This window comes from Anolis sagrei, chromosome 4, assembly GCF_037176765.1.
Source record: "Anolis sagrei isolate rAnoSag1 chromosome 4, rAnoSag1.mat, whole genome shotgun sequence".
Lineage (NCBI taxonomy): Eukaryota > Metazoa > Chordata > Lepidosauria > Squamata > Dactyloidae > Anolis > Anolis sagrei.
The window spans coordinates 77,338,671-77,445,203 of NC_090024.1; the positions used below are offsets into that span (position 1 = coordinate 77,338,671).

At 40.1% G+C, this 106,533-nt stretch overlaps 3 protein-coding genes across 7 annotated transcripts; 2 read left to right on the top strand and 1 right to left on the bottom strand.

Annotated features, from left to right (window-relative positions):
• Positions 1-4,644: 4,644 nt before the first annotated feature.
• On the top strand, positions 4,645-46,035 carry KIAA0319 (KIAA0319 ortholog). 4 transcript variants are annotated; one of them, XM_067467491.1, is made up of 22 exons: positions 4,645-4,911; positions 10,419-10,478; positions 12,194-12,356; positions 16,103-16,854; positions 19,864-20,056; positions 21,033-21,131; positions 21,624-21,721; positions 25,020-25,107; positions 27,561-27,653; positions 27,755-27,887; positions 32,464-32,692; positions 33,401-33,524; positions 34,670-34,802; positions 36,009-36,157; positions 37,693-37,844; positions 38,993-39,131; positions 40,770-40,929; positions 42,209-42,351; positions 42,442-42,564; positions 42,710-42,800; positions 44,044-44,135; positions 44,885-46,035. In XM_067467491.1, the coding sequence occupies exons 3-22, from the start codon at positions 12,299-12,301 to the stop codon at positions 45,061-45,063; spliced, it is 3,228 nt and encodes a 1,075-aa protein (XP_067323592.1). In that variant the 5' UTR covers positions 4,645-4,911; positions 10,419-10,478; positions 12,194-12,298; the 3' UTR covers positions 45,064-46,035. The 4 variants fall into 4 exon arrangements, with proteins under 4 accessions (XP_067323592.1, XP_067323591.1, XP_067323594.1 ...); XM_067467490.1 differs by lacking the exon at positions 10,419-10,478; XM_067467492.1 differs by lacking the exons at positions 4,645-4,911; positions 10,419-10,478 and adding an exon at positions 11,309-11,346.
• An 813-nt stretch (positions 46,036-46,848) lies between these two features.
• ALDH5A1 (aldehyde dehydrogenase 5 family member A1) lies at positions 46,849-66,591 on the bottom strand. The gene is made up of 10 exons (XM_060774905.2): positions 66,166-66,591; positions 63,154-63,237; positions 61,905-62,075; positions 58,175-58,291; positions 56,107-56,250; positions 54,930-55,073; positions 52,571-52,729; positions 52,278-52,447; positions 50,322-50,380; positions 46,849-49,562 (listed from the first exon to the last, which is right to left on the bottom strand). Exons 1-10 carry the CDS (start codon positions 66,541-66,543, stop codon positions 49,354-49,356), a joined length of 1,635 nt encoding a protein of 544 aa, XP_060630888.2. The 5' UTR covers positions 66,544-66,591; the 3' UTR covers positions 46,849-49,353.
• Positions 66,592-69,088: 2,497 nt separating this feature from the next.
• On the top strand, positions 69,089-104,404 carry GPLD1 (glycosylphosphatidylinositol specific phospholipase D1). 2 transcript variants are annotated; one of them, XM_060774904.2, is made up of 25 exons: positions 69,089-69,412; positions 74,807-74,862; positions 76,129-76,207; positions 76,961-77,058; positions 77,686-77,796; positions 78,254-78,302; positions 79,779-79,833; positions 80,582-80,689; positions 82,297-82,324; positions 82,404-82,543; positions 83,626-83,691; positions 84,510-84,630; positions 86,312-86,451; positions 88,002-88,188; positions 90,821-90,931; positions 91,287-91,364; positions 94,440-94,596; positions 95,739-95,880; positions 98,665-98,767; positions 98,870-98,963; positions 100,507-100,683; positions 101,570-101,730; positions 102,331-102,357; positions 103,089-103,139; positions 104,134-104,404. In XM_060774904.2, the coding sequence occupies exons 1-25, from the start codon at positions 69,232-69,234 to the stop codon at positions 104,209-104,211; spliced, it is 2,598 nt and encodes an 865-aa protein (XP_060630887.2). In that variant the 5' UTR covers positions 69,089-69,231; the 3' UTR covers positions 104,212-104,404. The 2 variants fall into 2 exon arrangements, with proteins under 2 accessions (XP_060630887.2, XP_060630886.2); XM_060774903.2 differs by having other exon boundaries at positions 69,090-69,412; positions 84,507-84,630.
• The last annotated feature ends 2,129 nt before the right edge of the window (positions 104,405-106,533 follow it).

Sequence of the window (106,533 nt, forward strand, 5' to 3'; positions counted from 1 at the left end):
GAGTCTAACCCTCTGCCAAGAAGCAGGAAAATCACATTCCAAACACCCTCAACTGATGGCCATCCAGTCTCTGTTTAAAAGCCTCCGAAGAAGGAGCCTCCACCACACTCCAGGGCAGAGAGTTCCACTGCTGAACAGCTCTCGCAGGAAGTTCTTTCTAATGTTCAGCTGGATTCTCCTTTCTTGTAGTTCGAAGCCATTGTTCCGCATCCTAGTCTCCAGGGCAGCAGAAAACAAATCTGGTCCCTCCTCCCCGTGACTTCCCCTCACATCTTTATACATGGCCATCATATCTCCTCTCAGCCTTCTCTTCTGTAGGCTAAACATTCCCAGCTCTCTGTTCTCCAGACCCTTGGTCATTTTAGTTGCCCTGCTCTGGACACATTCCAGCTTGTAAACATCTCCCTTCAATTGCAGTGCCCAGAATTGGACACAATATTCCAGGTGTGATCTGACCAAGGCAGAATAGAAGGGTAGCATGACTTCCCTGGATCTAGACACCGATAGGATTTGGCAGGCCTATTGGCTTTTTCAGCTGCTGCATCAAATTGTTGGCTCATTTTTAACTTGTCCATGAGGACTCCAAGTTCTTTTTCATATATACTTCTGTCAAGCCAGGTATCCCTCATTCTGTATCTTTGCATTTTATTTTTTCTGCCTATGTGGATTATTTTGCATTTGCTGAAGTTCATTTTGGGTGGACCCAGAAATTCCTAGAGATGTATTCTCTTAGAATATGACAGGTTTTCCAAGGTAAGTCTATGGTAACTTCCAGGAAAAATTATGCTCAGAGACTTTCAAAGCATTTGTGGTTAACCATTATTCACTCCTGATTCAATGAAGCATCTTTAGCAAGGCAATTGTTGCTGTATCTGTGCTTTCTAACATAAATCTTAATCTTTCACTAAGACATTTTAAAAGTAAATGAAGTGTACATGTTTTCTAAGATCTACAGATATATTTGCAAGAATACCACAGCAAGCGAGAGTCCAAAAGTGGCAGGCTAAAACCCAACACCAAAATCTGTGAATGAGATAACCTCTCCTGGGCACAAAGAAAACTGCGACTTTGAAGGCACTGAACAGACTGCACTCTGGCACCATGGGATGTAGAGTCAACCTTAAGAAATGGGGCCACAAAGTGGAGAAGAGCAAACCACAGACCACCTATTACAATGCAGTGTGAGCCCTGCCCTATGCAAAATGGAGGACCTTCTTATAGCAACACCAGACGCACTCCAAGTGGCCAGCTACTGGTCAAAAGACATTTAATAGAATGTCAAGTTTTTAAATGTTGTGTTTTTAAAAATATACATAACAACTATACCCTTGGTTTGCTTCTGATATGATAAATAAATAAGTGTACATGTTGGTAGGTGTAGAACAAAAAGAGATGCAAATGACTGACAACATAAATGAATAGATGAGAGTTCATGCTTTAAGGCAGTTTTTCTCAGGCTGTCAGTTCCTAGATATATCCGACCCGCACAGTTACCAAGCAACAACAATATTATGAGCTTTGTAGTTCATGTGGGGAAAGTTCTAGGATGCAGGAAGACAACTTAGTCAAAAAGAGCCACTTTGACAGAGTCAATAACAAAATGCACCCATAGCTTCAACAGTGCCAGCTTCCATGCTGTACTCTGTAAATAGCATGGTATACCCAACCCAAGATTTTCAATTACATGTTAACAAAAGGCATCTTGGCCAATTTCAATAGTTAGAATTTTTAAATTATTATTTGTGGTAATAAGGAATCTGTTTCCTAATTTCTAATAATTGACACAATCTAATTAATTGTGAAACCTAACAATCCAAGCTCTGCCTGAACTCTCTGAAGCTCAGAGTGCTGTAGAATCCAGAATGGGTGTAGCATATTCCCACTTTTGTACCTTTCAGCTGTCACGTGCAGTGACTATAGATGTTTTCATTCCTCCGGGACCTCTCACCCAAATTCCCTCAGCTCTTTTTTGGAGCTGCACAAAATAGATTGCAGGGCCCCTTTGCACTGTTTAACATGAAATGAAAAGACCTTTCTTCCTAAACCTGAAGTGGACTTTGACCCAGTTCTGCTCCTGTCTTTCAACATTTTAAAAAACCTGTGTGACCCCTCTACAGGCCTCGGGGCAAAGGCCTTTGAAGATGCACACATGGCCCAGGTAGTTCTGTGCTGCAGATTATTTCCACTCAAGCCACAGTGGATGTGTTCAGTGGTACCTAATGTTGAATCCAAGTACCAGTCAAGCCAACATGATCAATGATATATTATGAGTTTTAATAATAACAACAACAACAATAATAATAATGTTGCCACACTGGGTGACAGTCGTATTGAGTAAAAACAACAGGAAAAACTCAGCTGTTATCAGGACCTCAAAATCGAACTGCAAAGGCTCTGGAATAAACCAGTACAGGTGGTCCCAGTGGTCATCGGCACACTGGGTGCCATGCCAAAAGATCTTGGCCGACATTTAGAAACAGTAAACATTGAAAAAATCAATATCAACTGCAAAAGGCCATCTTACTTGGATCTGCACGCATCATTCGAAAATACACACATTCCTAGATGCTTGGGAAGTGTTCAGCTTGTCATATGAAATCCAGCATATAGATCTCATTTGCTGTGACATACTGTGTTTTTGTGTCAGTAAAATAAATGATTTTTGTTACTTGCATGCATCTTATCACAGCCTCAAGGCTTGATAATACACATCACCATAAAAACACATGACCACATAATAAATGTATTTAAACACGGTGAAAACACGAGGGCCTCAGGTTGGGAAACACAAGGATGAGTTAATTCAGTTCTCCTTGCTGGAAATGAGTTTCATGAAATATCTTGTCAAAGGCTTTCATGGCCAGAATCCATGGGTTGCTGTGAGTTTTCTGGGCTGCATGGCCATGTTCCAGAAGCATTCTCTCCTGATGTTTCTCCCACATCTATGGCAAGCATCCTCAGGGGTTGTGAGATCTGTTGGGAGACAAGGCATGTGAGGTTTATAGATCTGTGGAATATCCAGGGTGGGAGAAAGGACTCTTGTCTGCTTGAGGCAATTAAGGCCAGCTAACACCTCCCAACAAAGGACCCCACCAGGCAGCAATCAGCCAGATTATGAAGCTACAAGGCCATTAAATGCTAATCAAGGTGACCAACTGCAACATTCAAACTTGCTTCAAACAGACAAGTGTTCTTTCTCCCACCCTGGACATCCCCTGGGATTCCTTTCTTGAGGCGGGGGACTGGAACTTTGGTCTCAATCAGAAATAAAACAACACTTTGCAACATGATTTTTGTTCCTGGTTTTTGGTTTGTTTGTTTTGTTACGTGGACTCCACTTTGTGGCCCCGTTTCTTAAGACTGGTTCTGCATCTCGTGGTGCTAGAGCACAGTCGGTTCAGTGCCTTCCAAGTCGCCCAGTCTTCTGTGTGCCCAGGAGTCTCTCTATTGGTATCAGCCATCACTTGTGGTTCCAGGTTTTACCCTGTCACTTTTGGACTCTCAGCTGCTTAGGTGTTCCTGTGAGTATCTCTGTAGATCTTAGAAAACTACTTCTTGATTTAATTCAACACATCCGGGCGTCCCCTGGGTAACATCTTTGTAGACGGCTGATTTTCTCACACAAGAAGCAACCAGAAGCAACTTCCAACATGCAAACAAACAAATATTATTATTGTCGAGGGCTTTCATGGCCAGAATCACTGGGTTGCTGCAAGTTTTCCAGGCTGTTTGCCCATGTTTCAGAAGCATTATCTCCTGAGGTTTCACCTACATCTATGGCAGGCATCCTCAGAGGTTGTGAGGTCTGTTGGAATCTGTGAGATTACCCTACAGCCCGAAAAACTAACATCATCATCATCGTCATTATTATTTGAAAAACAACAAGATGAGTCCATAGCAGACAAGATCACTCTGTCGGCTGTTGTATTGGATCACATGTCGAACACTTCCCAAGTGTCTAGGGACTCTGTAATGTATCGGCAAATGATGCGTGCAGATCCCAATAAGGTGGCTTTCTGCAGCTGGCAGAGGGTAATTTTGTCAGCGCTGATTGTGTTTAAGTGCAGGCCAAGGTCTTTAGGCACTGCATCCAGTGTGCCAATCACCACTGGGATAACCTTGGCTGGCTTGTGCCAGAGTCTTTGCAGTTCGATCTTTAAATCCTCTTTATCGTGTCAGCTTTTCCAGTTGTTTCTCTGCAATCCTGCTGTCACCTGGGATTGCAACATCAACGATCCATACTTTGTTTTTTAACACGATCGTGAGATCAGGAGTATTGTGTTCCAGAACTCTGTCAGTCTGAATTCAGAAGTCCCAGAGGAGTTTGATTTTCTGTAACTTTTAAAATTATTATTATTATTATTATTATTATTATTATTATTATTATTATTATTATTATTGCTATAGGATTGTAGGAGTTTTACTCTCTGTCAAAGAGTGCTGGTGCCTCATCAAAGGCAGAGCAAGCTACAGACCTTGTAAAACTACAAAATCCCTTGATCCCGTAGCACTGAGCGATGGAGGTTAAAGTGGAGTCAAACTGCCTCAGTTCCACAGTGCAGATGCAGTCTTTCTTCCCCTCCGATGCATTGCAGAGTGCCAGGGAAGCAGCTCCGCAGCGGCCCCTGGCGGCGGGGCTTGGAAACGCCTCTGGGCGGCGAAGAGATGCTCTGAGCCTGGGCTGGAAACCAGGTGCAGGGAAGGAAGGATGCAAAGCGACGCATTTGATTGAAGTCCTTGGGAGGCGCGGGAGGAGACTGATCGCTCACCCTTTTGCTATAGGGTGACCACTTGGACCCACTCAAGCCTCGCCCCACCCGGGTTTTTCTTGTTTAGCCTTAGCAAAGAGGGCTTTTCCTTCTTCTCCTCCTTCCTCCATCCGCCTCTTCTTTCCCCATTTCCAGCCTCCAGGTAAGAAAACAGAGGACCAGAGAGGTGTGGCGATTTTTGTGGCGTATTGTCGGGTTTGTTTTTTTTTTTTTGGGGGGGGGGGAGAGATTAGCAAACGGTTGAGGGTGGAGATCAAGGATTAGAGGTGGGTAAGATCCAGCAAATACTGGGAGATGCATTTGTTTTTTCTTCTTCTCTCTTGCTCTCTTTTGGAAATAATGTGGTCCTGCCTCCCAGCCTCCCCTCCTTGCTCTGGCAGACATAGGGATTGGCTTTGCAGCCGCCTCCAGGTTGAGCTCTTCATCCAAACCTTTGGAAAATACAATAATATAAAAGCTATTAGCCATGTCAGACTTCTCCCTTCCTCCTGCACAGCCCCAAATTGTGCTTGGATGTGTGCATCTTCCCTTTTGTTGCTTAGCAATTTATTTTCCAAATGCCTTTGCTGCATCCTATTTGCGGCGACAAAAGGGCTGCTGCCTGGTGCATCTTGCTCTCTGTCTCCCCAATATAGACCTTGACAGTTTTCTCTCCAAAACACGGTACCATTAGAAGCATGACCGACAATAATCAATCCTTATCAATGCAATCGCATTCATCTTGTGGCAACACAGAGCACAATGTCCCAAGGAGCAACCAGACTTATGGCTTTCCCCTTCTGCTGAGCTTACACCAAGTTAGAGAAAGGCTTAAGAGAAGAGATGTGTTCGATCAAGGGACAGGGACACATCAAGCATGGCTGTTATACTTTGCTGTATGTTACAACCTGTTGTTTTCAGATATTCTAGTAGCAAAAGATGGGCTTTGTTTGTGTGCAGTGCATTCAATGATGCTGGTTTGCTTCTATTTCCCAGGGTGTTCCTACACCAGGCAAGGCCAAACTTTGGTCCTCCAGGTGTTGGACTTCAACTTCAACTCCCACAGTTCCCAACAGCCTCAGGCCCCACTGAAGCTGAAAGGGCCCGAGGCTATTAAGAATTGTGGGAGTTGAAGTCCAAAACACCTGGAGGACCAAAGCTTGCCCACTGTCAAATGAGTGGACCAAGTTGTGGCATAGCTGATTGGGAGTCAGCTTCATTAAAATCAGTACTGACCAAAAGGTCATGAGTTCAAAGCCAGTCCAAGGTGGAGTAAGCTCCCGACCATTTGTCTAGCTTGCTGTCGACCTTTGCAGCCCAAAAGAAAGTTGCATCTGCCAAGTAGGAAATTTAGGTACCACTTATGCGGGGAGGCTAATTTAACTAATTTACGACACCATAAAACTCTCCAGCAGCGTGCAAAAGAATGAGGAAGTACTCCATCAGTGTCACAAGTGGATGGTAAAGTGAGAGCTCCCCCGGTGGCTGGAATTCTAAGCATAGCCTCATGAAGCTAGAAAGTTAAATAGCCTCTTTGTATCTGTCTATATATGTTGTGTGTCTATGGCATTGAATGTTCGCCATGTATATGTGCATTGTAATCTGCCCTGAGTCCCCTGTGGGGTGAGAAGGGCGGAATATAAATACTGTAAGTAAGTAAATAAATAAATAAATTGACTCCACTTTAACTGTCACAACTCAGTGCTATGGGATCATAGAAGGTTTACAAGGTTTTTGGCCTTCTCTATGAAAGAATTCTGGTGCTTCACCAAACTGCATCTCCTATGATTCTATAGCATTGAGCCATGGTAGTTTCAGTGGTATCAAACTACATTCATTCTACAGTGTAGATCCACACCAAATCTCGGGTCTTTCCTTGAATAGATATTTGAATCAGTAAGCTGAATATATAATTAAATGGATATATCCTTTTTGCACTTGATAATCTTGTGGGAAGAACAGGTTAAAAAGAATTAAGACACTAATGAATGGGAATAGCGGGCCAAAATTGAATTGGTGAGGTCCTCACAACCTCTGAGGATGCCTGCCATAGATGCATGCAAAATGTCAGGAGAAAATGCTTCTAGAACATGGCCATATAGCCTGAAAAGCCCACAACCACTTCGTGATTCCAGCCATGAAAGCCTTCGACAATACATTCTTACTCTTTATCTGTGTGTCTGTGTATGAAAGACAGCAATATGATAATTCTCAATTGATTGCCAGCATAATTAACAGTTTGATTTGAAAGTAAATCCCACTGCCTTCAGGATCCCAGGTGTAGGAATACAATGTCAATCATTTACAATAGAAATGCTTAACATGTTTTTGGTGGGTTGTTACTGTATATGTCTGTGTGTTTTAATTTATCATATTTTGACACTGGAACACCAAAAATCTCAACCGTATTATTTTTTTCCATTTTAAATATCCCATCTGCTGATCTGTATTAAAATTTAGATTCAGTCTTCTGATCCATATCATATTAACAGCATTCAAAAATGAAACATGCTTAGTGTTATGCATAGAAAACATTTTAATCCTTTTATTTATATTGCATCCACACAATAGCAGAAATAAAGAGATCACAGTATCATCTCTGACATAAAAGGGGTTAGTTCCTATCCATTATTGTAGTTAGCTGCCACCAAGTTGACTTTGACTTATGGTGACTCCATGAATGAGAAATTTCAAAGTCATCCAACATTGATGCTCTGCTCAGGTTTAGGATTGTGATTTGTTTGATTGTGTCGCTCCATATGTAATGCTGCTGTCCTTTTGTTCTACTGCCTCCTACTTCATCAGACACTGTTGTCTTTTTTTTTTTTTAGTGAGTCCTGTCTTTTCATGCTATGCCCAAAGTATGACAGTCTCAGTTTAGTCATCTTGGTTTCTAAGGAGAATCCAGGCTTGATTTGCTCTAGGATGCATTTATTTATCTTTTCAGCACTTAATAATAATAATAAACTTTATGTATATCCCACCACCATCTCTCCGGAGGGACTCAGGGCGGCTAACATGAGGCCAAGCCCAAGTAGCTACAATAAAGCAAAAGTATATATAAAACAAACAATAATATCTAATAAAATGCTTAATAATAATAATGAAATGAAAATAACAAAAACATAATAAAAATAAATGATAGAATGCTAATGGAATTAGACACTTATACTTCATATCCTCATGGAATATGATATGTCTCTCATACCTAGTAAATGCATAACATATAGATAAAATATGCTCATTTACACATAAAAGAGAATGCGCAGGGGAGAGTCCAGGGTTCAATTTTCCACTTGGCCTTGGAAACTGAATGAGTTTCCTTAGGCAAGTCATACTCTTTCAGCCCTTTAAAATGGTATCACCATGAGATCTTCACACCATAGTTTGCTGGTCATGCTTCTGCTGTGCAGGAGAAGCACAATCAAAGTACCCCTTGAGGGAAATAGGGTTTTGGAAGCAAACAAGGTGAGGGAAAGGGCTTTTGGGGTGAAGAAAGCGAGGGGAAAAAACACTTTTGGTGGCAAGCAATGCGGGATAGGGGAAGGATCAGGAAAGAGAGGGACAGCTTGGATTGAGGAGGAGGAGGAAGAAACTGCGGAGCCCCACAATATGCTTTGCAGAGTCCCAAGGGCTCCCTGGAGGAGCACACTTTGAGAACCCCTGAACTAGAGTTACATTATGCCCACCCTGATTAGTAGAGATGTGGGGAAAGCCAACTTAAGTACTAGGTTCATTCAGCAGACAGTGTGTAGCAGGATTTAAGTATAGTGGAGGGTTTTTTATTTATTTATTCTGGTGACTTTTGTTGGTAGCTTTAGGAAGGGCAGAGATCAGCCAAAGGAAAGGATTAGACCAGTCTTTTTTAACTTCTTCAACTAGTCAGCATGTGTGCTATACATGGGGTGCCCAGGCAATTTCCCATCCAGGCACAAACCAGAGCAAAGCATGCCTAGTGTCAGTAAGAGTATGCATCTTGCATTTAGAAATCCCATTCTGGAACTAGATCAATCTTTCCCAAGAACATGCTCTCTTGATTTGTCATGCAACTTTCATCAGCTTGCCTGGCTAATATTTGCATTGATAGGAGTTGTGATCTAAAACAAAGGGAGAACAATTGGTTGGAGAAGGCTTTTCTCGATTGCGTGATTTGCTTGAGGAAAGCAATTCTCAAAATGCAATGAAAACAAATGCTTAAATCAATAAAACTACTAGATTTTGATACGTTCCTGCAGACCTGTGTATCCAAGGAGGAGCCCTGAAACTTTATAATCCCTTTATTTTTGAAATATCTCATACTAATAGCAGGGATTTTTTTTTTTTTTGGTTGGGTCAGGAGTGAGAAACTGCAAGTCACTTTTGGTGTGAGAGAATTGGCCGTCTACAAGGATGTTGCCCAGGGGATGCCCAGCTGTTTGATGTTTTATCATCCTTGTGGGAGGCTTCTCTCATATCCCTGCATGGGGAGCTGGAGCTGACAAAAGGAGCTCAACCCACTCTCCCCGGATTTGAACCGCTGACCTGTTGGTCAGCATTCCTGCCAGCACAAGGGTTTAACTCATTGCTCCACTGACTCATTGCTCTGGCTCATTCTACAAATGAGAGTAGCTAAGAAAGATACAACAAAATAAATTTAAATTTCTGTTGTCTTTAGAAACAACCACCCATTAAAGTTAAAATCTTACTGTTTCTTCTTTCTGACAATCAGGTCTTAAAAGTGTCAAGAATGCATGTATTTCATTTGGCCGCTGATCCATAGTTTGCTTTTATGAGTGTTAAGTAACCCTTGGAAATGCATTTGAAACTGGAAGACTTCAAAAGCATCAGGTTTTGCTGAACAATGAGGGGCCTGTTTCTGTTTAATGTGTGTGTCACAAGATAATATAAGTCCTCCTTTTGATAATGGCAATTTAATATCTCACCAGAGCAATTACACTCTTCATTGGCTTTTAGTGCAATTGGCTTTTGGAACCATGCAGCCATTCAAAACCTCTTCGCCTTTACAACTTCCTTGCTTCTAATGATAGATTCCGCAATTGTTAACACAGACATTTGATTCAGCAACTGTTGCAAGGTAGACTTTTAATGAAGCATCATTTTTTCAAATTATTATCCAGATACTGATAATTTGGAGCATGTCCATTTAGCTGGCCAGGCACTTGAATATAATAAGAGACCTGCTAGTTTATTACAGGCTGAATATCCATTATCATAATCCAAATTGTTTCAAAAGTCAAAATGTCCACATGAATGACTGAGATTGTGACACATATATTTTTTAGATGGTTCAACATATACACATTTTGTTTCATGCACAAAACAAGAAAAGTATTATAAATAAAAGTTTATAAACTTGCTTTCAGATTATAAGAATCATAAATGAATTTTGTAAGGCTTGGGTCTCGTCTCTAAGATATTGCATTATGTAAATGCAAATATCCCAAATTATTTGGGATATTTGCATTTTGGATAGGTATCTTCAACCTGGTAGCTCCAGTTTATGGAATACTCTCTATCACCTGGGTTTCAGAGATACCTCATTATTATCTCTTAGACCAGTGCTTCCTAAGCTATATAGGGACCAGCAATTATTATTTTTCAGTGTCCCAGGAATTCGCACTATATTTGTGCCCATTTGATACAGCTGTTTCTTTCCTGGAAACATGGCAGGGACCAGCCATCAATGGCTCAACCTGGAGACTGTCACAACATGGACAACAGGAGGAGAAAGTAAGGGTTGTTGTCTGATGGCACCAAACCATGTTCAATGTCTCTGGCCAGTCTGAACTCCCTCACTCCTTCACAATGGCTGGGGGATTATGGCTGTGAAAACCATTCCTGGGACTGATCTGGATTGGTGTAGTATATGCTGGATCAGCCCCAGGATGGGTGAATGTAGATCCACCCAGGACTAGTCTAGAAACCACTTCTTTTGAGTAGTATTGTTTCAGACTTTAAGATCTTTTTATTCTTCAAGGTGTTTAGCAACTTGCTTGTGTTTCTACAGGTTGTATTGATTTCCTGACAGTTTTCATTGACTGCACTTTCTACTCAGGTGTTATTTTTAATTGATCTATTTCATTCTTGTGTTTAATAATTAACCTGGCCACCTTAGGTGACTGGGAATTACACATAGCTGAGTGTGTAGAATTATTTCCAGGTGACTTAGCTGGCTGCCAAAAGAGGTGACAAAGTGCTTCATCCCTTGTTTACCAGTCGGCTTTCAAGCTGACCACTGAGGAAGGGCCTTCCCATTTCTATACACTTCCCTGTTTCCAGGGTTCATTTTACAAATGTCTTACTCGTACATTCTTTACCAAGCATTACATCTTCCCTGGACTGTAGTACTTGAACAGGAAACTGCATTTTTCATTTATTAATTTATTTAATTTATGCCCTACCTTTTGCCTAGCATGGAACTCAAGTTGACTTACAACAATTTAAAACAAATTCTTTTCCCCGCTCTTCTTTTTCCTTGCCCCCTCTGATTTCTAGAATGTGCTTTGTTTGTGTGCGTGAGAGTAAGAAAAACAAGCTATATTTTTTTCCTCACCCCAAAGAAGCTTTGCCATTTGATTCTACCAAATATATAAAACAGGTACCATGGAATATCAAATACTAGGCTTAACAAACAATAGATGTTCCATATTTTTGTTCTGTATGTACCCTGGAGATCAGGTAGGGTTACAATTTTCCACATCTCAGGGTGGCAGCTGAAGCATTTGGGAGAAAAAGTGCTTCTCTAGATCTAGAACATTTCCATAGACAAACACCCCCCCCCCAATTATTTTTACTTTAATTACACCCATCTAAGTTACTTGTGACTCAGGCATGTAGCCGGGGGGAGGGGGGCTATAGGGGTTTCATGGTGGTCCGCGAGAAGGCCTCACTGGTACATTATTTAAACTGTTACGTTTATTAATATCATGATCTGATCATCATTCTCAATCTATCCCATATGTATGGGGGTATTGGGTAACGATACAAAATGTTTGCTAAGGTGCCCTCTTTCACCCAGACTCAGCCCCCCCTCCCCCCGAATCAAACTCAGCCACCCCCACCCCCCAAATCAAAATCCTGGCTACGGGCCTGTTGTGATTAATAAAGGATTTAAACCAACACAAAAAAGAAAAAACATGTGAAGAAAATGCTTGTTGTTTGAAGCTGTTCTATAGTGAGAACAATCCTTATAGCCCAGCAGTGGTAAAGCAGATGAACTGGATACTCCTATTTATCTGGTGATTATTTCTTCAGCATAGACTCCCTTGTATTTGTGAGGACAGGTGAAAGTGAACCATCAAATTTGTCTTTCCATCTTCATTGTTTCTTTCCATAGTTCATTCAGTCTTCAGGAAGTAATTGTACACTCCTGCCTACTTCATGCCCTATAACATTCTAATTAACATTGATGCCAAATCTGCTTTTTTATCTTTCCATCCCTTCAGGTCTCCAACAGGACATTGAACAATCTCAGAAGAAAGTTAAATAAGGTTGCAAAGTTTCTGCATTGCTTCCAAGAGTCAGGATTTGTATCACCTGCTCCAGGAAAAATGTCTCTTGAGCTAGGAAGACTAGGAGCTTTCTGCTTAGTCTTGGGAGCTCTCACGGGTAAGTTTACACTCTTGTATTTGTATTTAAAGTTAATAAACTCTTAGACCCCCCATCCACACAGCTGAATAAAATCCCACAGTTGAACTCTTGTAAATAGCTGGGCTGCTTCTGAGATGGAATCAGTCACAACTGTTTGCACAGGCACCCTGTGGCTGCTGGACTCAGGAGGCTCAGGAACATGGGATGGCATTCGCTGCCCTTTTCCCTTCTCCTTGTCTCAGCAACCAGTGGGTGTGGCATGGGTCTTGTTGGTTGATCTTGCCTGGAGTGATGACTGACGAATCACCTTTTCAGCACCTCAAGGAAGGGAGGGTGGACAGAAGGGGGTGCATACTCTCTCAACCTCTCGGCACTCTTGCACCAGCCAATGTTTCCAAAAGATGACTGACCAGCATGTCATGCCCACAGGCAGTCTTAACAAGCATGGATGGTAAGGATGGCTGGCTGATAGCACTAAACTACGTTGACAACTCGCCAGGTCTACTTCCCACCTCTGCAGCAACAGGGGAAGTGGTAGTGGCTGAAACTACAGGGCCTTATTTGACATACACCACACTGGATATGCCCTGGAATAAGGGATCAATGAATCTGCCCTCTGTCACTCCCCAAAATTACTTGCAGTGCATAAGGGAAGGGGAAGATGTGTATATTTATAACAAGAAAATAACCCATTTAGAGAACGAAATCATACTCAAAATCATAGCTCATTTATGCACAGGAGCTTATAGCAGAATGTTCTGACTTAGATTAATTCCTGACTCTTCTGAGGGATAGATTTTCATAAACCCTTTCAGAAGTTGCCTGTGATAAGCGTTTGCCAGAAATTGGTTTACAAATCTTTAACACTTTCAGTGCTTGGATGTTTAAAAATCTGTGACTGACAACTGTGTGTAGGTCAAACATTTGATGTATTATAGAAGTCTAAACCTTTTATCTCAAGTGGAACTTGCATAATAGGGGTGGTAGTAATGCACTGATAATGACTTGGAACCCATTGGATGAGGTTGATGTCTCCAGAGGCAAACTTTGATACTGCCAAATCTATTGCTTGCTTGCTCCCTCCCCCCCTCTCCCTCCCTCATCTTCCTTTTTGCCCAGATAATTACTGGGGGGAAGAACCCCTGAGATACTACAAATTTTGTACTGTACTAGAAGCAGTCATATTTTTTTGGCAGGGTCATTATGGGATTTTTTTTCAATTCGTACCAGGATTTAAATGCCTTTAAGGCACTAGATCCAAATTGACTTTCTCAGGCTGGCTCAAAAGGCAGGCACTTAGAACTGCAGAATTCTGATGCCAGGAATCGGATCAAATGGAACCTAACAGAATTCGTGATACTTCTACACATAATCCAGTCTAGGTTTTTGGATCCAAGTTATCTCTGTTTTGGTAGTGGTTCTAAAATATGGAGATATATTATTATATTGTTTATCAATTGGGAGCAAGAATTCTTGACCTATTGCAGAATAACAGGCTGATCCAGATAAGCAGTTAATGTAGTGTCAAACTGTTATAATTCTGCAGTGTGAATGCAGCCTTGCTCAATCTGATTTTAGGGTGAAGGAATTTGATTTTGAGGAAGAATTTACACCTAAACTCACAAATAGAAAACCAAGACACACATAACAGTATTAAAAAAATAATAAAAAAGCATCGTACAGCATATTGGCTCTTAGTTTTTATATTACATTTCAGTCCATACTTTTGCAGGCTATCTTGCCTAGAAGGAAACAGCAGGCATTTTATTCTTTGTCAGCACCTAGGTCAAATGGGATTTTCTTGACTTATAGAAGTGCCTTGTGCGTATGCTTCATGATTTTTTTGCAAGCTAGATACAGTTCTCTTTTTTCCAATGGCTCAGCAGGCTGCCTTGCTTAGTCAGCTCATTTACTACTTCTAAATTCTGTGGCAACCCAAAAAAGAGAGGGAAAGAGAGAATATAATTATTTTTTGGATATGACGATATTTCACTTGAAATATACGGAGAGTGCCGCTTCTATTCTTCATACTCTCTTAGAATATAAATGTTTGCAGCCTGCTAGTTGCAAGGAGTTGTATGTTCAAGGTACGATTTGTAGTGGCGCTTTCATAACTCTTTTGAATGCCCCTCTCCTCTTCCCCTCGTTCTCATTTTCCATCTCCCCAGAGTACACGGTACTGTGAAGGAAACAATTATATACTGCTGGTGGTGATGAGGAGAAAGATATGAATCAATGTTTATCCTAGGGCTGCTTCTGAGCTGTAGACGATTGCGACAGATATAACAGGAGTTGTTAGAAAGGATTTGTGTCCCTGTGAACAAAATGTTTTTCCCCTCTACAAAAAGGATGTTGTTGTAAGAAATCATTAAACTCAGGGTGGAAACTGCCACTCTGAGGATTTTGTATGCTCTTGATCCTCCCCACTTCCCACTCACAAATGGAGGGGGGGGGGGGACGACGACAACAAAATCCTTCAAATTTGGTACAATGTCAGAGGCTTCCTTGATTGGCTCAAAGGAACCCCCGGTGGCACAATGGATTAAGCCCTTGTGCTGGCAGGACTGATGACTGACAGGCCAGCAGTTCGAATCTGGGGAGAGTGGATTGAGCTTCCTATGTCAGCTCCACCTTTTCATGCAGTGACTTGAAAGAAGCCTCCCACAAGGATAAAACATCTGGGCATCCCCTGGGCAACATCCTTGCAGATGGTCAATTATCTCACACCAGAAGTGACTTGCAGTTTCTCAAGTTACTACTGACACACACAAAAAAGGAATGGCTCATACCAAATCCTCCAAAGCTCTCCTATATAGCAAGCCCTCTGTATCCATGGATCTGCACTCACAGATTCAACCCTCCATGGTTTGAAAATATCCTGTCCTGAAAAAAAAATCATTCAAAAGGCAAAGTTTGATTTTGCCATTTTAATAATAATAATAATAATAATAATAATAATTCCCTTTATTTATTTTCTGCTTTATCTCCCCAGAGGAACTCAGAGCGAATTAGTTTTACATACATAAGGCAAACATTCAATGCCTTTTTACACAGTAAATAATGACATATATTGCACAGACAGAGGAAAAGGCCTTCCCCTTCCATTTCCGACATCTGGAGGTAATGCTCATCTCAGCCATGGGGAGGTGCTCTTGTTCAATCTTTCCATGACAAGGAGCGTGTTGTCCATAGACTTCTCTGATCGTGTTGTCAACATGTCTGCATGGGCGCCCTTTTACCTCCCCACTAAGGCAGTAGTTATAGATCTACTCACACTACATGCTTTCAAACTGTTAGGTAGGCTGAAGCTCGGGCTGACAGCCAGGAGCTCACCTCGACTCATGGCTTCAAACTGCTAACCCTCCAGTCAGATTTTCTGCAGCTAGTGATTTAACCCGCTATGCTACTGCAGCCCATTTTATATAAAGCACACCATATTACTACATAACTGTAAATAATGAGACTTGAGCACCCACAGATTTTCATATATGTCCTGGAACACTGGCGAACGTTGAGAGTCCACTGTAATGGTAGAAGAAGGCTGAAAACCAGCTAAAAACTATTCTGATTCGCATTTCTTGTTATTTGAGGCTACTGTTTTTAAAGAGGACATGGTTTACCAGAGCAATTTAATTTATGTTTCCTTTCAATCCAATGCTTATAAACATATAAATAAAAAACCTGTTATTTTAATAAGGAATGTATGGGTTCTGTGGGATTAAAGCTGCTCTTCTCTTCTTGATACCTGTGCCTATTATTTCCAGGGTATTTCTGTGAGGAGTGCAGGGAAGGCGCCAAGTACTCCGATGCAATCATATCTCCCAATTTAGAAACAGCGAAAATTATGCGGGTCCCCCATGCTGTGTCAATGTCAGACTGCTCCGCAGCCTGTTGTGACCTTTCTGACTGCGACTTGTCCTGGATGTTTGAGGGGCATTGCTACATTGTCAGCTGCCAACACAAAGGGAACTGTGAGCCCAAGAAAATGGGCAAGGTGAAGTCCTATTTGACCTTTGTGCTGCGGCCTCCCCAGAGGTCCCCTTCATTGCTGGAGTACGAGCAGATGCCATCAAATCTGATCCACTCGATGGTATTGCAAGGTGAGACCTCAGAGGATATTAGTAATTTGAAAGAACTGTCTTTTCTCAGCAAAGAGCACAGTCTTGAAGACTACTCAGAGGAATATGGCGAGGTGGAGCAGCTCCCCTTTCAGTTGAGTTTCAAGCATGAAGCGAAGGAGGGCCTGAACTATGCAGACTGGGGCTTAAGGGGGAACACCGAAAATGGCATCAATGCTTCAGGGCTCAGTCATGGAGACAAGCATGAAGAGTTGGCAGAAAATGAGGAAGAAAAGACATCTTTGGAAAAGCCAGCTAACATAGATGAATCTGAAAGAAATCCTGCCACTGAACATCCCGGACAATTGCCAGAGGTTACTTTAGACCTTATGGAGGAATCTGTCAATGAATTGGGTATCCAACACTCCAATGAAGCCAACAACACCTGGCAGGAAGAGGTATGCATGCTAACAGTATTAGTTTGTTTGTTTAGCTTGAAGCATGACAGAAATGTGTGAAAATTTAAAACAAAAGGAATTTTGTCGTCCCAATGCTTATATTCAGGTTATCAGTAAAATAGGAAGGAAGATTAACTTCATCTTGCTTGTGACCCAAGAGGACGTTTTCATGTTCTCTTTGTGCTTCTCACAATTAAATACCTGCAGAAGTAAAAGGATGAGGATATAAATCTGTTTAAGAATACAAAGAGCCATGCTGATCAAGGTCCACCTAATTCAGCATATTTACAGTTTTCCATAATGATCAGTCGGATACAGCTGGTTCTTTACAGCTCCGGTAAACCCACAATATTAAATGAAAGCAACATTGTGATTAATCTGCCTATTAATAGCTATCATTCCCAAACTATCTAAGCATCCTCTTAAGCAATGGTTCTCAACCTTCCTAATGCGGAGACCCCTTAATACAGTTCCTCATGTTGTGGTGACCCCCAACCATAACATTATTTTCGTTGCTACTTCATAACTGTAATTTTGGTACTGTTATGAATTGTAACGTAAATATCTGCTACGCAGGATGTATTTTCATTCACTGGCCCAAATTTGGCAGAAATACCAGATATACCCAAATTTGAATACTTGTGGGGTTTAGGGGTGGGGGATCGATTTTGTCATCGGGGAGTTGTAGTTGTTGGGATTTATAGTTCACCTACAATCAAAGAGCATTCTGAACTCCACCAACGATGGAATTGAACCAAACTTGGCACACAGAACTACCATGATCAACAGAAAATACTGGAAAAGTTTGGTTGTCAGTGACCTTGAGTTTTGGAGTTGTAGTTCATCTACATCTAAAGAGCACAATGGACTCAAACAATTATGGATCTGGACCAAACTTGGCACAAATACTCAATATGCCCAAATGTGAACATTGGTGGAGTTGGGGAAAATAGACCTCGACATTTGGGAGTTGTAGTTGCTGGGATTTATAGTTCACCTACAATCAAAGAGCATTCTGAGCCCCACCAACTATAGAATTGGGACAAACTTCCATCACAAAACATCCATGTCTTGAAGGGTTTGGCTGGCATGAACCTCCCTCCAGCCTCGCACACTCTCCCTCATCTGCACATGCGCACCATGCTGCTATGCACTGAGCACACCTGCTCTTCCCTCTCCACGGAGTCTCAGAAATAGCCTTCCCCTTGACTGAGAGGCCGGCCAATCACAGCAGAGGAGAGCTCTTGGTGAGAGAATTCGCCCTCTGTTTCCAAAAAGGAAGAGAAGGACAGACGACAAGATCTCCAGCCTTCTCTGCTAAAGAGGTTCCAAAGACCATCAGAAATATGTGTTTTCTGATGGTCTTTGGCAACCCCTCTTAAACCACCTCACGACCCCCTCAGGGGTCCCAACCCCCAGGTCAAGACACACTGCTCTTAAGCCTTTAAAGGCAGAAACAGGCAACTTGTGAGCTCTCCATATTTTGTACTACAACTCCCATGATCTCTAGTATATGCTATCCTGTAACTGGGGAATCATGTGAATTCATTCCATCATCACCTGGAGAGCCACACATTCCCCATACCTGATCTAAGCGAATGTTGGAGCCATAGCTTAATGCTTAACGAAAGTGGGTAAAGAAAACTTTCAGACATTCCAGATGTTGCTGGACCACAGCTTCCTCAACCCAAGTGCTGAACTGGCTGAGGCAGTTCTATCTTGTAAAGATATTCTGATTTCTACAAGTTAGAAATAGAGGAAGGAAAAAGAGTAGCTGTGTATAAATGTTTCCCCAGGCTTGGAATTACAGAGATATTCAAATAATTGACCATGGCCGCCGAGCGAGCGAGAGAAAGAGAGAGAGAGAGAGAGAGAGGTCTTAAATTATTGTCTACCACTTTGTTGTTAGGTACTTTCAAAATGTACCGGAAAGCACTGGAAACAACTAAATTATACAGGAAGCAAAAGCTTAGCATCGTATCTAAATGAAAACTTATTGATTTGTTACTTTCCTAAATAAAGTGGGGGGGGGGGGGGAGAGAATTGAATCTAGAGGAATTGTTTGCTGGTTTGTTGTTTGTTTGCTTGTGTTTTGCTTTACATAAGAACCTGGCTTTTTGGAATTATAAAAATAAGATTATGGCTTGAAAATAATACTAAGTGTTTGGTTCCTAGTTATTTTTTGATCAGTTATTCTACTACCATATTCCTTGTGATGCCACTCTCCACTTGTCAAAATTATGTTCTGTTTATTAGCTTCCTAGAATAATCTGAATGGTTGTCGTGACAAAAATATGCAGGTATTAGTTATAACATTAGCTATAACTTTAACAATATCATTGGTTTTTATTATTTCACTTGTCTGCTTTACATATGGTGGAGCTTTTTGCCTTTGTTACACTCTCGAGGGCCTAACAGTTAGTTAAAAAAAATTAAAACAAAATGTACGAAGTATTGTTGAAGGCTTTCATGGTTGGAGGATGTACAAAATTACGAAAAAGTGTCATACAGAATAAACTGCTTTTATATTTGTCATCTCTTCTGTAGTTGTAGTTTGTAAGATCTTTGGCCATCTTTGCCAAAAAGTGCTGGTGCCTTGACAAACTACAACTCCCAGAATTCTATAGCATTGAAGCATGACAGTTAAAAGTAGTGTCAAACTGCATTAATGCTACCATATATATGTGCCGAAAGAGCTGCATGCTTAGAGCACTAGTCATCTAGAATCTCTGCCCTTGTATTCATTGTTGTAGATTGAATTTTTGTAGGGCTTGCATGGCTGTCTATTTCTCCAGTAGATTCATCATTCTTATATTCAGTTGTTAAAAACATCTTTTTATCATACTTAAATATTAGGTATTGACATTTTTTATACCTGTTGGTATTGTTATTGGGTCTGACTATAATATAATTTTTGACTTGGCTCTCCAATACATTTCTAATGTTGCATATTAGAAGGCAATCAGAACTATTCACAGTAACTGTGTGTTCCTGCAATTCATCTTGTAGGTTCTAACACCTTCCCATAATCCTCCTTCTTCAGACATCCTAGGATCTCTCTCCATCACAACAGCACAAACTCAAACATCAGATGTAGGTAATCATGTACAAGATGAAACCACATCATTTCCCACCAGTGCCCCTGCAACTCAGCCTTTTTCTACAGATGCATTATCATATGCCATGACTACTACCAAAGCAGGTAATTTGAATTCTTTATGGATGAGGTCTTGAGGAAAAAATGGGTAATACTGCAAAGATATCCAGTCCTGTTGTTTTTATATTTCACTTTTATAGTCTACCTTCTGAGGTACTACACCAGAGCTCTGCCATCTTGTTCTTGTAAAATTCTCCATATACGAGAACAGAAGACAAGATTGATATTTTTTTTAAGATCATAAGTTGCTATTAGAGGGTATTTGAACACAAGTTGGTGAAAATGTTTATCAGCTATTAACCATTGTGACCCTCTTGTTAATGCTGGCTCAAACATAGTGAAAGGGCCCAGATGTTGTACTCTAACTAGCCAGTGTTCCACTATGGACCTCCTAATTCAAGAGAATACATACAAGGAGTAGGGCCATATGGCTACAGATGAAGAGTTTTTTTATGTTGTAGAGTAACAGACAACTGTGAAATCAAAGAAATAAATAAGTCCTGCTTTTCAGTTGTTAGTTTTGTAGTTGCTGATTCCAGGGGGAAAACTGTTAAGTATTTATAAAGAAGCATAACTCCCTGGTTATTATTACAGTATTTATAGGACTAGAACTATAAATTTCACCTACTCACTTTCAAAATAATGTCATCTCTAACCATTTTCTTGGTTTTCCAGAATGATTATATGGTATGCTTCCACTATTGAGTTGTGCTGGAAGACCTCAAAATGGTATTTTCACTGGATATTTTCTATGTCCTTCAGCATGATTCTATGGTATGCTTCTACTGGAAATAGTTAACTTCATTAGGATTCACTATTATCTGCAGATCTACATTTTCCTGAAGTTGAGGATTGTATATCCCAGAGATAATCAAGGTCATACTGTAATAATGTTTTTCAGTAGCAGAAGATTATTGCCAGGATTTACTCAGTATGCTTATAGATGCTAGTCATCAGACTTAATAATAAAAGTTGAGATTCAGCCACCCCTTCTGCTTTTCTTCTCCTTATATCTGTGCAGTAACTAAACTCCTGGTATCAGCTGGAGATAATCTGCAAATCACCTTGCCAAAAAATCAAGTTGAATTACATGCATCTGTAGTTACGCCATCACTTTCAGGTGAGTTCTTCATGTTAGTAGGATGGCAGAGAAGCTTCTAGCTCTCACACAAGTAGTTTTTGGTCTGCCAAAATCAGATTCCGGTTTGCAACTCGATGAAATAAAAATCTGCATTTTGTTCAATGTAGAGTAGATGAGAATAAAGTTTTAGAAAGGGTTAGTCTTCTTGCTCCTTCTCCTGACACAGATTCCACCATCCATGAGGGGACTCTGCATAATTGTTGGCAGGTGGCCTGACTTGTATTGACTCCTAAGTTTTGAGACTAACACGAACGTTCCTGTTTACAAGACAAATAAATATGAATGGCTTTATGAACATACTTGCTGAAAATGAAAGAACCAGGAAAGCTAAGGAAGAACAAATGGGCAAAATAAGTTTCAATAATGTTGACAACTTTAAAATATTGGACATACAACTATGACATCAGTAAGATAACCCTTCTTGCAAAGGGAAAAAAAATAACAATTGCTGTGCTCCTTCCTCCTTTTCAGAAACAGCTTATAATTATGAGTGGAGTTTGATCAGTCATCCTGAGGACTATGGTGGTGAAATGAAGGGCAGGCACACGTCAACACTGATACTTTCTCAAGTAAGTGTACTGGCAGCTTATCATGTGTAACTCGTATTCATTGTGGGGTATACTGAAGGGTAAATATTTGACTGCTATTAATAAGATACTCCAAACATTTTAAAATCAGAATTTTAGCTTGAAAAATCCCCTTTGGATTAATGGCTGGGCAATTCTGGCTGTTATAGTCCAAATTAGAACTTCTCCAACTTTTATTAAGAATACAATGTCCTATTAAGAATACAATGTCCAATGTATGCTGCTTTCAGCTTGCAGAAAAACTGCATCCAATGCGCAGATGCTGAACTAAAGGGGTGTGATGTTAAGAATGAGGCTTAATGTATGGCCTTTTCTCTTCTTCAACATAGTAGAACCCTATATGTGAGGATATGTGTCACAACCAAGGATTCTCATGACATGGAACCCAATGTATATAAGCAATTGCTCATGTGTATCTTCATCTTCAGATGTCCACAGGGTGTTATAAAATATAACTTGCTTAGCTTGGTGATACAGAAGAAAAACTTGGCCACAAGCCTTCCTTCTCTATGTGAAAGTACTCCAGTAAATTATTACATGAAGTAGGACATGTCAGAGGCCTTTTAAATCCCACCACTCAAGGTGGGAACCCTGACGATTCGACTTCTCGCTGTGAAGCTTTTGCTCAGTTCTTTACAGACAAAGTCGCTTTGATCCGTTCTGGTCTGGATACCATGTTAATGGCAGTCTCTGAGGATGTAACACGAGCACCTGCTTGTCCAGTTTTGATGGATTCATTTCAATTGGTGAAACCCGAGGATGTGGACAAGATACTTGGAGGAATGAGGCCAACCACATGCATCCTGGACCCCTGCCCATCCTGGCTTCTAAAGGAGGCCAGAAGGGGATTGGCTGAGTGGGTTAAGGTGGTGGTTAATGCTTCCCTTCGGGAAGGCAAGTTTCCAGCGAGCTTAAAACAAGCTATAATAAAACCGCTGTTGAAGAAACCATCACTGGACCCCACTAAATTCGACAACTATCGGCCAGTTTCCAATCTCCCCTTCTTGGGCAAAGTCTTGGAACGTGTGGTGGCCTCACAACTCCAGGTATTCTTGGTAGACACGGATTATCTAGACCCGGCACAGTCTGGCTTTAGGCCGGGACATGGTACCGAGACAGCCTTGGTCGCCTTAGTGGATGATCTGCGCCGGGAGCTCGACAGGGGGAGTGTGTCCCTGTTGGTGCTGCTCGACCTCTCAGCGGCCTTCGATACCGTCGACCACGGTATCCTTCTGGGACGCCTCGCAGGGATGGGTCTTGGAGGTACTGTTTTGCAGTGGCTCCGGTCATTCCTGGAGGGTCGATCTCAGAAGGTGTTGTTGGGGGACACCTGTTCAACCCCACAACCATTGTCTTGTGGGGTTCCTCAGGGCTCAATATTGTCTCCCATGTTGTTTAACATCTACATGAAGCCGCTGGGGGAGATCATCCGGAGTTTCGGGGTACGGTGTCATCTGTACGCGGATGATGTCCAACTCTGTCACTCCTTTCCACCTGCTACTAAGGAGGCTGTCCAGGTCCTGAACCGGTGCCTGGCTGCTGTGACGGTCTGGATGAGGGCGAACAAATTGAAATTGAATCCAGACAAGACAGAGGTACTCCTGGTCAGTCGCAAGGCCGAACAGGGCATAGGGTTACAGCCTGTGTTGGATGGGGCCACACTCCCCCTGAAGACGCAGGTTCGCAGCTTGGGAGTGATCCTGGACTCATCGCTGAGCCTGGAACCCCAGGTTTCGGCGGTGACCAGGGGAGCATTTGCACAGCTAAAGCTTGTGCGCCAGCTGCGCCCATACCTTGGGAAGTCTGACTTGGCCACGGTAGTCCACGCTCTGGTTACATCCCGTTTAGACTACTGCAACGCTCTCTACATGGGGTTGCCTTTGAAGACAGCTCGGAAGCTCCAACTAGTCCAACGCTCGGCAGCCATGATTTTAACAGGAGCGGAGCGCAGGGAGCATACAACCCCCCTGTTGCGCCAACTCCACTGGCTACCGATCTGCTACCGGGCTGAATTCAAAGTGCTGGCGTTGGCCTTTAAAGCCCTAAACGGTTCCGGCCCAAGCTACCTATCTGACTGCATCTCTGCCTATGAACCCACCAGGAGTTTGAGATCTTCCGGGGAGACCCTGCTCTCGATCCCGCCTGCTTCTCAAGCTCGGCTGGCGGGGACGAGAGATAGGGCCTTTTCTGTGGTGGCCCCCCGGCTTTGGAACACCCTCCCCATAGAGGTACGATCAGCCCCTTCGCTGATGGTGTTTCGGAAAAGATTGAAGACATGGATGTTTAAACAAGCATTCGGTTAATCCGTTGTAACGAATTGTGATGACTAAGGATTGGTTATACACGGACGATGAATTTTGGATTACGATTCCAGTTATGAGATGCATAGGATTGTTATTGGTGGCCCAATAATTTGTACTGTATATGTGTTTTATGCTTTTAACTGAATATTGTTTTTTAAATGTTGTAAACCGCAATGAGTCGCCGATTTAGGCTGAGATATTAGCGGTGTACAAGTGCATTAATAAATAAATAAATAAATAAATAATAAAACTCTAGCCTTGTAGTCAGGCAAAATAAGGCAGCTGCTTAGGCAATAAAAATGAATGTCATAAATTGGCAGCAAGTCATTATTTAATTAGTTTTTATTGGCACAGATGGAGCAGAGATGCCAACTGGTGGGATTTTTTTTTTTTTTTGCGCTAGGAATGAACATATGCCAGTATTCTGATGCCTGAATCAAAGGAGTGTGGAGTAACATTTGCTGCTCTGTTGCAGGCAGCAAAATGTTTAGGGCTGCCATAGGTATGTTAGCTTAAATCAGTTGCAAAGTTGAATTAATACATGGTTTTCAGTAGAGACAATAGAGTTGCTTTTCCCATAGTTTTTAAACTTAAAGCGTACACTTCAGGCTTATGAAGATATCATTTTCAGCTGATAGAAGCCAAAGAATTTTAAGCCAGACATGGGAGGTAATTTCAAAGGCAGCTTAAGATGGTGACAGCACATCAACTTAGATATTCAGTTGCCATCTTGAAAAGACTTCCATGTACACTTAAGGTTTCCTAGATATATTATGTCCACCTCATTACACTCCTATTTTTTATGACAGACATATCTGTAGTCTTCTGAGTGACTTTTCTCCCCTTGAGTGATTCTGGATGATAAGCAAGATGCAACAGCATTTCCATGCTTTTAACCCTGCCACTCAGATTCACATTGTGTCTTAGTGAAATGCTGCATGTAATTGGATTAAAAACCCCAACTCTTTCTATTCCAGCTGTCAGTAGGTTGCTATCCCTTCAAAGTTACTGTTACTGCTGAAAATGCAATTGGAGAAGGATATGTAAATGTCACTGTCCAACCAGGTAAATATTTTTTCAAAAAATTAAAATAATCTCCTATTCCTTAGCAGAACAGTTCAGTGCATTATATTTTCAGTATTGTTGGTTTCATGAATTGACTTACTTTCTGACTCAATACTCTTTTTTCGCTCAAGAGGAGTTGGTAACAGAGCTAGGACCGTTACTTTTAAAAAGTAATCCATTATGTAACTTGTTGAAAGCCTCCTCTTGTAATTCATTACCATTGAACTCCCTCTCCTCCCATTGTAACTTATGCTTTTAAGTTGGAAAATGACCATTTTGTGCGTGTGTTAGAACTGATAAGATAATGGCATGAGACTTTAGTGATTTCATTTAACATGGATGTAAAAAACACACACAATTCAAAACATGTTTTAAAAGTTGTTTGAAAAGAACACTAATTGTTGCTATATTACTTTTGAAGCATAGGTTTTTGCCCTTATTAGAACAACAAAATTACAAATGTGGATTCTGGAACAGGAAGGCAATGTTGTCTTCAACCCCACTCCAAGACTAGGCTAGGAGAACCAATATGATCATGTACTGAGGATCAGGTTTACCAAGACATCATCTGTTGTATTGTCAAAGGCTTTCATGGCCGGAATTACTGGGTTGTTGTAGGTTTTTCGGGCTGTATGGCCATGTTCTAGAAGCATTTTCTCCTGACATTTCGCCTGCATCTGTGGCAAGCATCCTCAGAGCTTGTGAGGTTTACAACCACACTCTCACAATCTCTGAGGATGCTTGCCACAGATGCAGGTGAAACGTCAGGAGAGAATGCTTCTAGATCATGCCATACAGCCCAAAAAATCTACAACACTACATCACCTGTTGACACTTCTGATGAACTGCCAAACAGAAGTGTTCTAGTTTATAGCTGTCTTCACATTCTGTTAATAGTCTTACATCTTTTCCTGATATATTATGTTTTAAACTATTTTATAATATTTCATTTATTATTTTTATTGTCTTCATGGGGTTACACTGTTAACTGCTATTGTTGTTGGTATTACTATTCATTGTAAATCTTCAGTGTATTCTATGCTTTTACTGTTTTGTTTTGGAAAACGTGAATCTCCATAACCATTTGAGAAATGGGATTCATAACCTTTTGGGAAAATCACTGGTCCCAGGAAAGGCAGGACAAAGACATGCCAGTGCACAAAAACATATATTCAGCAAAATTTCAGAAGTATTCCTTTAGTTGCCCCAAAACATCTACTCTTCCTTAAATATATATTTGCCTTTAAATCATGCTCTCAAGAGACAAAATAAACAGTTGTCTTTAAAACTAACAGAGTTGGTGTACTCACAAAACTTCATGTATACAGCATACAGGCACTTTGCTTATGAATCCAGTTACACTAGGATTTTGTAGTAGTTTCTCTGTGTAGGTAACACAGAGCATCATCCTGAGAAACAACAGTCCATAGTCCAAAGCATCTGTGTTTTGAGATCTAAGCATTCAGTTCCTGCATTGAAGTCCAAAACAGTCTTCTATAGCATCTACTCTCTCTAAGAGTCTAATTGCTTCTACAAACATATCACTATCTCAATTGAAGTTTAAAGCATAACAGATATAAAATAGAGCCAGAGTCCTGAACATGCTCAGTTCTTATCACGTGGTCTGCAGGCCCTACCACGACAAAAAGGTTAGGTAAAATTGCAAACCAATTAACACATACAATACAGTAAGTAATTACATAACAAACAACTAGTGGAGGCTTGCAAATATGGCTGTTGCCAACATTTTGTAAAAACATGCATTCACGTGTACACAATTCATAAATCATATTGGTCTGTATATCAGCTCTGATCTCCCCCCCATTAAAATTCCAGAGTTGCTGTCTAGAGATAACTACATTGCTTGTAGTCCCTTGCTTCCAAGCTCTGGCTGGTAGATACTGTCAGTTGGTATTCCTACTCACCTGAATCATACTCTGGGCAATGACTCTGCCCAATGTAGTAAGATCCTAAAGTTTCAACTTTTACCTGCTCCATTGTTCTGCTGCTACTTGATTTTGCTACATGATTTGGTTCCGTGTTGTTGTTGTTGTTAACACTGCGAGTCAGAAAAAAAATTCCTCAAGTTGCACTCTATTGTTGAACAAATCAAGTATTTAGCTAAGTTTAAATACTAGCTACACACTCTGACTTCTTTTAAAATGCTAATTAATCATTCCATATTTAACTTTTACATTTCCCTGCATCTCTTGTTCTTCAGTAGACTGATCTAGTTCTGATTGCACTAGAAGTGGATTTGCTGTAGTAATTTATCTATTTGATATCTAGTTGAAACACTCAAAACCTGTGTTCTGAGTCATCACTTGTATTAAGAATTTAATCTCGTTCAGTGGCTAGGAATGGTTCTGGTTGTACAATAAGCCTAAAGCTTCAGTTGCATGGGATGGATTTATTTGATTAAAAGCGGTGTTCTGTTTCTCCATTTTATGCAGCAGCCAGAATAAATCAGCCACCTGTTGCTGTTGTGTCTCCTAAAGCACAAGAGATTTCCTTCCCAACCACATCTACTTTTATCGATGGGACTCGTAAGTACCAGCTGGAAAATTTTGTCCTGCAGTCTAAATAGAATTGCTTAAAGTAGTACTACCTTATTAACTTATGCTTCTGGCATTTCCCTTTAACGCAGAAAGTACAGATGATACCAAAATAGTGGCTTACCACTGGCAGGAAATTGAAGGTCCCCAAAGAGAAAAGAAGGCATCAGCTGATACACCTGTTTTACACTTGTTTAACCTCGTTCCTGGCAATTATACATTCAGGTAGTAAATTATTTTAGTTACTTGCATGTGGCTCAGCGGGCTACAATCCAGGGATGGCCAATTTTTTGCTTTTGATTAATTTTTCATTCCAGGAGCTCCTCTTTTTTCCACATTTAAGTTGGGTTTGGTCTCAGTGCAATAATGAACATTACAAATGACAATTGGAATGGCTCCTGGTATATGTTTTCGGATTGTGTGTTTAAAGTAATTGTTTAATTATATGTTTTAATTATGTGATTTTAAGTTATATGTTCTTTTAGTTTGTAGGCATCAAATTGTGCCTTTGTTGTGAGCTGCCCTGAGTCTCCTTAGGGATGAGAAGGGCGGGATATAAATTGGGCAAATAAATAAATAAATAAATAAATAATCCAAGGTGTTGAATTCTGCTTTATTGTGTGTAAAGCCCTCCATGCAGCCGAACTGTGGTTTGTTAATCACCCTGAAAGCAGAATAATTAGCTATCATTTGTTGTTGGTTTATGGACCCTGGCATGTTCAAGCTATGGCTTCCGCTTGAATCCAGAATATTGGGTTGTTTATGCAGTTGGCTGCTTTTAAACAGAAACTGACAAAATGAATGAAAAAGACACAGAAAATGAGAAGAACAAATTGTGTTTTGTTGATTGTCAGAGAGCTCAGCAACTAATTGTTAGCAACATAAATCGTGCCTTAGCAGGGCATGTGAATTTGGCTACAACATTGGTTTTAGATCAACAATTCCATGACTGGAATTGTTTCTTGTTCAAAATACATCAAATTCCAGTTAAAATGCCCAACCAGAGGAAAAAGGCAGAAGAACAGTCTTTGGTGATTGCCCTTCCATTGACAACTTCCTGTGACACATCTCATGCTAGTCTGAAGCACTTATTTATACTTCATTTTTAGGAAACCCAAGGGCTGCTGAGAGAAAGTTCACCTTCTGGGGTCCTTTTTCCAGTAAAAGCAGAAACTGAGTCAGGTTCTCTGTATTTAATATAGTAGTATATGGCATGGATGAAGAACGTGAGGCCCTTTAGGTGATGTTGGACTGCAGCAGTTGTCCCTTCTTATCAATGTCTGTATTGTCCAGGGATGAGGGGAATTACAGTCTACCAACACCTTCAGGACCACATTTTCCCTGTTGGAGTGTTTTCAGGTTAGAGGCACATGACATGTAGCCCATGACCCACATGTGACTTTGCAATATCCCTTTCCATGTCTTCTGTGTGGTTAACATGAACAAGAGCAACACCATTCCAGTTTGGAGTAGAAGCAGACACAGAAACAGATAGACATGTAGTTTTTCTAGTTGAACAGGATACGCACCTCTCTTTCTATGAGAGATTCTGCTCTTAGAGGCTTTGGGGAGCAACAATTTATTATTTATTTATTTATTACAGGTTCTTATACCCCGCCCTTCTCACCCCGGGGGGGACTCAGGGCGGCTTACAAAAGCGAGGCACCATTTGATGCCCACGTCACAAAGCAATCAATACAAAATTATTACAAATTCATAGTTAACAATTCATACATAATACCACTAAAATCAATAAAATCAATAAAAAACCCCATACAAACCCAATTCATCCCCCCACATGGTCAGCGTTCACTAACTCATAGATCTCATTCTCAATTCCACTTCTTCCATCCTGCTGGTCGTATTCATCTGATTTAATTGCCAGATTGCCCGAAGGCCTGGTCCCAAAGCCACGTCTTCACCCTCCTCCTGAAGGAGAGGAGGGATGATGATGTCCTGATTTCCCCCGGGAGTGAGTTCCACAGGTGAGGGGCCACCACTGAGAAAGCCCTGCTCCTCGTCCCCACCAGCCTCACTTGTGACAGTGGTGGGGTCGAGAGCAGTGCCTCCCCAGCTGATCTCAAGCTCCGGGGTGGGACGTAAAGGGAGATACGTTCGGACAGATACACTGGACCGGAACCGTACAGGGTTTTATAGGTCAAAACCAGCACCTTGAATTGTGCTCGGAACTGCACCGGCAGCCAGTGGAGCTGGCACAACAGGGGGGTGGTGTGCTCCCTGTATGTCGCTCCGGTGAGCAATCTGGCTGCCGCTCGCTGGACTAGTTGAAGTTTCCGAACCGTCTTCAAGGGCAACCCCACGTAGAGCACGTTGCAGTAGTCTATTCGGGATGTGACAAGAGCGTGGACCACTGTGGCCAGATCAGACTTCCCAAGGTACGGGCGCAACTGGTGCACAAGTTTTAATTGCGCAAAAGCTCTCCCGGCCACCGCCGAGACCTGGGGTTCCAGGCTCAGCGGTGAGTCCAGGATCACTCCCAAGCTGCGAACCTGCGTCTTCAGGGGGAGTGTAACCCCATCCAACACAGGCTGTAACCCTATACCCTGTTCGGCCTTCCGACTGACCAGTAGGACCTCTGTCTTGTCTGGATTCAATTTCAATTTGTTAGCTCTCATCCAGTCCGACACAGCAGCTAGACACCGGTTCAAGGTCTGGACAGCCTCCTTGGTGACAGGTGAGAAGGAGTGACAGATCTGGACATCATCTGCGTAGAGATAACATCTCAGTCCGAAACTCCGAATGATCTCTCCCAGCGGCTTCATGTAGATGTTAAACAACATTGGGGACAGAATCGAACCCTGTGGGACTCCACACGACAACGGTTGTGGGGCCGAACAGGTGTCACCCAGTAACACCTTCTGGGACCGTCCCTCAAGGAATGACTGGAGCCACTGCAAGGCAGTACCCCCAAGACCCATGTCCATGAGGCGTCCCAGAAGGATACCGTGATCGACGGTATCGAAGGCCGCTGAGAGGTCCAGCAGAACTAACAGGGACACACTCCCCCTGTCCAGTTCCCTGCGCAGATCATCTACCAAGGCGACCAAGGCTGTTTCCGTCCCATGTCCCGGCCTAAAGCCAGACTGTGCTGGATCAAGATAATCAGTGTCTACCAGGAATCCCTGGAGTTGAGTTGCCACCACACGTTCCAGGACTTTGCCCAAATAGGGGAGATTGGAAACTGGCCGAAAGTTGTCTAATTGAGTGGGGTCCAGTGATGGTTTCTTCAACAGCGGTTTGATAATAGCTTGCTTTAAGCTCGCTGGAATTATGCCCTCCTGTAAGGAGGCGTTAACCACCACCTTCACCCACTCCGCCAAACCCCCTCTGGCTTCCTTTATCAGCCAGGATGGACAGGGGTCTAGGATGCATGTGGTGGGTCGCACCTCTCCAAGGATCCTGTCCACATCCTCAAGCTGAACCAATTGAAATGAATCCAACAAAACCTGACAAGCAGATGCTCTCATCACATTCTCAGAGACTGCAGGTAAAGTGGCGTCGAAATCCGACCGAATCCGCACAATTTTATCCGCGAAGAATCGAGCAAACGCTTCACAGCGAGCTCCAGAGCTGTCAGGGATCTCGCTTTTCGGCGGGTTTAACAGACCCCTGACAACTCGAAAGAGCTCGGCTGGACGATTTTTCGCAGATGCAATATTGGCAGCAAAGGATGTTTTTTGTGCTGCCGCTATTGCCACATCGTAGGACCTTAGAAAGGCATTCAGATGTGTTTGGGCTGATTTAGTCGGATTCCTGCGCCACACACGCTCTAGCCACCTTTTCTTTCGCTTCATTGCCGCCAGCTCCTCAGTGAACCAAGAGGCTGGATTAGCTCGGTTACTCGAAAGGGGGCGTTCCGGAGCGATTGTGTCAATTGCCCTAGTCATCTCGATGTTCCAGTGAGAGACCAAGGCATCGACAGAGTCGCCAGTCAAGGAGGTGGGAAATTCCCCAAGAGCCGTCAGGAAACCATTTGGATCCATAAGCCTCTTGGGGCGGACCATTCTAATGGGTCCACCACCCCTGCGGAGGTTAGGAGGTACAGTAAGTCTAAACCTAATCAGGTAGTGATCGGTCCATGACAATGGAGCGATGGTCCATTGTCTCAGTGAAAAAAGAAAAGTGAATAATATTGTAGAAGGTGGAATTGCATTCTTCATGATTCCCACTCCTCCTATCTTAATGGAGAGAAATATGGATTTTTTTCCACACCAAATTTGCAGCTTTCTGCATTTCTAGCTCCTAACCTCACCCGTATGTTGTGGCACCAGAATGCAAACTGACCTTCAGTGGATACTGGCAGATTTTGTGTGTGTGTGTGTGTGTGTGTGTGTGTGTAAGGGCGGAGGATAGCACCCAGACCTGTCAAAGTGCTCACTTCTGCATTAGATTATCAATGCAAATGGTGAACTAAGGAGTAAATTTGTTTCCTGAGGTTCCAACTCACCTCCCAAAAAAACTGGCATTGGCATGCACTTGGGTTTGAGTTTGTGTTATTCTACATATTTGTTATTCATGTTTTTATGAGGAGGGTTCTTGCCAGAGAGAAATTGATAGAATGGCCAGGTATTGTCTAGTTACATTAAATACATTCTTGTTATCTAGTTTGTCTAAACTGAAATGAACAGTACAGTCCTGTTGAATATGCTGAGTAGGCCTAAAACCCTAGATGTATATTTCTTCTCTGCTTGGTGATTAATTCATATGAAGACAAGAGTGCATGATATGTAATCTGTGCTCAAAAGTATGATTTGCCCATGCACATTTTCTTCCTTTTTAGGCTAATGGTAGTTGACTCTGATGGAGCAGCTAACTCCACTTTAGCCTTTTTGAGAGTCAACAAACCAGTGGATTTCCCTCCTGTTGCTAATGCAGGACCAAATCAGGAAATCAGCTTGCCTCAAAACACCATTACACTGAATGGAAACCAGAGCAAAGATGATCGCGGGATCGTTGGCTATGAGTGGTCTCTCAGTCCCAAAAGTAAAGATAAATTGGTCACAATGGAGGTAAATGGAGAGTATTTTGTTTCACATCATGCCAATAGCCATTTTGGAGTAATGCTTTTGTAGTACTTGATGAAGGTGGAGGCCAGTGTTGGTGGGGGCCAGTTTGAATGTATGCTAGTTCACTATTATGGGAGTCCTAGGATAGTATTATTGTCTATTGTGCACATTTCTGTTTTTGTTTTTAATGTTGATACAGTCAGTGGACTAGTCAATAAACTTTGCTCATCTGATGAAAAATACTTGTTGGTTTGTGCTACACAAATATGATGTGAAATGTGCAGATTTTACAGTAGTCTTCTGTAATGCAGCATTCATTATATTTTTTAAAAGTTGACATGATAGAAAAAAGACATATTTAAAATCGGTATAAAATTGATTTAAACTGTACTACTCTCATTTCTGATGATTACAAAAAGTTTGATTTTGTTGGCTTGTGTTATTTGTTGAGATGATTTTAAAATCAGTAGATTTGAACCAGTACCAGCATTGCTAGCAGCCAGGTGCTTATGAACTACGAGCACTCTTAACTCCAGCCAACTCTGACCTATGGTTAGGGATGATTCAGTCAGGAGTCTGGCAGCACTTGGAGAGTTCCAGGTTTTCCATCCTTGGTTTAAATGGAAAGTATGTTTCCAAATAAAGAAACACTTTGTAAAGCTAACATATTTCCTCATCTCTTTGTCTTTCCTCTTCAACCATATTGTACAGGGAGTGAGGAGCCCATATCTCAAGGTGTCTTCATTGAAAGAAGGAGATTATACATTACAGTTGACGGTCACTGATTCTGCTGAGCAGCAGTCCACAGCTGAAGTCACAGTAGTTGTCCAGCCTGGTAGGCAATTTTTTGCATCCTTGACCTTGCTGAGCCTTTTTCAGATGACGCTTCCTTGATCATCTGTGCAGATGAGTTTACAAATCGTATGCAGGTTGAATCTTTCTTATCCAAATTGCTTGAGAGGAGATATGATAGCCATGTATAAATATGTGAGAGGAAGCCACGAGGAGGAGGGAGCAAGCTTGTTTTCTGCTTCCTTGGAGACTAGGACGCGGAACAATGGCTTCAAACTACAAGAAAGGAGATTCCATCTAAACATTAGGAAGAACTTCCTGACTGTGAGAGCCGTTCAGCAGTGGAACTCTCTGCCCCGGAGTGTGGTGGAGGCTCCTTCTTTGGAAGCTTTTAAGCAGAGGCTGGATGGCCATTTGTCAGGGGTGATTTGAATGCAACATTCCTGCTTCTTGGCAGGGGGTTGGACTGGATGGCCCATGAGGTCTCTTCCAACTCTTTGATTCTATGATTCTATGATTCCTTGGGTTTTTTTATTTTTGAATATACATATTTGCATGTACTCAGTGAATGAGGGATAAGAGGAAAGAGAAAAGAAGGAATGAGTGTAGGACTCCACTTATACAAGGCTTTTGTAAAAAAGCAGATGTCTCAGATGCTTCTCCGGCTGCCAGCACACATTCTGCCGTGTTCTCAAGTAGTCAATGAGGAAGGGGAGAATCCTTCTGCTTGCCCTCATTAGTCTTTTTCACTGTCTCTGGGCTGGATAAAGGTGGTGGCCAATGGAGACCATTGGGGTCATTCTGCTCTTTCCCTCATGGGTATTTCAGGGCACCTGCCCTACCACTAGCTGGTCAGAAGGTGAGAATAGAAACATCTAGGAAATTGCTTTTTGAACTTTTTTCCTCTTGTAGAAGAAAAGAGATGGAATATGGTGAGACAAATCTCGTGTTGCTACTGTTTTCTTTACGTGTATAAACAATGCAGGATTTTTGGAGTGTGGAAAGGTTGCTTTCTTGGGCTATAGATTCCAGGATCTCACACTAGCCATGCTGGCTGTGGAATTCTAGGAGCTGTTGTCCAAAACCTAAATTCCCAATGCTCCAGTAATATTTAAATTCAAGGAGAAATAAATATATGTTGTTGGCTGGAAAATGCTTTAAACGTTTAACCTTTTACTGTGGTTACAGAAAAGAATGACCCACCAAGAGCAGTGACTGGTCCTAATAAGGTGTTGACTTTTCCTGATCAAAGTGCTATTCTGGATGGAAGCAAGAGTACAGATGACTTTGGCATTGTTTACTATCATTGGGAGAATATCAGGTATTTTGTATGGGTGGGAATATACTCAATCACTGATGGATATTCTGATATTCAAGACTTAATAACTACTACTAAAAGAATCCTCCACCTTGTGTGACTGTGGAGCAGAATAGATAACTCTGCATCTGTATGCTTGTCCACTATCATGAATTTCATAGGGTTTTCTTAGGCAAGGAATATTCTGAAGAGTGCTTGGAAACTTCAGTTGGTCCAAAGAGCTGCAGCCAGGTTGCTCACTGGGGCTGGCTACACAGGGCAGACAACCATCTGTTGAAGTAGCTCCACTGGCTGCCAGTCTGCTGGTTATGACATTTAAAGCTCTAGACAGTTCAGGTCCAGACTATTTGGCTGACCGCATTTCCTTCTATGAACCTGCCTGGGCCCTGAGAACTTCAGGAGAAGCCCTTCCCTTGGTCCCACCTCCATCTCAAGCTTGGTTGGTGGGAACCAGAGAGCAGACCCCTCGACTCTGGAACTCCCTTCTTCCCAGGGAAGCCAGAATGGCCCCCTCCGTGCTGTCCTTCCTGCAGCAGGCTAAAACCTTTTTATTCAGGCAAGCATTTAAAGATGAAGATGTTTAAGAGCAATTCAGGTGCTGCTTTGGTTTTATATGCTTTTATGGTTTTAACTTGAATTGTTTTAAATATTAATGATGTTTTAGTATTTGTATATTTTTACTGTTTTAGTATTTGTATATTTTAAGTTGCATTGTAATGCTTTTAATTGTGAGCCGCTTTGAGTCTCTGTATGGAGAGAAAAAGCAGGATATCAATAAACATAATAAATAAATAAATATTCATTTATGATCTACCATCTCTCCAAGGCTGACTGCTTAGCTTCCAAGATTAATTGTATTAAATACAGTTTAACTGTATCAAGCAGTTTTATCTCAGTGGTGGGCTGCAGAGGCTGAAAAAGTTACTGTGCCGAACTCCCAGAATCCTCCTGTCAGCATGCAGGAATCACTTTGGAGAGAGTTAACTCAAAAATATCAAACTGTTAAAGACTTGCACTATTTCTCAAGCTTATGATTTACCATGGAGATAATTGGTGCAGACCTTCACATTCAACACAAAAGAAAGATTATCTTGAAACTTCAAAAACGCTGATGACATCACTGGGATTTTCTATAATTGCAGTTTTTTTTAGTTTTATATCAAATTGAATATGGATTCAGGACTATGTCTTGTTTTGCTTTTGCTGCAGTGGGCCAAGCTCTTTGCAAATGGAAAATGTTGACAGTGCCATAGCAACCGTCACAGGTCTGCAGATTGGAACATATTATTTCAGGTTAACCGTAAAAGATGGCCAAGGATTAAGCAGCAGTGCCACACTTTCTGTGACTGTTAAGGAGGGTAAGAAACTTAGTTGTTGTGTCTCCAGTGCCTTGATGAACTACAAACCTCAAGACATAACTATGATGCTGAAAGTGGAATCACAATGCTCTAATTGTATCATTTGAAAGACCACAGAAATACACAATTGGGAGAAGATATATTATTTTTTTATTGATTAAATTTTAACCTGCCTTTCTCACAAGTAGTGCAAAATGAATTATATGTCTTCCCCTTCCGATAACAATCCTGTGGGATAGGCTAGCCTGATGGCAGGTGACTGGCCACAGATTGACTAGTCTGAGTTTCATAATGAAATAGGAATTTGAATTCTGGTCTCCTTGCTTCTGCTGAGATATTTTTATGCAGGGATAGACAGTCTGATTCTATCCAGAAGTTTTGGATACTGGTTTCTGTGAATCTGAGCTAGCATAGCCAAAAGTAATGGATCCAAGGAGCTGGAATCCAAAACATATGATGGCCACCAGGCTACCTGCTATGGCGGAGACAAGGTTAACAAGACTGAAAACTTAGGAGCTGAGAAATACGCAGTGGGAAGGACACAACAGACATTTGATTCAGGAGTCAACCTGAAATTGAATTTGGAGCAATACAAGATGGTGAACCTGTTTTGGGTCTAGGACTCTACACCACCACGAGCTCATTTAATGTTCAGACTCAAACCCAGGGCAAATTCAGTATTGGGAGTTACTGGCATCATGTTGTAATGCACTTGAGGAACTGAACAACCATGTGATTAACTATCATGTGATTAACAGTCCACAGGCTGAGAGTCAGGGTATCTGTTAGATGTTAGGTATCCAAAAATGAAAGTGGGTGAGTAGTCAGGATTCATGAACAGGGCAAGATCTTTGAGGTGGCTTGGGTGTCTCTCACACCCAAGCCAGTCAACACTGGTTACAGTGGTCACAGAGCATTTGCTTCTTGCCTTATTTAGGGAGGCTTACTGTTCGGGGCAAATAGTTGGGACTATACTAACAGAGCTACAGGTGTACCATGTCTCTCCCCAAACCAGTGGTTCTCAACCTGTGGGTCCCCAAATGTTTTGCTCTTTAACTTCCAGAAATCCTAACAGTTGGTAAACTTGCTGGGATTTCTGGGAGCTGTAGGCCAAAACACATGGGGGATCCACAGATTGAGAACCACTGCCCCAAACACTCTAATCCTACTAGTATCTCAGTGGGAGATCCAGCACATCCACTGAATCATAGCTCAATGACTGAGAATATGTTTAGCTGTAGAAGGTCACAGGTTCAATTTCTAGCCTTTCCATTAGAACAGTCTGGTAAAAAGTGCTGGAAAGGGTATCTTTTAAAAAGACATTACTGGCTAGAGTAGTTCAAGTTAATATAAAGGGGCTTCTTATGTCCTACAGTTTTGAGCAGGAAGTAATTTTACAATGTTGGTTTTAATCTTATCAGCCACTATGCTTACATTCTAAGCATTGTATCCATTTGAGCAATACATTTGCCATAATCTATCCTTGATAATCTATACTTGATAAAATATTTATTCTCTTACTTTCAATGTTTCAGAAAAGAACCACCCACCGCAGGCTCGTGCTGGGGGCACACATGTCCTTGTTCTCCCCAATAACTCCATAGCTTTGGATGGTTCACAATCTGTAGATGATCAGGGAATTGTATCCTATCTCTGGATTCGGGATGGCCAGAGCCCAGCAGCTGGAGTAAGTATTTTAATTGCTTTGCTAGCCCAAATTTAAGTTATGGGACATCTTCCTGTCATTATGTGCTTTATGTGCACTGTTGCCACATAGTTCAAGTCACTGGGGTCCATTGGATAGAAAATTTGCCTTTGTGTGAGAAACCCGGGACCTGCCCAAGATATTTTGTAGCTTGAATAAAAGGACCCTGTTACACCAGAACATAAGTAAAGCCAGACCAAAAAAAACCCTTTTGATTTCAAGATTTTATTCACACAGTGGTCAATCAGTTGTTCATGGGAAGGTCACAAACAGGACATGAACAAAACTTCTAACTCATATTTCCTAGTGGCACACTAATATACAGAGGCATGTTGGAAGTGATATATTGTCATCTCAACTAGTAGCATCGATGGCTTCATCAGCCATTGATTTACATTCTACATTAGAAGTTGACTGGATTAGTACTTAAATTAAGGGGCAGGTTAGCATCTCACATTCCCCCATTTCCCAATGGTTAGGCTAAAAGTGGTGGCTAGAAGTAATGCAGTGTTGCTTTCTATGCACCTGAATGTGTGAGAGCACCTAGAAGGATGTTATAGGGGAGCACAAATTGCCTTCTATCCCTCACAGTTGTGCTCCCATGTCTTTCCTACTATGCCTTTGGGCATGTCTGGGTATAAGTAGGTAATCTTGGACAAATCAATCTGAGGTTCATCTTTCTAGTCTTAATATAGTACTGAAAATGTTTGGGTCTGAGGGCAGAAACATCAGCTACATCTTGTGCTAAGTGAATTTTGTGGAAGGTATATTCAAAATTACTAGCCTCTGTTAGAAATGAATGTGAAGGCATTTGAAAAATTGTGTTGTTGAAGGCTTTCATGGCTGGAATCACTGGGTTGCTGTGAGTTTTCCAGGCTGTAGGGCCATGTTCCAAAAGCATTTTCTTCTGACGTTTCACCCACTTTCTTTCTCCCACCCTGGACATAGACTTCACAACCTCTGAGGATGCCTGTCATAGATATGGGTGAAACATCAGGAGAGAATGCTTTTGGAACATGGCCACACAGCCTGGAAAACTCACAGCAACCCATTTGGAAAATTACTAGCCTCCGTTGGAAATTAATGTGAAGCCGTGCCAATCTTTAAAAAACAGATCTTAACTTTTGCAGGATGTGATTCATGGTTCAGACCATGAGGCTATATTGCAGCTAACTAATCTCGTAGAAGGAAGCTATACTTTTCACTTGAAAGTGGTAGACGAGAAAGGCGATTCAGACATCGACACGGCTGTGGTGGAAGTACAACCTGGTATGATATTTTAAATTATTTTATAGAATGTTCTGTGCTCTGTACTCCTCTCAGATCCTCCCATTTCTACAGCAGTTTAACAACAATTTGTTATTTTGGAAACTCTTGCTCGAAATCTTCCTCTTTGTACCCATGTTGTTCCAGTTTCATACCATTGTTTTGATTATCCACTGAAATTCAAGGCAGATGGCAAACGTTGGTATGAAGCTACACCAGTTTACTCTACCACTGCATATAATGGGTCTTGTGCATCCATGGAAAACCAGCCCTATAAAAACTGAATGGACGTATTTTCTATTGTTTATACTTCAAAATGGTGAATAAGAAATGCAGGGAAAGAAGGGATATGATGGTTGAGAGGGTTTGATGAGGATGTGCCATTTGTGTTAGGAAAAATGTGAACATATTGTCATACCTGTACAATTTATTTCGGCATTAAAAAAATAATTCCACTTTTGCATTTTTTTCTCTTTGAGCTGTAAAAAAGGAGCAAGACTAAACCAAGCCACATTCTCCCCGGCCCCTTCTTTTCTGGTCAGGTTAAAGTTTTTTTGGTTTCTTTTCCCCCCAAGAGGCTTTCCTCTGTACCAGTCCTTTCAACTGTAGCCCAAATCTGACCAACACTGGTTTCCACAATTCCCCTTCTTTATGCAGAATCCCCTGCAGCTGGCATCAGTAGCACACTGTGTGTATCCAGGACTGCACATATAGAAACCAGAAATAAAATTAAAGATAATGCCAGCTTCTTGGAACATCTGATGGAAAAAAGTGGTATCAGACTTCCAGGAATAATCTAACCGAACATCCTTTGTGCTCTTGTACCTCTGTATTTTATGGCATCGATTAATCCCCAGAACAGAGCAATGATGAAGATTGAGCCATTGATTTGATTATACGCTTTCCTGCTTTCACTTTTGCTCCAATACCTTCCTTCCTTCCTTCCTGCTTTTAGCCGCTTACATTTTCTGCTAAAGAGCCATGTTAATAATTTCAATTAACTTTGTAAATTAATTCATTTGGAAGTGGGACTGATATGGGCAGGAGAATTTGAAGAGGAGAATTTGAGAGAACCCTACTTTTATTTCTGATAGTGTTGTATAAAAAGATGAGCAAAGTATGACCCAGCAGAGGTTAGACGACAACTTCCATTAGCATTAGCCAGGATAACCAATGGCAAGAACCATTGGAAAGTTGCAGTCCAACAGCATCTGGAGAGCCTCCCTTTATACTATTAGCAGTTTGAATGCAGGGTGAGCTCCAGTCTGTCAGCTCCAGCTTCTCGTGTGTAGGATGACTTTGCTTGGTCATGAGATCAGAAATACCTCTGGTCATGGGATAAAATCTAATTTCCAAATGTTGTAGCAAGAATACTTTAGAGGGCACAAACAGTGATTGACTATTGTGCGTGTGCAGGGAGAGGAGAAAAGAATGGGGAGTAAAATGGCATGTGTGGAACCCAAAACAGAAACTCTCCACAACATTGTAAGCTGCACAGGAAAATACCCATGTTGGAATTCCATGTTGCCTCCCTGCAACATCAATTGTGAGGTTCATAGGAAATATTAAGATGGTGCATTTCTTCTAAGACGTAACAAAATTGTCATTCTTTGAAAGTCTCTAATTTGTTATCTTTCATAGATCCAAAGAAAAGTGGCCTTGTGGAACTGATTTTGGATGTTGGAGTGGGTCAGCTAACAGAGCAACAGAAAGACACTCTTGTGCGACAGATAGCAGTGCTGCTGAATGTTCTTGATTCAGATATTAAAGTTCAGAAGATACAGGCTTACTCCGATATCAGGTACAGAAGAATACTGACAGCAGAATATCACCCAAAGCACTGCAAGCTAGAAAATATCCCTTTAGTAGCAAGTACTGTAGACAGAGATATAATATTTGCAATCACACACTGCACCATTTATATGGACTACAACTTTCTGTGCCATTTCCATTCAGCTAAATAGGATTGCATTCAAAAAAGTTCATTTGTGCAGGATTGTATTAATACAGAGATGGGTCTTCTTTGTCCCATATGTGCCTTTTATGTAGCTTATAAAGTTCTTCATCACAATTAAAAAGAAAATGGGAAAATGTGTCTCCAAGACAACACAAAATGTGCTAACCACAGATCTTGTCTAGCCCTTATCAGGCCTCTGGCCCTTGCACCTTACTATCTGCCCCATCCTGGTAGTTGTATTGCACAAGCCCTTGCCTCGCCCTTTAGTTCTGAACATGCATGCTGTACTCGGCCACTGATTGTTGATTATGATGGTTATGTTTTTATGATGTTTTACATGTATTTTATTTTATTGCTCCAAGTTTTAATTGTGTTTGACTGGGCTTGGTCTCCATGTAAGCCACCCCAAGTCCCTTTGGGGAGATGGTGGCAGGATACAAAAAATGTTATTATTGTTGTTGTTATTATTATTATTACTATTTAAAACAAAAATAGAAGTGCCATATGTGGGGATTCAGGATACTGGAGAAAAAGGTGGTTCTAGTCTCTGAACGCTCTGGAACTTATGACTCTTACTGTCTTATCAAGCAACCTAAGACTAGAATTTATGTATTTATATGTTAGAATTTGTTGATACACTTGATGCTTAAAATAAAAACCATATACCATCTTGCCCTAAAGTAAGATACACTGTGAGTAAAATATTGGGTCAATTTTTGTACAAAGTATGCGTTTCATGGGACTAGAAGGCAGTGGTTTTTAGGCAGATAACTAAATACATATTTAATATCCCTTGTCTAAAATTTTTGGGACCAGATGTATTTGGGATTTTGGATTTTTGTCATAAAAATAGAATCCCTATATTTACATATTTGTATAAAATGAGATATCTTAGATATCCTTAAAAAATCATTTATGTTTCATGTACACCTTATAAGTTGGAGGTAATTTTATAAATATTTTAAATAATTTTGTGCAAGAAACAAAGTTTGTTTCCATTGAACCAACATGCACCATATATTGGCCAAACCAGAAGTTCCTGAAATAGTTATTTGTAATTAAAAGGCTAATTCATTTTGGGTATTCTAAATGAAAGTCTTTAATATATGCATCCCCTTTTCAGCACAGCTGTTGTGTTCTATGTTCAGAATGGGCATCCTTTCAGAGTCATAAAGGCTTCAGATGTTGCCCAGATGCTACGCTTGCAACTCCTGAAGGAAAAGCCCGAGTTCCTACTTTTCAGAGTTCTTCGCATTGACACAGCTGGTATGCATTTTCATGACAGAGTAGTACCGCATTGTTTGAATGTCAAAGCCCATTGCAATATTTGTAATTTCAGTTGTTTTGTTGTCATAGGTTGCCTGCTAAAATGCTCTGGACATGGGCATTGTGACCCCATCACCAAGCAATGTATTTGCTATCAACTGTGGATGGAAAATTTGATACAGCGGTACTTAGATAATGGAGAGAGTAACTGTGGTGAGTTGGGAGAAGCGAATGAAGGGTTCTGCAATATGTGGGAACTTGCTAAATAGAGTAGGTCTGTTAATGCGAGTATCTTGAGTGTGGAAGTGTTTTAATGGCCTTTCTCACTGATTTTAATTGTTCTTATTTTATCTTCTAGAATGGAGTGTACTTTATGTAACAGTATCTGCTTTTGTTTTGATGGTACTAATTGTGGGGTTAGCCTGGCTGTGCATCTGCTGCTGCAAAAGGTACTTAGTTTTAAATAATGCATAATATCAACATCCATTGCTTCTACATGCAGAATTATAAATATAGGTTAGAATCTCTGTTCTGCAATCCCCATCATAAGCATGCACAGAACCTGACGTATCTACACCTCCAATATATGTAAGATGGGTTGCACACCCTGCAAGACACAAGTTTGCAGTTTAGGTGTGCTCCTGGATTCATGCCTGAATCTGGAAACTGAAGTTACAGCAGTGGTCAAAGGCATTTGCAAATTTAAGGCTTGTGTGTCTCCTGTGCCTATGCCTTGAGACATCAGTGTGGGCTGTGGTAACACATTTACATCCAGGTTGCATTACTGTAACATGCTCTATCTGAGGCTGCCTTTGAAGAGTGCTTGGAAACTTTGGCAGGCCCAAAGAGCTACAGCCAGTTTGTTAATCGGAGCTGGTTACAGAGAATGCATAATTTCTCTTGTTGCAACAGTTCAACTAGCTCTTTGTCTATTTCTGGATGAATTCCAATGTCAGAACTGTGGTGGAAAGGACTACTGTACCAGAATCAGAGGTGGAAAAATGCTATTTGGACCCAACACTAAAAAGACGCACATCACTAGCTGTTTAAATGCAAAGCAGCAGCAGGAGAGACACATTGTCTGATAAAGAACCTAGTCTTGTTTTGACTCTATAAGTCTAGCCAGATGTATATGAGAATATTGAGAGGGAAATTTAAACTGGCCAATTAATAGTGTAGGAGAACCTGCTGTTACCCCCCCCCCCCCCCCCCGCTCCAGTTCCAATGTGTTTATATACATTTGTTGCATCTGGAGATGTGGAATATTTGTCTTTTAACCACTGTGTATATTTCTGGCAAGTGGTTAATAGATATCTGGTCAATCTAAAATAGTTTATTTTTATGTACATCCGCATATATCCCTATGATGCAATTGTGTATAACAGGACTTCACAGGATGCATTTTTGTGCATGTGGCCACAATCCAGACAGAACTGTAACCACACCAGTAAAGTTCTTCTTATGGCTATTTCTACAATGGGTTCTCCTCTGGATTTCCTGTCTAAAGGTTATGTTATGAGTGGGCACCTCTATGGCTAGATCCATTTTCAAAGGAGGGGCTTCGGCAAGACTGTATGAACTAGGCTCAAGGAAGATGGAATTATTTCTCATTTGCAAGACAACAATATTTGTGTGCCTAATTTTTTAAATGATCATAGGGAATTAATTTTCTCCTTCTGGCTTCATCTTTAGGAGAAAACGAACCAAAATAAGAAAGAAAACAAAATATACTATCTTGGATAACATAGATGATCAAGAGAGAATGGAACTCAGGCCCAAATATGGTAGGATTCTTTTGATATGTGTTCTGATTTCTTTTCTTTTAAGAGACTATTTGATACACGTGACTTCATTTTTCCATTTTTCCTTATATAATCTATTGACTTTATAAAGGCTACCTACATAGAGGCCTGTCACAATCAGCCATTAATCTCAATAATATTAGTTCCTCTTGCCTGTTTCATGAATTATCCAACCATTCTATGCCAAAGTTCAAAAGTATTGTTTTGAGTTTAACACTAACTGAAGTTTTTCTTCTTCAGCTGATATCTATTGATGGCAGAAACAGAAAAGTGTGGGCCACAAGCTCTAGGGATATTTTTATGGACCCTTGGATTAAAAAATGCACTTTTTTTAAAAAAAAAAAAGCCTCTAAATGCCCTCTTTGTAGGGCATTTACACCACACTATTGAGCTCCTCAGATGAGTTTAGCAATCAGACTTCTTTTGAAATAGGATGTGAACAGGACTTCTACTATCTTCATGTTGTTAAAGAGGACTGGGAAATATGTCTAGATGCTTAATCAGATTCCCAAGGAACATTGCAGGGGAAGTGTTACTTCCCTTTGAAATGAGGAGATGTACTCTATTGTGCAGACCTTAAATACTTTGGATCTGGATATTAGTTTATGGCAAAGCATAATCAAAGCATAACATGGCTTCCTGAATTCAGTATTATGCATGCATAATAATATTGCTTGAGTGAAACATTAAATAGATATGCCAAGAAACCTGTATGTCCCATTATCCTACAGGTATAAAACACAGAAGTACAGAACACAATTCCAGCCTGATGGTCTCAGAGTCTGAGTTTGACAGCGATCAGGACACCATCTTCAGCAGAGAGAAGATGGAAAGAGAGAACTCGCGGAACAGCATGAATGGCTCCATTAAAAATGGTGTCTCATTCAGCTATACTTCAAAGGACAGATAAATAGACAGATCTGAAAGGACAACCGGGTCCTCGCTCTGATCTTTTCCTGATGCTATAGAAGTGGCAGATGGACCAATAGGCTCCCAGCATAGCAGGAGGGAGACACATTGGATTTTTTTTCAGCAAATGGAAAAGGTGGAGTACCTAAAGTGCTGGAAGTAGAGTTCCTATAATATCTCATGGACATTTAAAAGTTGCTACTCTAGGTCAAGCTAAGACTGTTACACTTTGACTGCATATATTGTTGTCTTCAATAGAAAACAGTGGCTGTTCATCAATCGAACTTCATTAATGTCAGTATGCAAATTTACATTATTAAAACCAGTTTGTGTCTACACTGTTATCCATATATTTGCTTTGAATTGAACATGGCAAATGTCTGTGTGTTTATGTGTCAGAGAGGGATGGAGAATCTGTAGTGTGATACTGCTGCTACTAAACTTGGTAAGGCTATACATTACAGAGGACATGGTTGTGAAGATATATGATGCAACAACATGGTTGAAGCAAGGAAGATCTCAGTTTAGGTTTAGAAAGTGTTACATTGACAAAATACAGAAAGTATTATGCCAAGGGCCCACTCCAATTCTGGCATAACATGGAACCCAAATTTTCTTATTTGAAATGAATGATACCTCAAACTTTTTGCTGAACCATACTATAGACTCATCTGGAGAATTTAGAAAATTACTGGAGAGGAACTATTTTGTTGGATGCAGATTGGAGAAACCATGGATACAGCTGTATTGTTTATTCAATTTTTTTTCAGGTAAGTTGAATTTGACTTTGATCTACTACTTTCCTCTTTGAGACTAAAAAGCAATTAAACGCCTGAATTTCTAACAGATATTCACTAGTGTTGCAGGAATTTTCTTTTTTTTTCAAGGACTCAAAAGCACAAGCTCTATGTTTTCAGCACTGATTTGGGTGTTCCTGCCTTTAGTATGTAAACATGGATGAAAATTAGAGTTGTGCATGGAATTCGTTTCTCCCGTTTCTTTCATTTCCTTTGTGTCTTTTATTTCTTCAGGAGCACTGAACAGGAAGTCCCCTCCCAGTATGAAAATCAGCTTGACATGAAAGCAAGCAGGAGCAGGTCTCGACTCCTAGACTGCTTTTCGGCTTCATAGAGTAAGAGGCGCTTGGCTGTAGGCACTGGCAGGCATGGGCGCTCTATGGGCCTACACACCACACAGGAGAGTGTGTGTGCGGCATGCAGGAGTGCCTGCGCCTGCCAGTGCCTGCAGCTGAGTGCCTTTTACTCTAGAGCTTTCTGGGTCTACATGGCACAGACACACTCTCCTTGCAAAGAGAGTCCATGTGGGTTGCGCAGGCCCAGAAAGCACTCACGCCTGCCAGTGCCTGCACCCGAACACCTCCTCTAGAGTAGAAGCAGCAGGTAAGAAGAAGCCTCCTCAAAGCACGTGCTGGGAAGGGGAGCCTGGGTGGGACCCCCCTCCCCCATAATGCGCTGATAGAAAATGGTTCCAACCCTAACCCTAACTGAAGAGCAAAAACAGATATCTGCCCTCTCAATTTTGGGAGGTTCCCAAAAATCTGAGCCCCCACTGAAAGCTGGGACACAAAATGGGTCAAGGTTTACCCCAAATGCACAATCCTAATGAAAATGCATTTTGATATCTAAATGATAACGGCACATGGCTATTGAATGTATATGTCTATAGTCCGAAATATATTTCAGGAAAGTTCACAATACTTGTTGTAGATGTTAAAAGAAAACAAGCCAAAACATTGGCAGATTTGACAATGAATGCAAATACTAAATTTAAAATTAAACATTTATTACATTATCCTGTTTTTAACACTCGTATCATGTAAACACACTTGCTACGAAAAAGAACAAAACATTTTTAAAGAAGTCAAGTATACTCTTCGGTTAAGGAATTGCATACATCAGTTTTAATACATCTATGTAAAAAAATATGAAACATTTAGAGATTATATGTATATAGTCAACCTGCCCCAGAAAAAAAATCAATAGGTTAATAGTATCTTGTCACATACTATAAACGAGTTGTGCTTAATCTTAATATTCCCACCAAATTCTGAAGATGCTTTTAATAACATTAAAAAAAATTCAAGTTAGTATGCCCTTCTCCATGTTGCTTGTTCAACTGATTCTGAAATATGTTCATCCAACTGTGCTTTTCTGCAAAGGAACTGAAGCTCTATAGCTGAAAATATTTTTGTTTGATGCCAGTTTCTATTATAGATTGGCTTAGTTCCACTATAGATTGGCTTAGAAGCAGCCAATCACAATTGGTCTTTATATGCTAGGCTAACACTGAAGAGTATGTGCAACTTTTTTGAAGTGATTGTACACCAATCTGTAGTAAATGGCAGAAAGTATCACAAAAGGCCTTGCCTTTATGATATTTATAGATCTTGTTCTCGGCCTCTTTGGCACAGTGATTTCTTTCTGAATTAGGTATTCCATTTGCTGCAATATAGACAAAACATTGGGCACTTCTTGCTCATTTACAGGGCAGGAATCAGTACCACAGAATGTTGTTTTCAGGTGTACCACAATTTTACTACCATAATTTTATCCTTAATACATCAGGGCAGAAAAAATACACAATAGTTCACACTATGCTTCAGCCGAACCTTGTTAAATCCAGAAGCCAATTCATACCCTGAACCTGTATGTCCAAAGAGGGGTTTTCTAAATAATAAATGTTCATGTTGCATATCACTTTTGAAGAGGAGTGTTATGCCCCAGCTGCAATCAAACATATTGCAAAGGTGTGCAGTTTATGGTAGAAACTCATGTATCTAAACCCTTGGGTTCATCTGTAGTCAATCGGCAGAGCATGGACATACATTTTTCCCCCTCAAAGGTAGGAAAGATCTCTCAAAAACATTATGCAGAACGTCAAATAAAGTTCTGCAATGTGGATAAAGTGCAAATCCAATCTGAAAACAGCAATATTTATATGCCACTGTTATACTAACATTTTCATCATTTTTCCATTGTATTCATACTCAGAATACTTCATGGCACATCTGAATAAGAATAACCAACTTCTATAGTCAAAACAACAGGAAGGGAAGGGAAATAACTTAATCTAGGTCTCAAACAAACTAAGAAATAGGATTGACAAGTAAGGAGAATCCCCAAAACTATTTCCTTCCAAAATACAGTTTTTTGGTCACCTTCGGATTGTGCATGGTGCTGAGATTAAAGCTTTTCAAATCTCTTTTGAATCAGAGTCAGGACCTCATAGAGAAAAAAAAATGGCCTTCAGAAAGGAAATACTACATAGTAGTTAGTAAATGAATTTGGATAAGAGAAATATGAGCCTATTTACTATAGAACTTGAATTAAATACCTGCTTCCTCAAGTGACAACTGAGGAAGATGGATATGAATCAATAAGCTCTGCATTTCAGCTCACCTACATAGAAACTGCTTTCTAGAAATTGAGAAGTTTCCCTTTTCTGCCATCAGGAATACTTGGAGATGCGAATACATTACAATTTCTCCAGTGAGAAGACACTACAATGGCTCATACTCATATTTTTGTGTTATTGTGTAAATGCAACATTTGGTCACAAGTTTCAACTGTTAGGCACAAAACACGATTCTCTCCTTCAATATGTGCTAGTTCTATTAAAGCAGGCATGGGCAAACTTCGGCTCTCCAGGTGTGGGTGTTTTGGACTCAAACTCCCACAATTCCTAACAGCCTACCGGAGTCCAAAACACCTAGAGGGCCAAAGTTTGCCCATGCCTGTATTAGAGCTACACGTATGCCTGCAAAGGCATTTATATTCCAGTCAACCATTGAAAAATAACATGAAAGTATGGGATATTTCTTAACCTACTAACATTAATATATCATAGAAGAGCTAAGTTAAACAATCAGAAGACGTTAATTAGAAGTCCAACTTCAATATTTGGTACAGATGTTATGAAAATACAATAATAGCAACAGTTTCACAGTGTGGATAAAAAACTAGTATCTGTTCTGTTGACTCCAAAATGCACACATCAGTTAGGAAACACTTCTGGTTCCTCTAAAGCTGTGATGATTTCTTCCAGCATTTTTATGAAAATCATAAAGTACGTTTATAATCTTATGCTGTATTTGCACGTAAATAGATTCCACAGTAGTTGTTTTACACATTTCAAACTATGGTAAACGAAAGGCATCATTACATAGAAACATGATTGCTTCCATTTTAAGAAGAGGAGGAGGGACAAATAATCTTGCTATATTAAACTTATGAAAAGTCTAATAATTGTAATGAATCATGTTAACTAATGGCTACTGTAATCCTCCAAAACAGACATATTTTACTTCCAGATACTCATCAATGCCATATTTTGAACCTTCTCTTCCTAAGCCAGATTGTTTAACACCACCAAATGGACACTCCACGGCAGACAGAAGTCCTTCGTTAATACCAACCATCCCAACTTCCAGCTGCTCTGCAACTCTCCAAATCTGGGCAGGATCTCGGGAGTAGAAATAACCTGCAAAGTGGGCATCAAACAGAACAGACTCATAAAACAATTTTGAAAAAGTAGGTTTTTTTTCAAGTGAAGATGTGTTGTAATTAACTGCGCATTGAATTAGGACAGTGGTTCTCAACCTGTGGGTCCCCAGATGTTTTTGGCCTTCAACTCCCAGAAATCCTAACAGCTGGTAAACTGGCTGGGATTTCTGGGAGTTGTAGGCCAAAACACCTGGGGACTCACAGGTTGAGAACCACTGCATTAGGAGCTCTAATGGTTTGAAAGGTGATTAATTAATTAATTAATTAATTAACCAGCCACCACCCATGTTGATTTCTTGGTATTTCGGATTTACACCATTTATGTATTATAGATACAATGGGGTTTTATTTTCCCTTATGAGTCTGCCCAGTTCTTAAGATCTTCAAAAAGAAGAAAGCAGCCTTCCCTTCTCACCCTTTGAGGCATGCTTTCTGTACATGCAGTGAATCCTTCTTCATGGTTTCCCCCAAATTTTGAAACTCCTTGCCAAGCCATGCTTAAGACCTTTTTTGTTTTTTCAGTTTGCAAGTAAAACATATTTATTCTGGCAACCCTTTTGTATTTAAGCAGGCCTACCGCTAAAGGGGATTTTAATTGGTTGATTATTTGTCAGATCTTCCTCCATGTTTACTTGTATTTCTGTTCTTTTTAATTTCAGTACTGAGTCACTTTTTTAGTAAAACGGCGTAATTCAGTTTTTAATTAACAGTAATGGAATATTCAGATGACACATACCTGCTAAACCCACATTAGCTGAATTTGCTATGGCAAGAGCTTCTTCCTCTGTATCAAACCTGCAAACATTGAGAAAATGTGTGAGCAGGGAATATAAATGATCCATTTAAGATACTGAAATAAATAGGGGGTATGCAGGAAATAAATATTTCCAAGACTCTACATCAGTGGTTCTCACCCTGTGGGTTCCCTTGTGTTTTGGCCTACAACTCCCAGAAATCCCAGCCTGTTTACCAGCTGTTAGGATTTCAGGGAGTTGAAGGCCAAAACATCTGGGGACCCACAGGTTGAGAAACACTACATGAAATGTACAAATATTTTAAAATCAATGTATAAATACATATTTTCATTGCAATAAGGGCTTCGACATGGTTGCCCATGATCTTCCTGCAAACAGTGTGGGCTATACAATGCTACTGTTGGGTGGATTTGTAATTGGTTGAGCAACCAAATTCAGAGGGTGCTCACCAATGGTTCTTCTTCATCCTGAAAAGAAGTGCCTAGTGGGGTGCTGCAGATTCTGCCTTAGGCCCAGTGCTGTTCAACATCTCTATAAATGATTTGAATAAAGGTTTAGAGGGCATGCTTGTCAAGTTTGTAGATGACACCAAATTTGGAAGGAAAGCTAGTAGCCCAGAAGACAGTATCAGAATTCAAAATGATCATAATAGATAAATGAGCTGGCCCAAAAGTAATATGAATTTCATCAAGGAAAATTTAGAGTACTACACTTAGGCAGGAAAAATGGCCTAAGTGTAGGCACAGATAGAGGATGGTTGATGCCTAGCTCAACAACAGTCCAAAGGTCTTGGAGTCTTAGTGGATAACAAGTTGTGCATGAGCCAACCATGTGATGCAGCAGAGAAGAAGCATTGGTTCTACAGGGGAAAACCTCTCTTTAATTTTCCAAGGAGAAATTTATCATCCTCTTATGTAGATTAACTCAAATTTTAATTTTTAAGAAGTGCTAACAGATTAAGAATTGATTATGATAAAATGATATGAATTAATGTTAGAAAATCACATTTCTCTAAATGTCAGCACAAACAAAGTGCCCACTAAACATAATGGCCTGTATCCTATTGGTAATTCCAATTAAAACAGATCTGCTGAATGATTAAATAATTATGTCGTATATACTCAAGTATAAGCCGACTCGAATATAAGCCGTGGCTCCTAATTTTACCACAAAAAACTGGGAAAATGTATTGACTCGAGTATAAACCAAAGGTAGGAAATGCAGCAGTTACTGGTAAATTTCAAAATAAAAATAGATACCAATAAAATTACATTAATTGAGGCATCAGTAGATTAAATGTTTTTAAATATATACATAAAACTGTAATTTAAGATAAGACTGTCAAACTCTGATTAAACCATTATTCTAACCTTCTTCAATGTAAATGTGCTTCCAATAATAATAGAGTAAAATAATAAATGTAATAAAAATAATAGAGTAAAATAATAGAAATGTAATAATAACAGTAATAACGGAGTAAAATAATAAATGTAATAATAATAGAGTAAAATAATAAATATAATAATAACAATAATAAATAGAAAATAAATTTAATAGCAATAAATATAGAAAAACAATACATGTAAGAAAAAGTAATAATAGAGTAAAATAATATAAATGTAATAATAATGATAATTAGATTAAAATAACAAAAGTAATAAAAATAATAACAATAAAATAATAAATAACTTTAACTCAAGTATAAGCTGAGGGGGGCTTTTCAGCCTAAAAAGAGGGCTGAAAAACTTGGCTTATACTCGAGTATATATGGTATATCTGTGAAGCCATTCAAATACGAAAAATATGTTAACCTGAGGATAACAATACAACACACCTTTTAGAAGGCTAAGAAAACATTACACAGAGAAGAAAGTTTTATATGGGAACCTATTATTAAATGAGAAAAAGCTGTGTATTATTTGCAAAGGCTCTCTTACTTGATAACTGGGGCCAGAGGACCAAATGTTTCCTCTTGTGTACACAGCATGCTTGTGGTGACATTGCTGAGTAGAGTTGGTTCAAAGAAATTCTGCCCATAATTGTGTCGTTTCCCTCCAGTAACAATGCAAGCACCATGTGACACTGCGTCATGGATGTGTTTTTCAACCTGAGAAAGACATAGCAAACATGACTTTAAAAAACAGGATCTTCTGTAAAAGAGCAGCAGTCATTGAGAAATATAGAATAGGTTGCATTGCTCAAGGAAACAAACAGTAACACCAATTCTTACTTTTTCCACAGCTCTTTCATTAATGAGTGGTCCCTGCGTAATCCCTTCATCAAACCCATAGCCAACATGCAGCTCTCTCTTTATGACTTCTGCAAACTTTTCCACAAATGCATCATGGATCCCTTTTTGCACCAAGAACCGGTTTGTGCAAACACAAGTCTGGAAATAAAAAGAAATATTTATTTTTGTTATCCACTTATATCTTGTAAATCACTGAACAGCAACTGCATACTATTACAATGCCCAAACCTCTCTCGACTTGATCCATTCTTTAGCTGTGTTATTCCTGTCTAACTAAGCCATTGACCCACCATGGATAAAAATAGTACTGAAACTTGAGAAATGAGGAATATTGCTCCTTATGCCAGGGTGTAACAGAATCATTTTCAACAATAATTCCCTACTTACTCCTTTGCCAGGGTGTAACAGAATCATTTTCAACAATAATTTCCTTTTTTTAAAAACTACTGCAGATAACACTGATCAGCAGAGGCTGTTGTTTAGAAATGTACTTCTAAAGGAGGCAGAAAAACATTAATCACAGTATGACCTCAAGTAGTTCCAGCCTTACAAAACACTAATCCTGAACAGTGTCGGCAATGTAATTACTGCTGTTTAGATGTAAAGATTTTGGCTTCTACCTTCATCAGTAAATAAAACAAATGAAGTTCAAATTGGGTGCCAAGGTGATCGTTCTATAAATAGTAAAGATAGAGCGATCCCTGGAAAGCAACATTGGCCTCGTAAGTGGAAGACAAGATTGCTTGATGTAAGTATTGTCCTCCCAAGTTATGAGTACGGGCAAATCAACGTGAGCTAGCTACCATATATACTCAAATATAAGCCAAGTTTTTCAGCACTTTTTTGGGCTGAAAAAGCCTCCCTTGGTTTATAATGACATCAAGGCTCCGACAGCTGTTTCTTGCCATTGTTTCAATATATATGTTTCTCTCCCCTCTTCCCCTCCCTTAACTGTGTTTTCTTTTCCAATGCCTCCCTTACTCCAGTTCTCCTCCCAGGCTGGAGTTGCCCATTTTGGAACTCTTTTTTTTAAGAGAGAGAGAAGAAGGAAATGTTTCAAAAAGGGAAATGATATATAGAGCTCGCAAATATTACAGGGGGAAATAGACACACATATATAGACATGTCTAGATAGATATGAATATAGATATATAGAGCTCGCAAATATTGCAGGGGAAATGCACACACACACACACACATATAGAGATGTCTAGATAGATAAAAACATAGATATATAAGGCTTGCAAATACTGCAGGAGGGAAATGCACATATATAGAGAGAGGATTTGCAAACATTTCAGGGGGAAATGCATATATGAAATTAGTATATATAATTATAGATTTATATCTAGCTCTGCATTGTTTAGATAGGCATTGGAAGTTTGCCTGTTACTATGTTGGAAGCTGGCCTGAGTCCATGGGGAGATAGGGCAAGATACAAATGAAAATCATCCTCATCATCATCATCATCATTTGAAACACAACAAAATGAGTCCACAGCAGACACTCTGCTGGCTGTTGAATTGGATCACACGTCGGACACTTCCCAAGTGTCTAGGACTGTGTGATGTATTGGTGAATAATGCGTTCAGTGCAGATCCCAGTAAGGTGGCCTTCTGCAGCTGGCAGATGGTAATTTTGTCAGCGCCAATTGTGTTTAAGTGCAGGCCGAGGTCTTTAGTCACTGCACTCAGTGTGCCAATCACCACTGGGACAACCTTGACTGCCTTGTGCCAGAGTCTTTGCAGTTCGATCTTTAAATCCTCATATCGTGCCAGCTTTTCCAGTTGTTTCTCTGCAATCCTGCTCTCACCTGGGATTGCGACATCGACGATCCATACTTTGTTTTTTAACATAATTGTGAGGTCAGAAGTATTATTATTATTATTATTATTATTATTATTATTATTATTATTATTCCTGTTGTTGTTGATACCATATTGTTTTTGCTGGCCCTACTTTTCCACTTACAGTTAGTCATTGTTTTTGTTTGAAATACAGTAAATATTCAAAAACATTTAACCTACTGATGCCTCAATTAATGTAATTTTATTGGTATCTACTTTTATTCTGAAATTTACCAGTAGCTGCTGCATTTCCCATCCTCAGCTTATACTTGAGTCAAAAAGTTTTCCCAGTTTTTTTTGTGGTAAAATTAGGTGCTTCAACATATATTTGGGTTGGCTTATACTCGAGTATATGGGTTGTATTTTGAATTGACAAAGACTATGTCCTCAAATATTTCATAGAACAATCTACTGAAACTACTAAGGGTTTTCCCCCCTCTCAAAGTACAATATATAACAAAACAGTGTTCCAATTACATAGCAGATCTCACCTGGCCGGAGTTTCTATATTTGGACATTAACGCTCCTGTGACTGCCTTGTCTACATCAGCGCTGTCAAACACTATGAATGGAGCATGTCCTCCAAGCTCCATGGAGACCCTCTTCACAGTGCCAGCAGCATGGCGCAGCAGTATCTGCAATTACACAGGAGACACAGAAAGCTGTAGACCTACAAAGATGAACATACACACTCAACTCTCCTAAAGTGAAAGGTAAGCACAGCAGAAAAATATTACTAGTCCTCCTACAAAACCATCAGATTATCTTTGTAAGTAACAAATTTGGATCTCAAACAGCCCAGGACTTCACAACTCACCTAATCCCATTATCACATATTTCTTACGTCTTCTTAATACTTATTGCCAAGGTATGATGAGAAGAAGTGTATTTTGAAATACTACTTGAAATTACTCTTTTCATTTCAACAGCACTATCTACACCAGGGGTCCCCAAACTTTTTAAACAGAGGGCCAGGTCACAGTCCCTCAACCTGTTGGAGGGCCAGATTATAATTTGAAAGAAACATGAATGAATTCCTATGCACACTGCACATATCTTATTTGTAGTGCAAAAAACACTTTAAACAATACAATAATTAAAATGAAAAACAATTTTAACAAATATAAACTTACTAGTATTTCAGTGGGAAGTGTGGACCTGGTTTTGGCTGATGAGATAGGGTTGTTGTTGTTATTGTTGTTGTTGTTGTTGTTGTTGTTGTTGTTGTGTGCTTTCAAGTCATTTCAGACTTAGGTTGACTCTGAGTGAGGGCCAGGTAAATTACCTTGGAGGGCCATATTCGGCCCCCGGGCCTTAGTTTGAGGACCCCTGATCTACACGTTAAGTAGCAAGGATCCAATTATTTATGTGAGTGGATCATGATTGATTTCAATGAACTTCAGAAAGTATTTTAAAAATGTACAGTGGATGTCTGTCCTAAGATAAACTTTCCAACTTTTTCTCAGTAGCATTTTCCTGTATTTTGAAACCCCCAAATCACTGTTTTCAAGAGAGGGGAAGAAGGAGCAAGGTGGTTGCACTTGACCCACATCCAGCAACCAAAACACTGTAACATCTTTATTCCAAAATGTCTTTTTAAAAGAATCTGAATTCCAACTCATACAAATTTTAAACCTAAAAAGCAAAACTTGAAACATGCAGACACACCTTTCCTGTGGCTGTTGACCCAGTAAAAGAGATTTTGGCGACCAAAGGATCTGTGCAGAACACTTCCCCAACCGTTGCTGCCTGTTGTCTAGAACATGGGACCACATTGTATACTCCAGCAGGAATTCCAGCCTGGTTTGCAAGCTGCAATATAAACAAGGTGCAACATTAAAGTGTTGACTTACAAAGTCTATTATATTAAGAAAGGGATGAATACAGTGTTTTGTTTTGTCTTTTGACATATATCACAAACACAAGGAACACTGAAGCAATATTTCAAAACATTAGAACACAAAGAATATTGAGCAATATTTCTTATCATGGCTAGAATACACACACACATGACGTTTGATCATTTCCCTTCATATATAGAGTATTTACACAGATCTAATGATGACCTTTTTTTTGGCTAAATGGCCTTGCCAAAATTCGGATGTGCATTAGCTTTGTGTCATACAGTAATCTTACTGCTGAACCAAAGTGAAAAGAGAAGATGTTTTAGGAGTTGCACCTGGCACTCCTCTTTGAGGGAGGTCATCTCTAATTAAATGGCCCGGGCTCAATGTTATGCCATGCTGGGGTTTGTAGTTTGGTGAAGCACCAGCATTCATTGGCAGAGAAGGTCAAAGCCTTGTTGAACTACAGCCCCATGATTCCATAGCATTTAACTGAGGCAATTATAGTGGATTCATTCTACAGCATAGATGCAGCCCAAGGTTTTCTATTCTCTATTTATTTATTTACAGTACTTATACCCTGGCCTTCTCAACCCCAAAGGGGAACTCAGGGTGGCTTGCAATCTAATGCCAGATTCAGACAATAACAATAGCAGAAGCAGTAAACACAATATTACAGAACTGTAAAAACATATACTTATGAATTATAAATAATCTTTCAGATGATTAAAAACATATGAAAGGTCTAGCACCAACTTAGCTTTATAAACATTAAACCAATTGCTTCTGCCATACACATTCCATCATATTTATGGGTCATATTAATCCCCAAAGGCTTTTTCCTAAAGCTTAAGACTGAGGGAGCTGTTCTGATGTCACTGGGGAGGGAGTTCCACAGCTGCGGGGCCACCACCAAGAAGGCCTTGTCTCTTGTCCCTGCCAAATTCACCTGCGATGGCAACAGGACTGAGAGCAGGGCCTCCCCAGAAGATCTTAACAATTGCACTGGATCATAAAGGGAGATATGTTCGGACAGGTAAGCTGGAACAGACTCGTTTTGGGATTTATTGGCTAAGGCCAGCACTTTAAATTGTACTTGGAAGCAAATTGGCCACCAGTGGAGCTGACGTAACAGGGGTGTTGTACGTTCCCTGTATGCCACACCGGTTAACAATCTGGCTGCCACTTGTTGGACTGCTTGAAGCTTCTGAACAGTCTTCAGAGGCAACTCCATGTAGAGTGCTTTGCAGAAGCCTATATGAGATGTAACCACAGCGTGGATCACTGTGGCCAAGTCTGACTTGTCAAGGTACGAGTGCAACTGGCCCACAAGTTTAATTGTGCGAAGACTCCCCTGGCCACCGCAATGAGTCCAGGAGAACTCCAAAGCTGCAAACGTGCATCTTCAGAGGAAGTGTAACTCCATCCAGCACTGACCAGGAGTACCTCTGTCTTGTCTAGATTCAATTTCAATTTGTTCATTCTCAACCTGACCATCACAGCAGCCAGGCAACGGTTCAGGACCTGAGCAGCCTACTTAGCAGCATCTTCCATCGTTGGAAGCTTTGGTGTTCTAACAAAATTGTTTATGACAAAGGAATTCTAAGAAGGCAGCAAAAAGTGCACTTTTTTGCCGCTGCAAAAATTATTATTATTATTATTATTATTGCTTTTAGGGTTTTGGAAATTGAGGCGTGCATTCGATTTTATGGCACATTAGGCTAAGCAAATACAGGGGATGAGGAGCCTGATCCTCTAAATCCAAGTTTAACTTGTACTTTAATAGAGAACTGGCAGAGAGAAATACTTGAAGTTGACAAAACTGCCTATCTTTGGGAATTTCATCTTTTTTTTTTAAACCCACAATTTCCATCTGTATAAAAAGGTCTCACCTCAGCAAGTGCTAATGCAGATAAAGGCGTATCTTCTGCTGGCTTCACTACGACCGTACAACCAGCTGCCAAAGCTGCACCCACTTTTCTTGTGATCATAGCACTTGGGAAATTCCACTACATTGGAAAGACAGATACAACACAGACAAATTCAGCAAAATGTTGGTAAAGTAAGAAATGTTTGTAAAACTAGCATAGCCTAGTATAGTTTATTCATGTATACTATTATTCAATTCAAAAGCAGAGATGTATCAGTCCAGGTCAGTATGCAATGGGAACTTGTAGCACCTTTGAGGCTGAGAAGACAACATTGTTGGAGCATGTAAAAATAAGTTGGTGAGTATGTTAACTGAACAATGCATAGCACCACGCTGATTGGTTGGGCCACACCCAGAAGCTATCTGAGCCTGGGAATTTTGGCAACAGTTACATGTTCAAGTTTTCTGTGCAAAAGCTTGCCTGCATAGTTTTTGTATTTTTGCTTCTTGGCTGCTGGAAGAAGCTCTCTCACGTGGACACCCAAGGACCATTTGAATCTCTCTCAAAGGACATTGTTCTCATGACTGTATATATGTTGCTCTGCATAACAAAGATTAAACACCTTATTCTTTACTCATAATCTGCATGGTGTATTTTTTTTCTGTAGCAAGACTGTGTGTGGATTGGTAAAGACGTGATTTTCATTCTGCCAGTGTGTATCAGACATAGTAAACCTAGGTGCAGCTACAATGCAGAATGAATTAAGTTTGACACCACTTCAACTGCCATGGTTCAATGCAATGGAATGCTAGAATTTGTGGGTTGCTGTGGCTCCAGAAACCTCTGACAGAGAAAGATAAATATCTCAACAAACTACAGCTCCCATAATTCAATAGGATGAAGCTATGGCAATTAAAGTGGTGTCATTATTTCTACAGTGTAGATATATCCCTAGTCTTTTGAAAGCTTATGTTAACAAACTCCTTAGTCTCAAGAGTGCTTGAAGACATCTTTGCCTGTTGACACCTTCATCCAAATTAACACAGCTATGTCTTTGAATATGACCACTGTGAAAAGCACCAACTTCAGCCCAAAGGAGTGGAAAACAGATTTGATTAAGTAGACTGAGTTTACAAAAGTGTATGCAATCTCTTCCTCTCATAGGTGTTGCAAGATCTATTTGCATCTAGTATAGTATGTTATCTATATAAATAAAAATGTAATGTTCATTTGTGGGATTAACATAACTCAAAAACCACTGGATGAATTGACATGAAATTTGGACACTACAACTTTAACAGACCCATGAGTAACTATCACTCATAACCCCCTCTCAAAAAACAGCAGAAAGGACTTAAAAACCCAAAAAAGCTAATTGGCGATACAGCGCATGTGCGAAAATGACAGCTCCCAACATCCCCTAGACTAGGCCCTTTAGGGGAGGAGGATGCTCCAAATGCACTGCTTCCAAGCTGCAAGCTTGCTTCTCCTTGGATTTCTTTGAGAGCATCCCAATCAGTACATATTTCCTATTTCCTATTCCTGGACTGCAACTCCCAGTAATCCTCCAGATAGATAAGACAGATAGATAGATTAGATAGAGAAAGATAGTAGGTAGATAGATCAATCAGGAGAACTGCTGGGAGTTACAATCCAAGAATAGGTAGATAAGGAAGAATGGAAAGAAAGAAAAAGGGAGGAGAAGGAAGTAAAGAGGAAGAGAAGGAAGGGAGGAGATAGGGAGGGGAAGGAAGGAGAGAAAGAAAGAAGGAGAGAAAGAGGAAGGGAAGGTTGGCCACAGCAAAGCATGGTGGGTACAGCTAGTCATTCTATAAATAGTCCACATTGACTGAATTGGCTGTTCTTTGATCCAACTAAGATGATTGGTTTATTATCTCTAGGATTCATTAAGCCAGATTAAAAAAAAACCCTTTGGCCAGCAAGAAAACTGACACATAAATTTCAATACATTTAGTGATTTAGTCCTGAGTGGTCTGCAACTAGGTTTTCTGAAATACCACCTGTACCTACAACAATTTGATTGGGAAGGGGATTTCCAAAGCTTATCTCGGCAAGCCTGTTCTTATGCCTAAGGTTGTGAAATACCCGTTTAGCAAATACCAGGGAGGGAAAAAACCTTTTCCATGAGCACGGCATAGTCCTTGAATTTCTTTCTCTGGGAAGTAGGTGTGTGCCTATTTGTTTGTAGTGATTTTGAAACATTGTTAAAGCTTTACAAAAAAAATCTATTGAATGCTGATGATTTTCTTATACTGCTGTTGTATTTGAGTTGTCTCTGTTCTCAATGGGTTGTTGCCATTTTTAATTGCATCTGTTTTAATTAACTGTATCTTCAATGAATATTTAAACTTCATTTTCATAAGCTGTATACCTTGACTAATGAACGATACATCTGTCTAAGCCAAGTGTGGGCAAACTTGGCCCCTGCAGGTGTTTTGGACTTCAACTCCCAGAATTCCTAACAGCCTCAGGCCCCTTCCTTTCCCCCCTCAGCCGCTTAAGCGGAAGGGGCCTGAGGCTTTAGGAATTCTGGGAGTTGAAGTCCAAAACACCTGCAAGGCCCAAGTTTGCCCATGCCTGGTCTAAGCTCAACATGCTAGTGTTTGCAAACTGCAAAGCCAATAAAGAGAAATGACATTCAGTAAACAAAAAAAGTGACACTTATCTTGTTTTACAGCTGCTAGTGTGGTTTATGTTTTATTTATCCTTGACTCCTAACGCAAACATTATGGAGGGGGGCAGTAGGGAGAACTCACATTATTTGGTTTTCACTGCTATGTTTGGATGAAAGTTTGGTAATTCAACCTATTCTAACTATTAAGAATAAAACTGGCCAACAGACATTTTGGTGCCTCAAATATTGAACCTGTTTTTGAGTATATTTGACCTGTCGATTCCAAAAATCACACATCAGCTCTACTTTTTGAGCTACAGAACATATGCCATATATCAATTCTGGGCACCACAATTTAAGGGAGACGTTGACAAACTAGAATGTGTCCAGAGGAGGGCGACTAAAACAATCAAGGTTCTGAAAAACAAGCCTTATGAGAAGCGGCTTAAAGAGCCGGGCATGATTAGCCTGCAGAAGAGAAGGCTGATGAGGGCCATGTATAAATATGTGAGGGGAAGTCATAGGGAGGAGGGAGCAGGCTTGTTTTCTGTTGCCCTGGAGACTAGGATGCGGCTTCAAACTACAGGGAAGGAGATTCCACCTGAACATGAGGAAGAACTTCCTGACTGTGAGAGCTGTTCAGCAGTGGAACTCTCTGCCCCGGAGTGTGGTGGAGTCTCCTTCTTTGGAGGCTTTAAAGCAGAGGCTGGATGGCCATCTGTCAGGGGTGCTTTGAATGTGATTTTCCTGCTTTTTGGCAGGGGGTTGGATTGGATGGCCCACAAGGTCTCATCCAACTCTATGGTTCTATGATTCTACCACTCTTCATTCTGCTCGCCCATAGAAAAAATCAGGATATTTTAATATAGTCTTTAAATCAATATCTTTTAAGCATGAAGGAAACATATTAAAATTTTAAAGAAAAATGTACTACTTATTTCATAACAAAAGCACAGATTTATGATACAAACTTTCCATTATAAATTCAACCCTATCTAAAAAACTAGAGCTGATGCAATCTATCCAGTGCAATTTTCTGAATCAGCTCCTCAAATAACTCTCCAGAAAAAGGTCCAAAAATTAAGACCCCAAGAAAAAAAATCATCCAAAGCTCACAGGGGTAATGATGGCAGCAACCCCCACAGGCTGTTTCAGCACCAAGATTCTTTTATCTTTTGCAGAAGATGGGATGATATCGCCATAAACGCGTCGAGCTTCTTCGGCAAACCATTCCAAGAAGGAAGCAGAATACAGGATCTCCCCTTGCGCTTCTTTCAGTGGTTTCCCCTGACGTACAATCAGAAAGGAAAATTTCACACACAGTAATAATAATAATAATAATAATAATAATAATAATAATAATAATAATAATACAGTAGAAGAAGAATAATACACTTTATTTGTATTCCACCCTTCTCCCCTAGGGAACTTAGAGCTGATTAAAGAATTTACATATGTACATAGGCAAACATTAAGTGCCTTTGCAATCAAATACAATGAGACACACAAACACAAACAAAGGCAGAGGCATCTCCTTTTCATTTCTGGCTTCTAGAGGAAATGGTGCTCATCTTTGGCTCTGGGGAGATGCTTTCTTCCATTTTCAAGCTGAGGAGCCTGCGTTGTGATCACCTGATTTTGTGGCTGGCAAGATTGTTTGGAGTGTCTCTTTGCCTTTTCCCACCAAAGTGGTACCTATTTATCGATTCACACATTACATGTTTTCGAACTGCTAGGTTGCCAGGAACTAGCGCAGACAGATGGGATCTTATCCTGTCTCGCAGATTTGAACTGCTGACCTTCAGGCCAGCAGTTCAGCCAACCTTCAGGTTAGCAGTTCAGCAGCGCAAGGGTTTATCCCACTGCGCCACTGCGGAAGGAACTGGAGCTAACAGACGGGAGCTCATTCTGTCTCATGGATTCGAACTGCCGATCTTCAGGTCAGCAGTTCAGTCGGCACAAGGGTTTAAGCCCTTGCGCCACAGCAGCTCCCTTGCAGATACAGGGGTCATGCTGTATAACTAGTCTGATACAAATAAATTATTACTTAAGTATCAAGCAAGTGATTTTACGCTCAGGAAAACCAGGTTGAAACTGTTCAAAACAAAGAAATACATCCATCCCTGTAGTACTAAGAGTGGAACTCCCTGCAAACCTACTTAGTACTTTAAAAACTAGTCTTCTGTATTATATTTACAAAAATCTTGTCAAGTCTCTTCACATTAAGAGTAACATGACTGGATGTGTGAGTTACATTGACTAGTCGCTTTGTCCTTTCTTCTCCACAAGACTCTTGCAAACAAGTAAGCTTAACTTCAGTCCCCACCATCCCAGAGGAGATTGTTTTTCCTCCTTACACACTCACATTCTCTGCTGTTATGATCCTGGCGAGGTCATCCTTGTTCTCTATCATCAAATCATACCATTTACGAAGTAATACACTTCTTTCCTGGAAAAGAAATGGTGTTTTATTGTGAATATCTTTATCATACGACAAAGCAAACAGAAAACAACATGGCTGCTAGACCAATATTACTATTACATGCAAAATACTTTCAAATACTTTGGCCACAGATGTAAGGCCAAAGAGAATATTAGTGGAATAAAGGAAGAAACCATGCATTTCACCACCTGATATTCGTCGGGAAGTATCAACCTGTAATGAAAAGACCAAGGCAGTGACATTTCCGGCTCATCCTCTGTTTGGATATCAGCCAGCTTGCCAATGTCTTAAATCAAGAAATAGCTTCCTAATATCTACAGAGACACTTGCAGGAACACCTCAGCAAGCGAGAGTCCAAAAGTGGCAGGCTAAAACCCGGAACCTCAATCAGTGGCTAAGTTGCCCAGTCTTCTGGGCACACAGAAGATTGGGCAACTTAGAAGGATCTGAACAGACTATGGTCCGGCACCACAAGATGCAGAGCCAACCTTAAGAAATTGAGTTACAAAGTGGAGTCCACGACATGCGAGTGCGGAGAAGAGCAAACCACAGACCACCTACTACAATGCAGTCTGAGCCCTGTCACATGCACAATGGAGGACCTTCCCACAGCTACACCAGAGGTACTACAAGTGGCGAGCTTCTGGTCAAAGGACATTTAGTCTAACACCAAGTTTTAAACTTTGTTTGTGGTTTTCTATACATCATAACTGTATTCTCAATTTGCTTCTGACGCAATAAATAAACGAATAGCTTAAATGCTGCATGGATATCCTAATTGGCCTGAGGTGCAGGCAATGTTTTAATAGCATATGTTGGAGTTGATTAATTGTTTTATATGGGTTAGGAATTGTGCGATCTGTTTGTTTAGTTATGATGCTTTTTGTTTACTTTTATGTCTGTAATTTTTGTTGCTTTTAACACTGTACACCGCTTTGAATCCCAACCATGGGAGGAAAGCGGGACAAAAATAAATAAATAAAAATAAAGCAGGGCTGCTGTGAGTTTTCCAGGCTGTATGGCCATGTTCCAGAAGCATTCTCTCCTGACGTTTTGCCCACATCTATGGCATGCATCCTCAGAGGTTGTGAAGTCTGTTGGAAACTAGGCAAGTGGGGTTTATATATCTTTGGAATCATGTCCCAACACCTCCCAACAAAGAATCTCCCAGGCAGGAAGCAGCCAGGCTTTGAAGCTGTAAGGATATTCAATGCTAATCAAGGTGGTCCATTGCAACATCCAAAAGACAAGAGTTCTTTCTCCCAGCCTGGACTTTCCACAGATATAGAAACCCCACTTGCCTAGTTTCCAACAGACCTTGCAACCCCTGAGGATGCATGCCATAGAAGTGGGCGAAACGTCAGGAGAGAATGCTTCTTGAACATGGCCAGACAGACCAAAAAACCCACAACAACCCAGTGATGCTGGCCAAGAAAGCCTTCGACAGTACACAACAACCTCACAACCTCTGAGGATGCCTGCCATAGATACAAGACAAGACTTTGGGAGCTTGGGAGTGATCCTGGATTCATCGCTGAGCCTGGAATCTCAGGTTTCGGCGATGGCCAGGGGAGCTTTTGCACAGTTAAAGCTTGTGCGCCAGCTGTGCCCGTACGTTGGAAAGTCTGATCAGGCTACGGTGGTCCACGCTCTTGTTACATCCTGAATAGATTACTGCAGCACACTCTATGTGGGGCTGCCTTTGAAGACTGTTCGGAAATTACAACTAGTCCAGTGGGTGGCAGCCAGATTGCTAACTGGATCGACATACAGGGAGCATACCACCCCCTTGTTGTGCCAGCTCCACTGGCTGCCGTCCACTTCCGAGCTCAATTCAAAGTGCTGGTTTTGACCTATAAAGCCCTATACCAGTGGTTCTCAACCTGTGGGTCCCCAGGAGTTTTGGTCTACAACTCCCAGAAATCCCAGCCGCTTTACCAGCTGCTAGGATTTCTGGGAATTGAAGGCCAAAATATCTGGGGACCCTCAGGTTGAGAATCACTGCCCTATACGGTACTGGCCCAGCATACTTGTCTGAATGCATCTCCCTCTATGTTCTTCCTTGCAGTTCAAGATCATCCGGGGAGGCCCTGCTCTCACTTCTGCCAGTGTCGCAAATACGTCTGGCGGGTACGAGAGACGGGGCCTTCTTGGCTGTGGCCCCCGCCTCTGGAACCTGCTTCTCATTGAGGTAAGATCAGCTCCCTCCCTCCTGTCATTTAGGAAGAAATTGAAGTTGTGGTTCTGGGGCCAAGCTTTTGGATAACACACACAGATAGCACTTTGGACATGGAATTGGGTATGGAATGGAATGGAATGGTGATACAGCTATCAATACTGTTTTAATGAATGTTTTACTTCTTGTTTTAATTGTTATTATATTGCTGTGTTATATGAAGTGGCATCGAATTGCTGCCAAATGTAAGCCGTCCTGAGTCTCCCTTCGGGGGTTGAGAAGGAACGGGACAGAAATGCCGGAAATAACATAAACAAGGCTGGTGATTGTGGAGGGAATGCAGCTGGGCAGGCCCGTAGCCAGGATTTCGTTTCGGGGGGGGCTAAAAAATTTTCAGGGGGGGTTTCGGGGGGGGGCTGAGTTTCGGGGGGGGCTGAGTCTGAGTGAAAGAGGGTCTAGCCTAGCAAACCTTTTGTATCATTACCCCAATACCCCCATATATATGGGATATATTGAGAATGGTGATCAAATCATGATATTAATAAACATAACAGTTTAAATAATGCACCAGTAAGGCCTTTTCGCGAACCACCATGAGAATTTCGGGGGGGGCTGAAGCCCCCCGAGCCCCCCCCCCTGGCTACATGCCTGCAGCTGGGGACTGCAGCAGCTCCCAGTCTTGAGCCATGGCAGCTCCAGCAGCAAGAGAAGCCCCAGCCTTCCACCTTCTTCTGCCTGCCTGCCTGCCTGCCTCTCACCTTGGCGGTGGTTCTGCTCCAAGCGGGCCCGGCCTCATAGGCGGCCTTGACGGCGGCCCGGGCCTCCTCCGCCCCGCAGTCGGCCACCCGGCCCAACTCGGCGCCGCTGCCGGGGTCCCGCACGGGGAACGAGGCTCCGGCTTGCAGCCAGCGGCCCCGCACGAAGCCTCCCGAGCGCAGCAGAGCCGGAGACACCGGGCCCAGGCCCGAGCTGCAGCAGAGCGGGCGGCCGCCTTGGACCCCCAGGGCGCCCGCAGACTGCATCAGGAAGCCCGGGAAGGAGCGCAGGAAAGAGGGCCCCGCCATCGCCACCCGGGAAGGCGGAGGAGGAGGAGGAGGGGCGCGGGGCGGGCACACAGAGATTGGCCCCCGTTGCATCTACATGGCGGAAGGAATGCTCCCTGACACTCAGCCCTTCCAATGCACCGCTTCCTTGCCACAGGATGCTATGAGCTGCAGTTGGGTTCAACAAGGACCAAGACCTTGCCAAACCTCATCCCCCAGGATCCCTGAGCCTTTGACAGGTCAACATACCTACCTACCGCCTTCATTCTCGAGCTCTGCACAACAGGAGCATCGTCGCCCCCCCCTTTTTTTGGAGAAGGATGCCATCCTTGCCCCACTTCCCTGGAAGTGAGTACACGTGAACACCCTGGGACTCAGCTCTGAGCAGACACGTGTCAAGGCTTGCATTTAAAATTGTATTCAAAGCCCTACTACTGAAAGATGGTGGTGGGGGGAGAGTTGGATCTACAAGCAATAGAAACAATACAAACACCCGACTTACGAATGACTCATAGTTAAGAGTAGGAAGTGAGAAAAATCTAATCTACCCCTCTGAGAGCCCCCAGTGGCGCTGAGCCGCTGAACTACCTGACCAAAAAGTCAGCGGTTCGAATCCAGGGAGTGGGGGTGAGCTCCGGCTGTTTGCCCCAGCTCCTGCTAACCTAGCAGTTTGGAAACATGTGAATGTGAGTAGATCAATAGGTACCACTTCTGCGGGAAGGTAACATGTGAATGTGAATAGATCAATAGGTACCGCTTCTGCAGGAAGGTAAAAGTGCTTTGTGCAGTCATGCCGGCCACATGACCTTGGAGGCGTCTATGGACAACACCAGTTCTTTGGCTTAGAAATGGAGATGAGCACCCCATCCCCCATGTCTGCAAAACCTGAGCAGGGCTCTTGAGGATAGGATGACTTGAAGGCCCACATTCATAGGGTCGTCATTAAGTCAAAGTCAGCTTCGCAGCAACTAATAACAGCAGCAATGAAATTATGTATTCATATCCTTCAGTGTAGCTTCACAGATGCTGATTTTCCCAGGATTACAAAAACGTCTTGTGGCCTTCATATCATTTTTTCCAATTTACAGTCAAGTTCCCAGGAGTTGATATGTAGCCTTACTTTGTTTGGCTCATCTTATGCTTGTGAGCAGCCGTTTTCAGCTTTGGATTATATCAAATCAATTCTGACTCCAGAAAAAGGCTCTACAAGATAGTCAATCATTGAGAAACTAGAGCAAAATGTGCTATAGCAGAATGTCCTTCATGCAAAGACAACGTTTTTGCAGTTTAATAAACATTTCACATGCGTTTATGATAGAAGCAATTAGGAAATGACATTTATAACTCAGGAACAAAAATCATAGTTTAGGAGAGGAGGGAGAGTGGGTGGAAACAACTCTCGAGTAGTTCTCAACCTTCCTAATGCTGCAACCCCTTAATGCAGTTCCTTATGTTGTGGTGACCCCCAACCATAAAATTATTTTAGTTGCTACTTCATAACTGTCATTTTGCTACTGTTATGAATCGTAATGTAAATATCTGATATGCAGGATGTATTTTCATTCACTGGCACAAATACCTGATATGCCCAAATTTGAATACTGGTAGGGTTGGGGAGGGGATCGATTTTGTCATTTGGGAGTTGTAGTTGCTGGCATTTATAGTTCGCCCACAACCAAAGAACATTCTGAACCCCACCAATGATGGAACTGAACCAAACTTGGCATACAGCACTCTTATGACCAACAGACAATACTGGAAGGGTTTGGTGGGCATTGACCCTGAGTTCTAGAGTTGTAGTTCACCTCCATCCAGAGAGCACTATGGATTCAAACAGTGATGGATCTGGACTAAACTTGGCACGGATACTCAATATGCCCAAATGTGAACACTGGTGGAGTTTAGGGAAAATAAACCTTGGCATTTGGGAGTTGTAGTTGCTGGAATTTATAGTTCACCTACAATCACAGGAAGAGGAAGGCCTTTGGTGGGAGTATTTGCTGCCTGTTTCCAAAAAGGAAGATAAGGACAGGTGGAGAGATCTTCAGCCTTCTCTGCTAAAGGGGTTCCTAAAACCATCAGAAATATGTGTCTTCTGGTGGTCTTTAGGGTTGAAACCCCGCTTGCAATCCCCCCAAGTGTCCCGACCCCCAGGTTGAGAAACACTGCTCTACAATGTGATGGAAAATCAACTGAGAACTCCTGAATAAAACTGATAGTTTGCTAGTGTGTAATGGAGGTAGGAAAATCATCCATTTAGTTTCAAAACAAATTATGCCTGAGCTGTATGGTAAACCTTCTCTTCCAAACACTTTGCATGTTCAGTGGGATGAAATCATAACTGAGTGCTGCATGTGCAGTTTAATTATCATGCTTCATTTGCAGGATTTACTGGGGTGGGAGGCAGATGTCATCTTCAGTTTGTGTATCCTACATCCATTTAATTGCCTCACAGTGTCTGTCTTTGCTTAGCACAGACAATGGATTTAACCCCAAGAAATCCATAAAAGAGGAAAAGTCTCAACACATGCACAATCTTTTAGTTGCTGGAACCATCTGAGGTTTCAGCTGATTACAATATTGCCCAAAAGCATAAAATAATTGTTTTTTCCTTGTTCTAGGCATGATTTCACAGCTACAAATGGAAAGTAAAGTCTTACGTTTCTGCTGGACTCATTCTTGTCTATAGGAGCAAGATAATCTGTCTGCCGATACCAAAAAACTGGCAGTCTGACATTTCAAACATGAGAACTTTAACATCTGTGCCAGTGACATGAAGAAATGCACTGTAGCTCATATTTCAAAGGTCGTAGTTCTCCAATTGACAGCATTTCCAAACTATGGTTTATAGCCTGGAATATCAACAGCATGGAAGCTCTCAAGATCTGGTCTGTTCTGGCTATACTTTGTATTTTTTGCCAAAGCGGTATACCATGCGGCCTGTCAACACATATTGAAATAGGTAAGATATAGCAAGCTGTGAGTATATTTCTTTAGTTGGTGGCAATGTTCACTCTAGTAATGCAAACAGTAGCAAATTGTGGAATAAATTACTATATTTTGTATAAAAATACTATATATAGAGTATGTTACATATACTATATATATACTATATGCAATATGTAGTATACTATATATAGTATCTATATATAGTGTGTGTATATGTGTGTGTGTTATATATGTGTGTATATGTATATATATCAAATGTATTTATATATTGAAATAGGTAAGATATAGCAAGCTGTGAGTATATTTCTTTAGTTGGTGGCAATATTCATTGTAAGGTAAGTGTAATTTCAGTAATGCTAACAGTAGCAAATTGCAGAATGAATTCCTATATTTTATATAAAAATACTATATATATTACATATACTTTAGGTATACTATATACAATATGTATTATACTGTATATATTATCAATCTTTATATTAGTGTGTTGTGAACCAGATGCCTTAAAAGAGCCAGACACAAAGTAAAGGTCTAAACAAAGTTTATTAACACAACAAAAATAGCTTAGAAACACTTAACTCAGTGTTCCTAGCAATAACTAAAAGTCTGCAGCAACTGCTATGCAAAAGATGTAACTTAGCGGATAATCCGGATTATACTGGAATATAATCTGGGATAACAAAAAGTTCTAGCAAACTGCTTCAAAATCACAGAGTTCAATAAGCATAAGGAAACAAGGTGGAAGGAAGCAAAAACGTTGTCAAAAAACAGTCCCAAGACAAAGCACATCCAGAAGCGGATGATAAAGTCCAGAAAGTGATGTCATCGTCCAAAAACAATCCGAAATCAAAACGGGAGTAGAAGTCAGCACTTACGAGATTCCAGTCTGTAGAAGCACGGAAGCACAGCAATCTGCAGTCCCAGGACCCAAGCTCAAGAGTAATGGCAGCAACAAAGTCCCAAACACGAATACAACACTTTGTCTACTGCAAAGTCCCCATAGTTTGATACCTACTTTTATCCTAAACTCATCGGATGATGAACTGCTCTCCGCCCTGTCTTCATCACTCTCAGGTGCCTTAGCTTCCACAGCTGATCGCCACCGCCCATCCCTCCAACTTTTCCAGCATCTATCAAGACTTAGATCACCCCATGTATTACCAGGTTACCAATCTCCAGAAAACCCTTCAAACTCATCACTAGATGTTGGTTGTGCACATATGTCTCTGATTTCTTGCACATGGGTCCAATCCAGCACTCTTTGTTATCACTCCCAGTCCCACCACTCCCCGTGAACCCCATAAAATCTTCCTCCTCAGTTGGAGCATTAAGTATTTCACGGATGCGTTTCCTTTCCCGTTCTTCATCTGACTCTTGCTCCCGAGTAACCCGCTTCAAACCTCTGCCCCCATCTCCCTCCTCCATTTCAGAATCTGAGAAACCTTTGAACGAATCAGTATCTGTAGGTGTCATGAATATCTCCCTAATTCGTTTCCTTTGCTGCTCTTGCTCCAACACCTGAGCAGCCCTCTTACCCTTTCTACTACCAGTTGTAGCTTGACCAGCACACTCTACTGCAACATAGTGTGTGTATATATGTATATGGTATGTGTGTGTACTGTATTTATATAAAATACCTTGTCATTTTGAAATTGTTTGCAAAGATCTGGCATATTGCATCCAGAAATTGCTAAAAGACTAGACTCAGATACAAACAATGCAAAGTGAGTGTCAACACAATGAAAATGTGTACTCATTCATATTGAAAACTCTTTGTTGAGTCTCAACTGCCAAGATTATTTTGTGTGTACATTCATTAAGATGTTGAATGCTTTCTAAGTCTCTCCAACTGTCTCTTGCAAATTGAATACATCTATGCCAAATTTGAAAATTTCTGAAAACAAACATGATAGGGGTTGGAAAATGAGATATTTATTCCTACCTCACATCATTTTTATAATTATATAAATAAACTACCAATGCTATTTGTTTAACAATTTGCCATTTTTTCTTTTTTCTTTTTTTTTTTACTTAAGAAAATATTTTGATGGAAAACATTTTAAGACAGCACATCAAGAATGACATCTTGAGAATAAATAAAGTATTAATGCCCAGCGTATTAATTCGACAAATGTAGTTTCAAGATTCTATCAAAGTTCTGTCAGTTAGGAGCATCATTAGAGATTCTATCAAAAGGATTAATGTTGTATTTATGTTATCAGAAAGTCCTTCCAAAATTCATGATGTAATGGGATTGTCCAACAAACCAGGTTTCTCTGGTTTCTCCTTTGGTATGCCTTATATTCATGGTCAATTTCTTGTACCATGCCAAATGCAAAAGCTCACTGAACTATGTTCGAATGTTGAAATCAAGAAGTTTTGATTTCAACATTCAAGCATAGTTCTCGTAAAACTATTCAAACAGAGTTCCCGTAAAACTATGTTTGATTGTTGAAATCAAAACTTCTTGGAACTATGTTTGAATGTTGAAATCACTGGCATGTTTCTAATTTTGGGTGATTTGATTACACATGACAAACAAATTTTGTGTGATTAAGCATTTGTTATATAACAGTGCATGACTATCTAGAAAAAGAAAAAAAAGTAATTCACCTCTGTGAATTTCTAACTGACGGATAATACCAACCAACTCAAATCTGATAATTGGAGTCTCCTGCAGTTTGATTCGTTATATGTTAATAGTAATACTAATAATAATATACAGTAGAGTCTTGCTTATCCAACCTTCGCTCATCCAACATTCTGTATTATCTGTATTAACGCAGTCTGCCTCCCGCCCGGATCCACAACTATTTCAATACATTGCAATTTTTTGCTTCTAAATTCATAAATATAGTAATTACTACATAATTACCATGTATTGAACTGTTTTTTATCAATTGGTTGTAAAACATGATGTTTTGGTCCTTAATTTGTAAAATCATAATGTAATTTGATGTTTAATAGGCTTTTCCTTAATCCCTCCTTATTGTTCAACACTTTTGCTTAGCCAACGTTCTGCTGGCTCATTTATGTTGGATAAGCAAGACTCTACTGTACTTTATTTATATTCTGCCCTATCTCCCTGAGGGGACTCAGGGCAGATTACAATACCAATATATGGCAAACATTCAGTACCGATTATACAATTAACAAAGACAGACAGTACATAAACAGAGGTAAAGGCTTCCCATCTTTTCCCATCTCTGACATCTGGAGGCTGTGCTTGACTCTGGCTAAGGGAGTTCTTTCACTCCATCTTCCATGCCAAGGAGCTTTGTTGTCTTTAGATGCTCTCCCGATCAAATCACCAACAAGTCTGCATGAGTGCCTTTTATTACCTCCACACCAAAGCAGTACTTATTTATCTACTCACATTACTGTTTTCAGACTGCTAGGTGAGCAGAAGCTGGGATGATGGTTGGGAGCTAACCCCAACCCGGGCTTGAGCTGTTGACCTTTCGATCAACAAGATTTTCTGCAGCTGGCAGTTCAACCCACTGTGCTAAAGCTAGTTGCAGAAAATCTTGCCGATCGCAATGATGATATGTTTCAATCTTATCCAACCCAACCAAGTGATTTTGAATTTAGTTTAATTAGCTGTGTGTTAGTAAGATGTGTGTTATGATCCTGATTTACTGTAACTGTTGTCTTTATGTTCTATGTTCTGTACACCGCCACGAGTCGCCTTCGGGCTGAGAGTGGCGGTTAACAAGTGCAAATAATAAATAAATAAATAAATAAATAATAAAATGTTCTTTGCATCCATACTATTGTTTTGACTGATGATCCATGAAATAAATTATTAATTGATAAATAAGCAGTTATGTATATGTTCTCTGTTATTCCAGATCAGATGCCTGGATTTATAACTATGGATAAGATTTTGGGGTGCAAAAATCTTCTGTCAACACCAATGTATGATTACAAATCGAGTCCCTCCTTCCATATTAGTCCAGTAAACCGAACCATCATTACTAATCATTGATACAGCTTGTTTAATTTGACAGACCTTTTTTTTTAAAGAGAACTATAAATACCATCTGTAGTGTTTGGAGAAGATCTAACATTGATACAGTATCTAAGTTTTTTTCCCTATGAGATAAATTCCTCCAGCATTTTTTGGCATCTCCTTATCTACCTCCAGAAGGGTCCAGCAGAATGGTCTGGAAAAAAGACATGTAGGTAAAACAAATGTGTCTCCCATGCTATTTAACATCTACACAAACCCACTGGGAGAGGTCATCTAGAGTTTTGGAGTGTGGTGACATCTATACACAGATGACACCCAACTCTATTATTCCTTTCCACCCAATTTCAAGGAAGCGGTTCCTGTGCTAAACCAACATCTGACAGTTACACCTGTTACTGGAGAAATCGGATCTGGTCATGATGGTCCATGTCTTGGTTACATCCTGGTTGGACTACTGTCATGCCCTCTACATGGAGATGCCTTTGATAAGTACTTGGAAACTTCAGTTGGTCTAGAGAGCAGCAGCCAGACTGCTAATGGGCTGGCTACAGGGAGCGAACATCTCCTCTGTTGCAACAGCTCCACTGGCTGCCAATCCATTTCCGAGCACAGTTCAAAGTCCTGATTTTGACCCACAAAGCCCTCTTTTGCTTTGGTCCAGGCTATTTTAAGGACTGTATCTCTTTCTTCAAACCTGTCAGATATTTATGATCAATTGGGGAGGGTCTTTGTCTTGCTTCACTACCTACTCAAGGGCATTTGATGAGAACAAGGGAGAGGGCCTTTTTGATGGGAACAAGGGAGAGGGCCTTTTTGGTGGCTGCTCCCAGAGTGTGGAACTCCTTCCCAAGAGAGACCAAGATGGCCCCATCACTGCTTGTTTTTCACAGGAAGATTGAGACATTTATTTGCCATCAGGCATTTGGGGAAGGATAAGGGACGCACTGCTCAGGAGGTTGTGGGTTGAATTCTGGAAGGAATTGTGTTTTAAACATAATTGTAATGATATTTATTATATTTTAACTGTAGTTTAATCTTATATCCGCACAGTACTATTTAATTTTTGTTTTTGTTTTATTTTTGTGGTTTTGAGTGGTTGTTAGCTGCCCTTGAGTCCTCACTGGGAGAAAGGTAGCGTGTGAATAAAGATAATAATAATCATCATCATCATCATAATAATTATAATAAAACAGCAACAAATATTTATTTGCTGCAATCTATCTTAAAATTTGTATATCACATCAAACCAGATTCCAACAAACCGAATAATAGTTTGTGATGTCTTTATTTTAGATATATGATACGAAGGAGCCAGTTCCATGGTGATCTAAATGCATTATGTTGTCAGAATTTGTTTTGATCAGACCCAGATGTGTAGCACACCATGTTATCTTCCATCATGAACATTTTAACTAGTTATTTATCTTTTTCCAGCTCACAGAGCTCTGGAATTTTTGAGCAAACAAGAAGGAAACATTAACTACCGTGAGGTAGGAGGCTTATTATGTTTTTCAATAGCATTGTGATGCACATTATTTTTGCCAGTTTACCTTCTTGGATTTATGTTTAGTTTATTCAATCTGTGAAACATCTGAAAGAGCCTGACATCTATTTCTCATTCCAACTTACTTAAAACACAGATATTGTGATGCTATTCAGTACAGTTCAAAGTTGTATTTATGATATTAATCACCCACATGGAAGAACACTGACTTTTTGGTTATTATAAAATGAAACAATTGTCATTAATGATCACTCAGAAGACACTAGAGTGAAATGTGAAATGCCATTAGGCTGGGAGACTAATGTGCTTTTATTTTTCTCAGGTAATCACAGTTATTATTATGCATTGGAATATTAATCCTTCTTGTCAACATTTGCCCATAGAAATTGGGACAATGTTTATTTAGACTGAAATATTTTGCATAGAATTGCATATGTCAGAAAATAGTATTTAACAAGAGACTTGCTGCATTGACTTTCTTTTATGAAGTGTATCACTCATAGCTAATCACATTATCTGTATTAATATGCCTTCAAGTTACCTGTCGACTGGTACCAACCCCATGGATTTCATTATAGGGTTTTCTTAGGCAAGGGACACTCAGAAATGGTTTGCCAGTTCCTTCTTCTGAAATACAGCTTGCAGCACCTGATATCCATCAGCACTCTCCCATCTTAGTACTAAATCAGAATTAATGTATCGCTACTGACATTTTGCTTGTTGACTTGGGTGGAAAAGTTGAGAGATTTCAATAGACTGCTAATTTCAATTCTACTCAAAATATAAGACATAACTCACGTATAGATTATGTGCCTGGCTAGCACGCAAGGATTTAGAAATGGATATAGTCTCTTGAAAAATTGTTGTATGAATCAGATTATCCAAGGTGCCACGAACGTTGACCTCTGATCAGATGAGCTATACCTTTGTGAACAGGATGATAGAAATGAATCATATAGAACGTTTTAACTCTGTCATGTTCTTCTGTGAGTCTCCCCAGCCTTCCTTCAAATGAGCTTAAGATAGCATACTGTACATGGCATTCTTCCTCCCCATTTCCCTCACAGTATGCCCTTGAGGTTGGTTTCATTGAGAATGACCCAAGGACACCAAGTCAATTTCAATATTCGTTACGGATTTGAATCCAGATTTCCCAGGTCCCATGCTATTGTTTGTTTGTGCATCAAATGCTTGTAAGAGTACTTTCCTTTAATGTTTTTGATTTCACTTTCCTCTTTTTCCTTGTGTCCAGTTATTACTAACTCACCAAGATGCATATCAGGCTGGAAGTTTATATCCTGATGCCTTTTATTCTGGTATTTGCAAGAATGGTAAGAAACTGGAGAGATACTGTTTTTATCCTGTGTTCCTCAAAGAGCTTCTGAAAAGCTAGTGTAGACATTCATTTGGCAGTAATGGTTAGTGCTTATATACTAGCTGTCTATAGATCAATATAGACAAATTGTAATTGAGCAGGAAAAGCAAGTAGAAGGGGGCTCACCTAGGACAATTGGATGCTTAGGACAATAACAAGCAACAGAAAAGCAGCTACCTAAATTGTAGGTGCTGCACACGTCTGTCACTGGATCTTGAAGAGACACTCTTAATTTTTGCCTCCACACATTGTAGAAGTTATGGGAAACACAGTTTTGACTGCCTTCCTCCCCAAACAAATTGACTTGGTCACAGCTCTCCCTGGGTTTAAAATAGTTGGACATAGGAACTGCAAAACCACACAGCTCTAGAGTTCATGTGATATTTACATACATATTTACAAAAATTAAAATTGTGTGTGGGAGCCTTGGGATCTACAAATAAGACCTTTGCAGCTAGTTGGTATCACTTTTAACTATTTTGTGTCCCTTAAGAAAACTGTGTAGTAGCCCTGTATGCAGATTAATTCTGGTGATTCATTTGAGGAGAAGCTGCATTATATTATAGAGTGCAACTACTGCAATGTGCTCAACGTGGGGCTGCCTTTGAAAAACTGTTTGGGAGCTCCAAAATTCCAATGAATAAAAGTAAAAACGTGGAGGAATAAAGGTATTATTTTTATAATTCAATTTTATTTGCTGGCATTATAGGCATATTCCATCAAGTATCTGAAGATACTCATTGGTCACCTTTCCTCAATGCCAGTGTCCACTACATCAGAAAAAACTATCCACAGCCCTGGGAAAAGGTAATAAATTACCTGTCAATTTCTCATGCTGAAGGCTTAAATGTTATCATTCTAAAATCAAGTTATCCTCACAAATCATGCTAATTTCACTTGCATAGTCACTTAGAATCATAGAATCATGTTCATATAGTGAAAAAATTCTCGAATGGATGGGATATTTTGTGATAGCCAGCTATAAAATGGAGCAAGACATCTATCTCTCCTAATTCTATCTGATTTGTGAAAGGTTTGTTTATGTGCATTGTTTAACTCTGGTAAACAAAAGTTGAAGAAAAGAAAAGCACCTGTCATAGTTTACTGAAGTTTTCCATTGGGCATTGAAGTAACATATACTTGTAGTTTTTTGAATGATTTATGGCAGCCCTATCACGAGAAAGGATGGCTTGACCATGGTCGCCCAGTGGTTGAGCAGGAATTTCTACCTCTGGTGCATATTGATACTGCTGTATAAATATATAACTTATTTTCACTCACCATCCCTTGTGCTGATGAAAATTGTAAGCTTTCACCAATGATCAGATGAGGTAAAAGGTATAACCTCAAAAGTTTGTTTCTCTTGATTACGTTTCTGAGTTTGCTTCAGTAAAGTTGCTGTCAAGTTAAGTGCTTTTCGTAATTACTCTTTAGGCTACAGAGAAGCTGGTGGCTTTCCTCTTTGGAATTGCTTCTCATATGGTGGCAGATGTGAGCTGGCATAGCTTGGGGATTGATCAAGGATTTCTACGAGCCATGGCAGCCGTAAGTGGATTTTGTTGTATTTGTTAGGAAAATCATTTTCCTTTATATTCATAGGTTTGAGAATGGAGTGGTGGAGTATATGGAATTTTTTCAGGATTCCTAAAAAGAAAGAGAGGCTGGAGTGAATGGAAAACTGGCAGGAGGAGTAAGAGAACAAAATAAAAATAAAAAGGGGCCGATGAAATTAGCAGCCTGTGAATGAAATCATTAAAAAGTACGAAATAAAATTTAAAAGCAACAATGAACTCAGTACTAAATTAAATTTAAAAGCAATTTTTTTCTTGCCTTGAGCAGAGTAAATAGAGGTGTTGCACAGATGCTGTTGGGATCCTTTGTTTGAAATAAAAAAGACTGTTGTTGAATTAATGCAGTTTAATGGCACTTTAATTGTCAACTGAAAGTTTATAGTGCAAATCAGTTGTGGATTATTAACAATTTCTTTCTTTTTTCCCTCTAGATTGATTTTCATGGCTCATACGCAAATGCTCATTCTGCTGGTGATTTTGGTAATTTATGTTACTATGAATTCTGAAAAGTTTTACTCAAATTTTGGACATTTTCTAAGATTACTGTATACTCATATATAAGTCTATAAATTTTAGTAAAAACTTGATCCCAAAAAAACTGTGTCAACTTATCCATGGGTCAATCTTACCATTGTACCTTAACTCTCATTTTTTTAAAAAACGAGCCATTGCTGAGTGACTCTTTCTACCACAGCATGGGGACAGCTTTTTGAATGCCTGGATCAGAAAACAGTAGCAGCAATCAGGGATAACTGTTACCCACAAGACAGCATAGGTGCTTTCCATTCTCTATGGAATGGCACTTGACCTATCTATAGGTCCAAAATCCATGATTTTGATCCCAAAATCTGCCCTCGATTTATACAGGACTTTTCAAAGAATCATAGAATCATAGAGGTGGAACAGTGGTTCTTAGCTTGTGGGTCACGAAGATGAAAATCTGGTCCACGAACCTCCTTCCTCTTTATTTCATTTCATTTCATTTCATTTCATTTCATTTCATTTCATTTTATTTTATTTTATTTTATTTTATTTTATTTTATTTTATTTTATTTCTGCTCATTTTGCATTGCCTGCCACTTCTTCCCTGTCTCTGACCCGTCCCCTTGGATAGACCACATGATCTCTAGATTATTAAATATGGTTTTCTGTGGGCGAGCAGGTGGCGACTACTGAATGGCATGTTTTGTATGACAAACTAGAGCTGATGTGGTCTATCCAATTCAATATTCTGAATCAGCACCCCAAATAACCAAACCAAATCTAAAGTTGACCAAAAACTGATGTGTAATCCTTTTGGTACTGATCAAACTGGCCTTTGGTCAAGTGGTCCCTGGTCAAAAAAAGGTTGTGAACCACTGAATTGGAAGAAACTACATCACCATCTAGGCCAACTCTCTGTCATACAGGAAAAGCACAATCAAAGCACCCCTGACAGATGGCCATCCAGCCTCTGTTTAAAAGTTTCCAAGAAAGGAGCTTCAACCACACTCCGAGGCAGACAGTTCCACTGCTCAACAACTCTCATGGTTAGGAGGTCCTTCCTAATATCCAAGTGGCATCTCCTTTCCTGTAATTTGAACCCATTGCTTTGAATCCCAGTTTCCAGGGCAGTAGAAAACAAGCGTGCTACCTCTTCCTTATGACATTCTTTCAAATGTTTAAACATAGCAACTATGCCATTTACTGTAAGTATGTTGAAATAAGTAAACTAATTAATTGGTTTTACCACTTTTGTGGGGATCCTGTACTTCTAACCCCAAGGAATTGGGTTTGCTGACTGTATGTTATGAAGAAGAAGAAGGAAGTCCAAGTACAAAGCCTTTCTGTGGCAGCTGAGTCAATTATGGTCAAGATTATGTATTTAAAAATGCTCTAAATAGAAAACAAAGGCAAAACTGTTATTTTTTTCTATAGTATGTTGATGTCTTATGGTTCTTTTCTCTGCAATTTTAGGTGGTGATGTGTTAAGCCAATTTGAACTTGATTTTGATTATCTGGCACAAAGCTGGTAAGAGATGCTAGAATAATAGTTACACTTGATCTTAGCCTTATATGTGAAAGACCTATGGTCTAAGCATCAAATAAACTTGAAACTAGATTAGTAGTTTGATTTTCAATGCCTGCACTTATACATACATACCTATAATGATGCAAAGAGCAAGAAAGCTGGGCTGATGAGGAGAGTCGGTTCCTAAAGGTCGATGGCACACTGTTCCTATTCAATGTGGTGCTTGAGAACAACTGCTGTGTTGTAGAAAGTGCTGCACCAGGCCATGGTTGAAATCCCACATAGCCTTCATATCGTATGACAATAATAAACATGTGAGTTTTTGAGATGTTGCAGCAATCTTCATTGCATTTAGTTTAGGAGAAAAACAAAATTATGCTTTGGAATGCCTCACATTCTTGTACTGCTACTTTTAAGTTGGTTTTTGGAAATCATCTTTTACTGTGTCAGATCATTGATTAAGCTCATTATTCCCTTTTATGGCTGAATAATAGAGGCTGTGGAGTATTAAATCTTTGCCAAGCTTTAAGACGCCTGGGACAGTTTACATGCAAAGAATGTCCTCAACCACCTTCATGCGCTTCACATTGTGAACTTTATAAATGTGTATATCCAGTGTCCTGCTCCTGTAATTTTAATTTTTTTTCTGAGAATTTGGAGATCAGGATATTGCTTTAAATATTTCATGATGTCACTTAACTATTAACTTAGATTTTTTTAAAAACAATATGGTGTTATCACATTGTAGGTATGTACCTGTCAAGGATTTATTGTCAATTTATATGGAATTATATGGCCAGGAAGTCATAACAGAAGAGACTATTGTTGATTGCACATATCTCCAGTTCATAGAGCTGTAAGTCAATTGAAATTTTTCTGGCTTCATTTCAAAAATAAGTGAAGAAAATGATGGTATAATTGTATGTTTGGTGAATTCAAATAGCAATTATTGGGCCTAATCAAATAAATGGTTAATGGTCAATTACACATACAGAATGAAGATTGAATAAATGGTAAGGTATAGTGTAAAATGGGAGTATAATTAGGCAGATCCTTTTGTTCTGGAGGAGAGATCTTCCATAGGGAAGCAAAAGGAGCAGGCAGAAGTTCAATATTCTTAAAATACACATTGGTGCTTATGGAGGAGTAATTATTGCCCCACTTTTTAATTTCTTTCACAGGATAGTATGGGGCTGTTTTCTTAAAAGATAATGTTGGATAGTGAATTATTGTTTTTTAACTGAAACAAACACTATTTACAGTATAATCAAAATAATTTGTTTCAGGTCTCTGGGATCCTACTTATGTTTTATAGCTCATTATACTGTCTCAATATATTTCTTCACAAACGTTGCATTTGGAGATTACTACAAATAGTGGCATGTTGCTGTGGAAATAAACCACTGTGAGCCTTTATGATTTTTTTCTTTCCCCTCAGTCCCGCTGATGGAGTTTCAGTGGTTCTGAATGCCTTTGCTTGCTTTTTTCCCTAGCTATGGACCCACAGTTTGTTGTTATTTTTGAACCTTGGTGATTAATTATAGTTTCTTTACATAGTAATAATGCCTAGCTGAGCATACAAAAGGGAAGGGTGGGGAGAAGGAAAAAGGAATGTAGCTGCACCATTAAGGATAACTGGATTTTATTTTTGCATGAACTTTTGTGGATATAAACTCACGTTTTCTAATATAGTACATAGTGCTAATGTATGCTCAGGTATACAGGGACAAGATCCTGTACACTTGACATTCAAGAGACTAACATGACTACATCTTTGGAAAATGCTAAGCTGTTATTAATCAAAAGCAATAGAGAAAATTCTGATTTACTCTTTATTTTGTATAAAACCAAAGCAGATATAGTAAAGGCACAGGTTTCCCCTTGTCATTAAGTCTAGTTGTGTCCAACTCTGGGGGGTGGTGCTCATCTCCATTTCTAAGCCCAAGAGCCGGCGTTGTCCGTAGACACCTCCAAGGTCATGTGGCTGGCATGACTGCATGGAGCGCCATTACCTTCCTGCCTGAGTGGTACTTATTGATCTACTCACATTTGCATGTTTTCAAACTGCTAGGTTGGCAGAAGCTGGGGCTAACAGTGGGAACTCGCCCACTGTTAGCCCCAGGATTCGAACCACCGACCTTTCGGTCAGCAAGTTCAGAGGGTCAGCAGTTTAACCCACTGTGCCACTAGTTATATACAGATAATAATAATAACACTTTATTTATATTCTACCCTTCTCCCCAAGGGACTCAGAGCAGATTACAGCTCAGAGTGGGCTAACAATGGGAGCTCACCCCATCCCACGGATTTGAACTGCCAACCTTCAGTTCAGCAGTTCAGCATCACAAATGTTTAACCCATTGAGCCATCTGCAGCCCCTTAAAGTAAAGATGTATTTTAAGAAGCTTTTTGTGCATTTAAAAGTTCTACAGAAATAGAGTAATAATCTCTTTTCTCCCACAGATATGGTGAAGTGATTGGTATTGCCAAGGTAATGTATATATTTAAAAGTTTAGTAGAGTGTATTCTCTAAATGCTCATTTTCCTAAACAAAGTTTCTCTTTCCATAGATATACCCTATTTATGCCAGGAAGTCCCCATTTTTGGTTGATAAATTCCATGACTATTTTCTTGGTGGCGTGGATGATATGGCATTTGCATCAAATAACATTTTCCAGCAAACAAGTCAAATATTAGCAAACGGGACCAGGTAAAGTGCTGATTTAATATTCATGGAATAAACAAGATTGGAATTAGACTGATTTGTCAAACAGCATTGGTTCTAATACATGGTGCACATGCAGTGCTATGTAAAATGTATTTTTGTGAAAATCATATAACTCTCCCCTCCTCCACCATTTGTTTTTTGCATAAGTATTCAGTCCATTTGCTGTAACATGCCTAAAAAACACCAAAAGTCACATAATTGGTTCAATGGAGCCCCTTTTTGTGCAGTTCCAGTTCCACAGGTTCTCAGATTAAATACACTGGTTTATGGAAGATTCCAGAGAATACCATGTCTAAGCAAACAATTTCAAGTAGATCAAAAGGGGGGACAAGGATAAATTTATTTATTTATTGATTTCAAACATTTGCAACCCATCCTTCTCAACCCCCTTGGAGGCATTCAGGGCGGCTTACAGTGGCAACAATTGGAGGCCAACATACAAAAAAATAATACCGCATGACATTACAAAATAGGTAAAAACATTAGATTAAAATCCATTTAAAACGTTATCAACCATATAGCCATATCTAAGTCCGATTCAGCAACCGACGACCCAGTCCAAAGCCTGTCCATAGTCATTTCTCAAAAACATTGCAATTGCTGTCTGGTCCCAAAACCATGATTTGAGCTTCTTTCTAAAGGAAAGGAGGGATGGAGCTGACCTAATTTAGCTGGGGAGCGTATTCCACAGGTGGGGGGCTACCACTGAGAAGGTCCTGTCTCTCGTCCCCTCCAAACGCGTTTGTGAAAAGGTGGGATCGAGAGCAGGGCCTCCCCGGGTGATCTTAAACCCCTAGGTGGGATGTAGAGGGAGGTATGTTTGGACAAGTAAGCTGGGCCGGAATCGTATATGACTTTATAGGCCAAGACCAGCACTTTGAATTGTGCTCGGAAGTGGACCGGCAGTTGTGTATCACCATCAATCAGGATTTGCATTTTTAAATCCCTAAACTTTGAACATCTCTTAGACTAGTATTAAATCCATGATTACAAAATGGCCAGATTAGAGTTGGCAGAACCATAAAGTATGTATTTAGCATATTTATTTGATTTTTTTTTTTTAGTGGATGCTTTATCCCCGAGAATCCTTTGTATATTCGATGTACAGATGAGCAGAGGTATCCCACTAGGTAAGTATAAATTTCATGTAGGAAATTAATTTATTTAGTTCTCTGAATAACCTTTACTATTTATAATAGGTAAAGGTAAAGGTTTCCCCTGACATTAAGTCTAGTCATGTCTGACTCTGGGTAGTGCTCATCTCCATTTCTAAGCCGAAGAGCTGGCGTTGTCCATAGGCACCTCCAAGAGCATGTGGCCAGCATGGCTGTATGGAGCACTGTTACCTTCCCACAAAAGGTATTGATCTACTCACATTTGCATGTTTTCGAACTGCTAAGTTGGCAGAAGCTGGGGCTAACAGCAGAAGCTCACTCCGCTCCCTGGATTCGAACTGCCAACCTTTCAGTCAGCAAGTTCAGCAGCTCAGTGGTTTAACCCACTGCGCCACTGGGGGCTCTCAGAGGGGTAGATTAGATTTTTCTCACTTCCTGTTCTTAACTATGAGTCGTTCGTAAGTTGGGTGTTTGTACTGTTTCTATTGCCTGTAGATCCAACTCCCCCCCCCCACATTGTTCAGTAGTAGGGCTTTGAATACAATTATAAATGCAAGCCTTGACATGTGTTTACTCAGAGCTGAGTCCCAGGGCGTTCACGTGTCCTCATGGCCAGGGAAGTCGGGCCTGGATGGCATCCTTCTCCAAAAAAGGGGGCAATGAGATTCACATTATCCAAAGAGATAAAATTTAGCTCATCTACATCTTTTATCTTAGGCTGTTGTATTTGGAATTGGAATTCCACCTTCTAGAGCAGAGGGAGTTTGTTACAAGCATCTTGAAACTGATATGCTGATATATGCCATTTAATTATTATTCTCTTCATTCAGTAGGAGTAGATTTTCCAAAACGGAGCACCGTAGCAACAAAACATCTTCCCTGGCCAAATCAGTTGAGAAGAATATCAACTATACAGAGAGAGGAGTTTATTTTGATATGCCAGCTTGGGCAACTGTAAGTCTTTCTGACATCTAGAAATGAATAGGGGTATTTGAAGATGTATTAATAATACAGTGATTAGTTCATTGGATAAGATAATGTTTTATGTCCCAAAATATTGCACATATAGATTACATAGTTAACTAATTCTTATTTTGATCACTTTTAGTGCTCACTCTACAATAGCTTTTGAAAGTGTTTATATTTTTTAATCTTTACTGTGACCATCACACACAAGTTGCTTGAGCTTGGTAATCCAAGCATATCACCCAGGCATTTTAACATCTTTATGGAGCCACTGGGAAAAATCATTCAGAGGACTGGTTTCAGATGTTAGACATGTGTAGATGGCCTACACTTTGCCTTTTGTGTTCTTCCTCATTTTCAATCTGCTGCTCTGGATGACACTATTGTTGGACTTTTCTTAGAGCAGTGGTCCTCAACCTGTGGGTTCCCAGATGTTTTGGCCTTCAACTCCCAGAAATCCTAACAGTTGGTAAACTGGCTGAGATTTCTGGGAATTGTAGGCCAAAACACCTGGGGACCCACAGGTTGAGAACCACTGTCTTAGAGGATCCTCATGGATTTTGTGTTATTGGGGGCAGCACAGGTTATTACTAATATTTTTGTTTGCAATTGGCCAATTTACTAGTTGGTTTCCTATTAGAAAAGTTCACCTTGCTACAGTTTTCCACATCCTGCTCTCTGTAATACACTTGAGATGGGGCTATCTTTTAAGATACTTTGGAGCTCCATTTGGTGCGGAAAGTCCAGCTACCTAGTTGCGTTCAGAAATTGTGTAATCTGATATACAAACACGGGTTCTGTACTGCTTTCACTGATCTGTCATGTATGTAAGGGCTCAGTTTTTAAAGTCCTAGTCATCACCTCTAAAACCTGATCAAGTTATTTTAAGAACCATCTGTATCTATATAAATTTTCATCAATGAGTCACAGATAGATCTGTTGGTAAGATCTGTTAGACTAGTGACTGCAGAGCACAGAGCCTGTAAGTCAGTGGTTCTCAACCTGAGGTACCCAGATGTTTTTGGCCTACAACTCCAAGAAATCCCAGCCAGTTTACCAGCTGTTAGGATTTCTGGGGGTTGAAGGCCAAAAGCATCTGGGGACCCCAGGTTGAGAACCACTGCTGTAAGTGATGACCCCATAGATTGGATATGCTCTACAAAATGATGCTATTCTTCCCTGATTTAAATCAGGGTTCAAAGATGTGATTGTTCCAGGTTGTATTAAATAAATGCCCACATTTTAAACTCTTACCGATGCTGCTCTGTGAAATATTTGATGCTGATGTTTTAGTTATCCTGTATTTCTTTGATTGTAAAACACCATAGATTGTAAGACACAATTTAATTTCAGTACAATCTCCACCAATAAATACGTAAGACACTCCTGCAATTTTAAGATGTACCGGTACTCTATTTTTAGAGAGGTGTGTGTGTGGTGTGTGTGTGTGTGGTGTGTGTGTGTGTGTGTGTGTATGTGTATGTGTGTGTGTGTGTGTGTGTGTGTATATATATATATATATATATATATATATATATATAGGATCTTAGAATGGAAGTATTTTATAATTGCATTGTGGAGGTATTAGTTTAAAGGCTAGTTCTTACTAACCTGCCAACCAATAATGATAGTTAATGTGCTATATTATTTCGTTTTACATTTTTTTCAGAATTATCTTTACTTCCGAAATAGTGCTGCTGCAACGGGGTTGACAAGTGTACTGACAATCACACAGCAAGAGTCTTCTAATCACATCACCAAACCTACTGCTTCATATTTTCTGAAAACACCATATGCTAAACTTGGATGGCAAGTGCTGATTTTTGTTTGTGTGCTAGATCAACTGACATTAATTTTCTAATTTAGAAAAATGTCAGTAATTTAGAAATATAATTGTTTTATCTGGGTCATACATGATTTCTCTAATGTGCATGTGTCAAACTCAATGCCCACAGGCTGAATTCAACCTGCCACATCATTTTTATGTGGTCCGCGAAGTCCAGACGTTGTTATCCTCGCCCCTCTTTTACAAATAGTCCTTTGATAGCAACCATAAGGCTGATGTAGCCCTCAGTGAAAATGGCCTAGTAGGTAGGATGCAGAGCAGTGGATTTGAACTGTATGGCCAACAATAATGTACGGCAGTTGCAACTGGTGTTGTAGATTCCATGCCGAAAGCCCTTACTTTTAATCAAATTGGGGTTGTTTGTATGTGTGTGCATCTCTTTCAACATCTCTCTATGTGTATCTGTATAAATAATGCACTATGTAACACTACAGTAATAATGTAAAATAGACTTACATCCCAAGCAATATATGTGTATGAATATATACACACAAACATACATTATACTAGGTTCTTTGTGTAGCAATATGTAACACAGTATCACTACACTTTGATAAATCTATATAGACACATCTCAACATCTCATACATGTGTGTGTGTTTATATGTCTGTGTGTACTTGTATTTATGTGTGTCTATCTGTATGTTCCATATATAGTTGAGTATAAGCTGAGTTTTTCAACCCTTTTTCAGAGCTGAAAAAGCTCCCCTTGGCTTATACTAGAGTGAGGGTCCTGGCAGGCTTATATTCAGGTCGGCTTATACTCGAATATATACGGTAATCAGAGTTGGATGATCTCCTCTTAAATTACAGTTTTATCTCAATATTCAAAAGTATTTAATCTACTCATGCCTCAATTAATGTAATTTTATTGGTATCTATTTCCCCCCGAAATTTACCAGTTGCTGCATTTCCCACTGTCGGCTTATACTTGAGTCAATAAGTTTTCCCAGTTTTTTGTGGTAAAATTAAGTGCCTTGACTTATATTCAGATCAGCTTATACTCGAGTATATATGGCATCTATACACACACACATCTCAACATCCTATATATTTGAATGTGTTTGTATATTTGTGTGTTACTGTCTGTCTGAATCTATCTATATTCAGGGTATTTCTCCAAAAATATACAGTTTTACAATTACAAACATCCCTTTGAAGGCAGCCACAAGGCTTATGTGACCCTTGGTGAAAAATGAGATTGACAGGCCTGCTCTAGTAGGTCAGTGAATTATAAACGTATCAAGGATGTTCTCCACAATAGATGTAAGTTAGTTTTCAGTTTATAGCTCAAATGGAATATCTGTTTCTGCTCTGCCCATCAACATTTTACTCACCCATCAGTAAAGTCATATTTAACACACAAATATTTCTGATTTAGGTAAAAACTTAATAAGGTATATGTCTCACTTGGCTAAATGTGTTACAAGGTTTGAAATCTACAAAGCAAAATATGGTTGCGTCAACAAATATAAACCAAACAACTGTTGAAAGTACATTATTTTATATGCAGGGCAGTGATTTCAGCTGACCTAAACCAGGATGGATATGATGATCTAGTTGCTGGAGCACCAGGATATAGTCGCATCGGACACATTCAGATAGGACGTGTATATATTATTTATGGAAACAAATCAGGATTACCTCACACTGACTTGGACCTAGACCAAGAAGCAGATGAAATACTGGAAGGGAGTAAGGTAGGAAAATTTGCCAGTTTATTTTCTGTGCAAACATTGATACCTAACCACCAAACATTAGTGATATCTTAAATAACATAGAAGGCCAGGAAGTGGGCTATAAAAATGTGAAAAAGACATTTCCAGAACATTGTGTCATTTTCCCAAAGGTTGCAGATTAGATCAATCTATGTAGATACAGCTGTTATAAAAAAGGGTGTTTTATAGTTGGTGGAAGATTTCTGTCTTCTAATAGTGATCATTACAGTTCACTGATGATCTGTATTTTCAAAGTGAGACTTGGAAGAAAACTTTTTTAGTTTCAAGAATCAGCATGAATTTGACTGGAAGAAACTCAAAAGACACCAGATCCCCTCTGATCTCGGAAGCTAAGTAGCTTTGGTTAGTACAGGAATGGAGGACTACCAACAACTACGGTACTGTCTTCTATATTTCTCAGGAAGAAACTGGCAAAACCATTTCTGAATATTCCTTGCCTTAGAAAATTCTATGAAATGTACAGGGCCACCATAAGAGCTATTGCATATGTTTCAAATGCCATTACCAGAGTCATTTTTGTTACGGTATGATGATGCGTGCAGACCAGTTGAAGATTAGTCCTTTGTATATTTAAGAAAGAGCAACACAAATAGAAGAAATACAAAACTTAAATTTTACTCTTGTGCAGCAGAGCTCGTGGAAAAAACAGCAACACCAACATAAACTTTTTAGTAATAATACAGTCACAATTCCTCTGGAGCAGGGGTCCTCAAACAAGGTCATTTGCCTGGCCCTCGCTCAGGGTGGTTGACTGTATTTGTGACTGTATTCCTCCATTCCTGTACTAACCAAAACCACTTAGCTTCCAAGATCAGAGGGGATTTGGTGTCTTTTGAGTTTCTTCCAGTCAAATTCATGCTGATTCTTGAAACTAAAAAAGTTTTCTTCCAAGTCTCACTTTGAGAGACTTGGAAGCCTGAAATGACTTGAAAGCACATAACAACAACACCAATCCTATATCATAAGCCAAAAGCAGGCCCACACTTCCCATTGAAATACTTTTTTTTGTCATGTCAGGAGCGACCTGAGAAACTGCAAGTCGCTTCTGGTGTGAGAGAACTGGCCGTCTGCAAGGACGTTGCCCAGGGGACACCTGGATGATTTGATGTTTTATCATCCTTGTGGGAGGCTTCTCTCATGTCCCCGCATGAGGAGCTGGAGCTGATAGAGGGAGCTCATCCACCTCTCCCCGGATTCGAACCTGCAACCTGTTGGTCTTCAGTCCTGCCGGCACAGGGGTTTAACCCTCTGTGCTACCGGGGGCTCCATTGAAATACTAATAAGTTTATATTTGTTAAAATTGTTCTTCATTTTATTTTTTCTGTTAATTTTAAGGGGGTTTTTTTGCACCACAAATAAAATATGTGCAGTGTGTACAGGAATTCATTCGTGTTTTTTTCAAATTATAATCTGGCCCTCCAACAGTTTGAGGTACTGTGACCTGGCCCTCTGTTTAAAAAGTTTGAGGACCCCTGCTCTGGAGTATCAAATGGTCCTTGCATTTAATTCATGCAATGCTTTCCATCAGAAAATTATGCCCACTCCTAATCTTTATTTTATTTTCGTGGAGATGAGCATGGAAGACAACCTTGCCAGTGTCAAATAGACTGCAAGCCAGGAGTTGACACCAAGTAAGCTCAGAGGCAAACATTTAGTAATCCCAAAAGCATACAACAAACTCTCCTCAGTTATACCCCTTTGGGAGTGCCCCAAAAGTTGTTGACCTTAATTACTCAGCCTGTGGACTGTAATCAACTGCAGTGGTTCTCAACCTGTAGGTACCCAGATGTTTTGGCCTTCAACTCCCATAAATCCAAACAACTGGTAAATTGGCTGGAATTTCTGGGAGTTGTAGGCCAAAACACTTGGGGACCCACAGGTTGAGAACCACTGAACGAGGGTGAGTCTTTTTTTCTCTTAACACACACGGTAGTGATCCCACAGGAACTTAGCTATGTACCTTAATACTTTTAACTTGTCTTTTTAATTGTTTATAATTGATTGTTTAAATTGTTTAATTGTTTTGAATTGTTGTATTTGCTTTGTTTTAAATTTATCAAAGTGTATGACTGTTAGCCTCCTTGAGTCCCCTTGGGGAGGAAGGCAGATTGTAAATAGTAAATAATAATAATAATAATAACTCCCAAGCCTTTGGAACTGCATAATGAGGCAGCTATAGGAACTCTTAGTATGCCAACCAAATTCAATATGGTTGTTTGAGACAGTTTTAAATAGAGGATTTCAACGTCAAGATAAGTGATTTTAATATTTTTATATGTGTATAGTCTAGTATGTTTCGGCATTGCATGTTTGCCGTTTATTTGTTGTGCTCCACCCTGAGTCCCCTTCGGGGTGAGAAGGGCAGAATATAAATGCTTTAAATAAATAAATAAATAAATTTAATCCTTGCTGGGTTAATCCCCCTTTAAATACAGTATCATTCTCATTACAATAAAAGAACCATAAATATATGAATGTTCGAATCCCACAAAGATGCCTGCTAAACATAATTCAAACAGATCTTCTTTTAAAAGTCAAGAAGTATTTCAAAAAGATTTGCATAAATAATGTGTGTTTTTGCTTTGTCTTTTAGCCGTCAGGAAGGTTTGGTTCTTCCCTAGCAGCTTTGGACTTCAACGAGGATGGCGTACTGGATCTTGCAGTGGGAGCACCGTCTGTAGGGTCACAGGAGCTCAGTTACAGGGTAAAAAAAATGCTGATGTAAGATATAGTACAGATTAGTTTACAGTACAGATTGTATGAGTGCATTAGAAGGAGTGCTCTCAGTGTGAGTGCTTTAGAAAGACACTCTTTTTCATAGTCCTCAAGGTGAATGAAGAGAGAAAGGAAAAAAACTACACACCAGTAGACTAGCAGTCTTAGGGCTTACTTACTTTGCATCTGGCAATAACTGTAAATCTCACAGGATTGATTAGATTAGTTTGAAGTGCCATAGAGTGCCTGGCCACACATTTTAATGTGGTGAAAAGATGAGGAAAATATGGATTTGAACTCAAATGTATTTATAACCTATTAAAAGTTTTATTTCATTTTTTTAGGGTTTTGTCTATATATTTTTTGGCAACAGAAGAGGAGGAGGCTTCTACAAATCACCAAATATTACCATAGCTTGCCACGTAAGTTGATAGAAAAGCAATACCTGTAAATCAGTGATTCAGCCTTTTTAAAAAGGTCACCTAGAATCAACACATTCTAGATTAGTATCATGTTAAATAATAATAATAATAATAATAATAATAATAATAATAATAATAATAATAATAAATTTTATTTATATTCTGCCCTTCCTAGAGGACTAAGAGTGGATTACATACATAGGCAAACATTCAATGCCTTTACAGTCATATGCAATGAGACACACAAACACAAACAAAGGCAGAGGCTTCTCCTTTTATTTCTGGCTTCTGGAGGCAATGCTCATCTCTGGCTCTGGGGAGGTGTTTTCTTCATTTTCAAGCCGAGGAGCCTGCGTTGTCACCTCCTAGTTGTGTGGCTGGCAAGATTGCTTGGAGCTTCTCTTTGCCTTTTCCTGCTGAAGTGGTACCTATTTCTCTACTCATATTTGCATGTTTTTGAAACTGCTAGGTTGGCAGGAACTGAAGCTGACAGGTGGGAATTCACCCCGTCTTGAGGATTCAAACCGCTGACCTTCAGCTCAGCACTTCAACAACACAAGGGTTTAACCCATTGCGCTATCACGGCTTCAGACAAATTTGAAGACAAATTTCAGTTAGAAGTGGGAAAAAACATTCCCCTTGCTTAGCTCATCTCTTGTTTAAGTCCATTTTATCTGAAGGCATTCAAGTTCCTTAGAGGATTATAGCAATAGGCGATTTGGAGCAAAGAACAAGACAGCAGCAGATAGTGCTAAGTATGTGCTAATTATGTAATTACAGCTTGGAAAGGGGACACTTACACTGTAGAATAAATGCAGTTTAACAGCATTTTGATTGCCATGGGTCAATGTTATGGAATTCTGGGACTTGCAGTTTGACGAGCTACAATCATCCCTTAACATAGAAGACTAAAGACCTTGTAAAATAGCAACCCTGTGATTCTATAACATTGAGCCAGGACTGTGAAAGTAGAGTCAAACTGCATTAATTCTACAGTATTGATGCAGCCAAAGTTACTCTTGGGAGTCAGCTTCCAACATCTCCCAAACAGCAAGGCCACTACCTGTGCTGACTAGCGGATTCTGGGCACTGTAATCCGAAAAAAATAACATTTCCAAGCTCTTATTTACTGTCATTAAGAGAAGGATACTATTGTAGGTATGACATTTGTCTTACTTTCATCCAAGATCTCACAGTTGTTTGGTGAGAAAGAAGTTGTGAGTCATTCATGCTCCCTGTGTATTTGATGCTGAAATTGACAACAATACCGGTGGAAGTATCTGAATATTCCTGCTATGGTTTTGTGGGATTCATTTCAGTTAATGAGTCCTGGGAAATGGATAAAATGCAGCTATGAAATGATGCAGCTATATTAGGCATGGGAAAACCTGGGCCCTCCAGATGTTTTGGACTTCCATAATTCATAACAGCTGGTAAACTGGCTGGGATTTCTGGAAGTTGAAATCCAAAACGCCTGGAGGGCCAACATTTGCCCATGTCTGAGCTATATTCTTGATTAATGCCCATCTTGACAATTGCAATAAGTGGTTGGCCCAAGATATAGTCATTATGAGAGGGGATGATGCCAGCGGCCTTGAAAGAGATAGTTCGGTCACTAATTATGGAAGCTACTCAGGATCCAGCTGCACAATAATTTCGAGAGAGATAAGTGGCATTTGGAGGAATAATTTCGAGAGAGATAAGTGGTATTTCAGATCTGATACTTTTGTATGGAGTAGGTTGTTTAAGCCAGTCAGTGAGTTAATGTCGGAAATAGCAACCTTCTACAACGCTCCTATACTACTTATTTGTTTTGTATATAACTGTGGTTGCTTACTATATTGTATGTATATGATTTAGTATGCATTTTCCCCTTAACTCTATGTTGTTTGAGATTGTGGGAGGGACTACAGACCATGTGACCAGATCTGGGACAATTCAGACTGAGACTCAATTTTAGAAGTTGTTTTACATCAGAAGCAGTACAGTTTAGAAGCCATGCAGTATGCTGCAGTGTGTTGTCAGTCTGTATTGAGTCAATGGTCAGTAATGCATTAGACTGACAAGTGTATTAGTTTGTATGCAACAAGGAGACTGAAACAGAATACTTTAGAGCAGTGGTTCTCAACCTGTGGGTCCCCAGATGTTTTGGCCTACAACTCCCAGAAATCCCAGCCAGTTTACCAGCTGTTAGGATCTCTGGAAGTTGAAGGCCAAAACATCTGGGGACCCACAGATTGAGAACCACTACCTTAGATAACTTACTATTTAAACTCTCAACCCATAAGAAATGTATTTGTATGCTGAATACATGAAATTTGCAAGTAAATCAACTACGTGACATTTAACGAAGACCACCTATTTTTGGTCTTTTGAGAGCAAGATTTAAAAGCAATATATTTTATGGAGATGTTTTTGGGATACTGAAATAACACTTTTGAAGATCTGCTATATATTTTGTGCATTGGTATATCTTTGTTCCTCACAGTTCAGAGAAATAACCGGGTATATCAGTTTAACAACTGAGAAACCTAATTTGCCTTGCATGAATACTAGTGAATATTTACCACTAAGGGGAAGATTCATTCAAACGAGTATTTAACTCTTCTCTGGAAGATCATACTATTACAAAAAGTTATGATTTTCAAATGGTTGTGAATGTCAATTAATCTCCAAAAGGGTCACACTTCCAAAAGGCTACGGAGATTCCTGTTTTTCTGAAAGGATATGATTTCTGAAAGGACATGCCTTTTCAGTAGTTAAAAATGTATTGTAATTATTAAACATCTGTTATAAATATATTACAGACATCACATTAGGTCTTTCCACACAAAACCATAAGGCCAAAGTCAAGAATTTAGCAGTGGTAAAGAGCTTTTCCAAGGGTGATTTCCCTGTCTCCACAGTCAACTGCAGGGAATCATGGGGTTACAAGATTGTCATACACAAATGTATTTTGTAATGCCACTAGAGAAAGAGAACTTCTTACTTAGAGATATTTCATTGGTGGAGTCATATTTCATCAAGAGTGCAACATTCTGATTTCCCTACAAACTATTGCATTTCTTTTTGCAGGAAATATACTGTAATTTTGGCTGGTCACTGTTGGCAGCTGATGTTGATGGAGATGGAAACCATGATCTCGTGGTCGGCTCTCCTTATGCACCTGGCAGAGGAAAACAAAGAGGATTTGTGGCATCCTTTTATTCATTTTTCAACAGAAGCAGCCAAGGTGACATTTGTTAAGGAATCATTTTTTTATTTCATATCACAGTCTTTCTTGCATTTTATCTTAGCTCATGTTCAATACTTCATAATACAAAACTACAGCAAATAATCTTATTTGCATATGAGTAGTAGTGTTTGTAATAAACACCATATGCTGAACGGCTCATGAGGCTAAGACTTAAGTTGAAATAATGCAAAGAATTCATGTGTCATCTCATAGTCTTCTGATTGAAATAAAGTATCCTAAACGTTATTGACTGCTCCCAAAAGGCTGTCAGTAAAGGTATAGTCTAAATACGATGCAAATCCTGGACCGTAAAAGTTGCTCAGAAGATGTATAAAAGTTCTGATTTGTTTATTTATTTGTATATGACCGTATAAGAGCTTGGAAGGTTGTTGGTTTTTGTTTTCATTTTTTTTTACAAATAATTCATTCCTGTTACTTATCACAGTTTGAAAAGTAACCTATTGTTATTTCCTGTTACAGTGTTGAAATGTTACACATTAGAGTTTTTTTTGTTACGCCACTTTTCTGTTGTTTCCCATTGTTCTTTTGAAAGAATGACCTGTGTTTGGTCTCTCTCTCTCAATCAAATCTCAGAATGTTTGTTGGCATTTATTTCTGAACAAACAAGCATTGGGTTGCATTGCAGACCACCCTGTAGTCCATTTTATAAAGTATGATACTGGGAATTGAAATTTATGGGCATTAGCTAATATCTGGTTTAACATGCCATTTCTCTGCTTGTTCTGGCAGATGTGGTGTGAATATTGCAGTTATTACAAGTTTTTTGTGTGTGTCAGGAGCGACTTGAGAAACTGCTAGTTGCTTCTGGTGTGACAGAATTGGCCATCTGCAAGGATGTTGCAGATGGCTCTGATGTTTTGATGTTTTACCATCCTTGTGGGAGGCTCCTCTCATGTCCTCGCATGGGGAGCTGGAGCTGACAGAGGGAGCTCAACTGCGCCCTCGCCAGATTTAAACCTCTGACCTGTTGGTCTTCAGTCCACTGAGGTCTTGGTTATTACAAGTGAAAATTGTTCTTGAAATTTCACATTGTCACAAAGAAGAATGGAATGCATGTGTGTGTGTCTGTCTTCAACAATGTTTGTTCATTCATTATTTATTGTTGTTTGATTTTCCAGGGCAACTGTCTGTGTCAGATGCTGATTGGATAGTGAAAGGACAAAGGGATTATGCCTGGTTTGGATCATCACTCAGCAGTGTCCAGCTTCCGAATAGAACATTGTTGCTTGTTGGTAGTCCTTCTTGGAAGAGCTGTTCAGGGTATAATGCACTTAACCTTGTGAATCTATATGTGACTGGTCACAACCCAACTTTCTATGTGTATATTGGCACCACAGACTAGCAGCCATTTGGTACCACTATCTAAATCAGGGGTCCTCAATCTTTTTAAACAGAGGGCCAGGTCACAGTCCCTCAAACTGTTGGAGGGCCGGATTATAATTTGTAGAAAAAAACATGAATGAATTCCTATGCACACTGCACATATTTTATTTGTAGTACAAAAACTCTTAATATGTGCAATAATTAAAATGAAGAACAATTTTAACAAATATAAACTTATTAGTATTTCAATGGGAAGTGTGGCCTGCTTTTGGCTGATGAGATGGGATTGTTGTCGAGGTTGCTGTTGTTGTTGTTGTTGTTGTGTGCTTTCAAGACTTAGGTTGATCCTGAGTGAGGGCCGGATAAATGACCTTTGAAGGCCGTATCCGGCCCCCGGGCCTTAGTTTGAAGACCCCTGATCTAAATTCATATCTCAAGAAAGGAATTGAGTGAACCAAGCAACATATCTCTAAAATCAAAGCCTTAGACTTAGAAAATGGTATCAGGCAATATTATCAAAACACACTGAACATTCCCAGTAAACTCGATAGGCATATATCCCCACTGCACTCCAATTTCCCAGTTAAACCATCTGCCAGATTGGAATGGGTCCATATAACCAGCATCTTCCAAGACTGCTGGAAGTTAAGAACACCACTTTCTACTCTAAGGCATTTCTCAAAAAAAGGTAAATTAAGATACTACCGTGTTTCCCTGAAAATAAGACACTACCTTATATTTATTTTTCCTCAAGAAGACACATTATGACTTATTTTCTGGTGATATCTTATTTTTATTAAGTATGGTACAACTATCTCCATTTATGGGATAATCTCTCTGGGCTTACTGGTAGACTGCTTGCTGAAGCTCCCCCATATTCCCTGATGTTTGTGTGGGGTGAGATACACCCACAGACTGTTGCTGGTCAGTGCTGGGGAGCAGCAGCTTTACTGGTGTTTTCAGGGGGGGGGGGCGGCTGCGAGAGAGACCCACAGCACGGAGTAAAATGGTAGCCACAGCTTTACTTCTTTCCCCTGAGAACACACAATACCCAAAGCAGAGCGTCCTGCTTCTCACTTCATTGGGGAGACTTTCACTTTCTATGTCTCCTTCTATGCCTCAGCTTGCAGCATGCACAGAACAACTAAGACCTGACGGGGGAGCCAACCTTGTACACTACATAGTCACACCTATCACTATGTCTTATTTTTGGGATAAGGCTTATTTTGTGCAAATGCTTAGAAATTCTGCTGTGGCTTATTTTATGGGTAAAATATACCTAAAGAACTAGAGTTCATGGAATTTTTGCCAAGAGTTTGAATTGCTGCTGTCTTCTGGATTGTAGGTACCTTACCACCTCTCATAGAGGCATTAACCATCTCTGAGGTTCCCCCAACAACAGTCAAGTTCCATAAATAGGAAATTCAGAGGTTCTGTTACTTTTCAAGTAGTCTGCCCACATTCTCAGGTTGCTCAAACTGAAAAAAAATCCTTAAAAATTGAGCAGAAGCCCATCTCTGAGTGTCATGACTGTGGTATTCAGGTTAGAATGGATGAGCTTAATTAATCACCAGAGGCCTCTTGGAGGTCTATCTCCACAAATCTATACACCAATGGCATCTCATTAGTCAAAGGTGCCCAGCAATTCCTATATTTGATTACTATATTTTTAAGCTAAGCTCTAATGATCCTGTTATAATTGCTCTATACCTATTCTACTATTTGTTCTATCCACCTTTTTGACCAACCTATCCTTTAATTCAATTCTATATTGATCCCCTCCCCCCCAAAATTGAGATTAGAGGTATCTATGTTGTTGCTTATGATGCTTGCTTTTATTGTTTAAGACGATGTTGTTTTTATGCTGTTTTATATTTTGCCGTTCTCTTTTTAACAGTGTGTTGTCTAGGCATGGCCCCATGTAAGCTGCCCTGAGTCCCTCTGCGGAGATGGAGGCAGGGTAGAAAAATAAAGTTATATTATTATTATTATTATTATTATTATTTAAATTAATCATAAATTCCACTTATGTAGGCTCAAAATTGGGTTGATTGTATTTTGCTTCAGATTTTCTGCCTTTTGTCATTAACCCTATTATATCACTGCCCCCCACAAATTAGAATATCAGGGAATCTACATATGTCATGCAGTAATCATCATCTGTTCACCCACAAAAAAACCGTATCTAATAATCCAGAGCTGATGTCGTAGAAGTAATCTTTCATGGGTAGTCAGCCTTTCCCCTCCCGATATCCCCATTGTCTCGGTACTATAAGACGGTTTCGGAAGACCAGTCGCTCTCATTGCCGTGTGGTTTCGAGCTAATGGTGATGCCGCAGACCATATTTTTATTCTTGCAGATCACTGGTGGTCTATAGACCACAGGTTGGGAACCACTGGTGAATAGCCATGTAGGTGGAGGTGGCCTGTGGTAGGATTTGAGGGGCCCATTGAGTTTGCCCGCATTTTCCTTTACTCTTGTGGGCTACTTTAGTATCATACTTTCCATTTTCTAGATGAAAAATTTAGGTTGGAAAGAAGCAAGGGCACAGTAAAATCAACATTTTAAGCATTCTTTAGTGGCTCCACATTCCCAGTACTGAACCATGATAATACCTTTATGTATTCTTCAGTGACTCCCCTCACATAAATGTTTTTTTTTAAATCTAACCCCACCAATATTTCTTCCAAATGTTTTAACTTAATAATTGTATTCTCCAGCATACGCTGCTATTTCTCTAAAGATACCAAGCAGGCTGTTGGAAGAGTATATGGCTATATCCCACCAAATAAACACAGCTGGTTTACGTTAACTGGAAATATGGTGGGTATACTTTTTGTTACCATCTGAAAGCAGTAAATATTCAAATATACAAGGAGGGACCCATCTTTTTGAGGCTAATGTCTTTTTATGATTTGCATATAGGATATGGGGAATTTTGGTTCATCTCTGGCAACTGGTTTCCTTTCTGTAGAAGGCACCCCAAGGCACGTTTTGGTGGTCGGCGCACCAACACAAGGTACTCAAAGCTGGACTTGTAATAACAATGTTTGACAGTGGTTTTATTTCCCAAATAATAAAACATGAATACCATCAGGCAAATAGTAGTAATATTGTACATTTGACTTACTAATTGCATATTTGGCTTTGCTATAGCTAAAAAAGTTGGTGCCACAGTGTTCAAAAAGTATGGAAGGTGCATTTTATTTTGCTACATTTGTGCTTTTTTATGTACATTTATAAAGGAAAAAGTACAGGTAGAAATGGCATGTAGCTCTTTCCAGTCACTTAATGAGCAATATTTTAAATTCAGATGTAGTTGGGAATTTACTTATTTATTTATTTACCATTTATTTACCGCCCATCTCAACCCCAAAGGGGACTCTGGGTGGCCTTACAATTCAATGCTGCATGTACATTGATGAATAAACAGAAACACTGAAAACCAACCCATTAAAAACACAACATTAAAACAACAATTAAAATCACATAATCCAGGTCATATTCCAGGCAGTCCAGGTCATCATTAAGTTAATTTATAGTCTCTTATTGCACTGCTCGCATTATTGACCAAAAGCTCGATCCCAGCCACATTTTTAGGGGTTTTTTTGAAGGCCAGGAGGGAGAGGGCAGATCTAGTTTCAGTAGAGAGGGAGTGCCATAGACAATGGGCCATGACTGAGAAGGCCCTGTCTCTTGTCCCCACTAGTCATGCTTGCGACAGGGGTGGGACCAAGAGCAGGGCCTCCCTGGCAATCTTAGCCCCCGAGGTGGATCATAGAGGGAGATATGTTCAGACAGGTAAGCTGGGGTATAATCGTTTAGGGCTTTATAGACTAAGGCCAGAATGCCAGCACTTTGAATTGTGCTCGGTAGCAGACTGGCATCCAGTGGAGCTGACACATAAGGGGAGTTGCACGCTGCCTGTACGCTGCTCCGATGAGCAATCTGGCTGATGCCCATTGGACTATTTGAAGCTTCCGAACAGTCTTCAAAGGCAACCCCACATAGAGCGTTTTGCAGTAGTCTGTTCTTGATGTAACAAGAGTATGGACTACTGTGGCCAAGTCTGACTTCCCAAGGTATAGGCAGAACTGGTGCACAAGTTTTAATTGTGCGAAAGCCCCCCTGGCCACCCCCAAAACCTGGGCTCAGTGATGAATCCAGGAGAACTCCCAAGCTGTGAACCTGTGTCTTCAGAGGGACTGTAACGCCATCCAATACAGGCTGTAACCCTATAACCTGTTTGGCCTTACGACTGCCCAGGGGTACCTGGTTTGACTGCAATCCCATGTGGCTTCTAGACAAAGGACTGCTACAAAACTGAAGTAATATTATTGCTGACATTAACAATGTGGGGCCTAAGCATTTATCATCCTGAAAGCAGATCTTTGTATTTCCAAAGCCCATATATTACTTCACACTCACAAATAGCCTTTTTAAGGCTGCTAATTCTATTTGTAATATTTTCATAGAGAGTACCAATCTGCTAATGCCAATTATTACAAACCATCTATCAGAAGCAGTATTGTGATCCTGTCATCTTGCTTGGTTTCTTTCAGACAGCCCATCTAAGCTTGTTTTTATACCTTCGGTGCTACACCAAGCAGGGGCGGCTTTGATGTATGATCTGAGAGAAGATACTAAACCTCTTTTGCTCAGCAGTTTTAATGGGGACAGAAGATTTTCACGCTTTGGAGGAGATGTGCACTTAAGTGACCTGAACAACGATGGACTTGGTAAAAAAAATATCCTTATAATATCATACTTCATTTGTGGAGCACTTATAATTACTAGATGTTGTATTTTTTTAAAAAAAATCTATTCAGTAGTTGTATCATAAGATGATAGGTAAAGGTAAAGGCTTCCCCTGACATTAAGTCTAGTTGTGTCCAACTCTGGGGGTCGATGCTCATCTCCATTTCTAAGCTGAAGAGCCAGCAATGTCCATAGACATCTCCAAGGTCATGTGGCCAACATGACTGCATGGAGTGCCATTACCCTCCCGTAGAAGCGATACCTATTGATCTACTCACATTTGCATATTCTCGAACTGCTAGGTTGGCAGAAGCGGGGGCTTATAGCGGGAGCTCACGTCATTCCCCGGATTTGAATCACCAACCTTTTGGTCACTAAGTTCAGCAGCTCAGTGGTTTAACTCACTGTGCAGCCAGGGATGATAGAAAGCATAAAATTAGGGAAGCCAAGAATGTTATACTTTCGATCCACCAAGGCAGTGGTTCTCAACCTGTGGGTCCCCAGATGTTTTGGCTTTCAACTCCCAGAAATCCTAACAGCTGGTCAACTGTCTGGGATTTCTGGGAGTTGTAGGCCAAAACACCTGGGGACCCACAGGTTCAGAACCAGTGCACTAAGGTGACCAGAAGTAATCTTGCATATCAAATCCAATATTATTGGATTCCAGTCTAGGGGAAGGGGCAGATACAAATAATGTTTACATCAATAAAAACATACAAAACATTAAAATATTATTGCAGTGTCAACAGAATTTAAGTATTAATAATTAATATCCACTAAACAAGAAATAAGAACAATACAGTGCATTCTTGAAGGTCCACTGAAAGCAAAATTAGTTACCATTCCTTATCTTATAAATATTTGCAGATGAGATCATTGTGACATCACCTCTTCGAAGTAAAGACATTGTAGCTGGAGTTCTTGAAGGAGAGTCTGCACGTATTTATATATATAGTGGAAATCAGACCATATCGGGTAAAGTTACAAACAAGTGCAAGTCCTGGACTACTCCTTGTCCTGAAGACTGGGTAAGAAAACTTTATGAAACAAAGCAACAATTACATTCTGGGTGGTCAGCGACATGTTTGTTATGGGGAGTGGGATAGGAATTATGCTCGAAGTATATAGACCTAAAAAGGTACAGGTAGTGCAGAATTGAAAAATCCAAAATATTCTGAAATGTTCACATGGGTGGATGTGATAGTGATACCTTTGCATACTCCTGGTCCCAAGAATTTTGGATAATGAATATTCATGCTGTATTTGTAATTGTCTGGGTTGCTTTTGTTTGGCATTTTGAAGTTTTACATTATAGGGGTAGTCTTAAATTTCTATACAGTAGTGGAACTAGTATATTCCCAGACTTCATGTGGATACGCAAAACCATGGTATTGTTGAGATATGAAGGGTTTCTATCTCAATAATACCACAAAGAACCTAAGAAAATGTCCAGAGTACATATTTTGTGGATAGATGAAACCGTACCTACCGATTCTGTGTGATTATCATATTTCCCTAGTGTCAGTTGATCTTAGCAGTTCATAAACCTTTACATTTTTTGTCTTTTAATATAGATTGAAAAAAAAGATAAAATATGTTATCTTTTTTCTTGTCTTTTTCTTTCACAGGCAGAATATGTCATCATTTCTCCTGAGGTAAGCAATCAAATTCTGAAGGGATAACACGTTTAAGCCATTGAATTTCATATAAATCATAGTAAAAAAAATGCTTGGGATTACAGCAGTGGTTCTCACCCTGTGGGTCCCCAGATGTTTTGGCCTTCAACCCCCAGAAATCCTAAAAGCTGGTAAACTGACTGGGATTTCTGGACGTTGTAGGTCAAAACACTAGGGGACGCATGGGTTAAAAACCACTGGATTACGGGGTACGGTTGCTCATGAATTTCAGGTCGGCTACAGACTAAGTCTATGAAAGCTAGTGTGGTGTAGTGGTTGAAATGTTGGGAGGCCAGGGTTCAAATCCCTATTCAGCCATGGAATCTCATTTTCAGCCTTAGAGGAAGGCAAAGCTAAACCACTCTGAACAACTCTTGCGAAGAAGACTCCATGTTAAGTAAACCTTAGGGTCACCATATGTGGGAAACATTTTGAAGTAATTGATCAGCAGTCTTGCACTATTTTCCTCTTCGTCTACATGTGTTTGCTCTCTCACAATAGGCATATTTTTTGCAGTGTACTTGTTCTCCAATTGTAACCCATTATGGTGCCAAATACGTTAGGAAACAGGTAGAAGTAGACTTGATCATCCAGTATAGATGTTTCCTTTTCTCTTTTGAGGTCTACAATGAAGAACAAACTTGCTGTTTTTAAAATATGTATCTCTTATTCGACATTCGTAGTGAATAATGAAACTTTCAATATTGCAGGAAAAGTCACGATTTGGGAGTGCTGTGATTACAGTAAAATCAGGACCACAGGTAAGCAAATGTGTGCTGCTAGCTGTTGCAGGGAGAGAAAAATCCAAGGCCAATCAGGAGAGAAATAATTGTCTTCTTGATAGCTGTTTTCTGAGACTATGGAGAGAAACTGGAAAGAGCTACAAGTGGGTAGAATAGGCATGTTTCCTTGTCCAGAAGTTTCACCTACAGAACCTTGAAGAAATAACTGAGACCCAAGGCCTTTTGCCCCAAACCCTGACCATCTTTTCCCCAGTTGCATTTGGTTGCTTGAGTGATGCAAAGATAATTGCTTGTCTACCCAGATACATTATGAACTAGCCAATGTTGATGCATTACCATAGCTAAAAGGTGCCTTTCCCTTTACACAAAGGCACATAACCAGGCTTCTGGTTGGAGTTTCTTTACTCCATTTCACTGGCTGCAAGGTGTTCAAGTGAGCAAATGTACATGCTTTGCCCAAATGGTTTAAGAGGATAGAAAAGGGGACGTATGCCAGCTGATGCAGTAGTGGCTACATTGTAGTTGGGTTGATTTGAGCTCAAACTTATTCTTGAGATCAGTACCATAGGAAATAGGTTTTCTTGCAATAGATGATTGTATATCATGATGATCCAAATCAGTGGTTCCCAACCTGTGTATGAGAGCAAGTGGTTTCGTGAAACCCTCTTATAGTGTTGAGGCTTATTAAATATGATTTTCTGTGGGCAAGCAGATGGCGACTACTGGATGGCAGATATTCTGTATCAGAAACTAGAGCTGATGTGGTCTATCCAATGCGATTTTCTGAATCAGCACCCCAAATAACCAAATTGAAAGTTGACCAAAAACTGATTCGTAACCTTTTTGGTACTAATGTTAGAGAGTGGTCCCTGGTCAAAAATAAAAATGCAAGTGAGTGCAGCTGGTCTATTCTGCCCTCGTAACAACAGTCTGTTCCAAAATCTTAAGGTATCAATGTTTTTAATTGTACCTAGAATTCTGTAACATCAATGGCTGCTTTCTTTCTTTTCAGAATGACATTGTAGTAGCTGCTGAAAGAAGTTCAGCAAAAGCACGGCTCAGTGGAAGACTTTTTATCTACACTTTCTAACTGCTATGCTCCTTTTGATTAAATGTCTTCAGTGAACTACTTTTAATTTTCATATAACTTCTCTTTAAATGTAGAATAGGGTGATAGATATACTATGGGACTGACATTTTGAACAGCACCAATCTTTTTAAATAATGGAAGTTTCACCTCTTATATTAGTACTGCTGTAATAAAAATCGATTATAAAAAGTAATACTATGTGGAAGCTTTTGATCATGAGCTATTTCAGTACTGGTCCAAAAAAAGATGTCACACAAGAAAAGACATGAAATCCTGTTGTAAGTTATTTATTACAATATACAGTACAATTTAGTATACTGGTGAAAAAAAACCTCTAAAATCCTGCAAATGTGGAGTTACTAGTATGTCATAAACAATACATTTTCCCAGTTTTTATTTATTTATTTTGTGTCAAAAGCATTGCATAAATAAGCATAAAATTGATAAAACAGAGGGAGCACAAGCGGGTAAATAATTTTTGACCAAAAACAGGCAACAGTGACCGCATTGTCTGTCTTGGAATGGGTCCCCTGCAGACACAGGGGTTGTATTGTAAATTGTCCACTTTGCCAGGGATTTTTAAAAACAGTGTGTGGAGTAACTCGAGCAGGATTTAGAGGTTGGCTCACAAGAATCTGAAATTTCCTGAGTTAATTTATTTATTTTCTGTCAAAAGAATTGCATAAATACGGTAAGTATAAAACTGATAAAATAGAGGAAGTAGAAGAGGATGTGGAGTTGTTTGTTCTGCTCCACAACGCACAAGGTGGATGATTTTTCTAGGTAGTGCCATTTTGCTACGTTGTCTTTTGATCTGTCCACTCCACTTTTGAGTCTGTTCAGGGACTCCCAAGCTGCCTATTCTTGGTCTGCCCCTGGAGAAAGACCCTTGTGGGGGACTGTCCAATTGGGGTTTCCTAGTTTAGTTGCCCAGAGGGATACCCCTGCTGTTGCTGGGGGAACATTAAGAGGAATGGTGGTTCTCATGAAACTCTTCCTTGATTTGAGTCTACTGGGAGGAGGCTGATAGCAAGGCAGTGGATGGCTTTCACAGTGTTCAACCTTATTACTCTCACAGTTGGCAGCAGCTTCCCACTGCACATTGGAGGGAAGGGGGGGGGGCAATGCTAGCTAGCTTATACAGTTTATCAACAGGTGCAGGTTTGAGACATCCTGCGATTATTTTGCATATTTTGTTCAGTGTTTGACACACAGATTCCCAGACTATGGAGGAAAACTAAGATCATTGCCATTTTAAAACCTGATAAAGATGCCTCCAATGCCAAGAACTACCAACCAATCTCCTTCTTATGTCATCTCTATAAAGTATATGAGATGGTGCTATTAAATTGCTTAGGACCTGTCGTTGAACCCCAGCTTATTGCAGAATAAGCAGGTTTCAGACCAGAGAAAAACTGTACAGCCCAAATTCTTGATCTGACTGAATTTATCGAGGAAGGCTATGAGAAAGATTGCATTACGGGAACAGTTTTTGTGGATCTTATGGCAGCCTATGACACAGTGCAACATAGAAAAAATGCTGCATAAAGTCTACCATATTACTTGGGACTATGATTTTACAACAACTGTCCAGACCCTCCTAGAAAACTGCAACTTCTATGTGGAGTTTCAAGGCAGGTAAAGGAGATGGAAGAGGCAAAAGAATGGTTTACCTCAAGGCAGCGTTCTTACACCAACCTTGTTTAACATCTTTACTAACAATCAGCCACAGGCTCAGCCACCACTCATAAAGACCTTTATATATGCTGATGACCTTGGCCAACCAACACAAGCAAAAGATTCTGAAACAGTCGAAAACCTGAGTTAATATATCTATATAAATAGTTTCTGCAGCTCAGTGATGCACTACACAATTTGCAAACGAAAGGTCTTGGATTTAATGTCTATTAAAGGGGATCAAGTATTAGGTGAAGGGAAAGATTTCTGCTGGAAACTCTGAAACTGTCAGTGCTAAGCTAAATGAGCATCACTTACATCCCTAAATGGATTTCTGTTGAACAAAAGGAAGAATGTGGTACAATGAAGGAAGAAAGTAGGGTGCTGTGAAAGAATCATGTGGCCCTCCAGTTGCCGGACTTAAACTTCCGGCACTGCTTATCTTTGGCTATGCTGACTAGGGCTGTTAGAGCACCTAGCTCAACAATATCTGGAAAGTCTCATTATGAAGTCTTTTGAAGATGGCATGGAAAGCAATATGATCAATAGGGAGAAGGTTTCCTGAAGCAATGTTTCCTGAGCTAGTCATTGTCTCCTGCGTTAGTCAAACTCTTCTATCAAATGCAGTCTCTCGTTTCTTTTATA

Bases quoted from the DNA above. Each gene is read 5' to 3' on its own strand.
- GPLD1 (XM_060774903.2), top strand. From the start codon at position 69,232: ATGCACTGTAGCTCATATTTCAAAGGTCGTAGTTCTCCAATTGACAGC. The intron at 100,684-101,569 runs GTAAAAAAAATA...AAATATTTGCAG, and splicing joins CCTGAACAACGATGGACTTG to ATGAGATCATTGTGACATCA. The intron at 101,731-102,330 runs GTAAGAAAACTT...TTTCTTTCACAG, and splicing joins CTCCTTGTCCTGAAGACTGG to GCAGAATATGTCATCATTTC.
- ALDH5A1 (XM_060774905.2), bottom strand. From the start codon at position 66,543: ATGCAACGGGGGCCAATCTCTGTGTGCCCGCCCCGCGCCCCTCCTCCT. The intron at 62,076-63,153 runs GTGAGTGTGTAA...ATTGTACGTCAG, and splicing joins GGATCATAACAGCAGAGAAT to GGGAAACCACTGAAAGAAGC. The intron at 50,381-52,277 runs GTAAGAGAGCCT...CAATGTTTGCAG, and splicing joins CCTCTGGCCCCAGTTATCAA to GTTTGATACAGAGGAAGAAG.
- KIAA0319 (XM_067467491.1), top strand. From the start codon at position 12,299: ATGTCTCTTGAGCTAGGAAGACTAGGAGCTTTCTGCTTAGTCTTGGGA. The intron at 16,855-19,863 runs GTATGCATGCTA...TTCATCTTGTAG, and splicing joins ACAACACCTGGCAGGAAGAG to GTTCTAACACCTTCCCATAA. The intron at 25,108-27,560 runs GTAAATATTTTT...CATTTTATGCAG, and splicing joins AAATGTCACTGTCCAACCAG to CAGCCAGAATAAATCAGCCA.